This window comes from Vicia villosa, linkage group LG1 (genome assembly GCF_029867415.1).
Source record: "Vicia villosa cultivar HV-30 ecotype Madison, WI linkage group LG1, Vvil1.0, whole genome shotgun sequence".
Classification (NCBI taxonomy): domain Eukaryota; kingdom Viridiplantae; phylum Streptophyta; class Magnoliopsida; order Fabales; family Fabaceae; genus Vicia; species Vicia villosa.
Genome location: NC_081180.1, coordinates 92,351,039 through 92,495,217, shown reverse-complemented (window position 1 = coordinate 92,495,217; position 144,179 = coordinate 92,351,039). Strand labels below are relative to the sequence as shown.

Genomic DNA, 144,179 nt, shown 5'->3' with positions numbered 1-144,179 from the left:
CATCTTTTTGAACTCAATGAACAAATAAAAAACGATTAGCATGATTAGTTTTGTCTTTGGTGAGTTTGCTATGGAGTTAGGGTTTTAGAGTTGTGTTCTGATAGCATGATAGAGATAGAATTAGTGAGAACTAAGGCCGAATTCGGGATCTACACGAAAAACCGAGTCAAGCGGTGGTGGTTGGATGAATTTATGGGCGTGTTAGTTCGTGGTCGCGGTGGTGAGCCGCCAGAGAAGACGACCGGAGTGGAATCTCCGGCGTCTGTCATCCCCCTTCCCTCTAACGGTCATGCTGACCTGTCACGCATTCATTAGCCATCTCTCCATTCTTTTTGTTAGTTTTATCCTGAAGCAATGATTAGGTGATGTGTTGGAGATTCCCTATTGGCTCAATTTGGTTTTGTTTTGTTGTGACTTAAGCTTAAGTGCACCAATTGATACTGAGTGCTCTATTTTGATGTCACGTTTTGTTTTCATAATAACATAGCCAAATAAATACATGCTGATTAATAAATGGAATGAAATTTGAATCAATGCTTTGGGCCTGCAGCGAAATTGCCATTACTTACACCCCCAATCCATGTTCTACTTAGTTTTTTGACATAAAGAAAATTGTAACAAAAATAAATCTCTGTTTGGGCCATGCCTGGGCCCTACGCCCTATTGCTAACTGCACCATTATTTTCAGATTCTCACCCCTGTTCACATTTTCATTTTTAAAATTCTATTAGTTTTTTTTTATATTTCTTTTGGATAATAAAAATAACTTTCTTTCCTATCTCTTAGACCTTGATCTAATTTTGACACATAAAAATAAACTCACAAAAAATAGTAATTATAGGCTATTTCTTTTAGTCTTTTTAACTGTTGCAATTCAAGCCTTTCCATAAAAAAATCATAAAATAATAGTACTTTTAATTCACTTTTGTGCTATGTTTTGACTTGTTTTTTTATGCCTTTACGCTATTTTCAATATCCTAGTTAGTGCTTTACTTTTCATGTTTCTTTTAAATCCTAACCTTAGGTAGAAACCATGATAATATTAGGTAGAAATTCCCTTCATATTAGGCTAGTTTGCTTAGGCTAGTTTCTTTTTCTTTTACAACATAAAACATCTAATAAATACTTGAATAAAAATCCCATAAAAAATACAAAGAAAATACACAAAACATTAATAATCAAAGTGAAAATCTTAAAAAGGGAATGGAAGCTTGAACATCCCTTGCTTTAGGGAATTGTTCGAGTGCTTGGATCTCCCTTGCTTTAGGGAACCATTCGAGCGTAAGTTCCCACTTCTAAAAAACACAAACCTAAGAGTAACTCGAGTTTCCCTTGCCTTAGGGATTTTCTCGAAACACTCAAACTCTCTCTTCTATCCTTTCTTAAGGGTATTGTTATCTCCGCTCCATTGCATCCTAGGCTGTCCCCTTATGCAAGAGCGCGAGCGTTAACGCCGCCCAACTAAAAAACACAAAAACAAACAGAAAATATTGAGCCGAGCTACGGTAACTCTGATTCCTGAAAAGGATACGTAGGCAGCGGGGTAGGGCCCGTGCGAGTACAATTCTTTATTTTTCCCTACATTTTGCATTCATTTCGCATTTAGACATAAACATAGTTAGACACCCTTTAGATAGAAACAAACATAGGTGGATACCATCGAGTACGATGGGCGTGAGGGGTGCTAATACCTTCCCCTCGCGTAACCGACTCCCGTACCTTGATTCTCTGGTCGCAAGACCCTATTCCTTCATTTGTAGGTTTTCTGATATTCCTTTCCCTTATGGGATAAATATATTGGTGGCGACTCTGTTCATTTTTTTCGCGAGCGTGCGACAGCTGGCGACTCTGCTGGGAATGTTGATAGACCTGTGCTGGTCCATTCTTAGCGAGTCGATCCTAGCCTTTGTTTGTTTTATTTTATTGGGTGTTTATTTGTTTTTATGTCTATATTTTGTATATATGTTTACATGTTTATTTTCTGCTTGCATATCATGTTTATTTTCCGCATGCATCTGGACTGGATTGGGATCCCCTTCGGGACCATATATTCTTCTGCTTTGTTTTGCAGGTGGGGGGTTTTGTGAGGTAAAAGGCCCACTACCCAGGCCAGTGACACATAGGATTAGCGTGGATGCTCATGTTGACTCCCGTGGCTCTTGCTACGATCGAGTTAACGTGGGGTACCACAACTGGGCGAGGTTCTTTCATGGAACACTGTGTCTGGCACGCTTGTTGCCTCAAACACTTTGTACCCCATGGGAACTATAGAACCTAGTGACCATTAGGGACCACCTGTCCGTGTCTAGAATTCATACCTGTGAGTTTGGGGTGGGACAGGATACTAGCCTTCATCATACCCTGATTTCCATTTTGCAATCTGAAGCCGGAATTTTGAACCTGTTACAATCAGTATTACCCAGATATCCGGAACTGCGACGGACATTCAGTCTCTCACCACATCACGCACATAACACATCATGCTATTGCATCCACCTCACTTCATTTGTGGAGAATCCTAAAATCTATTTCCAAAAAAAAAGAGAAAAAAAAGAGGAATATGCACATACCTTTTTGCAAAAGAAAAAAAGAAAAAGAAAAGAAAAGAAATAATGAAAAGACTTTAGGATTCTCCCAATGAAATGCATTCCACCATATCATTTAACATGCATGTTCATTTATTTTCAAGAACTTTTGGCTTTGTCTCCGACTAACACATGGCTCCACCAATGAAGACTGGTAGACGCAACCTCTCCTACACCTTCCTGGAACCGAATCTGGATTCCCTTGGGTGTTTAGCAAAGAAGATTACGCCAGATGAGTCAACTGAGTTCCGAAAGAGATATGGGTACATTCTGAGCCTTCTCAAGATGCCGTTCACCAAGTATGAGCAAGAGGGAGTTCACACTTTGCTTCAGTTCTATAATCCTTCCCTTCGATGCTTCACATTCACCGACTACCTTTTGGTTCCAACACTGGAAGAGTACTCCCTATTTCTTGGCGTCCCTATAAAGAATGAAGTACCATACTATAACACCATGAAAGCTCCTGATTCCATTGAAATTGCTAAGGCTCTTTATTTGAGCAAGTCGGTCGTGGAAGCAAATCTCACCAAGAAGGGAGGAGGTCTTGGTTTCCGCATGGAGTTCCTGGTTAAGAGGGGGTGTGATGCTGCTGAAGCGAAAGAGTGGGACACATTTAGAGCTATACTGGCTCTAAGTATCTATGGTATCATGATGTTCTCGGACGTGCCTGATTTTGTTGATATGAATGCCATTCACCTGTTCATTCTGCAGAATCCTGTTCCTACACTTCTGGGGGATGTTTATCATTCCATTCATCACAGGAATAGTCAAAAGGGAGGTTTAGTTAGATGCTGTGCTCCGCTGCTATACCGTTGGTTCAGATCACATTTGCCTGAACGTGGAGCCTTCGTTGATAATAGGCACACATCTAAATGGGCTGAGAGGATTATGGGGCTTAGAGCCAAAGACATTGTCTGCTACAATAGATCTTTGGAGGATATGGAAGTTATTATGAGTTGCGGAAAGTTCAAAAATGTACCTCTCATAGGTCTTAGAGGTGGGATCAACTATAATCCTGTCCTGGCTAGGAGAACATACGAATATGCTTTTATTAGTCCTCCAGAGCAAACAGAGATTGCTGAGAATATTTTCTATCATTCAGCCACCAACATTGGACAAATGGCAGAAGCTGTGCAAGCCTGGAAGAGCATTTGTTGGAGAGATAAGAAGCATTTTGGTCAGAGAGACTGTGCAACTTATGAAGACTATACTGAGTGGGTCAAAACTGTGGCTAATACCCAAGGGATGCCTTTCCCTCCTAAGGATCCATTGTATCTTCCTGCTGGTGTACAACCCGACATTGGTTGACTTGTTGCTGGTCCAGCCCCAATGAGGAATTAGGGATGCCAAATTCCCCCTCAAAAAAGAGAGGTTCTGCCTAACCTCTGTGTCATTTCATGTGTTTGTTGCATATTATACTTGTTTATTTTGTTTATTCTGTATCGGGAAAGGGCTTGATTCCCCCTTGTGGTGAGAAATCCTATACCCGGATTTGAGTGCAACATAAGATAGGATGGAGGATGTCTTCCCGGTGAAGACCCTCTAATCTTGGTTCACAATTCTACTCTTGGGATTTGCCTGGCTGGTTGTGATTAACTGCGCCAATGCATTCCGAGACTGATTTATACCAGGAGGACCTAGAAACACATTAACCCCACTTAAAGCCTTTTGTTAGGACGTAGAGCGGTGATTACGGAAGTAATAGTCATGCAGATACTACACTCAGAGAAAACTCTTTTATAGATACCAGTCAACGTATCTTTAAGGTTGAGCAAAAGCTCTGAGACCCCTAGAACCCGTTCTACAGGTACAAAAATCCTTATCCATAGTTTACCATTGGGGCGAGGTTTGCGTTGTGACTTCATGACCACTATACCCTTCTACGCCATGTTTGTTTAAAAACTCGTGTGTGCATTCATGCATCATTCATTAATAACAACTAAAACCAAAGAGTCTTTATCGAGTCGTTTTTAAGGAAACTAAATAACGAACGTTTTGAACTTCAAAGAAAGAGAGAAACGGAGAAAGGACTTAAGGATCTATACCATGGATTACGGAAGAAAGAGAGCTAGGAAATACACCTTCAAGATTCCCCAGGTCGAGGAACTGGGAAAGCTCGGAAAACTGGTGGTCAACCCCCAGGCTTTCAAGGAGAAGTATGGAAAACTTCTGCCTTTTCTCAATACCAACATTGTGGATGGGATCCTTCCCACATTGGTACAGTTTTACGATCCAACGTATCACTGCTTTACCTTTCCAGATTATCAACTCATGCCTACGTTGGAGGAGTACTCTCGTCTGATTGGAATACCCGTGTACGTGCAAGATCCGTACTCCAGTTTGGAAAAGAATCCTGACGACATTATCATTGCTGCAACTACTCCTTTGAACGTAGTCGACATCAGAACTCATATGGTGAGTAGAGGAGGAATTCAAGGATTGCCCTCCAAATTCCTGTTTGATCAAGCTCGGTACTTCGTCAGCATCCAAGATATGAGTGCTTTTGAGGAAATCTTGGCTTTGCTTATCTACGGATTGTTTTTGTTCCCTAACATTAACGATTTCGTCGACATCAACGCAATTAAGATCTTCTTAATTGGGAATCCAGTTCCAACCTTGCTTGCGGATGCTTATCACTCTGTGCATTCAAGAAACCTGCAGCGAGGAGGATTAATCACCTGCTGCGTCCCGTTGTTATACGAATGGTTCGTCTCGCACCTGCCAAAGTCTAGCACCTTCTGGAACATAAGGGATGTCCTTTACTGGTCACAGAAAATCATGTCCCTCACTCATACGGACATTGAGTGGTGTAGTCCTGACAATGACGAAACCAAGATCATCTTCAGTTGCGGAAATTTTCCCAACGTACCCCTTATTGGAACTAAGGGAGGAATCAGTTACAATCCAGCTTTAGCCCGTCGTTAATACGGTTATCCCATGAAAAATATACCAAGTAGTATTCAATTGGAGGGTCTGTTCTTCAAGAACATCGACGATCATGGTAACCTGCTGAAGAAGGAAATTATCCAAGCCTGGCGTCTCATTCACAGCAAAGGGAGAAGATTGTTAGGAAAACATCTTTGCATCTCCCTGGATCCTTACCTTCAATGGGTACGCGTCAGAGCATTCAAGCTCAGGATGCCATATCAGCATCAGGAACCTATTCCCCTAAGGGAACCGGTATACCTTTTCTCCACTGATGTTGAAAAGCTACAAGAGGCATTAAACAAGGTATGCCAAGAAAGGAATGCTTGGAGGAACAAGTATCGGATTGTCAACACGGAAAATGTTGAGATTCATAACATCCTAAGAAGAAAGTATGAGTTACTTGAAATACTCGATCGACAAGTGACACAATCGTCGCTTTCTCATCATATCCCTCCTGCTTCCTGGATCATTGATCAGCTCACGTCAGAGAACGCTCAGCTCAAGAAACAGAAAAAGATGTTAGAACGTGAAGTCGACTCTTCGTCAAAGTTTTAGAGTCCTTTCTCTCAGTTTCTCTGTATTTCCATTTTCAAAATGTGTAAAAAACGGCGTTTTCGCTTAATTAATAAAAAGTTTGATGTTTCATAACGTAATTATGGTGTTTCCTTGAAAAATATTAACTTAATTGCATATCATGCATCGCTTTAGTCGTACGCACTGACACGAGAATTGTCGCGGATCTGATATTCACTTTCCTTTCTCCAGAAAGAGAGGAGGAGAAGGAGGTGAACCAAGACTTTCAAGCTGTCTCATCCATACAACACTCGTTCAAGTCGCAAGAAAAGAATGGATGACTTTGAGCAAGAGAATGGAGAACTCAGAGAAGAGGTTACTACTCTCAAAGATGCTGTTGAAAAGCTCAATAGTATGGTAGAAGCCCTGGTAGTTGCGCAGAATCGACCAACACCAGAAGAACCACAAAGGATTGTGGTTTCCGAGATTGTTTCTACTCCTATTCCTCAGTATACCATGCCACCCAACCGACCTTGGGGCATGCCGTATAACTTTATTCCAGAAGGGTACATACCACAAAGTTCTGAAGTTCCAAGAGCTACAACGGAGATGCAACCACCGGAGGGTTACAAACCTCTGGAAATTGAAGTTCCAAGAGCAACGGCAATGGGTTTCGCACAACAGAATGCTGAGATTCCAAGATCTGCTGTCATGACTTCTCCACAGCCCATTATGCATACTTTTCCTCCACAGGGCGGACAAGTATATCATCACGCTCCCAGTGAGGACGCTGGCGTGTATGAAAGATTGGACGAGTTCCAGGAACAGTTTCTGCAAATGCAGAAGGAACTCAAGACTCTCCGAGGACAAGATCTATTTGGAAAGAATGCTGCAGACCTCTGTCTGGTTCCAAATGTTAAGATTCCTCACAAATTCAAAGTGCCAGATTTCGAGAAGTACAAAGGGAATTCATGCCCTCAAAGTCACCTCGTGATGTATGCTCGAAGAATGTCAACTCAGACTGATAATCAACAATTACTCATTCATTATTTTCAAGACAGCCTAACTGGTGCTGCGCTCAAATGGTACATGAACTTGGACAGTTCAGAGATTCGTACTTTTCGGGACCTCGGAGAGGCCTTCGTCAAACAGTATAAGTACAATCTGGATATGGCTCCCGACAGAGATCAACTCCGGGCCATGACTCAAAAGGATAGAGAAAGCTTCAAGGAATACGCTCAGAGATGGCGTGAAGTAGCTGCTCAAATCTGTCCACCACTTGAAGAGAAAGAAATGACAAAAATCTATCTCAAGACTTTAAGTCCATTTTACTACGGACGAATGGTTGCAAGTGCACCAAGTGACTTTACCGAGATGGTAAACATGGGTGTACGTTTAGAAGAAGCAGTTCGAGAAGGTCGTTTGAACAAAGAACTAGAATCTTCTATTGGTCCAAGGAAGTATGGAAGTTCTTTCCAGAAGAAAAAGGATCAAGATGTCAGCAATGTCTTGCACAAGATCAAGAAGAAGTTTCAACCTCAAGTTGCATCAATAACTCCGGTTGTTAACTCAGCGCCAGCTTATCAACCTCAGGTTTCGCAACAACAAATTCAACAAAGGTCGCAGCAACCTCAGCAGCAAGTTCGACCTCCAAATTACAACAATCGGGCTCTAAGGTATCCTGCCTTCGACCCAGTACCAATGCCGTATGCGGAATTGTTTCCAACATTACTGGCAAAAGGACTCATTCAGACAAGGAGTCCTCCAAATCCTACAAACAGTTCCTCACCATGGTATAAGGCTGACCAATCTTGTTCCTATCATCAGGGGGCACCAGGTCACAACATTGAGAATTGTTTCCCTTTCAAGATTGACGTCCAACGATTAGTGAAGAGCGGAATGCTATCCTTCAAAGATACTAATCCAAACGTCCAAGCAAATCCTTTGCCGCAACATAAAGAAGCTTCAGTGAATTGGATAGATCAACACCCCAACGTCATTCAAATCTACGACATTCGTCAGATAGGGGAAAATCTTGTCAAGATACACGCTAAACAAGCTGGGTACGGCCACGTACCACCCCACAACTACTTCGCATGTGATATTTGTCCAAAGAATAATCAAGGATGTGCCGTAGTTCAAGCTGCATTGCAAGAACAAATGGACTTAGGATGGATTCAACACATCCGAGCCAAAACTGAACATGACGTCAACATGGTTCAAGGATGTCCAGGAGAATACAAAATCTACAAAGTTGAAGATCTCGAAGGATCGGTAGTCAGGTTCCATAAAACTTTAAATGGACTTGCCTATTTTGGAACAGATTTCCACGCTTACAGTAGATGCAGAATTTGTCGAAGAAATTCACGAGGATGTTTGCGCGTTCGCAACGACATTCAGAAACTGATGGATGACAATACCATTACAGTTCTTGCCAACAGAGAAGATGACGAAGTTTTTACCATATCTCCTCAAATTAATCAAGTCGAACCAATGCAAGTTAAGTATGACAGCAGGAAGACAGCAATTGCTCCACTAGTCATCTACTTACCAGGTCCTGTACCGTATGAGTCCAGCAAAGCTATACCATACAAGTACAATCCTACATTCATTGAAAATGGTAAGGAAATACCATTACTGTCTGTTGTCAACATTGCTGATGTTAGTCGAGTCACCAGAAGTGGACGAGTCTTCAACAGAACAACAGAAAATGTGGAGAAACCTTCGGAAGAAGCACCACATAGGCAAGACAATCATCCGACCAATGCTGTTCAAGCGAAAGAAAATGATGAGATCTTGAAGTTAATCCAGAGGAGTGAATACAACATTGTAGATCAATTGCTACATACTCCGTCTAGGATTTCTGTTCTTTCCCTGCTATTGAGTTCTGAAGCTCATAGGGAAGCTCTACAGAAAATTTTGGAACAAGCTTTCGTAGAACCTGGTGTTACAGTAAGCCAATTCGACAATATCGTTTCCAAAATCTCCGCCGGAACTAACCTAAGTTTCTGTGACGAAGATCTTCCTGAAGAAGGAGTGGACCATAATCTTCCGCTTCACATCTCAGTTGGCTGCATGGGTAATACACTCACAGGAGTCCTAATAGACAATGGATCCTCTCTCAATGTCATGCCGAAGTCAACATTATCAAGATTACCTTTCAAAGATTACCCGCTAAGGGAAAGCCATGTCATCGTCAAAGCATTTGATGGGTCAAGGAAGGTAGTTTTTGGAGAAGTGGATCTTCCCATAACTATTGGACCTCAGACGTTCAAAATCACTTTCCAAGTTATGGATATTCCAGCACAATATAGTTGTTTGCTAGGTCGCCCATGGATTCATGAGGCTGGGGCAATTACTTCAACACTTCATCAGAAACTGAAGTTCATAAGAAATGACAAATTGGTAACCATATGTGGAGAACGAGCTCTGATTGTCAGCAACCTGTCATCATTCTCCGACATAGAACCAAAAGAAGTCGTTGGAACTAAATTCCAAGCACTTTCCTTGGATAAGGAAAAAGGAAAGGAGAAAGCAGCGTCTATTTCTTCTTACAAAGATGCAATCCAAGTTGTCAAGGATGGCACTACCAGTGGTTGGGGGCACATTAATATTCCTACCAACAACAAGAACAGAACAGGAGTTGGATTCTTTCCAACATCATCAAAGACTATTCCAGGAATTGAGGTAGTTCTTCCAATTCAAGAAACTTTCCATAGCGGAGGTTTTCTTCAACCTGTTCAACAAGCAGTCAATACCATCGGTACAGAAAACACCGATGAAGAGGAATGGCTATCCTATCTTAACAAATCAGGATACGTCTCCCTATCAGAATCTGAACCACTTTGCTGTTATCCAACTAAGGGATCTGAAAGTAAGACTCAACCAAGCGGTGACGAAGTTACAAACAGCTTCACCACCAGAAGTCATGGTTCATCAGAAGAAGTTCCTCCTATCCCCAAAGAAACTTGGGATACATTAGGAGAACCAAACGGAAAATTCGACTACATGGTGAAATACTCCGCTCCTGAAAGTTCAAAAACCTCTTTTGAAGATATTGTTCCAACGGGATGGGACGTTGATTACGAGTACCTTACTCAGCCAAAAGAGATATATAACCCTTGCTATTCGTCATCATCAACTGGCGAAGTCATCATTGAGGATTATATCCCCAAGTCACCTTCCGAGGCTACGGATCTAGAGTTCACATACCTAGTTAATGCCATCTTGGGAGAAGAGCAAGACCAAAATACAGAAGAGGATGATCTCGAAAGTGTCTCCGACAACGAGTCTCTCCATTCAGAAGATTGTAAGTTTCCTCAAAAGAAAGTTCAACATACTCCACTTGGAAATGGGTATGCTCACACCGCTCAGTCTGCTGAAGTAGAAGAAGATCGTCTAAGTGTTACAATGACAGTGGTTGGTAAATCAAGACCTACCACAGGCCAACTTAAGCCTAAGGTTCCAGATTACCTAGTGCACAATGGGGTTCGCCACTATTGGACAGCTGTTGAAGTTACAACTATTGTTCGCACTCCTAAATAGGAACTTTCACCGTTATTTTGTCCTCTCACCATAGCCCAGGGTGAAGAGATGTTTCATAGGGCTTTGCATTTTACTATTTCTTAGGAAAATGTCCCTCTTTGCTTCGCCCAAAGCAATAGAGTTTTGTTTTATAGGGTCTTTGTTTCAAGAAATGACTGTCAATAAATAAAAATGTCATTTTGTTCCTTCGTTAGTTTTTTCTTTTTCTTTTTTTTCGGAAATTGGTAATCCTAAAAAACACCCTAAAAAACATCAAAAAATATTCCATTAACTGCATACACCGAGTCTTCCCTCGTTGTCTAAATAAAATTATCACACATATGCAGATTAATCGTAAAACACCCCGTTGAAACGTGTGACCGTATGACTTCTCCAAGCTTTGGGTTTCCTGTAATCGAGGCAGAGGAAGAAGAAGACGAAGAAATATCAAAGGAAATTTCACGGTTACTTCAACAAAAGGAAGAGGCCATTCAGCCATACAATGAGCCTCTAGAGATCATTAACCTTGGTTCCAATGGAAACAGAAGAGAGGTTAAGATTGGAGCTTCGCTCAGTTCAGAGATCAGAGAGAGTTTGATACAGCTACTCAGAGAATTCTCAGATGTCTTCGCTTGGTCTTATCAAGATATGCCAGGGTTGGATACCAGTATAGTGGAGCATCACTTACCGTTAAAAGCAGAATGCACGCCGGTCAAGCAAAAATTGAGAAGAACTCATCCGGAGATGGAAATGAAAATCAAAGAGGAAGTTCAAAAGCAAATCAACGCAGGTTTCCTCGTTACTTCAGAATACCCTCAGTGGTTAGCTAACATTGTTCCCGTTCCTAAGAAAGACGGAAAAGTCCGCATGTGCGTCGACTAAAGAGATTTGAACAAAGCTAGCCCTAAGGATGATTTTCCTTTACCACATATTGATATGTTGGTGGACAGTACAGCAAAATCCAAAGTTTTCTCATTCATGGACGGATTTTCGGGATATAACCAAATCAAGATGGCACCTGAAGACATGGAGAAAACAGCTTTCATCACCCCCTGGGGCACGTTCTGCTATCGCGTTATGCCTTTTGGACTGAAGAACGCAGGGGCAACTTATCAAAGAGCCATGACTACACTTTTCCATGATATGATGCATAAGGAAGTGGAAGTCTATGTGGACGACATGATTGCTAGATCAGAAAATGAGGAAGATCACATACAGAATCTGACAAAGTTATTTCAACGCGTACGGAAGTTTCAGCTTCGCCTGAATCCCAACAAGTGTACCTTTGGTGTCTACTCGGGAAAAATCCTTGGTTTCATCGTCAGCAAACGAGGAATTGAAGTAGATCCAGACAAAGTCAAGGCAATTCAAGAAATGCCTTCGCCCAGAACCGAGAAACAAGTTAGAGGATTTCTTGGACGTCTGAATTACATCTCGAGATTCATATATCTCATGATTGCAACTTGTAATCCAATTTTCAAACTTCTACGGAAAAATCAAAGTTGCGTCTGGACAGATGATTGTCAGAAAGCGTTCGACAGCATTAAGGAGTATCTGCTCGAACCACCCATTTTGTCTCCTCCAGTAGAAGGAAGACCTTTGATAATGTACTTAACCGTCTTAGAAGATTCCATGGGATGTGTCCTTGGACAGCAAGACGAGACGAGAAGAAAAGAGCATGCCATTTACTACCTGAGCAAGAAATTCACTGACTGTGAATCCCGCTACTCCATGCTCGAGAAGACGTGTTGTGCTTTGGCCTGGGCTGCCAAACGTCTCCGCCAGTACATGATTCGACATACTACTTGTTTGATCTCTCATATGGATCCAATCAAGTACATCTTTGAGAAGCCTGCTTTAACTGGGAGAATTGCCCGTTGGCAGATGTTGTTATCAGAATATGACATTGAGTATCACGCACAGAAAGCCGTGAAAGGAAGCATTCTAGCTGAGCACCTGGCTCACCATCCACTCAATGGTCATGAATCAACCAGTTTTGACTTTCCGGACGAGGACGTCATGTACCTCAAGGTGAAAGATTACGACGAGCCACTACCAGACGAAGGACCTGAGATAGGATCCCAGTGGGGCTTAATCTTTGACGGAGCTGTCAATGCTTATGGACGAGGAATTGGGGCAATCATTGTTACTCCTCGAGGTACCCATATTCCATTTACCGCCAGATTAACTTTCAAGTGTACAAACAACGAGGCTGAATATGAAGCTTGCATCATGGGTCTCGAAGAAGCCATGGATCTAAGGATCAAACACTTGGATGTATACGGAGATTCTGCTTTGGTCATCAATCAAATCAAAGGATAATGGGAAACACGCCAACCAGGGTTAATTCCTTACAAAGACTACGCGAGAAGATTGTTACTATTCTTCGACAGGGTAGATTTTCATCACATTCCTCGTGAAGAAAATAACTTGGCTGATGCATTAGCCACACTCTCTTCCATGATTAAGGTAAATCATTGGAATGACATTCCTCAGATCGATGTTATGCGCCTGGATAGGCCCGCTCATGTTTTCACAGTAGAAGCAATCATCGACGACAAACCGTGGTATCACGACATCAAGAACTTTCTTCAAAAGCAAGAGTACCCTCTTGGGACGTCAAGGAAAGATAGAAAAACTTTGAGAAAGTTAGCTGGAAGATTCTTTCTGAATGAAGATATTCTGTACAAGAGAAATTTCGACATGGTTTTGCTCAGATGCGTTGACAGGAAAGAAGCAGAAATACTCATGAGAGAAATACATGAAGGTTCCTTTGGTACTCACACCAATGGACATACCATGACAAGGAAAATACTGAGAGCAGGATATTATTGGCTGACGATGGAGTCAGATTGCTACCAGTATGCAAAGAGGTGTCACAAATGTCAGATCTACGCCGATAGAATTCATGTGCCACCATCTCTTCTCAACATACTCTCTTCCCCTTGGCCTTTCTCCATGTGGGGAATCGACATGATTGGAATGATCGAGCCAAAAGCGTCCAACGGACATCGCTTCATCTTGGTAGCCATAGACTATTTCACCAAATGGGTTGAAGCAGCTTCATATACAAATGTTACAAGACAAGTTTTCGTCAGGTTTATCAAGAATCACATCATCTGTCGCTACGGCATTCCTAGCAAGATAATCACTAACAATGGGTCAAATTTGAATAACAAAATGATGAAGGAGCTTTGTGAAGAATTCAAGATTGAACATCACAACTCGTCTCCTTACAGACCAAAGATGAATGGAGCTGTAGAAGCAGCTAACAAAAACATCAAGAAAATCATTCAGAAGATGGTCATCACTTACAAAGATTGGCATGAAATGCTCCCGTATGCTCTTCATGGTTACCGTACATCTGTACGTACTTCGACTGGAGCAACTCCTTTCTCCCTTGTATATGGTATGGAAGCAGTCCTACCCATAGAGGTTGAGATCCCATCAATGAGAGTCTTGATGGAGACAAAATTAACAGAAGTCAAGTGGTGTCAAAGCAGATTCGATGAATTGAACTTAATCGAAGAAAAGCGCATGACAGCTTTATGCCACGGTCAGCTATATCAACAAAGAATGAAGAAAGATTTCGACAAAAAGGTTCGACCTCGCACAATCAAAGAAGGCGACCTCGTACTCAAAAAGATTCAATCTTTTCTCACAGATTCGAGAGGGAAATGGACTCCCAATTATGATGGCCCATACGTGGTCAAGAGAGTTTTCTCAGGAGGAGCCTTAATACTCACGACTATGGATGGAGAAGAATTCACCCGTCCTGTGAACGTCGATGCAGTCAAGAAATACTTTGCCTAAATAATTAAAAAGAACATCTCGCTAAGTTGAAAACTCGCAAGGAGCGGCTTAGGCAAAAAAGAGCGTCTCGGTGAATCGAAAACCCGAAAGGGTGATTCAGGCAAAAGTTAGAGACATAAAAAATAAATAATCAATCCCGGTAGACTTAAAACCCGAAAGGGGTAGTTTACGCAAAAGTTAGGGATAAATGGCAAGTAACTGTGTTCAGGACAACTTGATCATCCAAAAATCCATAGCGGAGTATTCATCAGCAGTAGGTCATCTTCTACGAAGCACGAATACAGCGCGACTCGGAGTGGAAGGGAAAGATAACGGTCGTCACGTTTCGTCGTAGCCCTTTTCCCAAAAAATTACCAATTTCCAACTTTGTAAATACTCCATGGAATCAAGCATTTGGCTGATTACCATTTCATAAATAATAACTTGAGCCTTGTGCCTTTCTTTGCAAATCGAGTCTTTTTCAGTTTCTTAAAATGCGTTTTAATTTAAACAGTCATTTTCTTGAAACGAAATGTTTTCATAAAATAAAAAATGAATTTACTTACAAAAATAAAGGTGAAATTTTCTTCCTGAGGTTTACAAACAATAGGAAGAATGCAAACAGTTGCTCCGAGAACGGTTGAGACTCCGGGAACCTAGATTTCCCCATGAGGTCGCTTTGTGAACGTCTCTCGATGACAGATCTTCACTTTAATTCATATCACTCACTTCGAACAGCGGACAACTGATGAACCAGTCATCCCCAACAGAGTTCGAACTACAAGAAGAAGACATCTTCTAATCAACAAGATTCAAGTCGTATCATAGGATTTTACATCCGCGACAATTCTATTCACATTCACTTTGCATTTCATAATCATCGTAATATTCATGCATTTTGTCCTACACCGTGTTTGCATAATTAGCATAGTCTAGCGAGATTTTGATCGTGTTAATACCCAAATTACTTGGGCATATACCCGAGATTCCCCTGCAAAAAACATGAAAGGGTTTTCTTCTTCATAAAGAAGGTTCATACACCCAAATTCCCCAAGCAGGTCAACAAATGGTAGTCTCCCTCAAAGAGATAGTTTGTTCACTTTTGGAATTTCCCAACTGAGATTCTCCTGCAGAGCAACGCTCAACAATCTTCTTCAAATAAGATAGTTTGTTTCGCATTTTGGATTCCTCAGAAGTCTGGTATTTCCCCAGCGGATCGACAAATGATCCCCAACGGAGTCAATGAATGGTAGTCTTCGTCCAGAAGATAGTTCATATTCCTCAGCATAAGTCGATGAATGGTAGTTTTCGTCCCGAAGACAGTTCGTCCACTTTCAAGCAAAGTCATTAGCCCCTCAAAAGAGCGCAGAACCATATGACAATCCTTCAAAAAACGTCAAGTTAAAAGGAGGGATGGTAAAGTTTCTTTATTTACCATCAAATGGTATCTTACCTCCAAGTGCTGGTAAGAAGTTTGATGAGGAAACAAACCTTTGAAGTTTCTTTATTTACCATTAAATGGTATCTTACCTCCAAGTGCTGGTAAGAAGTTTGATGAGGAAACAAACTTTTGAAGTTTCTTTATTTACCGTCAAATGGTATCCTACCTCCAAGTGCTGGTAAGAAGTTTGATGAGGAAACATACCTTTGGAAATTTTCTCTTTATCTGAGATATTGTCCAAAGTCACAACTTAGACTAGTTTCGAGGTACAGACATCCGAAACGAGGGGAAGTTGTTCACCTTTCTCTAAGTATTAACACTTAGTTAAAGAAGAGGGATTGCGCATTTTACATTGCCATCCATTCACCAGAATCCACATAATGTATTTCTACAAGAGTTTGTCTTCTCACCCCCGCCAAGCACGACAACGGGATCAATCCATGCAAAGTTTTATCACTATAACATCTCAGGAGCGCCCAAAATTCGGGCATTCTTTGATATTTAAGTCTCTTTCACGCAGGAGAGATCGAGATATCAATCTCTCTCCCTCCGATTGAAAGAAACTTAAATAGGGGCATCTGTCATACCCTAATTTTGACCCCCCCTGAGATGTCATATCCTCAGGCTTTTCACCAGATCAAAGCAAATGCCCAAAGCAGTCGCTTCTTCATCTGGCATTTAATCGAGGATGTTCAAAGACAAGAAAGACTCAGGCAAAGGATCAATCAATGAAATAATTGATCAACAACATAATCATAGGACTCAAAAGCTTCATTTTTATATTCCCCTATGATTGATTAGACACCCAGTCATCTGAGTACAGGTTTATTCAGGTCACCAGACTAGGGTTTTGAGCCTATCAAGGACTGAAATCATGGATCACCTTTGGGAAACCCTAAAAAGCTCCAGGACATCTATTAAAGACTTCAATCATCTTCAAATGATCCATATAACAATATTCACTGGACATTTCCCCTCAATTCAAGATCCACAGTCATCAGTTCATCTGGTCGACAATTAGGGTTTTTGACCTAATTCATCGGGATGACTGACTTTTAATCAGGACATGGATCGACAAATCAAAACATGGATCAATATCTTCCAGTGACTCAACAATATCCATTCATACCAATCATTTGGTGAGGATATCTTGGTTCATTTGAAATCTCCAGAAACGCGATTCGTTTGAAAAAGTCAACTGTACAAGATCACCATTGACTTTTTGATTTTTTTTGGTCAACCATGACTTTTGAAGTTTTAGATCATCAATATATGATATATGAAGTCATTTGATCAAAGAAAATCAAGAAAATTAATCAAGAATCAAAAAGTCAAAAGTTTGACTTTCCATACTTAAAAAAATTTCTAAGTGTTTTCAATGGTTTTTTCCAAACTTTGGAAGGGAATATCTCAAAATTTCACCTACAAACTGAAAAAAACTCCCAACATGAAAGTTGTAGATTTTGATCCAATAAACAACTTTGACACATATGATGTTTTGGCTAAAAACCAACAATTGAAGAGTTATGGAGCTCCAAAGTGACTGCCTTCACTAAAAATGCAAGAAAACCCTAGTTTTCTTCAAACTTTAGGGGACTTTTTCACTAATTTCCCTAAAGATTTTGGGCAAACACCAAACTAATGAATCAAAGTACATGTTAAGGGCTTTCCAAATTGTGCTCAACCTCCTCCAAATTCATTTTGAGCTAAGAGATATGATTGATCAAAGTTGGGCACTTAAAGTAAAAATTATAGGTCATGTGCAATTTGAAACTTTGCAATTTTGTGCAAATGCCTTCTCCAATTGATGCTACCCGACCTCTAATACATCTTCAAGCACACCATACATCCAATTTCATCATTGCATAAGGATTAGAGAAGATTCCCAAAAACAAAGGCATGTGATTATGTAATGATTACATGTAGGAATTTATGGCAAATTGATGAATCACCAAAGGAATCTCTTCCCAACCAATTGGAGCTCATTTCTGTCTCAGATTTGTCCCCTAAGATTAAGCAAAATCGAGGTCTAGGGGATTGATCAAATGGAATCAAAATTCTCATCATTGCATAAGAGATATTTGCAAACTTCCTTCATGGTCAAGTAAACCAAATCAACCTCACTAAGCAAGCTCACTCCTCTGCAACTATACTGAGCCATTTTCCTATAAATAGGAGAGCATACCTCAGTAGAAAACACACCAAAGCAACCATATTCCTTGCTTTCTCTTTCTCTTCTCATGCTTATGGTTTTTCAAAGTTCTTTGGCAAGAAGAATCGTTTTCTTCAAACCAGAGCTTCTCTTTGGAAAGTAAGCAGTCTAACATCTCAAGGGGGTTCATTTGAGGTGATCCAAACACCTGGATCACTTCTGTAAGTGGAGGAACACCATTGTTGCTTTCACTTTGGAGCTGTTGCAGTTGGAGGTCCACAGAGCAATTCAGGAGGTTCCAAGCAAAGCCAATCATCCAGACACGTTCCATAGGAGGTAGTGGAGCTATCCAGATGGTCGCAGCTCATCTGTGACTGCAGATTCATCATCCTCCATGTTCACTTGAAGCTCAAATCGAAGGAGTTGAGTAGAGCAATTCAGAAGGATTCAGGCCACAATAAACATCCAGTTAGCATCACTGAGTCCCAGGGAAGCTTTTAGGATCATTCACACAAGCCCAGAAGTCCTCCATCACACACACGACCTTCAGTTTCAGAGGTAAGTTTTTGAACTCCACCTCTTTAATTTAAGAACTATTTGTGTTAAAACTCGATTCTATTTTGTTCAGCATCATCAGAGGATTGAAAACCCTCTATCATCATTCATTTATTCATCTTGTGCATCATTTAATTTTAAAATTAGGGTTTATGTGTTCTTCGTGTTCATGATGAAATTCGTTAGTTACACTTAGAATAAATGAATTTTGAGCCCATGATCATGTTCCTTGTCCAAAAACGAGTGAGATTGATGTTTACATCATGCCATTTAGTTGAGAAACCAGAGAGTTAGGAATTTGAAAATCTGAAGCTCGAGGAAGAAGATGAACATGGCGCGCGTAAAATTTGAATTTCCTGGCTTATTTTAAAATATAATATATTGAATGTATATAGTTAACAAGCTGCGCGCGCAGCTCATTTGGTTAAGTTTTGGAGTGTGATCATGAAGGGCGTGGGTTCGAACCTCTCTAGGGCCAAACCAATTTTTTAGCACCCATTTTCATTCCTTTTTTATACAAACTTCACACAATTAATAAACCTATCAAATTAATTCATTTTAATTTCATTTTTTACACACTTGTCATTTAATATACCTATTTTATAAATAATCAAAAAAATCATAAAAATATTATTTATTTCATGTATTTTTATTAGGTTTAAAATAATATGTTTTAAGTGTTTTTTTTATACTTTAAGTATACATTTTTCATTTTTGTTTTGACCTAATTATTTTGTGAATAATTTTATGATAAAACCCTAATCATTTAGGTCTTAATTAGGTATAGATTTTATCTTTACCTTAATTAAGTTGACTTTTGTCAATTTGCGAAACTGTTTTTATCTCCGATTAAATAGATGATTAAGGTTTTCAAACAACAAAACCTTATATCATTTCAATCTTTTTCCAACTGTTTTTATAAACAGTAAATCATTTTCAAGTGGGCCTCTAATAGAGTATAAGTCCCAACACCTTCTTCTCTTCTTAGCTTGTTTTCAAAACTGTATTTTCAAAATCTTCCTGCTGTTTTCAAAACATTCTTCTGGTATTTGAAGGGCATTATTCCCGGTGAAACTCTTCAGATACCTATGTGACCTATGTCCATCTTCACTTCTTCTGTTTTCAAAAACCATTAACTGTTTATCATATATATATATTCAACTGTTATCCACCAATTACTGTTGAGGCTCTGTACATACTTCTTCAATGGCCTCCACTCCATCCAGGTTAGGCTTTACAAGCTTTCAATTTACAGTCTTTGTTTAAATTACTGTCAAATATAAACTGTGCATATATTAGTTTAGAACTACGTTGAGTGTAAACCCTAGCAGTTAAACTATATATATATTATAGGAATATGGCCTAGGATTGAGAATGTCTTCCCGGTGAAGGCTCTTTCCTAATTAGAGATCTGTAGTTCAAACCCCCAAGATGAATTATTCCCGGTGAAACATCTTGGCAAAAACCTTAGAATTCAAAGGATAGGACACATCCACCCAAGAGGAATTATTCCCGGTGAAACCTCTTACCCATTTGCTTAGAGCCAAATAAGTTCAAAATCACATAGCTTTCTCTTGTGCTATAACAAGGACCCTCGATGACCCTCGATTAGCCTCCTCTCGGGCTTTGTACAAGGACCCACAGGCTTCTTAAAAGCATTTCCAGCTTCCTCTTGAGCTTGTATACAAGGATCCATCAGGTTTCTTATAAACATAGGAATAGGTCTTTAGTCACCTTTTAACATACCCTGGTGAGTTTCTTCCAATTTAAACCAGACTTTAAACAAGCTAAGATTGTCTCAATCTCATATTGAGTACACCTTTTGGAATGAGAGACATGGACAGTCTCTGTCACCCTTATCTTCATTAATCTTCCTTAGCAGAGTCTAGGATCCATACTTGTTTATCCTCAGTAAGTGTCAGCCTTCATCTTGGGCTTTAAACAAGAAGTCTCAATTAGATAATCTTTCTGCCATTATTTAAAATCCCTGGAAAGGGTTAGCCTCCAAAGTCAGTTAATAAACTTCTGTCTAAAATTTCAAAATCCCTGGAAAGGGTTAGCCTCCAAAGTCAGTTAATAAACTTCTGTCTAAAATGTCAAAAATCCCTGGAAAGGGCCAGCCTCCATTAAATCCTTCATTTTAACCAAAATCCCCTGGAAAGGGTTAGCCTCCAACACCTGTCTAAAAATGTCAAATTCCCTGGAAAGGGTTAGCTTCCAAAAAATCATTCTTTTCAAAAGACAAATTCTCCAGTTGAGTCAAAATCCCTGGAAAGGGTTAGCTTCCAAAAATCAGTCTTTTAATACATAAACTCTCCAGTAGAGTCAAAACCAACAAAAAAACAGTTAGCCTCAACCTTGGGCTTCTTACAAGGCACCCAAACAATAAAATTCCCCTGTCAATAGTCAGCCTCAACCTTGGGCATTGTACAAGGCAGATAATAGAGTCTCCCAGTAGCCACAACCTTGGGCTTTGTACAAGGTAGATAAACCATTTTTCATGTGTCAAAGATTCCTAACCTCTAGGATCTTTTCCCCATAGAGTCATCCGTACTCAGTTTATTTAAGAGTCCGCCACAACCTTGGGCTTTGTACAAGGCAGAAAATAATGTTTTCCCTAGCTAGAGTCAGCCTCAATTCTGGGCTTTGTACAGAACACCAAATAAAATCCATCAAATAAATATTCTCCAAGTAGAGTCAGCCTCAATTCTGGGCTTTGTACAGAACAAAAATTCCCGGTAATTAATCCCCAGTGGAGTCATCTCCCAGAGTCAATAAATAACAACTAATCAATCAAAAAGCCTCAAGCTTGGGCCTCATACAAGCCAGTTAAAATTCAAATCTTTTATACAGTAGATAGACATAGATTATCTCTATAGAGAGATCTTTCTTCTATCTCACCACATTCAAATAAACAAACATTACATTTTAATCAAGTCTCCCACTTAGGATTTTGAAAGGCATGAGCTGGCAGTAAAACCCAGACATGTGGTAACTTTCCCTAATTTGGATGAGCACCTTTCTTTCATTTAAGAGGCATTTGACTGGTATACTTGCACATACACAAGTAAGGTCCCCCTCTTGAATGAAATGAATTCAGTTATTCTGTCACTCTTTTAAAATGTTTGTGGTGGAATAGTAGAAATACCTCTCTGTAAAGATGATTTCATGCCTCTTTACCGTAAACAGAGATTTAATTCAAGCTTCAACCTTGAGCTTCAAGCAAGGCACCAAAAATAATTAATAATTAATTAGTTCCCCGAACTACATTAAGCTCTGACTTCCATTAGGGATATGTAGGCATGAGGTTCACAAGGAATCTCAGCGAGCTAATAAAATACCAAAAATAGTCAGTCTGTCTGTCTGTCTTTCTTTTATTCAATTCAATTCATTCTCCTAATACAAAGGAGAAACTTTCCCCAATAATAAGCAACAAACACAAACACAAATGACACAGAGAAGGTTCCTGTAGAGTACTACAAATATGTAGGGTGCTTAAACACTTCCCTATGTATAACCGACCTCCCGGACTCCCGAATTTCTAGGCTAGGTGAATCCCCACACTTAGCAAACTCCTAGGGTTTAGTTGAGATCTTTTTTCCCCTTTCCTACTCGTAGGACAAATAAGAAAGTTCGTGTGATATCGTAGGAAGAACTGAAATAAAATTCATCCCACCACGGGCGCATTCTCCTTCCAAATTTCGCGTGAAGGGTCTAGCGTGCCGTCCTCCCAAGTGAAACGGGGAGGTAAAAAAAACGACACCTCAGTCCAATCTCCACTTGTTCTATTATACCCCATCCAAGTGAGGATCTTTTGCCAAATCGCAGCTGTGTATCTACAAGCAAGATACAAATGTCTTATACTTTCTTGTTGCCCATAAAAAACACACACACACACACACACCATAAGTTACAATATGGATTTTTGCCAATCTATCCTTGGTAGGGAGACGCCCCTAAACTTCCAGACATATAACAAAACAGGCTCTAGGCCTAGCATAGTTATGGAAGAAGAGTTTTCTTAAGTTTTTTATAGTGTCACTGCCCTTGATTTCCTTGTACATCTCATTTGTTTTAAAACGCTGCAAAGTTACACTTTTCTCCCAGTATTCACTATTTACAGTTAACTCCCTCATCTTGATGATGCTCTTGATCATCCAAGAGTGAGTGTCTTTCACTTTCCACTGCATTTAATATCTAGTTTTGATTATGCATTTAATATCTAGTTTTGATGACAATAATACATATATTTTATATGTAACAATTTTGTACTGTAATTATTTCTTATGGGTGCAGATATAATATTCTGATTGATTCTGGATATTTATTTGGAATGATCATCAAAATTAGCGTTGACACGCCTCATAAGAACTATTTATCTGGTAGTTCGAGTTTGTTTACAATGGACCATGTGAAGAAACATATCTTCAACCCAATTTGTTAGAAAAGAGTCAGAACATAAAGGGACTACATCTTCCTTAATGACTAAACCAAAGTTGTATTGCCTTAGGAGGAGTATCCTTGTAGTCAGGTAGTTCACAACATGAATCCTTGCCTTGAGATAGCTCACTGAAGTTTCCTATCCTCCATGGGATTCATAAAATATGAGATGATGACAATAGAGTATTTGAACTTATTAAACTTTATTGGTCCCTCATAGTTATAGATACCCCACAGAAGGGAATCTCAAACATTCTTAAAGATCAAGCCCCATTGGTAAACAAGGGCCAAAAGAGCTTGAATAACCATCATAACCATTCCTTTCGATACCAAGTTCCAGACCTGAATTTGAGATTGATAGAGATATGTGATTGTTTAATGATGATATCGGTTTTCCAAGGAACTTGTTTGTTAAGGCAGATATATGATTCAATTCATCCTTTGAGCGTTTTTAATTCTAAACTGATGCTCTGTTAGGGGGAATAAGGTTGTTAATTTTTTGTTTGTTTGTTTGTTTGTTTGTTTGTTCGTTCTTTCTGTTACACATTTTATTTTATTATGATAAATTTAATAGTTGTTTTTAGATTATGATAATTGTTATAGTTGTAGTTATGTAAATTTTTTTATTTGTTTATGTAATTAATAAATCTCTTAAGTATCCAGAAACTAGTTCAACATAAAAAGGAATGAGGAAAAAAGACAAAGATGTAGTGGACACTCAAACTTCAACAAAAAAAATCTTAGTTATTATCTTTATTTTTAGACTTTTTTATTATTAATTTTGCCGATAAGGCATATATATATGTTAAATTGCTATTATCTTAACATTAGACTTTTTATTGTTGTTTTGGCCAAACAGTATGCTATTTTAATTAACTAATTATTTTATTTTTGTGTTTTGTCCTAACATTTCAATTCAAGTCCATAAAATTTTTAATTAAATATTATAAAAATCATGATTAGTTTATTTTAATTTTTTTAAGTAATCAAATATTACAAAAACATTGCCTTTTGCATTGGCAATTTTTTTGCCACATCAGTCGTTTTTTTTGTCACCTGTTTACATAAAATCAAAGTTTAGTCTACATATCAACGAGAGACTATCAAATATAAAAAAGGGTAAACTTGAGGGGTTAAAATCAAACAATTGAAAAAATTGAGAGGCCAAAACTATTTTTGATACTTTTCAAATTAAAATAACAATAATAATATAATATAATAATAATTTTTTAAAATAAGAAAATCTTACATAAGTCATTGGTGTCTTTTTAACTTTAAAATGACAATAGTGTTATTTATAAGAAAAAACATAGGACAAATATTATTATTATTTTTTTCAAATAGCCTTGTGTAAGTAACTTATCCTTTAAAGGTGAATAAGAGAGTTTGAACTTCTTAAATTTTATTGGTCCCTCGTAGGTATAAAATATTCCGCATAAAGGCATCTCAAACATTTTCAGAGATCAAGCCTCATTAGTAAAGAAGTGCCAAAAGAGCTTGAACCACCACCATAACCATTCTTTCCGATACCAAGTCACATACCAGAATTTGAGGCTGATAGAGCCATGTGATTAGCTAAAGATGATATCGGTTTTCCAAAAAACTTGTTTGTTAAGGAACATATATGATTCAATTCATCCTTTAGACGAGCATTTTCAATTCTAGTCTGGTGCTCTCCGAACAAAATTTGGCCAGAAATTGCTGGTCCATAACAGTTGTTACATGTTAGATTTACCATTGCGTCTTTCAACATATTATTCTCCCTTCTTAACTTATCATTTTCCATCCTAAGCATAATGTTCTCATGTCTTTCAAGTTGAGTCTGATTCAAGAAAGAAAAAAAATGTTAATCGTGACAATATCTTTATATATAATGAAAAATGTGAAACAACTAAGGTGTTCAATAAAACTTTAAATCATAGTTAAGATATAAGAAAACTTTAAAGCCACAATTTAGATCGCATTTAAAGATTTTCAATGATAAACAAAAATGACAACAGTGTTTGAAAGAGATCGGATTTAAAGATTTTCAATGAAAAAAAAACAATGGTGTTTGAAAATCACCTTCATTTGAGTTCGACGATTTTGAAACCAAAACTTAACTTGTTTATTTTCCAAGCCAAGCCTCTTGCTAAGATCCAACCTTTGTTTTTCCTCAGGATGAGGACATTCTTTGAAGAAACTAAAAAAAAACCAACAAAAAGAACAACATTAGTTCAAAGTTCAAACACAAAAAGGAATATACATGTTTTTTTGGATTAAAGCAAGCCATACCTTTCAAGCTCTTGAATTTGATTAGGAGTGTGTTTGTGATATGTCTTTTTCTTCTTCTTGCAGTGATCATCGTCACCATCTTGTTCATCACCCGATATTTCTTCAAGTTCAAAGTTATGACATCCGAACCGGCTTTCAAGCTCATTGTCCCTCATTATCTTAATCATACTTGTATCTAAACCATCGCCTATAAAACCGATCTCACCCCGAACCTCCATGTTTCTTTGCAGCAGAAAACAGTCTCGTCAGCAACATTAAAAAACAATAAGGAAACAACCAAAGATGCACAAATCAAATCCAATGTCATCACTATCAATTTTCCAATAAAGAACTTTTCAACGTTAATTTTCTTCAAAATTAATGGGCCTAAAGGTCTTACAGTGACTATACCAAAAGGTCTTTTCCACTTTGAATTTTCTGGATGCAGAACAAGTTCTTCTTCAATAGTACTTATTTTTTCACACAGGTTTTTATCCTTTTATGTACTCCCTTAATGATATACGAACAAAAATAGATAAAATGAAATTAAATGTATTTGATCAACAGTTTAATTCAATGGACCAATTTTCTGACTATTAATTGTTTTAACAAAATTAAATCTTGTCTAAATTTGAATTTGAATGTTATGAATTGATCATCGCAAAATCAGTATTTCAAAATTTTCCCTTAAATTGCTAAGTGATAATAGAATTAAAAAATATATGATTTGATTGATCGACTCCAAATCTTTGTTATAATATTTTTACCAAAAAGAAAAAATATTTTTTATAGTAATAACGTTGGTATTATCTCCCATAAAAAAACGTTGGTATTGTCTAGAGATTGGTTTTAGACAAAATAGATACTGTCAATTATAACAAATTCAACGAATGAACAAAAATACGAAGTTAATTAATTATTTGTAATTATAGAAATTAGTTTAAAATATATTCTCCAAATCTTTAATCTATTTTAAATATATAAAAAATAAAATATTTAATAATTATATGGTAAATTCTCTAATTAAAAGTCATAATTAATCTAATTACAAGGGGTATTATTGAGTTTTTAAAATTTACTTGATTTATTATACGTTTCGCCAACTGATGTGGCACAACTCTAATTTTTGTTGATTTTTAAATTATTTTAATTATATAAAATATCTCAATAAACTCTGATTAATGTTAACAGGCTAATTTGTTCACTTCTTCAATTATTTTGTTCCAAAATTCTTTTCTAAATATACATAAAAAAATTTAATCGAAAGTCTTGAGTCAGGTGTTATAATACATTAAAAACTAAAATCAAAAAGCGAACACATTTTCCAAGTTGTCCGAAATAAAATAAAAAAACACACAGATAACTTATTACAAGTTATTCGGTATACAAAAGTTACACACCAGAATTCATTTTGGATGTTATCTTGTACACATATGTATGGGTACAATTTTTTCGAAAATCTTAAATGAATAAATGTAAAAAAAAAAAAACAAGGGTAAAGTTGGCATTTAATCATTTATATGTTATCAAATAACAACAAAATTCATCATATTTGGACTACAACTTTCCATTTAATATACCAAACTAAGATTAGAGAAAAATGGAATAAAAAAATAAAAGAGTAGCATAAAACAATATAAAAAACATTATAATAAAATAGAAAAAAAATAGAGGACATGAAAGATTGGAGAAGATGAAAAAGAAATAACAGAATATAGGAGATATTAGAGAAGAAGAGGTACATTAAAAACGTAATCGGAAGAGGTAACCATAGAATAAAAATAAGAAGATGAAAAATAATAAACATAAGATATGAGAGACTAGAGAAGAAGAGGCGAGATATACATGGAAAAGAAGATGAGAAAAACGTGTGATATCTCTAGGAGAGATTTGAGAAGACTTAAACTGAAACCTTAAGTGTGAGGAAGAGAAAATCACTCGTAATCATAAGGCTAGGATGCATATGTTTGAGTTTGGGTTGGATGTGGGTTAAATAAAGTTTGGGTTGTAACTTAACGCGGTTTGGTTCAGTTTGTAAAATACAAATAGTATAACCTAGCTCACCTGAATGGTTTTGTTAAAAAAATGACCCAAACACATAATAACCAAATGTTTTTTTTTTGCGGTTTTGATATGGTTTGATTTAGTTAGTGAGTTTTTATTGGTCCGATTTTGTTTTGAACACCCCTACTTATATTGTCTCTTTATAAATTTATCCAAACACTAAATATATATAAAGTACACGTTTCTATGATGTTGCCCCTTTCATTCATTTCTATATGTTTTGTAGGTTCTCTGAGGTTGACATGCATTTCGGTAAAACATATTTAGCAAGAACAGGTTGAAAAAAATGCAAGATTTCGAGCGTTCAGACTTCAACATGACAAACAAGATGTCACAACATCTCTGGTATAACATCTTGACTGCAGAAGCTTATCTGTCAAGTGAATCAGGCATTTTTATTGCTATAGGAATCTTGTGTTTCATCTACAGAATATTCGGGAATAATCAATTAGCTGATGTGTTATCCAAAATTTGTTCAATCAAGAGATTTCCACACTTTCTATAATTGGAGACAATATAGGAAAGTTTGGATTGAAGACCTATTTTCTTGGAGAATAAGTAGCAGATTTTTGACAGTCTCTTTGTTGCATTTTGAAGCCTAGTCCAATCGATATTAATCTTATAAATAGAAGGGTTGTAACCTAGTTTTAAGTGGAACTCATATTTGTGTTTTTAGAGTTATAGGAATCCTTATTCTAAGATGTGTTATAAGTTCCATATGTGTGCATTCACAAACATGTAGGTGTTGAATGCTAGTTTAATCTCTGAAGCTATTAAGCAAGGAGAGTAGTTTTGTTCTCATAAGCTTTTAAGCATTGTGGATTGTGTGTCTTGAAAGAGTGTCTTCTGTTTTTGTTGTTTGTGTTATTTGTCACGGGGTTGTGACAGAGGGGATTTAATGAGGGTCTCATACCTAGGTGAGTCTAGGTAGAAGTCATAGGAAGGGTAGTGATTAAGTGAGAAGTTATAAACGGGGAAGTTTAGTTTCGAATTGATACTATCGTATATTGGGTTCATCCATGGCTCGGTAGCCCCCAGAGTAGGAAGGTTGTTTCGAAATGGGTAAACAATTCTATGTGTTCTTTACTTTGCTGCACTGTTATTGTTTTCGTTACTGTTTGTTCTATTAGTTTCATCAACAAATATTTGTATCGTGACATCTCATTCGACATCACATATCTAATACCAGAATTTCAATTGGTATTAGAGCAGGCATCCTGCTCTGCATCTGGGTGAGATCTAGGGAGGTTACTTTCTGGTACGATGGATAAGGAAGAAGGATTTTTTAATAGACCACCGGCTCTAGATGAAACCAGTTATGACTACTGAAAACCTTGTATGGTGACCTTCTTAAAATCCATAGACAGTAGGGCCTGGAAGGCAGTTTTGAAAGGATGGAAGCATCCCATTATGATCGGAGCAGACAAACAATCCACTACTGTGCTAAAGCTGGAAGAAGACTGGGACAAAGAAGAGGATGAAATAGCTCTTGGAAACTCTAAAACCCTAAATGCCATCTTCAATGGAATCGACAAGAACATCTTTAGGTTGGTGAACACATGTGAAGTAGCCAAGGATGCATGGGAAATTATCAGAACTGCCCATGAAGACACATCCAAAGTAAAGATGTCAAGACTTCAGCTGCTAACCGCTCAATTTGAGAATCTAAGGATGAAAGATGATGGAAGTATTCATGACTTTTATATGAATGTTCTTGAGATAGCTAATGCCTCCAGTGCATTAGGAGAAAAGATACTAGAAGAAAAACTATTATTTAATATGTCAAATTATTACTCTCATATTATTTTTTAAAAATAAGTTATTGAAGAGTTTCATTGAAATATATAATATATTTACAAATGGATATGCCACAATTATTTGTTATTAATCAACTAATTAAATTAAACTATTTTTTAAATAAAAATATAATAGTTATAATATATTAATTATAAAAAACTATTTAAACTTTATTTTTTATATAGATAATATAAAAAGAATATCATTTAAGAATTTATTTACACTGTAATTTATAAATGAGACAAATGCAAATGCAGTGCTCAGGAAAATTATTATGATATACAATAGCTTTTTATTAAAAAAAAAATTACACGGGTAAATGTTTATATATCACAAAACAATTAAATTCTTAAAAATAGTTTAATGTAAAAATAAAAATAATTTTAATTTACTGATTTGTGTTTATTATAAAATCCTACTTGTTAAGTAAGAAATATTTATCATTATTTTTTAATTAATATGTTGGAAAAAATGAGAATAATTATATTATGAATACTTGTTAAATAATATTATTAATACTTGTTAAATATTGGTAAGTAAGAAATATTTAGAAATTTAAATAATTATGAACTTTTTAATTATTTATAAATTTAACATTTTAATTAATTGATTTTAAATGATTTATTATATTTATATCGTTATAAATATTAAAATTAATATTTGAAATAATATAAATATATATTTTTAATTATAGTAATTTCATTTTGCGTGGTTAAATTCATTTGACAAATTCAAAAATTTTACGAGGTACTTTTCACTTCGCAACGTATAGTCTATTAAAATGTTTTCAACTTAATGTCTGCTCTGCTCTGACACACGCTGATGTGACACACACTGATGTTTGCTCTAATTTCTGGTAAAAGGAGTTGCAAAGTGAAATTCACTGGGTTGCAAAGTGAATTTCACCGGGCAACATTGCAATGTGCTTTTCTCCTTGCAACATAGTGACTAACATTTTTGCGGGGTGTTTGGTCTACCTTGCAATAATTTAGCTGCAGGATAATATTTATATTTGCGAATTGCTTTCACCCGACAATTTGATGTGTTTTTTGCGGTGTATAATGATAGTTTACACATGCAAACATGACTACTTTATCCAAATTACCAACTAATTAACTTAATTGTTTTAACAATAGTTTACACACAAACATCACCCTGTTGCATTTGGTCCATCAAAATAAAATATATTTTTTAACCTATATTTTTTAATCAAATATTATAAAAAGCATTACTAGTTTACTTTAATTTTTTTTAAGTCATCAAATATTATAAAAACCCTGCGTTTTGCATTGTCAATATTTTTTGCCACATCAACCATTTTTTATGCCACCACCATAACCATTCTTTCTGATACCAAGTTACATACCAACATTTGAGGCTGATAGAGCCATGGGATTAGCTAATGATGATGTCGATTTTCCAAAAAAATTGTTTGTTAAGGAACATATATGATTCAACTCATCCTTTAGACGAGCGTTCTCAATTCTAGCCTGGTGCTCTCCGAACAAAATTTGGCCGGGAATTGCTTGTCCACAACAGCTGTTACATGTCAGATTTACCATTGCATCTTTCAACATATTATTCTCCCCTCTTAACTTGTCATTTTCCATCCTAAGCTTAATGTTCTCGTGTCTTTCAAGTTGAGTCTGATTCAAGAAAGAAAAAAAATGTTAAGCGTGACAACGTCTTTATATATAATGAAAAATGTGAAACAACTAAGATGCTCAACAAAACTTTAAATCATAGTTATGATATAAGAAAACTTTAACGCCACAATTTAGATCACATTTAAAGATTTTCAATGATAAACAAAAAAGACAACAGTGTTTGAAAGAGATCGCTTTTAAAGATTTTCAATGATAAACACAAAAAAATAACGATGTTTGAAATCACCTTCATTTGAGTTCGACGATTCTGAAACCAAAACTTAACTTGTTTATTTTCTAAGCCAAGCCTCTTGCTAAGATCCAACCTTTGCTTTTCATCAGGATGAGGACACTCTTTGAAGAAACTAAAAAAACCAATAATAAGAACAACAAGATAGATCAATCACATAGAACCACATTAGTTCAAAGTTCAAACACAAAAAGGATATATATATATATATATATATATATATATATATATATATATATATATATATATATATATATATATATATATATATATATATATATATATATATATATATATATATATATATATATATGTTTTTGGATTAAAGCAAGTCATACCTTTCAAGCTCTTGAATTTGATTAGGATTGTGTTTGTGATATTTCTTCTTCCTCTTGCGCCGATCAACGCCAGCATCTTGTTTATCACCAAATATTCCTTCAAGTTCAAAATTATGACTTCCGAAACGGCTTTCATACTCATTGCCTGTAAGACCGATCTCACCCTGACCCTCCATGTTTCTTTGCTGCAATTAAAAAACAATAAGGAAACAATCATAGATGCACAAATCAAATCCAATGTCACTATCAATTTTTCAATAATGAACTTTTCAACGTTATTTTTCATCCGATTCTTGTTAAGATTCACAGTATCGTGGATCTATCGATGAGAAAAAGACGATAAAATATTATTCTAGTGACTATACCAAAAGGTCTTTTCCACTTTGAATTTTCTGGATGCAGAACAAGTTCTTCTTCAAGTACACATTTTTTTCACATTGGTTTTCATCCTTTTATATACTCCCCTAATCATACGATACACGAACAAAAATAGATAAAATGAAATTAAATGTATTTGATCAACATTTTAATTCAATGGACCAATTTTCTCACTATTAATTGTTTTAACAAAATTAAATCTTGTCTAAATTTGAATTTGAATGTTATGAATCGCAAAATCAGTATTTCAAAATTTTCCCTTAAATTGCTAAGTGATAATAGAATGAAAATATTTATGATTTGATTGATCGACTCCAAATCTTTGTTATAATATTTTTACCAAAAAGAAAAAATAATTGTTATAGTAATAACGTTGGTATTATCTAGAGATTGATTTTAGACAAAATAGATACTGTCAATTATAACAAATTCAATGAATGAATAAAAAGACCAAGTTAATCAATTACTTGTAATTATAGAAATTAGTTTAAAATAAATTTCTACAACTGGAATAGATAATTTATCAAAAATTGGATGCATGCAAACCATTGAACTAAAAAAGAATGCGCACAATGAGTATACTACAAAATCTGGATAACATCAAAAGATTTGTTGTTCTTCAAGAATAACAGCGACGCTGATGAATCGAATTTGTCAAAATCTAGATTTGTTGTAAATATGTATTTTAATATTATGTATAAACATGTGATTTATTTATATAAAAACTTATTTCTCTCGGTTTTTAATAGAATTTGAGAGGAATGTGGCACTTGGGATGGAACATATTTCATTGTATTTTTTATTTAAAATAAAACACATATTAGCTCGATATTTACTCATAACATATGGGATATATAAGTATACTTATTGAGTTTCTTCACTGTCCTTAAACACGTCTTTGTTGTCCATTCAATGAGTATAAATGCTCAAGACATTGTCATTAGTGATCTGTGTGAAACCTAAAAGACAATCATTATAAAAGCATTCCGAATATCAAAAATTGATAATAAAACGTTTGACATAAAAAATTTGAAACGTAAAGTAGTTTGGTAAAATTCTCTATGATGGATTATAAGAGTAGAAAGTTATTTGGATTCAAGGTTTATGTTGTTAAATAATCATATAACTAAATATTTATTTTATTTATCTAACCATTTTTGGTTTTATATCATAAACAAATGAAAGCAAAATCCATCTATATTGCATCCAACATTTGATCTTCCCCAAAGTTTCAATGAAATAAGGACCCATCATTTGTTTTTCACTGACAGTGATGATGATGAGTCAGATTCAAAATTTGTTATATATTTCTTACTTTATTATTCAATGTAACCAATGTAGTGAGTATTTTTAAAATAATTATTTTCCCCTCGATTTTGGTCTTAAGCCAAGCAACACGTGACACTAATTTTGAAAATATAAAAAACCGTGGTTGGTGACACAAGTTATCATGATGCCCTTTGTTATCTCGCCTATGTAACCGATGTTAAATCAACTTTTGATCCGAGGTTAAATGTACGTTGTTTGTAGTAGTGAGGATTTAATGGACTTGACTATCCAATAATGGGAATCACATGAAATACAACTCAAGCCCCATCTCAAGTGAACTCTAGCAAGTATCTACAAAAAAATAAATTATCCTATAGAGTCTTGAAGTGCAAGAAAGCCCTACCTTGATTATTATGGGTGAATACTTTGTAAAGTATAAGGGTGTTCTCGTAAAAGTGCATGGCTAAATCACACACACACACAAACACCTTCTAAACTAATTTTTCTGAAGACAAAGAGAAAGAATAACGATGAACCAACAAATTAAAAAAGAATAAAAACATTCATGGATATTGTCAAATGTAAGAGATGTACTTATTTAGGACATATTCAAAAAACATGTGTAAGAACGACAACATTTGACAAGATCATACTAAAGGATGGAAACAAGGTAATGCAGTAACTTAATGCAAATTTGTGATAATACACATAAATTTGATACTACAATATTCGTGATATTTTTATTTGTGTAGTCACACATTCAAATTTTCCAACCAAGAAACAACAAGCAAAAATTGCAACTTCTACACAAAGTGGTGCAAAAAAATGTTTTTGAACATGAAATTATTTGATGTTAGTTCTTAGTATATTTTGACAATATTTTGATGTTAGTTTATAGTTTTTTTTTTGTTGTTGTGTATTTTACTATTGGTCTCACATTTTTTTTTATAAGCAAGATTAAATTTTATATATAGAGAGTACAAGGGGTACTCTAACCCATTTAGCATCTAGCAATTACATATTAATAAAATCCAGAGGTGCGTGCACCCAATTATAAAAGGAAGAACATCTTCTAACTCTCGAACCGACCGCTTGCCAAATCCACGACACCACTTTTATATTCGCAACTAAGTCCTCTAGTACACAAGGCTCATTCTCAAAGCAAAGCTTGTTTCTTGCATTCCAAATTATCCATATAGTTGCCAGCCAAATTAAACATATTTTCTTCTTCTTTACTTTCCCCTTGAGAGCTACAATACACTGTTCTAGGTGATGAATGCCAGCCCCCCCCATCCAACAGCTGAATTTGTAACCACCTTCCTATGTTACTCTATACATTTTTGGAAAACAAACAAGAAAACAACACATGATCTAAGTCTTCCAACTCAGTCCCGCAGAAAACGCACATTTTATCTTGTTCGTTTAGAATTATACCTCTCCTCCAATTGAATTGTCGACGGCAATCTATTAAGGAGCACTCTCCACCCAAACACCTTGAGTTTTGATGGAATTTGAGATTTCCAAATCAGATTCAGTGTCGTTGTTTTGTTCGCGTCTACAACGTCTTCCTCAAGCCTATCCCACAATGATAGGTAGCAGCTTTTCGCAGTAAATGCACCTTCCGCTACCGGCCACCATTTAAATCCATCACTCTCCCTTTCCATAGGTTTTACATAAGCTATGATTTCCACCAGTTCCATGGCTTCCATCATAGCTATTGGATCTTCCAACAACAATTCTCCTGAAATGTCAAGCTCCCAGCGCCAAGAACCCTCCTGCAAGCCTCCCATTTCACAGACCGTGGCATTCGGCCGACGCGACAGATTGAAAACAGAAGGAACGTGGCCTTTAAAGGTGATCCCCCGATCCACTTTCCATACCAAAATGGGATGGTATTGCCTTTTCCTAGAACAAAGGTAATGTTACCTGCAAAACAATCTAAAGCGTTAGTTTTATGCGTACTCGCCGCACATAAATCCTTCCACCACACTGAGTCTTTCACATTGGTTTTATGATCTGAACCCCTAAACACAGCTTGATTTAAATCACCATATCTAGCTTCCAAAATATTTCTCCACACTGAATCTCTTTCTGTTAGTATCCTCCACTTCCATTTGCATAGGAGCGCTTTGTTGAAGATGCCCATATGTTTCACTCCCAATCCGCCTTCCGCCTTTGGTTTACAAATATTTACCCAGCTAACCCAACTAATGCATCTCTTTTCTTCATTACCGCACCAAAGGAACCGACTTTGAATTGAAATTATTTCTTTGATTATCTTGATTGGAGCTCTGTAAAACGACATCGTGAACACCGGGATGCTGGACAGGACCGAATTTAGAAGAGTTACCCTGCCCCCTATGGAAATCATACGCGCCTTCCACGTCGATAATCTTTTCTTTAGATTGTTCACAACCGGAGTCCAAGAGTTACATCTTCTAGGATTAAGCCCAACTAGGATTCCTAAGAATTTGAAAGGTAAACAGTCCCTGCTACAACATAGAAATTGAGAGGCTCTATCCAAAAAGTCTTCCCGTACATTAATAACGAATACTTTACTTTTGCAAAAATTCACCTTCAGCCCGAAGATTAATTCAAAACCACTGAATATCGCTTTAATACACCATAAGTTTGCCCAGTTTCCGCTACCCACCAACACCGTATCGTCTGCAAACTGCAAGATTCTTACTTCCAAATTTTCCTTCAGTTTGTAACCTTCAAACCTCCCCATTTCAACAGCTTTTTGCACCAGAATTACCAAACCTTCAGCTACAAGCGTGAATAAGAACGGAGACAGTAGGTCTCCTTGACGAAGTCCCCTCTCCACCCAGAAGTCTTTAGTTGGGCTGTCGTTAACAAGGATCGACATGGAACTATTGAAAACGCAAGCTTCCATCCATCTGCACCAGTTAGCGCCAAAACCAAAATTATGAAACAAGCTTCTTAAGAATCCCCAATTTACACAATCGTACGCTTGTTGAAAATCTACTTTGAATATGAAACATTCCTTTTTTTCCTTCCTCGCGTGATCAATAATTTCGTTCAAAGCCAACACTCCGTCGAGCATTTGCCTACCCGGCACAAAGGCTGACTAAGAGCAAGAGATGGTGATTTTCAATTATTTCTTGATGCGATTAGCCAGAATTTTAGCAACAATTTTGTAAAGGCATCCCACTAGACATATGGGGCGGTATTCGTTCAGCCCCTGCGGGTTTGGATTTTTGGGGATCAAAGCAAGAAAAGAGGCAGTGATTGCCTTAGGAAGAGAAGCTGACTTATGAAACTCCAGCACAAAATTGATAATGTCCTCCTCTAAGAAATTCCAGCACTGTTGGATGAATTTGAAATTGAAACCGTCGGGTCCAAGGCTTTTATCTCCATCTGAGTCCCAGACAGCGATTTTGATTTCCTCCCTCGAAAATACAGAATCCAGAAAGTTTTTATCCTCCACAGACAATTTGTGAAAACCTACAGGGTTCAAAGAGGGTCTAGAAGGCAAGGTTTCTTTAAATCTGTCTTCAAACACCTTTAACACTTCGCTACGAATGCCGCTAACATCCTCCACCAATACTCTTTCCCGTGAATAAACAGCCAAAATATTATTTCTCCTTCTCCTATTCTTAACAACATGGTGAAAGAATCTCGTATTTTGATCTTGTTAGACGCTAGGCTTAAGGATCTAGAGGGGGGGTGAATAGATCTCTCAGATTTTTACGTAGTGATTTGAACTTTAAGCGAAAGCGGTTCTAAATCGACTCGCGTCTATTCCGGACCACTATTGAAACGATTATATATGTGTTACACACCACCAAAATAGTTTGAGATTAGCGATGAAAAGATACCCTATAGAATCAATACGTCGCTCTTATGAGAATCGATTAACTTCTTAGTTTGATATACGTTGTTTGCAATGCTTTGATAACGGTTGAAGCAAAACGACAAACACTTGGTGATAATCTCAATTGATGGTGATTCAATGTGTGATGAATTGTGATGTTTAAACAAACTCTTAATGCACAATTTTAACACCTGAATCGTTTATCAAATTGCAATTATAATCAAGTATGAACAAAACATAAACAGAAATATAAAGGCGATAAGAACACGATATTTGATGAGGCAGTTCGTCGATCGTCCTCGCTACGACTACATCTGCCCCCAATTCCAAACGGGAGGGAAGTTTTCCATTACTATGAAAACAGTTTATACAAAGAAGATTAACAGAGCGATAAATGATAAACCAATTATGTCGATCCTTTGAATCTTCTTTCCCCTTAATCTTGAGCCAGATCAAGGTGTTCCAAGAGCTTCACTTTGATCCTTTCTGCAGTGTCTTGAATTGCTTGAACCCTAGTTCCTCAATCTTCACACTCAGCTTGATCCTCGATGAAACCTCTTGATAAAAACCCCCAAGAAATACCTATCTTGGAGGACAAAACCCGCAGATTTTATTCACCAAAAACCCCACAAATCTTCACCCACTAGGAATCTTCAATTCCGTTCCATGGACGTTATCAAACTTGATCACGAACCCTCAATGCAAGAATGATTATGTGTAATTGTGTTGGAGATGATGAAGAACGAAGATGAGAAGCCTTTGTGTATCTTTCAGTTATTGGTGTGGATGAATAATTAACATGGAATGATATATATAGTTTCTGGTATGTTGGAGCAGAGTAAACACATAATTTGGGAAGTTTTCAGCAAATAGGTTGACCTACTTTAGTGCTTAGGTCGACCTAACAGAAGCAGAGTTGAAATTGTCCCAGTTAGGTTGACCTGTTAGGTTGGCCTAAAATCTGTTAGGTTGACCTGCTGAAGGTTTAGGTCGACCTAAAGTCAGTTAGGTTGACCTGTTGAAGGTTTAGGTCGTCCAAAAGTCAGTTGTTTCCAGTTAGGTCGACCTGTTGAAGGTTTAGGTCGACCTAAAGTCAGTTGAAATGCATTTTTGTGACTTTTCTTCAGTTTAGGTCGACCTAGGAGTGTGGGTAGGTCGACCTAACCGTGACATGTGTAAATCCCTTCATTTTAGGTCGACCTAGGAAGGTGAGTGGGTCGACCTAACAGTGGCATGTTTGTATCTTCTTTGTTTTCCTTATTTTGAGTCGACCAAATGATGCACTGGGTCGGCCTAGTTGATGCAAAACCATATGTTGAGTAATTTGAGCTTTATAGGATAGCCAATGCTTACTTTTCCTTGAGTCATTCACTTGTGCTTTTGTTGTTCTTTATAGGATAGCCAATGCTTGCTTTTCCTTGAGTCATTCACTTGTGCTTTAGGATAGCCAATGCTTACTTTTCCTTGAGTCATTCACTTGTGCTTTTGTTGTTCTTTATAGGATAGCCAATGCTTGCTTTTCCTTGAGTCATTCACTTGTGATTTTGTCGTTTGTTCACTTATGATGTTTGCCATGAATCGAAAACTCCTTGGTGAGTATAGGCTTGTACTTACATACTCCACCTTTTTGATGATGACAAACATTTGATTTAATGGCGAGAGCTCCCCTGTACTAAGCTCCCCCGTACTCAGCTCCCCCGTACTGTCACCACATCTCCCCCTTTGACAACATCAAAAGATAGACAACAAGAGAATAGTAGAAGAGAGTAACATAATAATTTTAACAGAAAGATATCTTGCATAGCATAATAGTAAGACAGTAGAGCATAATATCCAAACATATTCAAAATACAACCAAGCGAACAAAATATCCAAACAAAACAAAAAAATATCCAAAAATGCTTCAAATGCTTGAAATGCAATGGAGATACTTATGGATGTTGCATACATGCTGATTCTACTTATTAGAATGCCCAAACATGGTATGTTATGAGTAATGATGATCAACATATACATGTAAATGAGATATATGGAGAAGCATATATGAAGTCACTATAAACATGTTAATTGATAGCATATTATAGTATCAATAATATTTTTGGAAGTGAACAACAAACATGTTACCACTTTAAGTATCTCGTCATCATTGCGTAGAGTGGAGTATAATCCTCTTGTCAAAGTGGCACGATCCTTGATTTGATGATGAACTACCTTCATACTTTTTCATCTTTGTCTAGGTTGCTATTTGTTGCCATAGGTGTGTCAATTTCCTTTGACTCACTCATTCCAAATCTCTTAAGCAATTCTGTGCAATACTTTGTTTGGCTTACGAAAGTTCCATGACTAAGTTGCTTGATTTGTAGACCAAGAAAGAAGTTTGACTCTCCCATGAGACTCATCTCAAATTCACTCTTCCTCTTGATTATAACCTTGAGAGACTAATCTAGCTTTGTTTCTAGTGATAACTCCGTTTTCATCAAGTTTGTTACGAAAAACCCATCTAGTGCCGATTACTTGATGTTCTCCCGGATGAGGGACAAGGTCCCAAACATCATTCCGTTTAAATTGGTTTAATTCGTCTTGCATGGCCATTAGCCAATGCTCATCAAGTAATGCGTCTTTTGTGTTTTTCGGTTCAACTTGTGAAACAAAAGCGAAGTGGTGACAAAAGTTACTTATCTTGGAGCGTGTTGTAACGCCCTTTGAGATGTCACCTATTATGTTGTCGATTGGATGATCTTTTACGTTTTTCCAGGTCGTAGGAAGATCTTCGTTGTTTGAGATGCTTTCTTTTTCAACGTTATCATGAGATTCATCTTTCTCTTCCTTAGCATCTTCCTTTGCAACAAGTTTACTTTCGTTTTCCCTTTCTTTGACAATGTCTTCAGTAGATGGGCCTGCACTATCAAAAGATATACCTTTCTCGACATATTTTGAGTAAGATTCATCAAAGGACACATGAACTGATTTTTCAACAATAAGTAGTAAATAAATTGAGAGAAACTATATGTCTAAATGCCTTACTAGATTGAGAGTAAAAAATATGCCTTTGTCCAAGTTTTAGCATATAAATGTAGTTTACTCATGTGCCATTAAACATGATGCCTCTTTTCTTAATATGTTCTATTGTGCAGCCATAATTTGTAAAAGTTACTTTGAAGTTTTTGTCGCACAATTGACTAATACTTAGGAGATTATGTTTAAGACCTTCTACTAGTAACACATCAGTTATAGTTGTGGTAGACGGGTTACCTACACTTCCTTTACCAAGTATAGCTCCCCGATTGTTGTCTCCATAGGTGACATACCCCTTTTTCTTTGCGTGGAACTCAACAAAGAGTGATATGTCTCCCGTCATGTGTCTTGAACATCCGCTATCAAGGAACCACAACCTTTCGGCAATGTCAAGACACTTTCCTGCAAAATTAATTTAGAGTGGAAGGTCCCCAATCTTCATTGGGTCCTAGGTGGTGAGTACATAAATTGTTGCACTTAGGCAACCATTGAAATACTCCTTTAGGAACTAAAATCCTCCTAAATTTGCATTTTTCAATGGTATGTCCCTTTTTGCAACAATAGTGACAAGTGATATGATGAGAGTATGCTGTTTTGCTAGTTGATACTTTTGGTACAAAAGTGTATTTACTATATAAAGGAGTATACGATCTTTTGAACTTATTTGGATCAACCGCAAAAGTCACTTTTGGTTGTAGAGCCTTATCTAATTTGGCCTTTAGATCTCTTACTTCTTTTTGCCAAATATGACATGTCTCACAACCAAACCATGATGTAGGATCTATCTTAACTTTATCCTTTTGAATATCTAGCATAGATTGTTTTAAAGCTTCCATGTCCTTTTCGGTCTTCTCAACTTTTGATTCAAGATATGAAAAAAATTTCTTATTTGAGGTCAAAAGTTTGAAAGCTTCAATTGCATCTCTATGTAGTTCTTCAAAAGCTAATTTTAATTGAGCATGAGATACCTTATCTACAAGTTCAGGTTTAAGATGACTTACATGTTTCTTTTTCTTGTGTTGATGAGCCGTAAGACATAAGTTTGCCGATTCTTCTTCATCGCTTGATGAGTCTTCACTTGAGGAATCACTTTCCCATGCTATATAAGATTTTCTAGACTTGATGTGACTTTTTCTTTGATTCTTGTCTTTCTCCTTCTTGAGATATGGACAATCCGGTTTGTAATGACCATCTTTGCCGCAATTGAGACAAGTACCTTTGGTTTTTCTTTTATTGTTATCATCTTGTTTGGACTTGTCGAATTGCTTCCTATGATTGATCAAGCTTTTGCCGGAGTGTTTTGCTCTATTTTTCTTTATGTACTTGTTGTATATTCGCACGAACAGTCTCATTTCCTCATCATCCGATTCTTCATCATCACTTGTATCACTATCCTATAGCTCTTGCTTTGAGGTCTTGGAGCATGAAGCTTTTAGAGCTATTGACTTCTTCTCTACCTCTTTCTCCATGTTCTTATCTTTATTTGCCCTTTTCTCATGCATGTCAAGGCATTTAAGATGTTGTTCATGTTCTTCTAGTTTACCAAAGAGAGTAGTGATGTCTAAGGTATTTAGATCATTTGCTTCCTTTATTGCCGTAACCTTGGGCTGCCATTCCCTGTTTAAGCATCTCAATATTTTGTTAGTAGCAACATCATTGGAAACAGGTCTATCAAGAGAATTTAAACGATTTTTCAAATGTACGAATCTCTTTTGCATGTTTTCGATGGATTCACCATCTTCCATGTGAAAGAGTTCGAACTCTTGAGTTAGCGTATTGATTCTAGCTAGTTTGACTTCATCCGTTCCCTCATGGGCAACTTGCAATGTGTCCCACATAGCTTTAGCGGATCTACAATGAGAAACACGATAGTATTCATCAACTCCTAGAGCTGAGATTAGAATATTTCTCGCTTTCCAATCGTATCCGTATCTCTTTTCATCTTCAGCATCCCAAGTATTTTCTGGTTTTGGAACAACGGCACCAGCTGCATTTGTCATGGTGATCTGAAAAGGACCATTGACAATTGCTGTCCAGATGTTCCTATCAATGGCGTTGATATGAATGCACATACAATCCTTCCAATAGCCATAGTTTTCACCGTTGAAAACTGGAGCTCTATTGTGAGCCCCTTTAGGTCCGGAAGCCATCTTTCCAATAAGTGTTTCACGTAGCACGGAGTAAACCAGAGCTCTTGATGCCACTTGTTAGACGCTAGGCTTAAGGATCTAGAGGGGGTGAATAGATCTCTCAGATTTTTACGTAGTGATTTGAACTTTAAGCGAAAGCGGTTCTAAATCGACTCGCGTCTATTCCGGACCACTATTGAAACGATTATATATGTGTTACACACCACCAAAACAGTTTGAGATTAGCGATAAAAAGATACCCTATAGAATCAATACGTCGCTCTTATGAGAATCGATTAACTTCTTAGTTTGATATACGTTGTTTGCAATGCTTTGATAACGGTTGAAGCAAAACGACAAACACTTGGTGATAATCTCAATTGATGGTGATTCAATGTGTGGTGAATTGTGATGTTTAAACAAACTCTTAATGCACAATTTTAACACCTGAATCGTTTATCAAATTGCAATTATAATCAAGTATGAACAAAACATAAACAGAAATATAAAGGCGATAAGAACACGATATTTGATGAGACAGTTCGTCGATCGTCCTCGCTACGACTACATCTGCCCCCAATTCCAAACGCGAATTGGGAAGTTTTCCATTACTATGAAAACAGATTATACAAAGAAGATTAACAAAGCGATAAATGATAAACCAATTATGTCGATCCTTTGAATCTTCTTTCCCCTTAATCTTGAGCCAGATCAAGGTGTTCCAAGAGCTTCACTTTGATCCTTTCTGCAGTGTCTTGAATTGCTTGAACCCTAGTTCCTCAATCTTCACACTCAGCTTGATCCTCGATGAAACCTCTTGATAAAAACCCCCAAGAAATACCTATCTTGGAGGACAAAACCCGCAGATTTTATTCACCAAAAACCCCACAAATCTTCACCCACTAGGAATCTTCAATTCCGTTCCATGGACGTTATCAAACTCGATCACGAACCCTCAACGCAAGAATGATTATGTGTAATTGTGTTGGAGATGATGAAGAACGAAGATGAGAAGCCTTTGTGTATCTTTCAGTTATTGGTGTGGATGAATAATTAACATGGAATGATATATATAGTTTCTGGTATGTTGGAGCAGAGTAAACACATAATTTGGGAAGTTTTCAGCAAATAGGTTGACCTACTTTAGTGCTTAGGTCGACCTAACAGAAGCAGAGTTGAAATTGTCCCAGTTAGGTTGACCTGTTAGGTTGGCCTAAAATCTGTTAGTTTGACCTGCTGAAGGTTTAGGTCGACCTAAAGTCAGTTAGGTTGACCTGTTGAAGGTTTAGGTCGTCCAAAAGTCAGTTGTTTCCAGTTAGGTCGACCTGTTGAAGGTTTAGGTCGACCTAAAGTCAGTTGAAATGCATTTTTGTGACTTTTCTTCAGTTTAGGTCGACCTAGGAGTGTGGGTAGGTCGACCTAACCGTGACATGTGTAAATCCCTTCATTTTAGGTCGACCTAGGAAGGTGAGTGGGTCGACCTAACAGTGGCATGTTTGTATCTTCTTTGTTTGCCTTATTTTGAGTCGACCAAATGATGCACTGGGTCGGCCTAGTTGATGCAAAACCATATGTTGAGTAATTTGAGCTTTATAGGATAGCCAATGCTTACTTTTCCTTGAGTCATTCACTTGTGCTTTTGTTGTTCTTTATAGGATAGCCAATGCTTGCTTTTCCTTGAGTCATTCACTTGTGCTTTAGGATAGCCAATGCTTACTTTTCCTTGAGTCATTCACTTGTGCTTTTGTTGTTCTTTATAGGATAGCCAATGCTTGCTTTTCCTTGAGTCATTCACTTGTGATTTTGTCGTTTGTTCACTTATGATGTTTGCCATGAATCGAAAACTCCTTGGTGAGTATAGGCTTGTACTTACAGATCTCCCCCCTTGAGCCATTTGATTCTCGACTTTTGTCTCAAAAGGCTTTCTTGAAGACGTAAATGCTTCCACAGATCGTCCACAACTGCCTTTCTATCCAAATCCCTTTCCTGTCTAACTGATGCGTCATCAGTTGAGCCTGTAGGAGGTCTTACACCTAAATTCAGCTTCTTCGTTGCTTCTTCAATTTTGAGATCGATCCACCCGAACTTCTCTTTATTCCATATTCTCAATTTGGTCCTTAGAATTTTGAGATTCTCTTTTATGATGAACGTCTTGTTTCCAGCTACATTTATGTCTTTCCACGAATCCTCCACGAACCTCATAAACTCTGCATCTTCAAACCGGCAGTTATTGAATCTAAAGGGTTTGGGACCCCAGCCCTTGTTGTTTGCTTTCAGCCAAATAGGAGCGTGATCAGATATGTCCATATCCCCAACTTTTTGCCCTATAATGCTCCAGCTATCGATTAAACCTTCAGACAACAGAAACCTATCCAGTCTGCTTTTACATCTACCCTCCTTGTTTGACCATGTGAACCTGCTACCGATCGAAGGGACATCCACCAAGTCCATCATTTCTATGAATTCATTAAACTCGTTCGATTCTGCACCTCTGCTAACAACAGAGCTGCCCATTATTTCGCTTCCTTCTCGTGTTGAGTTGAAGTCGCCTCCCACGCACCACCAACCACCACCAAATTTATTCTTCAAATCAACCAATTCTGCCCATAACCTATGCTTCCCAGCCAACAGACAAGATGAGTAAATGTTCACAAAGTAAACCACCTGACCTTTAAATTCTGCGCATAACCCCATTGAACCCTCTATTCTAAAACTCCAAAGAGGCATAACCACCAATATATATGGTAAAAAACTAGTATTACATCATATAACATTAACGATCTGACCTCAGTCCAACCTCGATCATATCTTTAAACCCTAAATCACATTGATATCGGTTTAATGTCTGGTTGAGTTTTGATTATCTTACTTAAATTCATTTGAAGTGGGATTGAACTCAATTACTTATCTCCGTTTGAGTTTGGAGCGAAGAACGATAAAACTCATCTCCACCTTGCCCCGTCCCATTGTCACGCCTATATAAAACCAACTTGTAAAGTAAATAGGGTCTATTTATATAATTATTTTTCAACCTCTATCTCTAATCAATGTGAAAGTTGAAATCTATCCAATAAAATCTAAAAAAGTATACTAGATATTGAATTTGAGATATTTCAAAATTAATATTAAAATTTCCTATTTTATTTCCCATGAGATAACTTACTCATATGAGTTATTAGAAGATTCTTTAGAAACACTAACAATTCATGCAAGGCCAGTAGAATCCAAAACATACATGTGCAATAAAACCTATGAAACAAGCATAATAGTAATGAAACATTATTTTGTTAATTTATATGTGAAAAAGGTGATAACCTATACCGTCACATGTTGATATTAAAATGATTTTAGTATACACTCTCAAAAAAAAAATGAACCAAAATAAAACTTAGAAAGAAAATTTAACACCAAAATATGAAAAATGCATTAATAGTCATAATAGATGTCCAGATTACCAATTTGCAAGTTTGAACTCTGTAGGGCAACATTAATAAGAGACACATGTTTGGATATGTATTTAAGACTATCAAAATGGTTTTTTTGTTATGCAACTCTTAGTGCAACTTTGATCTTCTGAATAGTGCATGAGATAAGATTATTCACGGTGTCCACAGATTCCATTATGATCTTGGGAGTTTGAAGACTATTGACCAGAACTTGGAATCCAACGGTTAGCAAACTTCCACCTCCTTCGCCTTCTTGTGAAGTCTCATATGATCCACCATAGCTAGAGGATTTATTTCCATCAGGAAGAATGGCAAAGCCTGAAGGCAAGAATGCAACATATGTAGAATCTCCACCGCTCATTACTGCGTTCAATGATTGTGAGTCAACCGGTGCATATACCACTACGCAACAGGACGCATCCACCCACGTCTCTTGAAGAATCAACATGCTGCTATCATTCGCATTAACGGCCTATAAATTACACAACAAATATTTTTAGTTTTGATGCTAACTCAATGTTATAAAACCTATTTACGAATTCTTTCTAGCCAATGTGAATAACTTACATTAGCGTGAAGGAGAGAAACATAATTTCCTTGACCTTTAGAAATGTGAATCATTTCTTGGATTGTTCTGCCATTTGACAAAATGTCCCACTTGCTTCTAAGGCGTTCATCACGCAGAAAATCAAACAGTATTTGTCGAGAAACTGGCACCCAAATAGATGTTGCAACACTGAGCACAATACCCGGAGGCTCGCAAGGGTCATCAATATTGTTCCTAATCATAACTCTCACGTCATCACTCAAGGTCCCCATTTGAAGGTTGTCCCACTTCCTTGAAGATGAAGCACAAACCCCAGAACAAAAATTATTCGTCATGCGTTGTGCCAGCTTCCACATACTTCTTTTACCAGCTTGACTTAATGCTGTAAAACAAAAATGTCAAAATTATACCATTTGTGTTGTTAATAAAGGATTTGAAGGGGTAACAATTTAAATACATGCACATCACATGGATTGGCTTACGTGCATGATCGTCACTTGAGATGGATGACGAGAGGAGGATAGCCAAACCTTCACACCGCCTTTGGAGAGTGGCGATCCATCTAGTAGCACCAAATCCAATACCGGAAATAAGCAACGGACGATAGAGTTGATGAACAACACTCTCATCATACTCCCAATGTTCAATCCAAGTTACCTGCACACCAATGCAGCTTACCTTGTATCACACTAGCCAAAATACACTCATACAATAGTACAGAACTTTAAATATTTCAAATAAACCAAGTTTTTGTGTAATGTTCTAACTTTGATTAGACAAATGCCGAAACCAAAAAGCATGATTAGTTAAAGAGTGCTGAACAAAAAGGAAAATATTAGGGGCATGTGTCATACAATATATTCAGACACTAGCGCACACCTAATTCTAGTGAGGCGCATATTTCAAAAGTCAAACTAGGTTGAGTATTCGATCATCTTACCGCGTCCATCAAAACTTCCATAAGGGACGAACTGTTGATTAATATGATGTCGGTTTCTCTCGTAGCTTCAGCAGCAAAACCAGGAGGTTTCGGACTAATGCAAGAAGAAAACCTTGCATACTCTTCTTGATTCAAAATGTCCCTCTCTCCATTCAAACCTTTAATCCAAATAGGACTATCTGGCTGAGCCATCTTTAATAGTTCATCCATAGCAGCTAATGCAAGATCTATAAGCATATCGATCTCTCAAACTGAATGTCATTACTATCTCCAATCCTTTCCATTGGTAAAGAAGAGCCAAGAGAGCTTAGACCACCACCATATGCATTCCTTCCAATACCAAGTTCCAGACCAAGGAAGTTGTTTATTAAGGCACTTATACGATATAACTCATCCTTTAAACGGGCGTTTTAAACGGGCGTTTTCGATTCTAATATGATGCTCCTCAAACAAAATGTGGCCGGGAATAACGGGTCCATCGCAATTGCTACATATCGGATTTACCATTGTATCTTTTCAGTTGAGTCTGATTCAAGAAATACAAAAAAAAATTAATTAATCAAAGTCGAGATCTTTAGTAATATGTAGAATTTAGAACAAATGCAGCCGAAAAAACTTTTGTTCATTTTAGTGAGAAAAAACTTTTTGACATAGACCAAAAAAAGTAGAAAATTCAGAAAAAGATCTCAAAATAAATCATGATTCTAGTGAGAAAACTTTAATGATCTATGGAAGAGAAAAAGATAAATAAAAATTCTGAGTGGGAATAATAAAAAATGAACATAATTAGGATCTTGATTGAATAATATTAACGATAACAAAAATGATGGTGGAGCTGACTTACATTGACTGTGTAAGATGATCGGTAATCAGAACAAGTTCTTCTTCAAGTACATTTGTTCACTTATGTGGTCTATCCTTTTATATAGTCCTTTAAACACATGAACAAAAAGAGACAAAATGAAATTAAATGTATTTGATTTTATCAGAATTTGAATGTTATGATTTGATCAACACAATTCAAAGAATGATTGTTTTGTTAATAGAAAAAAATAAAAAAAAACTTTTAAAAAACCATATTCCAAAAAATGCATAGTTTTAATTAAATACTTTTTTCATATTCTTTCTATAAATTATAACAAATTAAAGAAAATAGTACTATTTAGTATTTAGATAAATTGAATAAGTCTAGATACACAGTTTACAGTTATCAATATTTATTATTTAACATATTTAAAAAGTAACAAAAAAATTATCTCCTTGAGAAACTACTATACCACCAAAATTCCATAAAAATCCTTTTACACTTAGTATCACATTATCATAGGGTTGTTCAAAAAATTCATCGAACTGTACTGAACCACAGATCTGAACAAATTATTGTTAAATAATTGAACCATTCTCTTTGATTTATGAATCAAACTATAATTTATCAAACACTTTCAATAACCGAACTAAACCGTTGATTGAACCAAAACTAACCAAACTGAACGATTATTAATTAACCATGTTTAAGTTCAATAACCGAACTAAACCAAACTGAACGATTATTAATTAACCATGTTTATAGTATGGTATTACTTCATTAAGTTAGAACTTTGATTTTTTTCAAATTAACTTTTTAATATTAAAATTTATTTTAATTATGAAAATGCTGAGGTGTACTTTATTTTATAGGTGGCATTCTTTTATTAATCTTTTATTATCCACATCATTTTTTTATTATCCATATGATTTCATTAATAAATTATTTACATTTCATTTTCATATGAAATGTTAAAAACATTGGGCGGTTGGCCAGCCCATTTCTCCATGCCAAAAGAGTTTTTAAGTGTCTGTTAGTGTATGATATATATACATTTAAATTAATCATAACTCACACAATGTGGGACTTTTTCAATAGACAATTTTCTTCTATCAACTAAAAAACAGTTGCAGGAAGTTTCATACGTAATATCCATGCATTAGCAATTCCAAGAGTTAATTAACCTTCTCACTCATAAGCTAAAAAATAGATGTAAGAAGTTCCATGGGTAACATCCATGCACTAGCGGTTCCAAGAGTTAATTAAACTTCTCACTCATAGGCTAAAAAATAGTTGCAGGATCCATTAATTTGTGATTTAATCTCCTTACCCATATATGCACCAACCAATGCAAAGTACATACCTATTTTCAAGTCTACACTCAATTTCACGGTTCCATGAACTCATAGTTAGTGAGGACAACCAAATGGGTAAAGAGTAGCACAAAGCTTAAAACAACAAAAGATGGAAACCAGACGCAAACACACAAAAGCTGAAAGAGGAATTTCTCCCCGGTGATCTAGAACTCCTTTTACGGATGTTGTACAGGGAATTGCTGAAGGTTCCATCCAAGCCAGAAGGACTTGCGAAGTCACTAAAGGCTTCCTTCAAGCAGACGAGATAACCAAGGCTACCGAAGGCCTGATGGCGAATATGAATGATCTTCGCATTACTAAAGATACCAAGGTTGAAATCAACATGGTCGAGATCTCACAAATAGATGAGATGGAGATAGATGAAAAGGCTAAGAAGCAAAAGCAATACAATCAAGTTACTTTTCCTAAGGAGTCCGAGGGCTTTCTTGACTTCCTTGTTAGATGCCAGAAAAAGAAGTCTGAAGTCATGTTGTGCCCAAAGTACAACGGCGTCTTTGACAAAAAAACGGCTGAGAATATTGAAAATTACAAGTCAAAGAAAGGAGGAACCAAAGGGATTCAAATAACAGGTATGTCTTCGAAAAAAGGGGGATACCCAGAAAACAGAACCAAGGGGGACAAGCCAACTACAAAGACTCTGAATGGGAAATGGGTTAAACCTGCACATAGGTGGGACCAAGACTAGGCGAAATGGAAAAACTCCGAGGTTGGAAGAGGTTCTTCTATGGAGTACATGAGGGAATTTCAAGTCAAAAAGCAACAAACATATTGTCCCAGCAAATATAAAGGGAAAAATCCAATGTTCAGATCCCAATGGCGAAAGGAGCAAAGGAGGCGAAAGGCAGAGAGGGAAGCTAAGGAAAAAATGGTTGCATAGTCAAACAGCAACATGCCATTGGGAAATGGGAATAATGTGAGACATGAAAATGAAAGGAGACAAAAGTAATTCGAGGAGGAGAATTTTGAAGATAAGGTCGAGGACCTGGGAAATGAAGACGATTTTTTGAAAGACAACTTCGACACAAGGTCAGAGCCATCCTTGAATATCATATGAAACGCGGTATTAGTTTTACCCAGAGAATACGACCAGATCACAGAGGTCGGAAGAACCTGAGGGAAACATGGATGCTGAAATGGCCAAGCATAGACCAATTTGCTATTATGTCATGAAAAATGGTTGCGTCAAAGAGAAAAATGCCTTCTTTGAAAGACCTGATGCAGCCATGATGGGTCATTTGAAGCCTCTTTTCATAAGAGGGAAAGTGGAAAATATGCCAATTAACAAGATATTCGTTTATGTGGGAGAGACTGTGAACTTAATGTCACATACTATATTGAAACATTGGAAAAGTCAAACATGGATATGAAGCCTCACAACATGGTTCTGTCGAACTATGAAGGTAAAGTGGGAATAACTATGGGAGTTATTTAAGTGAACTTGACAATTGGTACTATCACCAGGCCAACCATGTTCATGGTGGTCGAATCGAAAGCAAATTATAATACACTATTGGTCCGTGAATGGATACATGGCATAGGGGCAGTACCATCCTCAATGCATCAGAGGATCATTATTTGGTGCGAAGACGACATCGTGGAGAACATCGAAGCTGACCAGAGCTACTTCATGGCCGAAGTAAATCATGTCGAAAGGTGCCATTTTGATAGAAACTTGGCAAACATCGTGCCTTGCGAGCCTGCCAGCTTTGCATTCTCCCTGGAGGACAGTGCATATTGTTTCCTCTATCTACACCCACCCAAGGTTTTCAATGGGATAAACAAGTGGTGGGAAACAAAGACCTGGGATTTGGGAGAACTGAAGATATCTAACCAACTGGTTGGGTAAGTGAATTCGATAATGATGTCTGAGTGCCAGACATGGAAGAAGATTTTGGCCATCTCGAATGACCTTGAAGTAGTCCATGGCCTCCGCACTCAGACCAGGCTGGAGCACCAGATCTTAAGCCTAGGCCCTCTCAAAGGCGTCGTCACCCACGGAGATAATATCGAGTTGGGCTTCTTTCAAAGAGGCCTCAAGCTATTCATTCTTCTTTCTGAGTTCCTTGATCTCCTCTGTAGCCCCTTTTAGCCTCTTGATTTCTGTGGTAAGGTTGTTCAGAAGGGTCTCTGAGCTCTTCCTCTCCTCCGAAAGTCGGGCCAACTGATTATTGACCTCATCAAACCTCTCAATTTGTGTCTTGAGATCATCTTTTAGCGTCTTTACCTCATCGGACAGGCGATGCTCGACATCACTTCCCATCTCAAACAGCAACCTGGCTAGCACGACACACCTTATTAAATATGTGCCGAGGTGAGCAATCAGATGCTGGGAATTGAGATTCCTGGCCTTAGCAACCCATCAGTCCAAACTTAAATGGTCGTAAAGAAACTTGAGGCCATCGAAATCTTCGCCCCAGAAGTTGAAGGGAGGAGAGGGTTGGCTCCACTGACTCCCTTACCCAGGATCCCGCATCAAGGCCGCGAGGATGTGATCGATGCTTTTTGCAGGATCCACCGTCGTCATTTTTTGCTTCTTAGGATGAGGTGAGGAGGAATCCGAGACAACATCCCCGTCCTACTATATAGGTTGAACCTCTGCAACGTTGTCCTACTTCTTCTTTCGAGCTATCCGGATAAGGAGACCGGAGGAGTCATATGTCAATGTTGCCTGTCTTGTAGCGCACCTAGCTCTATCCTCCGCCATCAAATTCTTCTGCTCTTTCAAACTTGTCCTCTTTATGATTTTTGCAAAAAGGTATGATAGAGTTAAATAAAATGAAAATATCGCATATATGGTGAAAGAGCGCTATTACACATTACCAAGATAAATCAAAAGTTTATTCGGATCGTCGGACACCTCCATGATATCCTTAGTTTTCATCCTAGAAAAGGAATCCATGAAGGTAAGTGCTAGCAATTCCTCAGCATACAGTTTATCATAGTCGGATATGGATATAAGGACCAGATCAGCCGACCAATAGTGAGGGAAGCGCCGCCCCCCTCAGACGAATCGAGCACCTATTTCCACCCTTTACTCAGACGAAACGACCTTTGAAATGTTTGTAATTAGAAGTGTATACCTGGAGGAAACTCCTACCCGGAAGCCCACTCAGAGACACCCAGCTTCCCCTGCCGACTCCTTTCATCTCAAAGAAGGAAAATAAGATTCCCAAAGTGGGATCAATGTCTATGGCTTCTGTTAAGTGCCAAAATGTACTTATTTTGTATATATGTTTTGTGGCACTTATCAAGACTTTTGTTAATATTCGTTGAATAATTCTCTGTTTTATGTATAAATACATATACTTTGTGAATAGTTGTATTTTCATATACTTTTATACCTTTTGATAGTTTTTGTGTCTTTTTGTAGGTATTCTTGTGTATTTGGAGCATGATTAATAAAGTGTCGAAGACACGGCTTCAAATGCACGATTTTGAGCAACGGAACCAACTCGTCAACGAATAAAGCTTAAATTCAAAGCATAATAAATCATCAATTTGGTTGATATTTTGTCATTTTTAGATAGGAAATTGAATAAGTTTTCAAACGCTTTGAACCGGGCGCAAATCAGAGTTACGGTTCTCAAGTTATGGCCAAAACACTAAAGCTGATTTTTTTCAAGACAGCAGTCAGCGCGCGTAGCGCCCTCCTGCGCGCGACGCGCGCTACACCAGATCCAAAATTGCATAAATAGGGGGAAAACACATTTTTTAGGTTATGTTTTGGGTATTTTTGAACCCCAACTCATCAACCTTCAATTTTTGGTAGATTGAGCTTAGAAAACAACATTTGTGGCTTGTAATAGGATGATTCTTGGTTGAGAGCTCGATTGATCGTGTTTGACACCGCGAGAAATTGAGTTTTCTTCTCCTCCTTTTCTCTTTGTAACCACTTTTGTTGGGTTTGTTTGTAAATTTACTCTAAACCTATGTATGTTTGTTACTCTTTCTACTAGTTGTATAAAGTTTACTTTATAAATCTTAATCGGTGTTTCCTTGATCTTTTTGCTTAAATGCTTTGGATTTGTGTTGTTGTAGAAATAGACATCATAAATCATGATTAGGGGATATCTGTTAGCTTTAGATTCTAGAGATAGGATTGGGGTTAACATCCACATAATATCTAGATTTAATGTCTCGGTGTTGTTCGATCGGTTGAGACATTGTCGAAAGAGCAATATAGTTGAACTCTCGTCGGTGTTGTAGAAATGGACATTGATGTGAGAGATATGTGGTGATTCGGATGAGTATTGTAGATTGAGTGCGGCGGAGTGATAAATCTAAGTTTGTGAGGAGTAGTTTAGATTCGAACCTGATAAGTTATTCTATATCAAAAATGAATTTATTTTATGTTGATATGTTTACTTTTATGTTTTTACTTAAAACCCATTTAACTTAAACTCAAGAACTAAGAATCCTTCGAACGGTAGTTCAGTAGCACTAATCTCTGTGGACACGATAATTTCCCGGATAAATACTTCCAAATATTTTGTTGCTTGCCGCTTTACCGCTTCAACAAAATGGCGCAATTGCCGGGGATTGGTGTTTCTATAGAATTCGCATTGCGATAGTTTCTTTGTTTTTGAGTTTTGTGAATATCGTATATTTGTGAATTTCCTTATACTTGTATACATTTGTATAGTTGATTGTATAGATACATGTTTTAATTTTGTTTGGTGGACTTATAAACAAGTTGAACTCGGATAGCCCTTTAATTTTCAATCTTCACTTTTCAACTTGTTTAGTTAATTTCACCAAACTTTTGTAAAAATTGTGGTTTTACTTATCGTTATGTGTTAGTTAATAGATGTTTTTTTACGTATTGTTGTAGATTCTCTTGTTTCGTAATGTTTGTTCGTCTGTGGTTAGGACATTTTCTTTAGGTTGCGTTGAGGCGAAAGCATTGACGTGTCGTGGAGGAGGTTACTACCCGAGCACAATAAAGGCGTCGAGCTTACGACGTAAAACAAGCGCTTGTTGGGAGGCACCCCAACAGTTTTATTTTTCTTTTTGGTAAATGAGTAGTGTAGGTTGCTCTGAGTTTCTGTTTTGCTGCATTGGTTTTTGTTTATCTGGTGTAGCGCGTGTCGTGCAGCCTGGGAGCTGAAGAGCTTAGTTTGGTAGAACAGAGGGCGCGTCGCGCGGTCTTGAGGGCGCATCGCGCGCCCTGTTGCTTTTGGCCAATGAACTCTTTTTAATGGTTCACTCGGTTCGCATTTTTCCCACTTACACCAAGGCTTTATAGTATAGTATTTTATAGTTTTATTTTTTAATTATTTTGTTGTTGTTTAGACTCAAATTTTGGCCCGATTACTTGAAGTAGCATTTGTTAATTCTTCGATTGTAATAGATTCAACATGCAGGTTGTGCGGTAATGATTGTTCAAATTTGTACGTAGTAAGGTACTCGTTTATCGCTTTCTATAGCAACACATGTTTATGAGACTTTTCATTTGTACAAATTTCATATTACTCATTCTTTTTGCATAACTTGCCCATGACTTGAATCACAATTAGTTTCCCCTTTTACCATAAATGTGAGGCGGCTTTCCATTGTGTATATATGATAGAGACCGACATTTCTTGTTTTAACTGGATATTATTATGTTTAATATTTCGTTTGTATTGATTTTTTGAATGCACGAAAGTGATCAAGGCACTTGTTTAATTTTGAGCACAACTACCATAGCCAAATATCAATTCATCCTGTGAGTGTGTGAGCATTAGTAACCTCCTTTGAGCCTTTTTGTCAACATCCATATGGTTTTTGTTTAATTGTAATACGGTGAACTGACTTTATCAAAATGTCGCGGTTAAGCAAGAGTCGCCACCGACTTTTACTTTATCCAAATAAGAAAGGCTAAAAGAACAGAAAAAAAACCTTTTTGAAAGAGATTGAGTTCGGGGGGTAATTTATGCAAAGGGAAGGTGTAAGGCACCCTTTGCATCCATGGTTATCCATGGGCTCTTAATTGCTTTGCTCTTTGATTTTAGAAATGTAGAAGAAGTGAATATGGACTTTAGCTCGTAAATGAGCTTAGCCATTTTGAAGGTTTATGAGAAAGAATATGAAAATGTTTTTAGCCAGAGCAAGGCAATTAGGGGCAATTACCTTAATAATGTAGAGAATAGTTCTTTTAGCCTTTCAGGGTGAAAGGGTCTATCCATGCCATAAGAGGGGAGGAAGCCTTTCATTTGGAGGTTGAAGGGTCGTCGCATTATCATTCGCCATAAGAGTGTCCCATGCCATAGAGAGGCAGGTAGTCTAAGGGAAGGATCAGAATAGCCTTTCGTAGGCAACCAGAGGATACCTCAGCCTTTCGTAGGCAACTTCCGAGGGTCGAGGTCATATTGGTGTATCGAAGGCAGCATCATTAGGGTCTTATGACCTTTGCATAATCGAGGCAACATGGCTGAGGTATCCTCGTATTCGAGGGACATGGCTATTCTGCAAAAAAAAAAACACACGAGGCAACAGGCAACAGACAACAAGGCAACAAGAGGGGTTACCAGAAAGGTGCGTGGGTGCAACAATCACGTGATCAGATTCAGAATAAATTATCTTGTAAAATTAATGATTCTAATTCAGTTCAGGGTTATCACTCCCTAGGATTACTAACCACAACAATTAATATTAACAGTAATAATAGCAATATGGGGAAGGGCAAAAAGAAACCAGCGGAGGAAAGGGGGAATGGAGCCAGCGGGTTTGATATAAATAATAATTAAAAGCAGAAGAATAAAGGAGATTAAAGTTTAGGGTTACCGACTATTCGAGCTTTGACGGTTGGCAAACCCTCAAAAGGTGGGAAAAATAGCAAGCAAAAGTAGGGTGAGTGCATTATCAGTTCAGAGGCAGACATAGCTAACCCTAATCAAAAATAAAAAGATAAAAGAAATTAAAATAAATAGATAAACACTTAGCTTTGAATTTGATCTGGTATGGTTCGTAGTCGGGGGTTGACCCTGAAAATATTTGGCAACGGCAAAGGCAGAAAAAGAAGGAAGAAATTGAATATAGGCAATATTTTATTTAAAGGCAAACCCTAATTAAAAGGAAACAAAATAGATTTTAAAATAATAATTAAATTGAATACTTAGCTTCGGATCTTGATCAGGCGCGTAACCGGAAGGCATTTGAAAAGTCAACCCTGAAAAGGACACAGAAAAATAACATTTTTTAGTGTAGGGCAAATTCTCATAAACCCTGATTCGGGCGTAAATTAACTATGATTAATAGAATAAATGAAAGCCAAATTAATTAATTATTGGTTTTCAACCTAATTAATTAAATTGGCAAAAAGAAAAGTTTGATTAAGTAACCTAACCCTAATGTATATTTTAATCAATTAATAAAGGCGTTTATAATTAATTAAATAAATAAACAAACTAAATTAATTTAAAACATTTAAATAAAAATTTAAAGTAGATAACTATTTTTAGTTTTTGACATATAAAAAAAAAGAAATTTAGAACAATTTTTGTTAAAGAAATAAATTAAAAGAATTTTGGAAACAAATAAAATAAATAAGCAAAACAAAATAAAAAAAAAAGAAAACTATATTATATAATTAGAAACAAGAAAAATTAAAAAAAAAAACTTAGCTGGGATTCTGTGTGGCATGACTGAGGGTCCATGGTATGTTCCTCATCTCTTCATATGCATTGGATCAATTGATTGGAAATCAGATGACTGGAATGCGAGGCTGTATGGTATGCGCTTGCACGTGAGACGCGTGGGATCTGGTGGATAAACATAATAAACAAATCAACAAAATTTAGGAAAATAATACGTGAAAACCTGGGGATCGAACCCAGGTCTCTTTGGATACCAGTGACACGCTTCAACCATCTGTGCCAATATCCCACGTTGATTGAGATACGCGCGTCATGCAATATATTAAAAACAAAGTTTCAAATTTGACAACACACGCGCGCCCTGTATCCTCTTCCTCTTCGTTGAAATTTTATGAAACTCAGAACCTTTAGGCCATGCTTTTTTTGTGTTTCCATAGACCTGCTGATAAGTGTCAAAATGTCGATATTTTGAGTATATATTTGTGGCACTTATCGATTCTATTCTTATGATTTTTGAAATAAAATCCTAAATTTTGTGTAACTATGTGCATAGTTGTGTTTTTGATTCATTTTTATACAAATTAATAGTTTTCCATTCATTTTATAGGTATTCACGCATCTTTGGAGCATTGAGTAATAAAGACCAAAGGCTAAGCTTCAAGAATGCAAATTCTACCAATTCATCAAAGAATAAGGCTCAAAATAAGGATGATAAAAATTATCATTTTTATTTCCATTCATTCATTATTGGATAGAGCATTGAATAAGCTTTCCAACGCTTCGAACCGGGCGCAATTCGGAGTTACGGTTCTCAACTTATGGCGAAAACAAGATTTCACTTTTTCTGTCATCCGCTGAGCGGAGGGGGTTCGCTGAGCGGAGCTCCAGCGGAGCAAATCAGAGTCTGGATGCAATTTTGAGTCCGCTGAGCGGAGGGAGTCCGCTAAGCGGACCTGCTAAGACAGCAGCTCGTTAAAAGGGGCCAAAATCACATTTTTAGGTCATGGGTTGGGTATTTTTGAGTCCCAACTCCATCGTTTTCATTCTTATATCAAAATTAGCTTAGAAAATAACTTCGGAGGTTGCATACGGATGATCGGGGGTGGATTGAGCGTCGAACGGAGCTGACAAACCGGAAGATTTTCGGTTCATTTCTCTTTTTCTTTGTGTATTTCTCTTTGGTTGGGTTTGTTTGTATATTTACTTGAATCTTATGTATATTTACCGATTATAATGTTATATTTAACTTGCTTTACGAATCTGTGTTGATGTTATCCTGGATTTTTGCTCTATGCTGGGGATTTGGGGTGCTTTAGAGATAAACTTCTTGAATCCTTATCTAGGATGATTATTTGTTGGTTCTGAACTCTAGGGATAGATTTAGAGCTAGCATTCACTGTGGGTATCTGTACTTAATGCTTTCGTGTTTGAGCGGCGCGCGAGAGATCGCCGACGCGAGAATACGGATGTTCTTGCGACTTCGCGTTAGAGATAACCTTAGTTGTGAGATGATCTCGTTTGTGCTCCAGAGATGGACGCTTATGTGAGAGATATGTGATGACATAGAGGAGTATTGTAGGTTGAGTATAACGGGTTGGTAAGTGTATGTTTGTGAAGAGTGAATATATTTACATTCCTGATAAGTTATTTCTCTTCTAAGAATGTGTTTATTATTTTCATGTCTATATCTTTGTTTACTTTTTTCTCATTCAATCCAAAGTTCGAAACCGTAGAAACTGTTGAATGGCATCTCTCCATCTCTGAGGACGATAAATCCCGGATCAATATTTCCAAATCTTTTTTGTTGCTTGCCCTATACTGCATTCAACAAAATGGCGCCGTTGCCGGGGATGGTTTGATTGCATCGCATTAGTTTTCGTGGTTTTGAGCTTTGTATATAACGTATATATTGTATAGTTTCAAGTGTATATATTTACTTGTACATGTTTACTTGTTTATGTTCACCATATAGTTTCTTGTATATGTTACATATAAGTATACTTTTATTGGTGAATGTTGGTGAAACATGTTGATCTCGGATGAGCTCTTTAATAACAAATCTTCACTTTTCAATTTGTGAATCCAACATTCACTAACTTTTCTCTTTGTGTATGTTAATAGTTATATGTGTTTCATGTTTGTATATATTGTCATACCCCATAATTTACCCGGTTTAATTCTCATTTTTCAATTTATTAAGGGAGTTAAAAATTAGGAGCCATAGGGTTTGATATATCTATTATTAAACTCGCTCTCCTATAAAAAACTCCTGTATAAATTGGTTTAAGATAAAAGAGAGGGTGTAAATAACAAAACCCTTCTAAATCCAATTGATACTTGGCCCATTCCTAAATTGCTCCTTGAAAAAAAGAAAGATAAGGGGGGGTGTCCTTTGAGGAATAAGAAAATTGGGTTCAACATTAGGTCCATTCGGATTTTCTAAAATTTCCTATAAATATTAATTTTTCAACAAATGAGTATTTATTTAAAATCTTATGTAATCTAATTTGAAAAATAATCAAAACTAATCTTTCTATTTTTTTTATCTACCATGTAGACTGATATTAGCGTTAATAACTAATTATTATAAGATTAATGAGGGATTATTTGGTTAATGAAATTAATTGGGTTTTAATGGTTTTTGTTCATTTTTTTTGGACTCAAGTGTATATTGGGCCAAGGATGCAATGGACCGGTTCACGCGTGGGCCGGGTCAACACCAAGACGGGTCATGGACCGAACCGGTTTGAACCCGCTCCACTATTCACCATCCCCAACCTTGCAAACCCTAGCTCACCTCCAGCGGCGGCCGCCACCTTCAACCTCACTAAACCTAGTTCAATCTCCGCCCAGGCCCAAACGCAATCAAAACGCAAACAAGATTGAAACGCAAATCAAATCATAACATAATCAAATCAGAATCTCAATCAACAACGAAATCAAATCGGAAATAAAATCAATTTTTCCATTAATCAACGAATCAATTTACAACCAAATCATAATCTAATCAAATCTAAACATTCCTAAAAATAACCTAAACCTAAGTCTATAAATCAGAAAAGAAAAGAAGGAGAAAGGATCGGAAAATCTTGGCAGAGAGATCTTGTTGTGCGCCGTCGCGAGCTCAAACCCTAAGCCGTCGCTTGACCGTCGTCTTGGTACCTGCAATCACAGAGAAGAGAAGAGGAGATTAGAGGGAGGGAGGTAACACGTTCCAGAAATCAAGAACTTAAGGTAACCGCCGCAAACACGTAGCTTAGGGGTTTGATCTATTGCATGTTCATGTTTAATTTTGTATGAATCTGGAAATTTCTTTTGTTTATGTTACGGGATTCTGGGTTTTTGTATGAACAAAGGGGGCGGAGGGGATGAAGATCATCGAGATCTTCATCGATCTAGGGAATTTTGGGTTAAAAGTGTTTGAACGTTTGAGTTTACCGGTTGAACATTCAACCGGAAACTGGATTTTAGTGGCGGAGAGAGAGGTGGTTCACGGTGGGGGCAGTGGCCGGTGTTGGGGTTATGGTTGTTTTCTGGGTTTGGTGTTTTGGTTAGAATAGAGAAAAGAGAGAGAACAGAGCGAAAAGAGAGAGAAAGGAAACAAGGAATGAAGAAGGAAGAGATGAGAGGGAGTGGGTGATGGCTATCACCGCCGTCCGGTGACTGACACTTGGCCTCCTGATGGCCACTTGTCAACGTGAGCGAACTTGATTCGCTACGTGTGTCTTACCATACACCCCAACTAAAAACGCATGCAGACCCTTTGATCTGTTTAGGTCCAGATCCAACGCTCCGTACCTGCGTACACACCATAAACCATACACCTGTGCTACACACGGACCAGCGGATCTAAAATACTAATGGGCTTGGCCCTTACTATCCACACACCTCCTAAAATTACTAACCCATAATAAAATGCACCCCCCCCCTTTGTAAATAAAACAATAAAAAATATAAAAACTTAATTAACTAATTTTGATGTGTTTAATAATATTAGTTAATTGATTAATTAAGGTTTGTAAATTTCTTATTCTAATAATTCATTAATCTTTTATAAATTATGCTAATGTTAATTAATTTAAATAAACTTCTAAAAAATGTTCGATTATATACATTTTACAACTTAGCTTAATTTCTCCTCAAACCGACTAAATATATTGGTCGTATTAGACGAGAAATAAAACTGTTCTGATTAGTTTTGCAATTTACTTGACCTCAATAATTCTCTCCTCGACCCGATTGAAGCTATCAGTCGTTTTAGACGAGAGATAAAAGTACTTAAATAAAAATACAATTAATTTGCTGCCCGCGACGATCAATCCATCGATCTGAGTAACCAGCAATGCCCCTTAATCCGTTAGCTATACTGACCAAATATATTGGTCATCGCATCTAACGGTGCCATATCAAATCAGGGTTGTACGCCCAAAACATTAAAACACTAAACCACGACACTACGGATTTTCATCCCTGCAAATACTGCGATTTTTAAATCTATAACAAGGTAACTCAAAATACCTTCAAAACAACTTCAAATACATTCATATCAAATTCTAAGGCGTACAACCTTGTGCCCGAACTACGTTGACTCTGATTCTCCATAAGGAGATACGTAGGCACTTGGCAACAAGGCGGGTCCCCCTCCTTAAAATCTCAATTTTCCCCCTATTCACTTCCTTAGCTATAAAACCTAAATATTTTAGCCATAAACCTTTACTTTAGATTCAAAGCCAATAGGAAAGGGTTGAGGGTGCCTAACACCTTCCCTCAACCTGATTATAATAACTTACCCCGAATCTCGTATCTACGTAGGGTTTCTTATTCGCCCTTCAGAATAGGTGGCGACTCTAAATCTTAATTTTTAGGGCAGGTTGCTACAGCTGGCGACTCTGCTGGGGAAATACACATATGGTGAATTATTATGCTCCTAAGGCTTGAGAGGGTTTAGGTTTAGGTTTGTGGTTTAGGGTTTGTGGCGCATTTTAGGGTTTGGCAAACTTGCCACGTTTAGGGTTTGGGGGAAGGTTTATTTTTTAGTAATGATTTTTTAATTATTTATTTATTTATTGTTTTTTATTAAATATTTATTTGCCATATTTGCATTGAACGTTAATTGTTATATAATTTGCATTATTGGGTATATTTTACTGCTGTTAAGCCTAAGCGTGGGGATTATAATAATGACCAGAGGGGAATTACATCGCCTACGAGTCTTATTATAATTCCACTCAGAGTGGGTTAAATATTCGGAAAGTTCTGATACGAGGCTCGACCTTGTTGAGGGGTGGACTGGGTAGTTAGCTGATCTCTCTGGGAACCAACCCCTAAAATTCGAACCTCATGGACCAATGAGTTGTTCTAAAATCCAAAGAGACAAAAAGTCTCGGCGGCTACGAACGATCCCATGAGACCTTCTAGAACTTTCCCATGGGAAGGGTAGGCTCCCGAGCCGTTAGGTCGAACCTATGAACTTAGGGCCTATGTGATTATATGTTGAATATATGCTTATTATTATAATATTATGTTTTTATAATTATTTGCATGCATCATACATCATATGCATATTTTTATCATGTCTTATCCACAGGTGAAAAAAAAAAGAGGAAAAAAAGAAGAATAAAAAAATAATAATAATTCTTTTTGGTGAAAATTCAGGAAAAAATGAATGCTAAGAAGCCTATTGTCCACCTCACCGTCTCAGTGCCTGACATCAAGAAATTGAGAAATATAAGGGATAAGATGTCATCAACTGCTTTGAACAGGTTTGAAGGCCGTTATGGAGATATTTTGGACTTGCTCAAGGTTAAGGTTCAAGAAGAAGCAATCACCGCTTTGATCCAGTTTTATGATCCGCCGCTCAGATGTTTCACTTTTCAGGATTTTCAGTTGACTCCTACTTTGGAGGAGATGGATGCTATGCTTGGGTTTTCAAGAATTAAAAAAGTATTTTATACAGGTGCTGGAAAAAGGGCTGAAATGTCTGATTTAGCCAAAGCTTTGGAAGTGCCCGTTGCGGATTTAGAAGCTAATCACAAGACCGATGGAGGAATACAAGGAATTAAAAGAACTTATTTGGAAGCTCAAGCTATGTCTTATGCTCAAAAGAAACAATGGGACATTTGTGGACATTTTTTGGCTCTTTTAATTTTTTGTATTGTTCTACTGCCTAATAAGGCAGAATATGTTGATGATGCTGCTATTCATGTCTTCACCTCCTTCAGAAATTTAAATGAGGATCCAACTCCTACTATTCTTGCTAATATTTACTATACTATCCATGATCGGTATGAAAAGAAAAGGGGAGCGATATCCTGTTGTCTCCATCTACTGTACACTTGGTTGACTTCTCACCTTTACAAGGCTAGTTATTTAATCAAAGATTTGACTAGGCATGAATGGTCTCAAAAGCTAAGAGCTCTCAATGCGGATTCTATCTTCTGGTTTGCAAGGAAATTAAATTCTGAAAGAATTATTTATAAATGTGGAGAATTTAATAATGTGCCTTTAATGGGAACTTTGGGTTGTATTAATTATAATCCCGTGCTTGCATTGCGCCAATTGGGTCATTCTATGGATTGCGGGCCTTCCGATCAACAAGTGGAAGGACTAATTTTGCATGATAATGGGAAAGGAGAACCAAGGACATTAAAGAAAATAATTCAAGCTTGGAAGCATGTTCAAACAAAGAACTATGGACCGAAGAATATTGTTGCTAAGGAACCTTACACTAGATGGGTTCAAGAGAGAGTTGGAAAGATTTTACTACCTTTTGTTGTGGATCCCACGTACAAGCCCGATTCTCCTAATCCTATTTCTCTATCCATCGAAGAGATAGAAGGAATCAAGGCTGCCCTAGAGGCATCCCGTAAGGAAAAGGAAAAATTAGAGCTTGACTTACATCGACTTTCCAACGAAAAAATCCAACTACGCTTCGATCTTAAGGAAAAGAACCAAGAGCTTCAAGCTGCTAAGGAAGAGAATGATAGACAAAGGAATAAAAGAAAGCGAGCAACCGAAGGAGTTCTAAGTGCTAATTTTAATCTAGAAGCACATAATGAGAGGTTGGCACAAGCGGACATAGAAATTGCAAGGTGGAGAAGGAGCTATGAAAAGGTTTCCCATGACAAAGCGGAATCTGAGAAAAATCTAGAAGTTGTGGTCTTTGAATTAACTGATAGGACTAAAGATCAAGAGGAGGAAATAAGGAACCTCAAATATGATCTTCAAGAAGCTCGCAATTCTGGACAACAAGAGCGCGCAAGGAGATTAACCACGGAAGAAGCACTTTTACAGCGCACCGATGAGTACAATAGAGCATTCCAAGCCATGGTATCACTTAGGGAAATATTCATGAAACAAAGAGAGGTACACGAGGCAACCCTGAACGAAAGAGACCATTGGAAAAGACAGTACACAATTGTTTCTACGGCAAATGAGCATGTGAGCATGGTTCCCGAGATGCTTGAAGAATATGAGAAGTGTCGTGAGAATTATGACAAGCTAGTCTACTTGTGCAATGATTTAATTCTAGACATTCCGAAGGGTTTAGAAAAAGCGGAGTCTTCTCCCATCATCCTTCCCAAAGAAGTGAAGGAGTTCTTGGAGCTTTGTAGGAGCATGGTGGACAACTTCAAGGAGGACATTCATAGGCGTTCTTAGTCATTTATAGTTTTGTTTTTTTATTATTTAGAAGTTTTGTTTCTATGGGTGTTTATTTCCTTTCGCAATGTTGAACAATTTAAATTGTACTTTCTTTCAAGTTTTTTGAATTAATAAAGTGTGTTTATTTCCGCATTATTCAATTTCTTCGCAATTATTCACCAAAAAGAATTATTCAAAAAAAAAAGAGAAAGAAAGGGTTCCTACTACAAAAAAAAAACCAAGAAAAAAAAGAAATAATATATATATATACAGACATATATGTTAATATATAAATATATATAAATATATTATAATAACAATGTGGATAAGACATGAGTATGGCATTTGCATATCATTCATAGCACGCATGGCATGGCATTTCTTTTCAAAACATTAAAAGGAAAATTGTCTTCATCTCCAGTCACGCCATTGCAACCCGATCACTCATCCAAACAAGAGCTCAGAAGAAGAAAGCAATGGAACAACTAGAGCAGAACCAAGCCGCCCTTCGTGAAGAAATGACCCAGCTGAAAGGTACTGTTGAAGACCTCCAGGGAGGAATGGCCCAAGTGCTGAGCTTCATGAAAGACCTCAAAGATAAGCAAGACAAAGCTAAAGAAGTTCATGATCAGTATGAAGAGATACCTAAAGATGGCAACCCATTGTTAGGATATGTTCGAGGCTATGACCCTCACAAAACGAATGCTCACGCATCTAAAAGGGTCACCACGACCCATGAAGAGGGAGAGGCTTCTCAAGAAGGATTTATCCCTACTACTCAGAAAGAAGGGACGTCTCGCACAGTTCACATTCCAATCAACAATCCGCTTAGGGATGAGGACTACTTGGACCTACAGTATGGGGACACTAATGACACAGATCAAGTCCCTCAACCAAAGTTGACCTCTGCTGATTCTGGGGAGAATTCCAAGGAGAGTGGACAAATCAAGGCGCTGGAAGAAAGGATGAAAGCAATGGAAGGATATGATGCCTTCGATGTGGATACCTATGAAATGAGCTTGGTGCCGGATTTGACTATTCCTCATAAATTCAAGATACCCGACTTTGAAAAGTACAAGGGACTCTCTTGTCCGAGGAGTCACGTGCGCATGTATGTGCGAAAAATGGCTGCTTATGCTCATGATCAAAAGCTGATGATGCATTTTTTCCAAGATATCTTGAGTGGAGCATCGGTTGACTGGTACATGCAATTAGAGAAGTCTCACATCCGAAGCTGGACCGACCTTGCTAATACGTTCCTAAAACAATATAAATACAATTTGGACATGGCACCCGATCGGATGCAACTCCAAAATTTGTCACAAAAGAAAGAGGAATCGTTTAAGGAGTATGCACAGAGATGGAGGGAAATGGCTTCCCGATTCCAACCTCCCCTGTTGGAAAAGGAACTCGTAAAAATGTTTATGGCTACATTACAAGGGCCATACTACGATAAAATGGTAGGGAGTGTGTCCTCAGGGTTTTCAGATTTAGTGGTTATTGGTGAAAGGATAGAAGACGGAATTAAGAGCGGGAAAATACAAGGAGTATCATCTAACTCTTATCACTCAAAGAGGCCCACCTCAACCTTCGCTAAAAAGAAGGAAGGGGAGACCAACGCAGTAGTGCATCAAGAGTTTAGACCTCCTATGACATACTCACCTCAACCAAGATTCCAAGGCCCTCCGAGGAAGTTCGACCCTTTGCCCACTTCTAAAAGCGAGATACTGAAGCATCTATTAAACGAGCAGTTAGTGGAACTCAGGCCTATGCCACCTCCGATTCCCGGAAAGACTATGCCCAATTTCAAAGCTAATGAGAGGTGTGAATTTCACGCCAATTCTCCGGGGCATACATTGGAAAAATGTTGGGCCTTTAGGCACAAGGTTCAGGACCTGATAGAGTCAGGAGCAATTGCTTTTGACAAACCTAATGTGAAGACAAACCCTATGCCCCGTCATGATGGCACAGTCAATGCAATAGAGGTAGTCACCGAGCAAGAGTTTGTTCAACAACGGAGCTCCCCCATAGATGCCCTTAAGAGGTATCTACTTGCAAAGGGGTTCGTCCTCGAACATAACGAAGCCTTTAAGACAACCTTGCAAAGACTCGTGAATCAAGGGGTAGTTCAGTTTAAAGAATATCCTGAGGAAGAGTATGTGGCCATGCTGGACAAGAATGAACCGTTAATGATACCAAGACAAGGGGCAAGGAAGACGTTGATCATCCCTTGCGCCAAAGCCACACTGCTGATACCCGCACAAGTACACACTAGGATTATCCCAGTCAGGGATCCATATCCTGTGGACAAGATGAAAGCAGTTCCATGGGAATATGAGTCTAATGCTAGTACCGATGTGACAAACATCGTCGGGCCTGGGGGTATGACTCGTAGCGGTCGCATATTCAATACTGCTAAATCAAAAGAGAATTCAGTACAAGCAAATGATCAAGCTACTGTGGTCCCTACTGAAAGAAGCACACCCATAGACACGGAGATCACTAACAAAGATGCCGAAGAATTCTTGGCATTAATCAAGAAAAGTGATTATAAGGTAGTGGATCAGTTACACCAAACTCCATCCAGGATATCACTCCTCTCGCTGTTAATCCATTCAGAAAAACATCGAGACACCCTGATGAAGATCCTGAGTGCTGCCCATGTAACCAAAGACATCACTGTAAATCAATTTGATGGAATGGTGGCTAATATTACTGCTGGGGCATGCTTAAGCTTCAGTGAACACGAGTTGCCCTCACAAGGGAAAGAACATAACAAAGCCCTGCATATCTCCATACAATGTGGGAAAGTTCATCTGTCTAGAGTGCTGATCGACACGGGATCGTCATTAAATGTGATGCCAAAGGCCACCTTAGACAAGATAGATTTGGAAGGACTGGTAATAAGACCAAGCCGTCTGGTGGTCAAAGCCTTTGATGGGTCGCAAAGCCCGGTGTTTGGAGAGGTGGACCTCCCTGTGGTAATAGGCCCTCACACTTTCTGCATCAATTTCCAAGTGATGGAGATTGAGCCTGCCTACACATGTTTATTAGGACGCCCTTGGATCCATGCTGCTGGGGCAGTTACCTCTACTCTGCATCAAAAGGTGAAATTTGTGGATGGAAACTCTATAGTAACCGTCAGTGGGGAGGAGGACATATTTGTCAGCAATCTAGACTCATACCGATACATTGAGGCTGGGGAAATGGCATTAGAGACTTCATTCCAAGCACTAGAGATTGCCACCGCTGTCACACTACCAATTGAGAAAACACGAAGCGCGGTGACATCCTGGAGAGACCTGCAAGACACAAAGATGGAAGGCTGGGGAAAAATTCCAGAAGTACAAAAGAAGAAAGATCGTCTGGGGTTAGGATACCAACCAACGAAGAAGGCTGCAAAGGAAGAGCAACGATTCCCTCCGATCGCACAGACTTTCGTTACAGGTGGATATGAGCATGTATCCATGATATCTAGCATGGAGGGAACGTCCAATTTTATCCGGATGATTAGGCCAGGAGAACACCTTCAGAATTGGACAAGCCTGGAGATACCGGAGATAGTTTTCATTTCAAAGTAATTTCCTATTGTGTGTTTTATTTCCCTTTTTAATAAAGAAAGACAATAACACTCATGCCTCGCCCGAAGCATAGAGTTAGTTTGTAAGGGCCCCATTTACTTTCAAGTTCGAAGTTTATTAATAAAATTGTCTTTGCATTTTGGTATTGAAAACATCGCCTTTTTCTTTTTCGCATTTATTCCTTTTCCATTTCTGAAAATGACAAATAAATTTCTTGCACAAACAAAGCACTTTCACATCTGCATACTAAAAGAAAACAAAACATAAAACATGTGCAGATCACCTTCTGACACCACCGATAATAATACTGCTGAGACTCTATACAAACTCGAGGCTCTCACTAATCAGGCTGAAGAAGGGAATGAGGAAGACGATGAACTTCCGGAAGAGTTGTCAAGGCTAGTGGATAAGGAATCCAAGAGCATGCTCCCTCCACAAGAGGCCATTGAAATCATAAACTTGGGAACGGATGAAGAACCTAGGAACATTAAGATTGGGGCAACGCTAGGTAAGGACGTAAAAGCAACGCTAATCAAGCTCCTCCATGAGTATGCAAAGATTTTTGCTTGGTCATACCGTGACATGCCGGGGTTGGATACAGACATCGTGGTACACAGGTTACCTCTCAAAGAAGGATGTGCGCCGGTCAGGCAAAAGCGCAGAAGGGTTCGACCAGATATGGATAGTAAGATTAGGGAAGAGGTGCTCAAACAATTTGACGCCGGATTTCTTGCTGTAGTTGACTATCCACCCTGGATTGCCAACATAGTGCCAGTTCCTAAGAAGGACGAGAAGGTACGCATGTGCGTAGATTACAGAGACCTGAACAAAGCAAGTCCAAAAGACGATTTTCCACTACCGCATATAGATATCTTGGTGGATAATACAGCACAAGCTTCGTGGTTTTCCTTCATGGATGGGTTCTCTGGGTATAATCAGATCAAAATGGCTCCCGAAGATATGGAAAAGACGACCTTCATGACATCCTGGGGCACTTTCTGCTACAAAGTAATGCCTTTTGGGTTACGAAACGCAGGGGCAACATATCAAAGAGCCATGGTCACACTTTTCCATGATATGATTCATAAGGAGATCGAAGTATATGTAGATGATATGATTGCTAAGTCTCGCACAGAAGAAGAGCATATTACAAATCTACATAAGCTGTTTGAACTTCTAAAGAAGTACAAGCTAAGGTTAAACCCGAACAAGTGTACGTTTGGTGCAAGATCGGGAAAGCTGTTAGGATTCATTGTAAGCCAGCGAGGCATAGAGGTTGATCCTGACAAAGTAAAAGCCATACAAGTGATGCCCGTTCCAAAAACAGAAAAAGAGGTACGAGGTTTCCTGGGTCGATTGAATTACATCTCAAGGTTCATTTCGCATCTAACAGCTACATGCGAGCCTATATTCAAACTACTCAGGAAGGATCAACCCATCAAGTGGAATGATGATTGTCAAGTAGCCTTCGAAACCATAAAGAACTACTTGCAAGAACCACCTATACTCTTACCTCCTGTACCCGGAAGGCCACTAATCATGTACCTCACAGTACTCGAAAGGTCTATGGGGTGTGTACTGGGACAGCAAGATGAAACAGGCAGGAAAGAACATGCTATCTACTATCTTAGCAAGAAATTCACCGATTGCGAATCCCGATATTCACCGTTGGAAAAGACATGTTGCGCCCTAGCATGGGCCTCCAAACGTCTAAGGCAATATATGCTGAACCATTCCACATGGTTAATATCGAGGATGGATCCTCTCAAATATGTGTTCGAAAAACAGGCTCTTACAGGAAGAATCGCTAGATGGCAAATGCTGCTGTCAGAATACGACATTCAATACGTCACCCAAAAAGCAATAAAAGGGAGTGTACTGGCAGAACATCTAGCTCATCAGCCCATTGAAGAGTATCAGTCTATGAAATTCGACTTCCCTGATGAGGACATTATGTTGGTAAGAGACTATGAAATACCTGGGCCCGATGAAGGACCCGAACCAGGATTGGTGTGGACCCTTACGTTCGATGGGGCCTCAAATGCATATGGACATGGTATAGGGGCAGTCCTGACGTCTCCTGACAATCGACACTTACCCTTCACTGCAAGATTATGCTTTGACTGCACCAACAATATTGCAGAATATGAAGCATGCATACTGGGGTTAGAAGCGGCAATCGATTTAAGGATTAAACTGCTTGAGGTGTACGGGGATTCAGCACTGGTAATCCACCAAGTCAACAAAGAATGGGATACTCGAGATTCAAAGCTAATCCCATATCGTGACCTTATACTGGAGTTAATGGCTGAGTTTGAGACAATCACTTTTACTCATATCCCAAGGGAAGAAAATCAAATGGCTGACGCATTAGCAACACTTTCCTCTATGTTCAAAGTGACCTGGCCAAACCACGAGCCACGAATAACGGTTAGACACTTTGATGAGCCTGCTTATTGTCTCACAATCGAGAAACAAGCTGATGACAAACCCTGGTACCATGATATTAAGGAATACCTGGAAAAACAAGAGTATCCAGAAAATGCCTCCACAATTGACAAAAAGACACTAAGAAGGTTGGCATCTAAGTTCTTCCTAAACGGTAACATCCTATACAAGCGAAACTACGATTCGGTGTTACTAAGGTGTGTGGATAAGAATGAGGCTAAAGAAATCATCAAGGAGGTCCATGAAGGAACCTTTGGGACTCATGCGAATGGACATTCAATGGCAAGAAAGATACTAAGAGCCGGTTACTACTGGTTAACAATGGAAGCTGATTGTTTCCAACACACAAGAACATGTCATAAATGCCAAATATACGCTGACAAGGTACACGTACCGCCAAATCCACTGAATGTACTAAGCTCACCATGGCCATTTGCGATGTGGGGAATTGATATGATAGGGATGATCGAACCCAAAGCCTCTAATGGACACCGATTCATATTGGTGGCCATCGACTATTTCACTAAGTGGGTTGAAGCTGCCTCCTACACCAATGTAACAAGACAAGTGGTTACCCGGTTCATCAAGCATAACCTCATCTGTCGATATGGGATTCCAAGCCGGATCATTACTGACAATGGGTCGAACCTGAACAATAACATGATGAAGGAACTGTGCGAAGAATTCAAAATTGAACACCATAATTCTTCACCATACAGGCCTAAGATGAATGGCGCTGTTGAGGCCGCAAACAAAAATATCAAAAAGATAATACGGAAAATGGTGAAGACGTACAAGGACTGGCATGAAATGCTTCCCTTCGCCCTGCACGGCTACAGAACTTCAGTGCGCACATCCACAGGGGCAACCCCTTTCTCCCTGGTCTATGGTATGGAAGCAGTCCTCCCTATTGAAGTGGAGATCCCATCCTTAAGAGTCCTAGCCGACACAAAGTTAGAAGAATCGGAATGGGTAAAAACCCGTTTTGATCAGCTTAATCTCATTGAAGAAAAGCGGCTGACGGCTTTGTGTCATGGACAGCTCTATCAGAAGAGAATGAAAAGGGCATTCGACAAAAAGGTCCGCCCTCGAACTTACAAAGAAGGTGATATTGTTCTCAAGAAAATACTATTACCTCGACTTGACGCCCGTGGAAAGTGGACACCTAACTACGAAGGTCCATATATTGTAAAAACAGTGTTCTCAGGAGGAGCGTTAGTTCTCACTACAATGGATGGAGACGAGCTACCGCACCCAATCAACTCCGATGCGGTCAAGAAATATTACGCCTAACAAAGGCAGAATTATTGGTCATAAGCTGAATACAAACTACGAAGGATAGGGATTCGTGCAATCATCTGCTTCTAAGGTCGAAGGATTACTGGGACCCTTGATAAAAAAAAGAGAGCGATAGCAGTATTAATGTCATTTCTATTTGTCATTTTTCTTTCTCTCATACCTTTTGTACATTCGCCAATTTAAGGCAGTAATCAATAAAAGCTTTTTCCTTTCACACTGCATATCTCGTCATATCAATACCAAATGCAAAGAATAATTTATTTCTCATAAATTTAAAACTTTGAACTTAAAACAAGAAACTTGCAAACTACCAGACTAAAATAAAGGGGGCGAAAACCACGACATCTCCGGTAGTCGATATACACCTGGCCCCGAAAGCATTATCCCAGTAGACTAACTTCAGACGATCTGAGTTGAGACCTGCAAAGCCGCTCGGAAAGCTAAACAAATCCAATGGGTGACAAGAGATGATACATCAAAATCATCATACATACCCATATTCATATACACTCACATATGTGCCATCTGCATAAGCACGCATGCATCTGCAATAAGTCATAAGCATATACATTCGCAGAGCATCATTTTACAGATAAAGCTGGGTTTCTCTTGAACCCTATTTCAAACTCTATGATCAATTTCAAACCAAATCGTAACCCTCGCGTTACGTCTTATCACGGCAGTGATAACGGCAATTTCAAACCAAATCGTAACCCTCGCGTTACGTCTTATCACGGCAGTGATAACGGCAATTTCAAACCAAATCGTAACCCTCGCATTACGTCTTATCACGGCAGTGATAACGGCAATTTCAAACCAAATCGTAACCCTCGCGTTACGTCTTATCACGGCAGTGATAACGGCAATTTCAAACCAAATCGTAACCCTCGCGTTACGTCTTATCACGGCAGTGATAACGGCAATTTCAAACCAAATCGTAACCCTCGCGTTACGTCTTATCACGGCAGTGATAACGGCAATTTCAAACCAAATCGTAACCCTCGCGTTACGTCTTATCACGGCAGTGATAACGGCAATTCAAACCAAATCGTAACCCTCGCGTTACGTCTTATCACGGCAGTGATAACGGCAATTTCGAACCAAATCGTAACCCTCGCGTTACGTCTTATCACGGCAGTGATAACGGCAATTTCAAACCAAATCGTAACCCTCGCGTTGCGTCTTATCACGGCAGTGATAACGGCAATTTCAAACCAAATCGTAACCCTCGCGTTACGTCTTATCATGTTAGTCCCTTGGCAGTGATAATGGCACCTTCAACTTCAATCCAAATCATCACCCTCGCAAATAATCCTATTGGTGCAGGTGAACTTGTTAGAGCTATAACAAGCAATCCTATTGGGGTCCACACAACCAACAGAAAGTCCTTGCTATGTAAGACTCAGGCTTTAGCAGGACGATCATCTCGCTCACACTCAAACACAAAGTAAATTCAGGGGTCTTCCATTATTTAATAACTCTTCGATTCGAAAAGCGTGAGACCTGCGTATTCTCACGCTGTTCAATCTAAGATAATTAAATAGGGGCAGCTGTCATACCCCATAATTTACCCGGTTTAATTCTCATTTTTCAATTTATTAAGGGAGTTAAAAATTAGGAGCCATAGGGTTTGATATATCTATTATTAAACTCGCTCTCCTATAAAAAACTCCTGTATAAATTGGTTTAAGATAAAAGAGAGGGTGTAAATAACAAAACCCTTCTAAATCCAATTGATACTTGGCCCATTCCTAAATTGCTCCTTGAAAAAAAGAAAGATAAGGGGGGTGTCCTTTGAGGAATAAGAAAATTGGGTTCAACATTAGGTCCATTCGGATTTTCTAAAATTTCCTATAAATATTAATTTTTCAACAAATGAGTATTTATTTAAAATCTTATGTAATCTAATTTGAAAAATAATCAAAACTAATCTTTCTATTTTTTTTATCTACCATGTAGACTGATATTAGCGTTAATAACTAATTATTATAAGATTAATGAGGGATTATTTGGTTAATGAAATTAATTGGGTTTTAATGGTTTTTGTTCATTTTTTTTGGACTCAAGTGTATATTGGGCCAAGGATGCAATGGACCGGTTCACGCGTGGGCCGGGTCAACACCAAGACGGGTCATGGACCGAACCGGTTTGAACCCGCTCCACTATTCACCATCCCCAACCTTGCAAACCCTAGCTCACCTCCAGCGGCGGCCGCCACCTTCAACCTCACTAAACCTAGTTCAATCTCCGCCCAGGCCCAAACGCAATCAAAACGCAAACAAGATTGAAACGCAAATCAAATCATAACATAATCAAATCAGAATCTCAATCAACAACGAAATCAAATCGGAAATAAAATCAATTTTTCCATTAATCAACGAATCAATTTACAACCAAATCATAATCTAATCAAATCTAAACATTCCTAAAAATAACCTAAACCTAAGTCTATAAATCAGAAAAGAAAAGAAGGAGAAAGGATCGGAAAATCTTGGCAGAGAGATCTTGTTGTGCGCCGTCGCGAGCTCAAACCCTAAGCCGTCGCTTGACCGTCGTCTTGGTACCTGCAATCACAGAGAAGAGAAGAGGAGATTAGAGGGAGGGAGGTAACACGTTCCAGAAATCAAGAACTTAAGGTAACCGCCGCAAACACGTAGCTTAGGGGTTTGATCTATTGCATGTTCATGTTTAATTTTGTATGAATCTGGAAATTTCTTTTGTTTATGTTACGGGATTCTGGGTTTTTGTATGAACAAAGGGGGCGGAGGGGATGAAGATCATCGAGATCTTCATCGATCTAGGGAATTTTGGGTTAAAAGTGTTTGAACGTTTGAGTTTACCGGTTGAACATTCAACCGGAAACTGGATTTTAGTGGCGGAGAGAGAGGTGGTTCACGGTGGGGGCAGTGGCCGGTGTTGGGGTTATGGTTGTTTTCTGGGTTTGGTGTTTTGGTTAGAATAGAGAAAAGAGAGAGAACAGAGCGAAAAGAGAGAGAAAGGAAACAAGGAATGAAGAAGGAAGAGATGAGAGGGAGTGGGTGATGGCTATCACCGCCGTCCGGTGACTGACACTTGGCCTCCTGATGGCCACTTGTCAACGTGAGCGAACTTGATTCGCTACGTGTGTCTTACCATACACCCCAACTAAAAACGCATGCAGACCCTTTGATCTGTTTAGGTCCAGATCCAACGCTCCGTACCTGCGTACACACCATAAACCATACACCTGTGCTACACACGGACCAGCGGATCTAAAATACTAATGGGCTTGGCCCTTACTATCCACACACCTCCTAAAATTACTAACCCATAATAAAATGCACCCCCCCCCCCTTTGTAAATAAAACAATAAAAAATATAAAAACTTAATTAACTAATTTTGATGTGTTTAATAATATTAGTTAATTGATTAATTAAGGTTTGTAAATTTCTTATTCTAATAATTCATTAATCTTTTATAAATTATGCTAATGTTAATTAATTTAAATAAACTTCTAAAAAATGTTCGATTATATACATTTTACAACTTAGCTTAATTTCTCCTCAAACCGACTAAATATATTGGTCGTATTAGACGAGAAATAAAACTGTTCTGATTAGTTTTGCAATTTACTTGACCTCAATAATTCTCTCCTCGACCCGATTGAAGCTATCAGTCGTTTTAGACGAGAGATAAAAGTACTTAAATAAAAATACAATTAATTTGCTGCCCGCGACGATCAATCCATCGATCTGAGTAACCAGCAATGCCCCTTAATCCGTTAGCTATACTGACCAAATATATTGGTCATCGCATCTAACGGTGCCATATCAAATCAGGGTTGTACGCCCAAAACATTAAAACACTAAACCACGACACTACGGATTTTCATCCCTGCAAATACTGCGATTTTTAAATCTATAACAAGGTAACTCAAAATACCTTCAAAACAACTTCAAATACATTCATATCAAATTCTAAGGCGTACAACCTTGTGCCCGAACTACGTTGACTCTGATTCTCCATAAGGAGATACGTAGGCACTTGGCAACAAGGCGGGTCCCCCTCCTTAAAATCTCAATTTTCCCCCTATTCACTTCCTTAGCTATAAAACCTAAATATTTTAGCCATAAACCTTTACTTTAGATTCAAAGCCAATAGGAAAGGGTTGAGGGTGCCTAACACCTTCCCTCAACCTGATTATAATAACTTACCCCGAATCTCGTATCTACGTAGGGTTTCTTATTCGCCCTTCAGAATAGGTGGCGACTCTAAATCTTAATTTTTAGGGCAGGTTGCTACATATATGTGTTTGTTCATGTACATATTTGTATACTTGTGTTTTCCTTTATGTTCGTTTAATCATTGTATATATTTGTACCCGTAACATTTGTTGAGTACTTTGGTTAGGACACTTTCTTTAGGCTTGTGCGGTGAGACGTCACCATGGCATAACGAGATGAGGCTACTTTCCAAAAACCGAAATAATAAAGGCGTCGAGCTAACGACGTAAAACAAGCGCTTGTTGGGAGGCACCCCAACGGTTGTAAAGTTTTGTTTATTTTTATGTTTAAGAGGAATTTAGGTGAAGTGGTGTGTGATTGGAACAACTGGTGCAATTCTGATTTTTTTGAGTTCTGATGTGCCCGCTAAGCGAGCATAGCAGAATTTTGTTTTTCTGCTCTGTACCAGTGGGGTTCCTATTCCACTTGTTTCACTCCTTTTTCCCACTTTCACCAAGGCTAATTAGTAGTATATAATAGTTTTGTTTTTCTAATTCTTTTATTGGTTGTTTGTACTCAAATTTTGTTCGATAATTCGAAGATTTTTGAGGTGATTTTCCAAAGCTTGAGTGTTTCAACTTGCGGATGTATGGTAGGATATTATTTTTTAAGTTGTATCATTCAAGGTACTCATTTATCGCTTTCTATAGCATAACATGTTTAGGAAACTTTTCATTTGTACAATTACCATACGATTCATTCTTTTGCATTACTTGCTTATTGATTGAATCACTTTAGTTCCCAAACCATAAATGTGAGGAAGCTTTCCATTGTTTACATATGCTGGAGGCCAAAATCTTTGTTTTAAATAGATTTTATTATGCTTAATCTTTTGTTTATGTTGATTTTATGAAAGCATGAAAAGGATCAAGGCATTTTGTTTCATTTTGAGCACAACTACCAAAACCAAATAGTCAATTCACCTTGTGAGTGTGTGATCATTTGTTAACCCTTTTGAGCCTTTTTGTCAATGTCCATGTTGTTTTTACTAAATGCTTATCTTTGAGTGTTTAGTTCTCATTTTTGCATGGATGATTGATTCTTTGTTTTCTTGAACCCTCAACCATGATTTTTGGTATGAATTTTTACCTTGCCTTAGAAGTAGGGAGTATTCACATGATGATGTGGTTGAATTTAAGTTGGGGAGAGAAATGGTTGCTACTTATGTGGTTGTTGCTATGAGGTTGAAAAGAAAGAAAAAAGAAAAGAAAAAAAAGTGAAAAGAAAAGAAAAGAAAAAAGAGAAAAAGTTTTGAAAAATAAAAAGAAAAGAGAAGTGAATAATTATGCTAATAAGTATTGTAATTTGTTTGAGAAACTTGTGGTTAAGAAAGAAGTTTAATCGAGATTTTGTTGCTTAGGACTTTGGTGGATTGATCACTCCCTTAGGTTTAGGCAAGTTTTTGTTTCGATTAGCCTTAGGATATATCCCTTGTTTGTCAACCAAGCCACATTACAACCTTGAAAAGTCCTTGTGATTCTTGCTTTTGTATCTTCAATGTGATTTTTGGATGGATGCATAATTTAATCTTTTGTTTGCAAGATTGTTGGATGAGTGTTAAAAGTCCTTCACCTCTGTGTGTTCTTCATCCATTGATGAAATTTTGCTAGGTGTGATTCATGAGATAGCATGTATTGGTTTAGAATGTTTTGCATGATTTTTGTACTTAGGATTAGTTTCATTTATATGTTTTCGTTGTAGGATAGTGGTAAGTATTTACTTTGTTTATATGTTTTTGTATTGAACCATACAATTGTTTTTGGTTTTCAAAACTTGTTGATTCACAATTCTTTGGTTTATTACTTTTGATTCTTTGATTTATTTGACATTGTTTGAGGATAAACAAAGTTTCAAGTTGGGGAGAGTTTGATAAGTGTCAAAATGTCGATATTTTGAGTATATATTTGTGGCACTTATCGATTCTATTCTTATGATTTTTGTAATAAAATCCTAACTTTTGTGTAAATATGTGCATAGTTGTGTTTTTTATTCAATTTTATACCAATTAATAGTTTTCCATTCATTTTATAGGTATTCACGCATCTTTGGAGCATTGAGTAATAAAGACCAAAGGCTAAGCTTCAAGAATGCAAATTCTATAATTCATCAAAGAATAAGGCTCAAAATAAGGATGATAAAAATTATCATTTTGATTTCCATTCATTCATTATTGGATAGATCATTGAACAAGCTTTCCAACGCTTCGAACCGGGCGCAATTCGGAGTTACGGTTCTCAACTTATGGCGAAAACAAGATTTCACTTTTTCTGTCATCCGCTGAGCGGAGCTCCAGCGGAGCAAATCAGAGTCTGGATGCAATTTTGAGTCTGCTGAGCGGTGGGGGGTCCGCTAAGCGGACTTGCTAAGACAGCAGCTCGTTAAAAGGGGCCAAAATCACATTTTTAGGTCATGGGTTGGGTATTTTTGAGTCCCAACTCCATCATTTTCATTCTTAGATCAAAATTAGCTTAGAAAACAACTTCGGAGGTTGCATACGGATGATCGGGGGTGGATTGAGCGTCGAACGGAGCTGACAAACCGGGAGATTTTCGGTTCATTTCTCTTCTTCTTTGTGTATTTCTCTTTGGTTGGGTTTGTTTGTATATTTACTTGAATCTTATGTATATTTACCGATTATAATGTTATATTTAACTTGCTTTACGAATCTGTGTTGATGTTATCCTGGATTTTTGCTCTATGCTGGGGATTTGGGGTGCTTTAGAGATAAACTTCTTGAATCCTTATCTAGGATGATTATCTGTTGGTTCTGAACTCTAGGGATAGATTTAGAGCTAGCATTCACTGTGGGTATCTGTACTTAATGCTTTCGTGTTTGAGCGGCGCGCGAGAGATCGCCGACGTGAGAATACGGATGTTCTTGCGACTTCGCGTTAGAGATAACCTTAGTTGTGAGATGATCTCGTTTGTGCTCCAGAGATGGACGCTTATGTGAGAGATATGTGATGACATAGATGAGTATTGTAGGTTGAGTATAACGGGTTGGTAAGTGTATGTTTGTGAAGAGTGAATATATTTACATTCCTGATAAGTTATTTCTCTTCTAAGAATGTGTTTATTATTTTCATGTCTATATCTTTGTTTACTTTTTTCTCATTCAATCCAAAGTTCGAAACTGTAGAAACTGTTGAATGGCATCTCTCCATCTCTGAGGACGATAAATCCCGGATCAATATTTCCAAATCTTTTTTGTTGCTTGCCCTATACTGCATTCAACACCTGCAATCTGCGAAAATCCACCATACATAATATAAATTCAAGATAAAGCCATAGAATGGATCGAATTAGCCTCCTGAGCATGGCTGTAGCTTTAGTTTCGTCTAATTTTGCCCGGTTTGCAAAGCCCTAATTTGAGAGCCACAAACCCTAGCCATGGTGAAACCGTATTTTCACATTGAAACTTCAATCAAACTGTTCAGATACCTTCGAAACATCATTACAAGCAAGATTATATAATCAAACTCAATTAAAAATGCATGAATGTATGAAATTGAAATCGAAACCGAAGTGTCCAAGTTGTGGTTGTGTTCCACGATTTCGTACGTATGACGGACTCGCGAGGATCTGGAATCAATCACCGAAGGTCACTGAGTTTATTGGAAAGCTTTATTTGGCCTGAATCGCTTCAGAATTTGAAACCCGAGTTTGATTTTTTCTTGAATCTTTGAGCTTGGTACGAATACTACTGGGCTGCAATCCTCTTTTTTTCTGGCATTTGATGGAATTGTATACTTATAGGGGATGGTCTAGGTCAACAAAATTGGAAGGAGATCAAATAAAATAATTGATTGGAATTTTGATTAAAATTTGTTATAAAACCTTTCCAATTTGATTCAATCTCAATCTTGTATCTATTCCCCACGTTTTGGCCTTTTGTTAATGACTTGGTCTGATCAAATATTTGGTGAATGAGTACTAAAATCTTATTTCATTTAATTATGATTTAATTTGATTTATTTTGGAATTTACATGATTAAAACCAAATATAAATCAAATAAAATTATGAAATAGATAATATATGACCAATGGGCCTCTTATGGGTTTGAAATTTCGTGGATGGCTTAAATATTAAGGCCCATTTGAAAAGAAGTCCAAAATTGCTCCATGTTGGCTTCATGCATTTTCTAAAAATTGCTCAACTTCAACGATGCGTATCTCTCCCAATTTTAACCCTATGAAGGTGTTCTTGACCTTTTTAGAAAGCTTAGAGTGTTCTCTAAAGGATCCTTTTGGTTTCATCTCAATTGAATTTATCATGTTCAAGTTATGAGCTTTGAGTAAAAAGAACTTTTTTGTTGACTTTTTGGAGGACCTATAATCTCTTTGACCATACCTCTCAAATGAAGCATTTATGGACTTGGTTTGTGAGAGACAAATTTGTAGAGAATTCAATTTCCTTCAAAATGAGCTTTGAATGGAAAATTTCTGATGTTCCGTGTAGGAGTTATGGCTGGTCAAAGTTCAGTTGACTTTTCCTATGAAAACCCTAATTTAGAAACTTTTGGATTTGTTGATTTCTGATCTTTTCTTGATGAACCATGATCAATTATTGATCAAATGGTGAATGATACTTCAATATGAGGATGTTGACAAAAAATCAGGAGTTTTGACTGTACTTTGACCACAGTTGACTTTTAGTCGACTATTGACTTTCTGAGCAATTGAGTGATCAATCTTTTGAATTGAGACCTGAATTTTGTCATGGAGGTAGTTTGGAATATCATAGACCATATGAAATGTATTGGAGCTCTTGATCCATTGATTTTCCTTCAAAACAACAAAAACCCTAAATCTTTGAGCCTTGTTTAGGAGAGAGACTGCATGCTTCCTTCCTGTGTATCTTTGAGCATTTGAAAGTCATATGGACTGAAATATGAATAAATATGATGGATAAATTTTGGGGTATGAAATTAATGCTTGTCTATGAGTATTTGATTCTCTATTGTGTATGGATGTTTGATTCTTTGTTTTCTTGAACCCTCAACTATGTTTTATAGTTTGAATTTTTGCCTTTCCTTAGAAAGTATGGAGTATTCGTATTATGATGATGGTTGCATTCAAGTTGGGGAGAGGATGTTTAACTACTTATATTTTGATTGGTATGAGGTTGTGGAAAGAAAGGAAAAAGAAAGAAAAAAATGTGAAAAATAAAGAAAAGAAAAAAAAAGAAAGAAAAAAGAGAAAAAGTTTTGAAAAAAAACAAAAAAAAGAGTATGTAATAATTGTGCTAATAAGTAGTATGTATTGGTTTGGCAATTTGTGATAAAGAAGAAGTTTGATCGAGATTTTGGTGCGTGAAACTTTGTGGATTGATCACTCCCTTAGGTTTAGAAAATTTTTTGTTTCGATTAGCATTAGGACTTATCCCTTGTTTGTTAACCAAGCCATATTACAAACTTGAAATCCCTTGTGATTCGTATCGTTGCATTTTCAATTCTATTTTTGGATGAACGCATAATTTTGTCTATTGTTTGCAAGATTGTTGGGTGTGTGTCAAAGTCCTCACCTTTTGGTGTTTTTCATCTACCGATGATTTTTTGCTAGGCGTGATTCGTGATTGAGCATGTTTTATTTAGAATGTTTTGTATGATTTTTGTACTTAGGATCCGTTTCATTTTCATGTGTCGTTGTAGGATTGTGGTAAGTATTTACTTTGTTCGTACTTTTTTGTTTGAACCATACAATTGCTTCGTTTTCCAAACTTTGTTGATTCTTAATTCTTTGGAGTTTCTACTTTTGATTCTTTGGGTGTTTGGCCTTATTTGAGGAAAAAAAATTTAAGTTGGGGAGATTTTGTTAAGTGCCAAAATGTACTTATTTTGTATATATGTTTTGTAGCACTTATCAAGACTTTTGTTGATATTCGTTGAATAATTCCCCGTTTTGTGTATAAATACGTATACTTTGTAAATAGTTGTATTTTCATATACTTTTATACCTTTTAATAGTTTTTGTATCTTTTTGTAGGTATTCTTGTGTATTTGGAGCATGAGCAATAAAGTATCAAAGACACGGCTTCAAACGTGCGATTTTGAGCAACGGAACCAACTCGTCAACGAATAAAGCTTAAAATCAAAGCATAATAAATCATCAATTTGGTTGATATTTTGTCATTGTTAAATAGGAAATTGAATAAGCTTTCCAACGCTTCGAACTGGTCGCAAATCGGAGTTACGGTTCTCAAGTTATGGCCAAAACACTAAAGCTGATTTTTTTCAAGACAGCAGTCAGCGCGAGTAGAGCCTTCTGCGCGCGACGCGCGCTACACCATATCCAAAATTGCATAAATAGGGTAAAACACATTTTTAGGTTATGTTTTTGGCATGCTTGAACCCCAACTCATCAACCTTCAATTTTTGGTAGATTGAGCTTAGAAAACAACATTTGTGGCTCGTAATAGGATGATTCTTGGTCGAGACCTCGATTGACCGTGTTTGACACCGCGAGAAATTGAGTTTTCTTCTCCTCTTCTCTTTGTAACCAGTTTTGTTGGGTTCGTTTGTAAATTTACTCTAAACCTATGTATGTTTGTTAATCTTTCTACTAGTTGTATAAAGTTTGCTTTACAAATCTTAATCGGTGTTTCCTTGATCTTTTTGCTTAAATGCTTTGAATTTGTGTTGTTGTAGAAATAGACATCATAAATCTTGATTAGGGGGATATTTTTTAGCTTTAGATTCTAGAGATAGGTTTGGGGTTAACATCCTCATAATATCTAAGTTTAATGTCTCTGTGTTGTTCGATCGGTTGAGACATCGTCGAAAGAGCAATATAGTTGAACTCTCATCGGTGTTGCAGAAATGGACATTGATGTGAGAGATATGTGGATATTCTGATGAGTATTATAGATTGAGTGCGGAGGAGTGATAAATCTAAGTTTGTGAGGAGTAGTTTAGATTCGAACCTGATAAGCTATTCTCTATCAAAAATGAATTTATTTTATGTTGATATGTTTAATTTTATGTTTTTACTTAAAACCCATTTAATCCAAACTCAAGAACTAAGAATCCTTCGAATGGCAGTTCAGTAGCACTAATCTCTGTGGACACGATAATTTCCCGGATAAATACCTCCAAATCTTTTGTTGCTTTCCGCTTTAGCGCTTCAACAGCTTCGCAGACAAATTCGAAAGCACAAATGATCTCCCACCCATTAGGGTGAAGTTGAGTTGGGGCTACGTTCATGGTGGTCAGAAGGTTAGACACAAATTTAGAAAAAGGAAAATGGACTTTGATGTCTTCCAACGGTACAAAGTAGAAATAGAAAAGTTATCCTCTGCATCTTGAGAGGGAAACGAGCCCACCGTTTCTCCTTCCTCGCAAGCTTCCACAATAACATCATCTTCATTGTCAGTGGATGAGATGCGGCACTTCTCCCTTAGTCTTTCTATTTCTCTAAGGTTCACCGAACTTCTCTTGTAATGCAAGACCTTAGTGTTTACCGGCGATCCCCTCATGTTCATTACACGCTGTAACTCGGTGAACTGACTTTTATTTTTTATAAGCAACAATGTTGCGGTGAGCATGAGTCGCCACCGACTTTTATTTTGTCCAATTTTAGGAAAGGTAAAAAGTACAGAAAAAGACCTTTTTAAAGAAAACGGGCTCGGGGGGTAAGTTATGAAAAGGGAAGGTGCAAGCACCCTTTTCATCCGTAGTTATCTACGGGCTCTTAATTTGCTTAGCTCATGTTTGTTTGTTTTGAGTGGAAAAGGGGCATAAGGACTTTAGCGTAAATGCGTAGCCTTAGTTTTTTGAAAGAGTAGTGAAAAGAGTTTTTGTATTTGAGCAAGCAATCTAAGAGCACTACCCTAATAGTTGGTCTTTTTCTATGCTTTTTAAAGTTCCTAGGATTATCCATACTATATAGAAGTAGGAAATCCTTTTTTATATTGGACGTACGGGTCATCGAAGGGTCATCGAGGTCGTTGAAGGCAACATGATAGAGGTACCCTTAGCAATTTCGAAGGGACGATCGTCACTTTTTCGTAGGCAACAATCGAGGGTCATCGAGGGACTTAGTGACGATTTTATATCGAGGGACCTTTGCTAATGGGTACCTCTACATTTCGAGGGACACGACCTTATAATCGAAGGCAACCAAAGAGGGGCGTACCCTAAGGGTGAGTGAGTGCATCAATCACGTGAGTTGAATTCAGTTATGTTATATTGAATTAGGTGAGCTAACGTTCAATTATTTAGTCTTTTCATACAATCCTAATTACTAGCAGTTAAATATATACAAAAAATAAAAGCGAGAAAATAAAACCTACGCTATTACATGGCTTCGGGGTGGGGATTACAATTTTCCGAGTGGGGATGAAAAATAATATTACAAACTTAAATGAAAATTAAAATGGAAATAACACGATTAAATGTACAAAATTATGTAGTTTGCAAGTGTCCACGAAATTGTTCAAGGGCTCGATGATGGTACCTCACATCAAAATGAAATGTTAATACAGATATAAATAAAATAATAAAGAAATCTCATATTAATTAATTAAGTTCTTAAAAGAGGGTTAGCTATTAACTAAAATATTCACTAAATTTTTTAAAAAAAAAAGGAAAATTAAAATCAACAAATATTGTTTTAGCATTTTTAATATATAAACGAAAAAAAAAAATAATTAAGCAAATATTTTTTTTTTTATTTTTAAGTTTTATTGTTTTTTTTTTGTTTTATCTTTATAATAGTATTACTCATGCATAAAATAAGTTGGAGTAGAAAACTTATAAATGCAGCCACGTGAGAATGTTAGTTGTTTTTTTAAAACACTAATTTCTCTTATTTTTATATATACAAAAAAAAAAGAATTGAAAGAGGACTAATGAGATCCACACAAATATTAACAACATAAGATACTTTATCTCTCAAAAGCTTCTCACTCACATATTATCAACAACACACACTCTTAAAGATTAAATTATCCAAATACGTCGTCCTTTCCCTCATAGATGACGGTGAACAGTAACAAAGTTTCTTGTACCATCTTTTTTGAAATCAACAAAATCTCTCCATCACCAAACAAAAACTTTTCATCCATTAAACCAAACTGATAATTAATAGAACAAGCATGACAACTAAGGATCTACAACCTTCGTTTGGAAGAGAAAGCTTACCGGCGGAAAACGATCACGCGTAGAGGGAGACGATGATGATGCACGCGGCAGAGAGCAATGGCCGTGCGGATTCTGTGTGGTGCTGCGGCGGCCAGAAGAGGGTGCGTGATGCGATTTGGATTTTGTCGAAGCGGTATGCGATCCTGTCACGGTGGCTGAACGGATCCGTGTGCATGGGAGATTGTTTCGTCGAGAATGGAGATTCACTGAAAAAAAAAACAACACTGTTACACCAACGTTAGTTTTTTATATTATGTCATAATTTATGATTTGTAATGGAACTTGTTAGAATGAGAGGCTGAGGTTTAATGGAGATTTGTGAAATGTGGTTTAAGGTTTTATTCTGCTGTAAGTTTGTGTTGTGAAAGGTTTATGTGATATTGATTCTGGGAAGTGCATAACCGTGACAAAGAGCCTTTTTTTTACAGTGTCGATGGTCTTTTTCTTTCTCCCCTGTCTGTCCCTCTTGTTAGCAATATGTACGCCAATATGGATTCATTTTGAAACATAGATTTAATGACATTAAATTGGTAATCAAGTCAATAATTAAGGTTTCTATTTTAATGAATTATTGTTTTGGAAAGAAAATGATCTTGTCAAGGTGTTGTTTTGGAAAGAAAAGAAATTTTGTCGTGCAGGTGTTTTTTTTGATATTTTTGTGATAAAAAATGCATAAAATAAAAATTTATAATTTCTAAAAATGCTTAAAGTTAAAAAACGAAAATTAATAAATAAAAAAAAATTTTATTTTTGTGATTTTTTTTAATAAGAAGTAAATGAAAGTAAAAAAAAAAAAAATGGGGTTCGAACCCGAGATTATGTACTCGCAAGCCTTACTCTCAAATTCTTACCAACTGGGCTATGTTAACTGTTCGACATAAAACACTAATTGAAAGTGTATGAAGCATCGGCCATCGTTTTGCTATTTATTAAAATATAAATAATTTAATAATAAACTATTATATTTTAAAATAGACTTTAAATCGAATATTTATAAAATTCAGGATGTCAATGTAAATGAACCCAAGAATTTTATAAAACTCAATTTTTTGAAATAGTTTCGAATTTTTGAAAAGTGTGGGCAAATTTTGGGGTATGACAGCTGCCCCTGTTCAATCTTCTTAAACCTGAGGATGTAGATTGGCTTGTTTGCCTATCGTAATCTGAAGGTGGAAGAGGATTGAACACTAAAATACCCAAAAATTTGCACTTGCTGGTGCAGGGAGTAGTACTATTGATGGTTTGAATGGGCTTAAAGATGCCATTAGTTGGATTGACAGAAAATTGTCTGAGATGGGCTTAAAGATGCCATCCAGGTGTGTCGAGAAGATGTATGATGGAGATGGGCTTGAAGATGCCATCTGACTTGATGTACTTAAGAGTCAGAACGTGTCGTACGTTAGACTGTTTCTGAGGAAAAGACCTAGGTTGAGTCGTACGTTAGACTGGGTCTAGCTTGCATCAGCAAATGTCTGGAAAACCGTGCGTTAGGTTGAAGAAATGAGTCGTGCGTTAGGTTGAAGGAATGAGTTGTGCGTTAGGTTGGAGGATAAGTCGTGCGTTAGACTGATCCCCTGTGTTGAGGAGTATTTGAATGTTGATCGTGTCATTACCGTTCGTAGTAGATGAATTAGATCTTTGAGAGTTGGTCGTGTCAGCACCGTTCGTAGTAACTGAATTAGACTTAGGAAATAGTTGATCGTATCCACATTGTTCGTCATGATGGAATTAGATCTCTTTAAAGGTCGATCGTGTCAGCACCGTTTGTAGTAACCGAATTAGATCTTAGAGAGATAATCGTGCCTACATCGTTCGTGATGATAGAATTAGATTCTCTTGTCGTGTCAGTACCGTTCGTAGTAACTGAATTAGACTGGGAAGGTCAATGATCGTGTCTACACCGTTCGTGATGATAGAATTAGATCTCTGGGAGTTGACCGTGTCAGTACCGTTTGTAGTAACTGAATTAGATCTTTGAAAATGATCGTGTCATTACCGTTCGTGGTAAATGAATTAGATCTTTGAGCGTTGACCGTGTCAGTACCGTTCGTAGTAACTGAATTAGATCTTTGAAAGTGATCGTGTCATTACCGTTCGTGGTAAATGAATTAGATCTTCGAGCGTTGACCGTGTCAGTACTATTCGTAGTAGCTGAATTAGATCTTGGAAAGTTGGAGATTTCGTTCATTTGTCTGTGCCTGTATCCTGCAATAGGTATAGTTATGCAATGTCATGATGCATGTATTATGTAATGAGTCCCTCAGAATAAAAGAGAAACTTTGTATGTTATGGATGAATTCATTATGAGGTAATGTATGCAATGTATGAATATGTTTATGCCATATGATATGTGAATATGATTTATGTTGTCTTTATTGAGAAAATAAATCTCTATGCCTTTGTGGTTTTGATGTCTGATCTTGTTTTGAAGATGCTCAGCTGGGAATTTATGATTCTTGCTTGGGGATAACCAGTAACTTGATGTACCCTGACTGGAGATAAAGATATTAGTAAGCCATGTTGGAGAAGAGCAACGTGTCGGAGAACCGGTGGTGTTGAAGATGTAAACTCTAGTGGGGAGCCATGTCTTTGTCGGGACGAGTATGTTCAAAGATATCTTCTTTGAGGATTACTCCGTGGGGATATGATCTTGTGAACCCGGCTCTGTGGGGAGACATGGGTGTCTTGAAAATTGCCCCCAGTATTGTAGTAACTACCATTCGATTTAGGACACCCTACTGAGTATTGATCAAGCTGTCAAACTGGACTTGCATAGATTTGCCCCAGTTAGTAGGGACTTCGGAAAGATTCGCCTCGCGAGGACTTTATGAGATGTGCACTATGGGCGTCATGCCCCTCGTAATCATTGGCCCAGGACAATGCCCCATGTTGATTGGAAATAGACTAAGATTTACTTGGATACATGCCCCTGATTGTTTTTTGCATCTTTGAGAGATTCTCGGAATCTTGACTTGATTGCCCCTGATGAATGAGATATGTCATGCCCCTTGTATATACAAGCTTTTGACTGACTGAGTCGGGCGTACGAGACGTCTCTGCAGCTTTATCTGTCGGGGGACTTTCTGATATTCGTGCTATCATAAGCAACATGCCCCTGTATCATGAACTTAGGAATCATGCCTCTGGTTGATCAGGGTTGGAGGTAATTCTAGTTGTGCTTGGGTGAAGGCTCCTGGTAATTTCAGCAGTTTTGAGAGATCCTTTGAATCTTGGCTTGATTGCCCCGAATATCTGAACGCTTAGTCCATGGGGTATTTCAACCGTTTTTGTGACCCTGAGGGTGATTATAATTTGAGATGTTCATGCTCGAACTCAACGGAGTTCCGAAGACAACTTGTCCTTTGAAAGGATTAAAATTTTCATTTACAGTTCGTGATGGAAGTTTTCCTGGTGTCAAGTACTTGTTCATATGCAAAGAATGTTTAGTATGAGAAATATAAATCTAATGCAAAGTTCATGTTTGTCTTGAAATATTTTTTTTTGAAAGGATGTCAAAACATCGATTTTTGTGAAAAGTGGCGTGATACCAACTCAAATGTTTTAGCAAAACTCCTAGGAGTCGGTTTACCGTTTTCTCGTTATAGTATGCTTTCGAATTAACCCTGCTTCAATCAGGACTTTTGAGGGTTGTAACGTGGCCAGGTTACGGTTTTAGAAGAAAGGATTTTTAGGCTCAAAAATTTATTGGTGCCCACCCCCTTCGTAATGTTCTCCAACCTAAGTTCAGTTAATTCGATGCGAGCATTCATCCTTCAAGAGGAGTTTGAGATGATTGAGGACTCAATGAGGTCTTTGGACATGGCAGTCATTTTACCTTTCGTATTTTATGTTTGATCACACGACTTGTTCTTTGAATTTATAGTCACACGACTTTGCCCATTTTGTTGAGGATTTTTCTTTTCTTTTTTTTTTAACATTTCCCTAACTTTTGCCTGGACAAATTCTTTTGAATTTTGGGTTTGAAGTCCAGCGGGATGCCCTAACTTTTGCCTAAGTCATATGTTTTCAATTTATTGACTTAGCGGGCTTTCTTTTCTCTTTTTTTTTTTTTTTTTATTCGTTCTTTTTTGAACAAGTCGTATGATCCTGACACGTCTTCAATTTGTTGGAAAGATTGTAACTGCCTCATTTCTTGGTCGACGAGGGATAGTCGTTGTTGCATTGTCATATTTTGACCTCCTGTTGCGAGAGATGACCATTGCGGTCTCGACTTTTCCTCAACCTTTTTGAAAGATAGCCATTATTGTATCCTTAGATTCGTGTTCCTGATGAATTTTGAATGCTCAATCAAATTAACTGAATACTACCCTGCCCCTGGGTTAAATGTGAGGTTTTTTCGTATAGAAAAGAAACTCCTACTTCAAGGCTCAAATGGGTTGACAAGGGATTAACTTCCTTATATCTCCAGTGTTTGGGAATTTGAAACAATGCCTGTACATCATCAACAGGGTTTTACTCGAAAGCACACCATTTGAGATTATTTGTATTATGTGTTCGTCATTCTCCCTTCGGAGTCATCATGCTTTATCACTGAGAGTTTGGTATCACAAGCAAATAAAAACATATTAGAGCGAGAGCGAATGAATTTTTTCAAGACAAACATATCCAATGCATTGTTATTATAGTTCAAAAACAAACAAGTATTGCATATAGACAGTATTGAACAAGAACAAGAAAGATTACGCATGAAAATGCATGAGAAATTACGAATTGCCAACATTGAGGAGATTTTCTCCGTATGGACTTATTGCTTCAGAAGGTCCATTGAGTCGAAGGAGAACTTCAAATCTGGCCTGCAGGTGTGAATATGATAGCCTTTGCATCAATCAGGTGTTATACCTTATCTCGGACTGGTTGGCAATTATCGATCGACTGACCAAGTTCCCCAGAGAGGAAACCAAACCAAGCGTTCGTATCTGAACTACAGATTACTTCTAAGAAGAAGATTCTGACGATGCCACAAAGGAGTTGTAAGTATCAAGCTTTAGGGATTTGAGGCAGAAAATGAGAAGCCCGTTGTCTGGAAACCTGTTATGCAATGATATGTATGCAAATGCATATGCAATGTCTGCAACATTAAGAATGAATTTGGTTGCAGCTTTTTCTGAAGAACTTTGACTTTTCATCTTTGAATGTCCTTCTATAAGAATCAAGCTCACCATATCCAGTGGGTCATAGCCTCTGATTCGGGATACCTGTACTTCTGAATTTGAAGGTATATGGCTAAAGGGAAGTGAATCCTCTTGCCCCTTGATAGGAACTGTACCTTTGAGTTTGAGGATGCATGGCCAGAGGAAAATAAATCCTCTTGCCCCTTGATAGGAATTTGGCTCTCGAGGATGGCACCTGGAATTGCGCGCCCTAAATACTTGAGATCCTTGAAAAAGGTTAGTTAGGTAAAGAGTTCAAGTTGTTAGCGTACACAAAAATCCTGCAAGGAAACCAAACGGTTAGGGTATAAACAAATCCAAACGGTTAGTGTATAAACAAATCCTGCAAGGAAACCAAACAGTTAGATGATGAATACAAACAAGTCACACAAGTAGCCTTAGGTTTAAAGGCTTGCATGAAGTTCAAAGGTAAGTACCCTCCCCACTGAAGTTTAGTTGGTTCAACCTGTCCTAGATAAAGATCGGGTTCTAGGGTGCTCATATCCTTGATCTTTCTCGTGGGCATTGTCTCAACATAGCACTCAATCGGCCAGCCAAAAGCATCCCTTGAGTCCAATCTCAATGAGTGTAGCATCGAGTATCAACCGGCTTCAGTCAGGAATCCAAAGCCAGCTATCTCGCTACTTCCTATAGGCCAAAGTCAAGTTCAACTAAGGTTCTAAGGGCGAATTAGTGCTTGTGACACCACGCGGTAGCCAAATGTCTCCTCGATCATATTCAAGGGCCATCAGGACAAACCAAAGCGTCGCACTAACGGTGGCCACCAGTTCAACCATAACGATACATGTCGTACAGTTTCCCTGGTCTCATGCCACATACTTAAGGTACACTAGATCCGGGTGTAGGACCTTTCACACAATAACAAACCCAAGCAATTCCCTTAAAAATAAAGCATACAAACAAACAATTAAAAACATTTATAATGAACTAAGCCCTAAGGTAAACCCCTCTTAAAGAGTCCCCAGCAGAGTCGCCAGTTCTGTAACTCGGTGAACTGACTTTTATTTTTTATAAGCAACAATGTTGCGGTGAGCATGAGTCGCCACCGACTTTTATTTTGTCCAATTTTAGGAAAGGTAAAAAGTACAGAAAAAGACCTTTTTAAAGAAAACGGGCTCGGGGGGTAAGTTATGAAAAGGGAAGGTGCAAGCACCCTTTTCATCCGTAGTTATCTACGGGCTCTTAATTTGCTTAGCTCATGTTTGTTTGTTTTGAGTGGAAAAGGGGCATAAGGACTTTAGCGTAAATGCGTAGCCTTAGTTTTTTGAAAGAGTAGTGAAAAGAGTTTTTGTATTTGAGCAAGCAATCTAAGAGCACTACCCTAATAGTTGGTCTTTTTCTATGCTTTTTAAAGTTCCTAGGATTATCCATACTATATAGAAGTAGGAAATCCTTTTTTATATTGGACGTACGGGTCATCGAAGGGTCATCGAGGTCGTTGAAGGCAACATGATAGAGGTACCCTTAGCAATTTCGAAGGGACGATCGTCACTTTTTCGTAGGCAACAATCGAGGGTCATCGAGGGACTTAGTGACGATTTTATATCGAGGGACCTTTGCTAATGGGTACCTCTACATTTCGAGGGACACGACCTTATAATCGAAGGCAACCAAAGAGGGGCGTACCCTAAGGGTGAGTGAGTGCATCAATCACGTGAGTTGAATTCAGTTATGTTATATTGAATTAGGTGAGCTAACGTTCAATTATTTAGTCTTTTCATACAATCCTAATTACTAGCAGTTAAATATATACAAAAAATAAAAGCGAGAAAATAAAACCTACGCTATTACATGGCTTCGGGGTGGGGATTACAATTTTCCGAGTGGGGATGAAAAATAATATTACAAACTTAAATGAAAATTAAAATGGAAATAACACGATTAAATGTACAAAATTATGTAGTTTGCAAGTGTCCACGAAATTGTTCAAGGGCTCGATGATGGTACCTCACATCAAAATGAAATGTTAATACAGATATAAATAAAATAATAAAGAAATCTCATATTAATTAATTAAGTTCTTAAAAGAGGGTTAGCTATTAACTAAAATATTCACTAAATTTTTTAAAAAAAAAAGGAAAATTAAAATCAACAAATATTGTTTTAGCATTTTTAATATATAAACGAAAAAAAAAATAATTAAGCAAATATTTTTTTTTTTATTTTTAAGTTTTATTGTTTTTTTTTTGTTTTATCTTTATAATAGTATTACTCATGCATAAAATAAGTTGGAGTAGAAAACTTATAAATGCAGCCACGTGAGAATGTTAGTTGTTTTTTTAAAACACTAATTTCTCTTATTTTTATATATACAAAAAAAAAAGAATTGAAAGAGGACTAATGAGATCCACACAAATATTAACAACATAAGATACTTTATCTCTCAAAAGCTTCTCACTCACATATTATCAACAACACACACTCTTAAAGATTAAATTATCCAAATACGTCGTCCTTTCCCTCATAGATGACGGTGAACAGTAACAAAGTTTCTTGTACCATCTTTTTTGAAATCAACAAAATCTCTCCATCACCAAACAAAAACTTTTCATCCATTAAACCAAACTGATAATTAATAGAACAAGCATGACAACTAAGGATCTACAACCTTCGTTTGGAAGAGAAAGCTTACCGGCGGAAAACGATCACGCGTAGAGGGAGACGATGATGATGCACGCGGCAGAGAGCAATGGCCGTGCGGATTCTGTGTGGTGCTGCGGCGGCCAGAAGAGGGTGCGTGATGCGATTTGGATTTTGTCGAAGCGGTATGCGATCCTGTCACGGTGGCTGAACGGATCCGTGTGCATGGGAGATTGTTTCGTCGAGAATGGAGATTCACTGAAAAAAAAAACAACACTGTTACACCAACGTTAGTTTTTTATATTATGTCATAATTTATGATTTGTAATGGAACTTGTTAGAATGAGAGGCTGAGGTTTAATGGAGATTTGTGAAATGTGGTTTAAGGTTTTATTCTGCTGTAAGTTTGTGTTGTGAAAGGTTTATGTGATATTGATTCTGGGAAGTGCATAACCGTGACAAAGAGCCTTTTTTTTACAGTGTCGATGGTCTTTTTCTTTCTCCCCTGTCTGTCCCTCTTGTTAGCAATATGTACGCCAATATGGATTCATTTTGAAACATAGATTTAATGACATTAAATTGGTAATCAAGTCAATAATTAAGGTTTCTATTTTAATGAATTATTGTTTTGGAAAGAAAATGATCTTGTCAAGGTGTTGTTTTGGAAAGAAAAGAAATTTTGTCGTGCAGGTGTTTTTTTTGATATTTTTGTGATAAAAAATGCATAAAATAAAAATTTATAATTTCTAAAAATGCTTAAAGTTAAAAAACGAAAATTAATAAATAAAAAAAAATTTTATTTTTGTGATTTTTTTTAATAAGAAGTAAATGAAAGTAAAAAAAAAAAAAATGGGGTTCGAACCCGAGATTATGTACTCGCAAGCCTTACTCTCAAATTCTTACCAACTGGGCTATGTTAACTGTTCGACATAAAACACTAATTGAAAGTGTATGAAGCATCGGCCATCGTTTTGCTATTTATTAAAATATAAATAATTTAATAATAAACTATTATATTTTAAAATAGACTTTAAATCGAATATTTATAAAATTCAGGATGTCAATGTAAATGAACCCAAGAATTTTATAAAACTCAATTTTTTGAAATAGTTTCGAATTTTTGAAAAGTGTGGGCAAATTTTGGGGTATGACACACGCCTCTTTAAACCTGATGATTAAGATCATAGGTCTGAATCGCTGAAAAACCTACGAGAGATTCCTACATGCAACTACAAGAGATCTAAAAGGAAAAATTTATTCGCCCGCTCCCTACACAAAGTCCACGCATGATCTTCAGGAAAAGATCCATCTCTCACAAAGACAGGTTAAGGGTACGGAAACATTCCCCCCCACCACCACCAAAGTACGTTCTTCTAGAGAAGGGATATTTCATGACAAATAAGAAAAACAAGTAAAAAGGTGATAAGAATTTACCTGGAGAATGAACGATGAAGGAGGAAAAAGGTTCGTTTCTCAGAAAGACTTCGCCTGAGGACCAACTATGATGGTTGGTGAGGAAGAGGGAAGAGTCTAAAACATTTGGAATCCCTAAACCAAGGTTTAAAGAAGTTAATAAAGGTATGAAGCTGAAGCACATTTCCTAATAAAAAACCATCATTACTAAACACATGTCAAAAAGACAAACCCTTCACTAGTCTTGAAAACCCACAAACGCACACCAGCTCAATTTCGACTCTTGAGTAAGGAGGATTCTCTGATTTTCCAGAGCGGCCCAAGACCAGCCTTTGGGGAACCAAACTATTCGTCCCTATGGAACTCTATATTGGGAGCTTGTACATATTTGAGGAGTTTGGGCCGGCCTAGCAAGTCGGCACCTAATGAATAAAAACAGAGCTGTCCCAAGGGGACTATTGGCCCAACTCGGCAAAAACACATGGCCGAAATGAACACTCAACTCGGATGCGGACTTCCCGTCCAACTGTAGACGGAACCTGCAAGTCGGCACATAAGGTGTTACGAATGGACCTTATGTATCCCATCCAAGCAAGTCATAACCGTCGAGCGCAAACCAGAAGGCCCCGCCGTTATGGGGGTTATGACTCTTTAAAACAAAACGGCGGGAGTAACGACAGTTTGCTCATTATGGAGGGAATCCAAGGTTCCTCCATCAATAAGAGCAATTATGGCTCCAACATCTATAAATAGGGCTCCCAATCGAGGGATAAGCAAGACACATATTTTCTTGAGCTCGCATCAACGGTGCTGCTCAAATCCCTAAAGCAATTCACTACAAACTCCTGTGTGACCTCACCGAAATCTTCTTCCGGGAGGTAATCAAAAGTGTTCTACCGGAATAGTTTCTAATGAACTTAATGAACATGCTTAAAAACAAGTTATATATATATATATATATATATATATATATATATATATATAGAGTCATGGAAGGAATTAAGTGAAAAGTTTTAGACTAGTTGAAAACGATTATTGTAAGTGTATGACTTGTGTTTGAGAAGAAACATTTCTAATTAAATGTAAGTTTAACAAAATAAGAAACATTTCTAAATTAGAGATAAAAGTTGAAGATTAAATTATATTGCAAGTTACACGATTTAAATATTTTTAGGTCTATAGTACAAAATTATGGAGAATTAGAAGAAGTCGTAAACAAGTTTGTTAGGAAAAGAATCATAGAGGGAGAAACTCCAACCTCCCTCTAACCTTTAAACATAAAACTCTTCCCAGGTATGCATACTTCAAAAGTCTATCTATAGTTTAAAGCAGATAAGTAGGCAATGGTACTCCAAACTTTCCTCTTTTTTAATTTCTTTGGGATACTATAAGATGATAATTCCCTATATACCAAGACAAATAAGGATAGTTTTGCTTCAATGCTTGTCTATGTAGATGACATAGTTTTAGATGGGAATTCCATTAAAAAAATAAGTTTGTTAAAGGTGTTCTTGACCAGAAATTCAAAATTAAGGACCTTGGTCAATTGAGGTTAATCTTAGGCTTTGAAATCACCAGGTCTAGCAAAGGCATTTTTTTGAATCAAAGGAAATACAATCTTGAGTTGTTGGAATAAATAGGTTTCCTTGCTAGCAAACCTTCTTATATTCCTTTTGATCCCACATTGAAATTGTCCACTACAGATGGATAGGAATTGCAGGATCCTTCTTCCTATAGAAAGCTAATTGGAAAGTTGTTCTACTTAACCAACATTAGACCTAACATTTCATATGTTGTGCAACAGTTGAGCCAATATGTCTCTCATCCCTTACTTCCACATTACCAAGCAGCCACCAAGGTTCTAAGGTATCTCAAGCTTTTCTCAACTAAAGGTATATGGTTTTCCTTTTTCAGTGCTTTAAAGCTCTATGGATTTGCAGATTTTGACTGGGTACGATACCCTAATACTAGGACATCCATCAATGGCATTTGTGTTATCCTTGGTTACTCTCTTCTTTGTTGGAAATCAAAGAAACAAAACACAATCTCTAGATCCTCTACTAAAATGAATACATGGCTTTGGCATCTTTGACCTGTGAATTTCAATGGCTGGAATACTTGTTCAACGATTTCACAATATCTTTCTCTCATCCTGATTCTATATACTGTGATAGCAACTCAACTATTTATTTGGCTTACAACCCAGCTTATTATGAGCGGGGCAAGCACATAGAGTTAGACTGTCATGTGATTCGCAAAAAGATTCAATCTAAGCTCATTCATCTGCTTCATATGTGCACCCCTGCCCAACTTGCAGACTTGTTTACCAAACCCTTGCACTCTCCGGCTCTAAACTCAATTCTAGTCAAGTTAGGACTTTGTAGTATCCATAGTCCAACTTAAGGAGGGATATTAGCTTAATACATTAGTTCAGTTAGCTTATTTAATCATTTCTCATTAAGCTTAAGCTAATACGGTTGGTTAGATGTATTAGAGTAATCCATCCAATCACCTTTCGTCGGTTGCCAATAAACTCCTCGTCGTAGTTCCGGGAAACTATATTCTTATTCAATTCTAAGCTCTTGAAGTAGATCTACATCTTGGATTCAATATTTTTATTATGTTTTGTTAATTTTTTCTGAAACAAGCAAAACAATGAATTTCATTAATCATTTGTAATTGTAGAAATTAATTTAGAATAAAATAATCGTTTGTAATGATAGCTATTTATGTCAAAAAGGTTTTTTACTTTATTTTTAATCTTATGGTAGTTTGTTCAGAGAAAATAATGGAGATTTCGTGTATACCTTTGTTGGGCGGGTGGATTGTAATTTTTCTTTCTAGGTTGAGCTTTTGGAGTGAATAAGGCTTAGGCCACTAACATTGCTTGTCAATTTGGTTGGTTAAAGATATGGTTGAAAATCGATTCCTCTATTGTTCTGCTAGCTATGCAAAACTATCTCATTGTGCCTTAGAACCTCTGCATTAATTGATTGAATTGTAAAGCCAAGATTAAAAATATGCAATTCTAAATCTCTCATATTTATTGTGAATGCAACCATTACGCTGGCAAGCTGACATCTGTTGCATTGTCCTCCTCTCAGCCTTTACTTTGAGACTCGATTCCGACATTCCTCGTTTCTCCTCCCATACTGTATGCCTATCAATAGATTTTGTAACTCTTAAAAAGAGGGTTTAGGTTTAGCTTCCTGTTCTTGCCTGTACTTTTTCTTTTTTGGAATGCAAGGTTCTTGTTATTTAAAAAAAATATAACTATTTTAAAGATATTTTAAAAAGAATTGTATTCGAATCTAAAATATTTAATTAAAATTTAATTGTCTTAAGTTTTTTTATAATGAGAATATATTTGTTTATTTTATATGTTAAAAAAAATATTTAAATCTAAAGAATTCGTCTTATATACTTATATACATATAAATATTTTGTATCTAAATTGTAATATTTTGATATGCTTATAACAATTTTTTTTTAATTGTTTGAAGAAAAGTAAATCTTATTTAAAGAAATATTTAAGTAAAAAGATTTAATATATTTGCGTATTTAGAATTGTATTCGAATCTAAAATATTTAGTTAAAATTAAGTTTTTTTATAATGAGAATATATTTGTTTATTTTATATGTTAAAAAAATATTTAAATCTGAAGAATTCGTCTTATATACATATAAATATTTTTGCATCTAAATTGTAATATTTTGATATGCTTATAACAACTTTTTTTAATCATTTGAAACATAAAGATGCTTGTTTAGAAATGGTCGTTTTGCGGGAATATTACTCATCCCAATTACTCTTTTTACGAGTTTTGTAAAGATGCTATATTTTTTCTCTCGTAATTGTAATTTGGTCGGTAATCTTTCTGATAGGAAGCTATCCTACCAAAACTATCAATTTAGGGTTCAACAATAAAAAGAGAAAGACATTAAAATAAACTAAGGAAATAGAGATAAAAATAACTTTGATTTCTTTGATTATTCCTTCCATCTCTCAATGAGAGTACATATATAATAGTACTAGTGGGTAGTAACATAAAGACCTAATGGCTAAAAAGCCCATCTAATTAATAATTGAAATAAAGGCCCAACTATGATAAATTTCCCTTTTAACTTAATAGTCTAAAAATAACTTCATATTCTATCATTACTCACACCTTCAAAAACAACCTTGTCCTCAAGGTTGTACAAAATAACTGTAGAACCAAAAAGTCCCCTAAAGTAACCTCAAGGGATTCAAGAATCCTACAAGTGCTCCATTTCACCCAGAGAAACTTCTCAATTTGAAGGATAAGGAGCATTTGGCATTGAAAAATGCAGCAAGCACATTTGTTAAAATCAAACACAATGGTGCTAGCTTTATTAGAAAGATGCAGACTGTTTGATCCCTTTTCATCCATTAATTTGAAAACTTCTTCAAAAAGTAGTAAATCACTTGAAAGAGTGGAAGCAAAAGACCATCCATGAAATTTGTTGAAGAGGCACTCAATCCAAGCAAAATAAGTTCTTATGTCCATCTTTAACCAATAATCAATCTTAAAGGACAAGAAAGTTTCCACAAGTCCAAGTCTCTGAGGTTGAATGAAACCAATAATTGCTTTCTGTCTTGTATCAGTAAAATGCTTTTCTAACATAGCATAATCTCTAAGGTAGATATGCCAAAGAAACTCACACCTAGAATTCCAGTATTGTCCATTTGTTTTTCTCACATGACAAATTAACACATATAACTTATATTCACGTTGAAACAATTCAACATTAATATCCTCACCAATAGAATTTATATTATTATGAAAGACTAACAACTTTAACTCTTCAAAAGATAACTCTAATGCATTTTTTTTCACGTAGACATAATTAAGATCAACAGCAGAAATTCCAGTCACAGTATCAAAGCTCTTAACATCAATTGTTTCACTATTCTGTTTGGAAAGCTCACTAGCCTCAGACAAACTTTTGAAGAAACGCAGCCCACACCGTTTGTGGTTAATAATGTATGGTGAAGGTGAGAACGAAGAAGGCGAATCTGCAACAGGAACTAATTCTACTTCAGGTGTGATATAACTTGTTGGTTTCACCGGAGGACGTGGAACTTTCTTTTTCATAGCTAACTCACTAGCAGACCTCACAAGTTTTTGAGATATATGTACAGGCATTTTAGCAAATAGGTGGTGGGAAGCATAAGAGAATACAATGTTTTTTGATTCACTTGTTCCACAACACAAAAGCCCAACAACAACACTATGTATTAATGTTTTAATAAGACAAGCAATCAGCACAGGAAAAATTACATGAGCAACAATGAATTTATCTCTAGTTGATTCTTTCCATAATTTTGTCAACATTTCAGGATCAAATGAGATTTCATAATTAAGGATGGTAAGCAATTGATATATAACTGAGATGCTAAGTGAAGGTTGTTGAGAATTGCCAAAATTGTTTACCTTGAAAAGAGGTTGTGGAGAAGCAACAGAATTGTTGATGTCGAAGTTAAGATCTGGTGGCTTTGGAGGAATCATGAAATCCTCACTACTGTAAAAATATTTATCCTTGAAATGAGGCTTGATTGGAGGAATCATTTCAATGATTTTAGCCGTGGTCAGAGGTGCTAATGGAGAAGGCAACTGAATATGTGACTGCTTCATAGTGGGTGTCGGGTAATTGCAGTTTTGAGTCAAATTGGCGATTCGACCTAACTTGTCGGAACGAGAGATTTTCTTTCTTGAACTGGGATCTGGGGGTTTTGGTAGAATCTCCATAAAACCCAAATATGGTGGTTTTGGATACAGAGGACTCGGAGCATGATTGTTGACCTTGTTGTCTTTCCTCGCAACAATGACGCCTCTACGTTGTTCATGAATGGAGCCCGCAATTTCAAGTGGTACAACCTCCACTTCTACCATTGATGGTAAAGGGTGCTCCAAAAGTGTCTCAAGAACGGAAGTTTGGTATACTGGAATTGTTGAAATGGAATCTTCCGAATGCAAGAGCTGAAGTTCCTGGCGTGTTGCTTCAAAGGAAATGGGTTGTTTATGCGGTAGCTCTGTTTCGCCATCATTTAGATTGGGTTGCTGCATTTGTTTTCTGAACAGATCTGGTGATTCACAACTTTTCCCTTTCAAGAATGACGATTCTTGAACCATTTCTTCTTCATTCTGCTCGACAGAATCATTGGTTGAATAAAAGGAATTCGTTGATTCATATGGTGGTTCCTCTTCTTCATCATCCAACGGTAAAATGGGCCTCCATTCGGGCTTGAAACGCCATAATAGTGCTGTTGTAAATATATCCCAATTATATCTACGATGAACACGACACCACCATATCCACCATGTGAAAGCAGAACCTCTTAATGCTCCAATAACTTTCAAAACCTTCAATGACTCCGGTGTTTCATGCTCCTTGAAAAATTTCTCAACACAAAGAATCCACCAATAGACATCTTCTTCTCCATTAAACAATAATATTGTCATGAATTTAAGCGGAAATGAGATCGAAAATGAAAGCACCAATTGATAGGAAGAAATTCCTACCAAGACAATAAGATTAGGGTTTCAACAATAAAAAGAGAAAGACATTAAAATAAACTAAGGAAATAGAGATAAAAATAACTTTGATTTCTTTGATTATTCCTTCCATCTCTCAATGAGAGTACATATATAATAGTACTAGTGGGTAGTAACATAAAGACCTAATGGCTAAAAAGCCCATCTAATTAATAATTGAAATAAAGGCCCAACTATGATAAATTTCCCTTTTAACTTAATAGTCTAAAAATAACTTCATATTCTATCACTTTCCTTCTTCCATTAATGATATCTTGCTTAAAAAAAATTGTTTGAAGAAAAGTAAATCTTATTTAAACTTAAAATTAGTAACAACTTTTTTTAATTGTTTGAAGAAAAGTAAATCTTATTTAAATTTAAAATTGGTATGATTTATTTTTTTTGCTTTTGCACCAGTTCTGACCTATATAACAACTTAAAATTAGTAACAACTTTTTTTAATTGTTTGAAGAAAAGTAAATCTTATTTAAATTTAAAATTGGTATGATTTATTTTTTTTGCTTTTGCACCAGTTCCGACCTATATAACAGATTGCCTAATTCAGCCCGTGATAGGGAGACACGTGCACTGGCCAAGCGTTGTTTCTGCCAGGAATCTAACTCGGTATTCCTCGAATGTCATCCTTTGCAGAGACTCGTTTGTCACTCAAGTCCAAACACTTGGTATGATTTGATCAACGCAAAGTTAATATTTTAAAATATTCTCTAAAATTGCAAAGTGCTAATAGATGAATGAAAATATTTAGATTTAAATAGTTTTTTATTTCTATAGTTGACGTGTTTTTTTAATTTTTTTATTCCTATAAATTGACGCGTTTTTTAATTTTTGTTTTGTATTTTATTTTGAAACAAGTCCTTAGATGTAATATTTTCAAACCTGGATTGGTCAACGACCCAATCATGCTCTTGAGTTACTAGATTACAATCGGACCAATGAGTCAACAGGGACTCTTCTCAAATATATATATCAAAGTAGTTTTTTTATAATCTTTTGGACACATTAAAAAAATCTCTATAGGAAAGAAAACAATTGACAAGATGATAGCTAGGAGAGAGGGAGGGGAAGGGGAACACAAAGGAAAATGAGGAAGAAAGACAAAGATCATGTGGACGCTCAAACTTTAACAAATAAATCTTAGTCAATATTTTATTTTTAGACTTTTTTATTATTAAGTCTAATATATACTTTTCAAGTCTAATATTTCCATTCAAGTCCACAATTTTTTTTATCAATTATTATAAAAACCATTACTAATTTATTTTAATTTTTTTAAGTAATCAATTATTACCAAAAACATAACATTTTGCATTGGCAATTTTTTTTCCACATTAGTGTTCACTTATTTTTTAGATGGCACTTAAGAAAAGTTTAGTCAAGATGTCATCAGAGACTATCAAATGTAAAATGTGATAAATGCAAGGGGTTAAAATCAATCAATTAAAATATGGAAGCCATAATCAAATAATTAAAAAATTTGAGAGGTCAGAACTGCATTTAAGTCAAATATTTGTATACTTTTCAATTAAAAATAACTGTAATAATATAATATTTATAATTATTTCTTAAATAAGAAAATTTTACATAAGTCATTGGTGTGTCCTTTTAACTTTAAAATGACAACGGTATTTTTTTAGAAGAAGAAAAATTGGACAAAATTAGTCTTCTTTTTATTAAGTAGTATAGTGGCTAGAATTCAGACTTTGAACTTTTTAAATTTTATTTTTATTCTTGTTAGTATAGAATGCGCTGCAGAATGGCTTCTCTAACATTCTCCGTGATCAAGTCTTATTGTTATATGTCAGATTTACCATTGCGCCTTTCAACCTATTATTCTCTGCTCTTAACTTGTCATTTTCCAACCTAAGCATCATGTTCGCATGTCTTTCTAATTGAATCTGTTTCAAGAAAGAAATAAAAAAAAGTTAATTGTAACAATATCTTTATATCAAATTATAAATATAAAAAAATTAGAAAATTTCTTTGGCCACCTCCCTATGGGGGTCACCCCCAGCGAAAATACCAAAATACCCCTGCTTCGGAAGTTCATTTCCGAAAGCGTTTCTTTTTTGAAAAAATTGACTTATTTCGGAAGTTCATTTCCGAAAACATTATTTCGGAAGTGAACTTCCGAAATACTGCGATTTCTGCATATTTATCAAAACACTCCCCCTCCCCCAATCATTTACCCTAAATCAAAACAAAAAGTGGCAAAGGCGAAAATTTGTGCAAACAGAATTCCAAAGCTGCATCAAGGCTCCAATCACACTGCTAAACAACATTCAAAAGCCCTCAATCCTAACACTTTGTAAGTTTTGAAATTTTTAGATATATTATTGAAATGCATGTTATTTAGGGTTTTAATTGCATAAATGATATATGGTTAGGTTGTTAGTAGTATTTAGGTTGTTTAGAAGCATTTTGATTTGGTTTGAAGTTTGGTTTAGGGGTCTGCCATGGAAGTTGCAGAAAAGTGCATCGCAGGGGTGTTTCGGAAGTTCATTTCCGAAAACACCTCTCTCCCAGTTTTCGGAAATGAACTTCCGAATTGTATCAGAAGTTCAAATTTTTTTGTTTTTTATTTTGTCTCGCATATTAATCGATTTCAACTATTTACAGGAACATGTCAGACAACCAACAAGCACGCAGGACTGCGTCTTCTAAAGAGGGCGCTAAGGGAAGAAAGGGTTCTTCAAAGAAGGAGGTGAAAGAGGTGAAGGAGGTGAAGGAGGTGAAGGAGAAGAAGAAGCTTTTGACTGGTTCTGCTTCTCGTCCCCTGGGAGTCCATGGCTCGGACGCGCAGGCTCAGCCTTCAGGCGTGATCAACGCTGATGGTTCTGATACTGAGTGGGATGAAGATTGGTATAATTATCTTCATTCGGAGGAGTTCGCTCGTCGAGAAGAATAACATGTTTTTATTTTGTTTGATGTGTATTTTGTAACGCTCGTCGGGCAGAATAACATGTTTTTGTTTTGTTTGACGTGTTTTGTTTTGTTTTGTTCGAATTTCGGATTGTATCGCACAATGTTTTTGTATTGGATTTATCATGTTAATAAAAATACGTACTACTGTAAGTAACAAATGACGGAGGAGGTGTAACCGGGGTCGGAACATATGACGGAGAAGGTGGATGTTCGGAGGAAGAAGAACCGGAGGTACGTCCACCGCGAGACAAAGGAGCCAATCATTGTAAGCTATAGTTTATCATTATTATCTGGGGACGTCATTTCTAAAAAATCAAGATTAAAAATAATAAGATTTTTTTCCCAATTTTTTGTAATGACGTCCCCTGATGATAATGATAAATTATAGCTTACATTGATTGGCTCATTTGTCTCGCGGTGGACGTACCTCCGGTTCTTCTTCCTCCGGACATTCACCTCCTCCGTCATATGTTCCGGCCCCGGTTACACCTCCTCCGTCATTTGTTACTTACAGTAGTACACCTTTTGAAATTTGGAAGCCTTTTTTTCTCCCCACCACTCTCTCATCCCCACCTACCCGTGTTCAACAATATGTAACTTTAATTTTATGTAATATTATCGTTGTAATATTCACCCGATTAAATAAAGCGAATTGTTGTTGTTTTTCATTTTATTCTGTCCAGACATATTTTCGGAGGTTCATTTCCGAATTCTCCAAGGGGGGTGCGTTCGGAAATGAACTTCCGAAACACCACATTTTCTGAAAATGTAACTTTATTTCGGAGATGCATCTCCGAAATCAATATTTTATATTAAAAAACACACATTTTCGGAGATACATTTCCGAAAACACCTTTTTTAAGAAAATAAGTACAGTTTCGGAAATGAACTTCCGAAACAAAGGGTATTGTGGTAAATTCACCAGGGGTTGGCAAGAAGGTTAGGAGGTGGGTGAAGAAAATCAAAAATTAAAGTGTTCAACAAAACTTTAATGTCACAATTTGGATCGCATTTTAAGATTTTCGGTAATAAACTAAAAAAACAGCGGTGTTTGAAAGTCACCTTCATTTGAGTTCGACGATTTTGAAACCAAAATTTAACTTGTTTATTTTTCAAATCAAACCTCCTACTAAAATCTAACATTTGGTTTTCATTGGGATGAGGACACTCTCTGAAGAAACTAAAAACCCAATAAAAAGAACAACAAAATAGATCAATCACATAGAACCACATTAGTTTAAAGTTCAAACATAAAAAGGAATTGTATTTTTTATTAAAGCAAACCATACCTTTCAAACTCTCGAATTTGATTAGGAGTGGGTTTGTGATATCTCTTCTTCCTCTCTCCTTCATATTCAATCATACTAGTATCTAAACCATCACCCATAAGATCGTTCTCTCCCTGACCCTCCATGTTTCTTTGCTGTAGAAAACTGTCTCATTAGCAACATTAAAGAACAATTAAAAAAACAACCGAAGATGCACAAATCAAATCCAGTGTCAAATAAACTATAGAATAATATAAAAGCCTACCATTGAGAATAAGGTAGAAGAATTTTGCATTGAACTTAAGAAACATAATATATATGAGGAGGGATATATTTACTCCAAGAGTAATTGTTTAACACTTACTCCAAATCTTAACCATTGATTTTTATTAATCTAACGGTTTTAATTGATCATTTAATCTAATTATTTTTAGAAATATTTTTCTATATAAAACTTTAATTAAAGCCGTTGGATTAATGATAATCAATGGTTATGATTTGGAGTAAGTGTTGAACACTTACTCTTGGAGTAAATATAACCCTCCTCAATATTATATAATACTAAGTAGGGTTAATACCTATTTTCACCCCTGCCATATGGGGTGTATTTGAAAAACCCCCCTGCGAAAAAAAAAGTTGCAATTATTACCTTAACAAATTTTAAAAGTTTCAACTTGGACCTTTAGCCAGCCACATCATCAAAAAAATCTGACGTGGCAACTTTTTTTTAATTTATTATTATTATTTTAATTGCGTGGCTGGCTTATGTGGCATTATTATTATTTTTTTTATTTAATTTAATTTCATGTGGCATTTTTATTAATATTATATTATTTATTTCTTAAAATGTTAAATCTCAAAGTTTAAAAAAGTGGTCCCATGGGGTGTTAAACCCATGTACCTTAAGATCCAACTAAATCACCTTACCACTGCGCCATGGTTGGTTTTATGACTTTTGGTCCCCTTAACAAGTATATAATAGCTACTGTTTACGTTTCATTATTACTCTTTGTTAAATTACTACTTTCATTATTATATAATATTAATATTATTAGTTAATAATTATTAGTTATTAGTTAATATTTATTAGTTAATGTTAACGTTATTAAATAATTGATTTTAACTAATATTAGTTTATATTAATTTAATTTAATTTAATTTATATTTTATAATTAATACTATTTTAATTTATATTATACTGTTAACATTATTAATTAATATTTGTTTATACTAATTTAATTTAGTTTATATTTTCTAATTAATTTAGCTAATAATTATTAGTTATTAGTTAATATTTATTAGTTAATGTTAACGTTATTAAATAATTAATTTTAACTAATATTAGTTTATAAAATATAAACTAAATTAATTAATTTTAACTAATATTAGTTTATATTAATTTAATTTAATTTAATTTATATTTTATAATTAACACTATTTTAGTTTATATTATACTGTTAACATTATTAATTAATATTTGTTTATACTAATTTAATTTAGTTTATATTTTCTAATTAATATTAGTTTAATTAAATTTAATTTTTATACTAATATTTATATTTAATTTAATTTACAATTTCTAATTAATTTAATTTAAACAATTTATGTTAATATTTATATTTAATTTAATTTACAATTAACGTTATTAATTAATATTACAAAAATAGTAACAGTAAAATATAAACTAAAATAGTAATAATTATAAAAAAAATATAACGTTATTGTTTAAATTAATATAAATTGTTTAAATTAAATTAATTGAATTAAATATAACTTTAATAGTAAAATAATATTAAATAAAATAAAATAAATTAAATTAAATTAAACATAAACGTTAAATTAAATTAAACTAATATTAATTAGAAAATATAAACTAAATTAAATTAATATAATTAGTATATAATTAGTTGTATATAATTATCAATTAAATGCAAATAATTCGTAGGATACTATAAGAATAATTAAATGCAAAGACATAATAACTTGTATCTTTCAGCCTAGTGGTCAGGCGCTGCACATTGATGTGGAAGGGAGTGGGTTCAACTCCCCACCTCCAACATATTTTAATGAGAGAATTTTGAAATGTTAGGGAAATTCTTGCAACTTTTTTTTTGCAGGGGGGTTTTTCAAATGACCCCTATATACCAGGGGGAAAAATAGGTATTAACCCTACTAAGTATCATAATTTTGCATTGAACTTAAGAAGCATAATATAAAATAGTATCATAATTGAATAATATTAACGATAAGAAAACAATGGTGGAGCTGACTTACAGTGTCTATGAGAGGTTCTTCAAGTACATATTTTTTTTCCACTGTGGTTTTTATCCTCTTATATACTCCCTTAAACACACGATATATGAACCAAAATAGAACAAATTAAATTAAAAGTATTTGATCAAATTTAAATTCAATGGACCAATTTTCCCTCTCTTAATTGTTTGAACAAAATTAAATCTTATTTAAATTTAAATATGAATTTGTTAAGATTTGATCAACAGAATCAATATTTCAAAATATTTCCTAAAATTGCTAAGTGATAAAAGGAATGAAAACATTTATGATTCCCTAACATATGTCAAAGAAAGGCACCTCTTTTGAGTCAAATAAAAAGATTAAAGTTAATTCTTACCAAAATAAAAAAGAATAAGTTAATTAATTCTTTTGTAGTTATAGAAATAAATTTAAAATATTTTCAATATTTAATATAAGAAAAATGGTTATTTAGATACATTAAATAATTAATTAATTAATTAATTAATTAAATATTTGTTGCTATAGAAATTAGTTTTAAACACTTTCAATCGTTTAACATAAGAAAAGTAATTATTTAGATACGTTGAATAATTAATAAATTTATCACTTGTAGTTTTAGAAATTAATTTAAAATATTTTCAACCCTTAGTGTAAGAAAATATAATTATTTAAATACATTAAATAATCAATCATTTGTAGTAATAGAAATTAATTTTAAATATTTTCAATCCCTAAAATAAGAAAAAAAAATTATGGAGATACATTGATTAATTAATTAATAAATCATTTGTAGACATATAAATTAATTTGAAATATTTTCAATCCTTTAATAAAAGTCATTATTTAGATATATTGAATAGTTAATTAGTTAATCATTTGTAGTTATAGAAATTAATTTAAAATATTTTCAGTCCTTAAAATAAGACAAATTCATTATTTAGATACTTTGAAAAATTAATTAATTATTTAATCATTTGAAATTATACAGATTAATTTAAAATATTTTCATTCCTTAAAATAATAAAACATATCGTTATATAATATATTCAATAATTAATCATTTGTAGTTATAAAAATTAATTTAATATATTTTCATTCCTTAAAATAAGAAAAATCATTTTTTAATTCATTCACTATTCAATATATATTTAATTCATATATAGTATAAATATATTTATTGTTTACTAGTATTTGTTATTTCAATATATTTAAAAAGTTTTAAAAAATTATAATATAAGAGACTAGATTTAGAGTACTACAACTATAAGAATAATATATGAGATTTGAATATTCCCATGTCTTTTGTCTTAAGTTTCTATCATGTTTTAATCCCAATCTTCAGCGGCGGTTTTAAGGCCCTGCGAACTTGGGCACGCGCCCGGACTCAACCCTTATTTTCTTTATACTTCTCTCTATTTAATAGTTTATTTTTAGACAAAATCAGATATAAAATTAGGGACAAAATTAATAAAAATAGTATGTAAAAATTAAAACAGATGAATGATTAATGATATAAAACTTTTGCCTAGGTTGACTAAAATTTCTACTCTGTCACTGCCAATCATATCATTGATCCATCCTTTTCTCTTTTATTTGTACTATTTCTTTTTACATGACAATCAACTAGGGGGTGGCGAATCCATTAAGAAAAAATCCATTCAATTCATCCAATATATCCATCAACCAAATAATTACTTAACGGATTGGATTCAATCCATCCATTTAACTATATGGATGGATCGAATCCATCCATTTCATTTAATAAATCCAATAGATTTTTTAGTTTCATATAAAATTGTTGACTTTATTTTAAAATTTCACAATTTTTTTTTCTTTTTCTTGAAAAATTTATTTTAAAAATTACAATATATATATATATATATATATATATATATATATATATATATATATATATATATATTTTGTAATAACAACCATTGAGAATTTGAGAATGTAATAACAACCCTTTGATTTATATTTAATGGTTGAGAGTGATAGTAAAAGAACGTCACATTGAAAATCGAGAAAGTCACTTTGAAAATCGAGGAAGTGGAGGAGTTTCAGTTTGAAAAGCACTGTGCAGTTGTTTAATTCATTTGAATTGGAAATCATATTTCAAAATAGGATTGAAAAAATCTACAATTCAATACAGTAGTTAAGTATTGAAGGAGAAATAAGAATGCAATGGTGTAATAATTTAACAACGAAGAAATATATCATTACGAAACTGTAACTAGATGATGGTGATAGTCATTTCACAATTCGAGGGACCAAAGTACTAAAAATTAGAAATAACATTTAAAGAAAGAGAGAAATGAAATAGAATAACAATACCAAATAATTATCAAAAACTTATCTATCAAATATTATAAACTATGAATAAATATAATACATGAATCTATTATATCTATATATTGTAAAAATATTATTCTAGAGAAATTAAAAAAAAAAGTTTTTGTAAAGTTTTAAAATCTAAATTATTAAAAAAATTAATTAAAATATTTAAATAAATATTTTGGATGGATGGATATTCATCCACTAAAAAGATGTTAATGGATGAATTGGATTGGATTTTAACTTAATGGATGGATTGAATTGAATTTTTTAAATGAAGATTTAGTGAATTGTTAATGAATTAATTGATTGATTAGATCTATCCATTACTAATTCAATTCATATCCATCCGATCCATTTATTTTACCACCTTTACGATCAACCATGAGATTAGAAAGAAAAAAAAACTTAGAAAAAAATCACGAGGCTCAAATATGTCAACTTGAGTAGTCTCCATCTCATGTCATAAGTCATTTTAACACATATAAATTAGATTAATATCGAATTCGCCTATGTTGATATAAACCAAAGAGAAAAACTCTATAAATTAAAATTTGCTCTCTAAAAAACATGGTTCTTATTAAATATAGGCAATACTACTTCATTGTATTATTAATATTCATTCAGTATTTTTAGCCTAGCACTAAATTTGGATAGAAGGTTATTATTCCTGTATAATACATCAGGATAATGAATCAGTATTATTGTTTCTATCTCACTAATCCTTTTTGGTTCAGTATGGTGAGTGTTTCACCTACCTTGTGATGGTATGTATTAAACTTGTGATGGTATCAAGAGCAATTTTCTTTTTTTTTTTTTAAACAGCAAAAATTATGCATTAATATTTAGGCATAAGAGATGCTATTCAATAGAAGTACAACAAGGGTTATCAATCATATATCTTGCATTTACTGATATAACTAACTAGCATACACTAATATAAAGGTTGCCTTAATCCACACACCAAACTTTATTCCACACCCTTGAAATTAACAAAAACATTAACTACAATTACTACACTAGCCAAACTTTAAATTCCAAAAGGCTTGCAGCCGGACCCAAACCATAAACAGAATCCGATCGAAATTGCTGCAAAAACGAAAATCCTGCGACCGACTCGAAGCTATTGACCCTACTGAATGCAGCACAAGCCGACAAAACCCAAGACAATAAGAGCACCACAGTTGGAAATGATACATACAGAAGATTGCTGCAAACGCACTGAATCGACTTTGCACGAAACTTCTCAAAACCACTAAATCATTCAATACGAACCTTCAAACAAAAAAGAGCCAAAGTGACCTCCAGCGACATCCGCTTCGCTCCAACGACGGAAGACAAGCAGTCGGAAGAATGATACGAATCCACGCTTGAGAATAGAAAATGCTGATATTCCAGACAACGCGCCAGACCAAAAAATATAAGAACGAAACCATGATCCTAACGTCAAGATTTATTTGATCGCATAAGGACATAGGATCTGCGAATGCCAGACAGCCAACCCGAACCAAAGGATATAGGATCAACTTCCCAAACTTGATTGAAACACAATCCAATGAACTCACTTAATTTGCAAGGCTATTAAATCCCCCTTAAAAACAGAATTTCCGCCCAAAGACTTACGCACCAAAAACACTAACAATTCCACCAAAAGAGCTAATTAAATCTCCAACTTCTACAGCTTTTCTTTCAAGAGGAAGCAACATTGCTCAAATGCCGACGTGCATCCACACGTAATAATCCCAAAACCAACAGAAGCAACTCGACCAACAACAACATATACCAAAACACCGAAACCTACTGAGCTATATTGTCTAGCCCAACCTGATGCAAAAAAACTACTCCGAGAGCCCCAAGCAGGCTTTTGGATTCACTCTCCATTGGGCATAATTATATCATGTTGTTACAGTTTGAGGTCAGCCACCTCCAAGAATAATTTTGGCTTCTTCAACCATTTTTTCTAAGTCTATATCCTTGTTGCGAAACAATTTGTTGTTCCTAGCTTTCTGTATGCTCCAAACACATGCAAACCAAACCACACAAACTTTTGTTGACACTGTCTTTCCTCCTCCACATAGCCCTTCAAATTGCAAGTAGTGGGCCAAACCATCTTTGTGAAGCGTCGTATTTACTCAAAGCCACTTACACACCGATTCTTCGCACCTGCAAAAAAAAGCACTCAAAAACAGATGTGAAACCGATTCTTCGCACCCACATTTCCCGACGCAATCAATTGAATTTCGACTAATTACCGACCTCCTAAAGAGATTATATTTTGTAGCTAGTCTATTCTGGAACAGTCTCCACACATGACAGGAAACTTTCAGTGGAATCGATTTATGCCAAGCCTTATACCATAAGGGATTAGCATGATTAAGGACACTAAAAATAAAATCCTTATATGCCTCTTTACAAAGAAGAATCCATAATTTTCCCAATCACCTAGGTCTAATTCCCACACATCCTTCCACCATTTTGATCCATTACTGATAGCTGGTTCACTAAGGACCTCTATACTCCCATACCTATTCAGCAGAGTCTTAAACCATAATCTCGTCCTTCCTGTTTTAATTTTCCACTTCCATTTTCCTAATAGTGTCAAGTTGAAAATTTCCAGGTTATTAATTCCCAGACCCCCTTCATTTAAAGGCATACATACCTTCTCCCATTTGACCCAATTAATTTTCCTCTCATTGTCACTCCAACACCATAAGAATTGTTTGAAAATAGATTCGAGTTAAGAGATAATACTTTTCGGAGCCTTGAAGAATGAGAGAAAGTATACTAGAAGCGCTTATAGGACTGATTTTAAAATCACCACTCGACCTCCAATCGATAGATATTGATTCTTCCATCTAGACAGTTTTGACTTTACATTTTCAATCACCGGCTTCCAAGTTTCTAACCTATTCGGATTAGCTCCGATTCGGATACCAAGGTATTTGAATGGAATTGAGCCTGCTTGACAATCCATGATGTTTACAGCTTCCTCAAGCCACCTTTGTTGGATGTTAATCCCTACTAATCGACTCTTGTTAAAGTTCACCTTAAGGCCTGACATCACTTCAAAAAGTAGTAAGTTTGCCTTTATTACCCGGATGTTTGCCCAACTTTTTCCCCAATGATCAAAGTATCGTCGGCATATTGTAGATGCATGAATCGATCTTCTCTGTTCCCGAATTTGTACCCACTGAATTTACCGCCATCCATCGCTTTTTTCATCAGTATGTTGAAACCTTCAGCCACAGTGAGAAATAAAAATGGTGATATAGGATCTCCTTGTCTTAATCCCCGTTCCATCCTAAATTCCTTCGTGGGGCTATCGTTAATCAACACTGACACGGTCGAATGTTTTTAAGCATTATGCTATCCATTTCCCCCACTTCTCATGAAATCCCATATTTGTCATCACACTATCAAGGAAGTTCCAGTCCACCAAGTCGTATGCCTTCTCAAAGTCGACTTTAAACAATAAAACTTCTTTTTTCTTTCTCCTAGCCCCGTCTACTATTTTGTTTGCGATTAATATCCCATCAAGGATCTGTCTACCTGATTGAATGTTGACTGGGATTCAGAAATGACTGAACCTATCACTTTTTAAATCTATTAGCAAGAACTTTTGAAATCACCTTGTAGATGCATCCGATCAACGAAATTGGCATGTAATATGATACTTTCATCGGATTTATCTTCTTTGGAATCAACACCATAAAGGAACAATTAGCACCCTTTACTATCCTTCAATTTTCGTGGAATTCAACCACTACCCTCAAGAAGTCCTGTTTGATTTCCTCCTAAAATTCTTTCAAGAACCCGAGTTTACTCCGTCTGGACCTGGGCTTTTGCCACTATCGCACTCCTATACTACTCTTCGCACTTCCTCTTTTGAAAAGTCTCTCACCAATTCTTCATTATGTTCTTCTTTAATTATTTTGAAGTTTAAGTTCTCCTGTATCGCTCATACACCATTGGCAGTAAAATGGTGTTTAAAGTGTTCAAAAATCTCATTTTTTATTTCCTGCACCTCTGTTACTCTCCTTCCATTTACTTTAAGACTTAGGATTTCATTTTCCCTCCTTCTCTTGTTTATGCACCAATGAAAATACTTAGTATTTGCATCTTCGTCCATTAACCACCTCGATCGAGCCTTTTGCCATTGTATGTTACCATTTAGTCTCGACAAATCATGTAAATTTGTTGAAGTCTCTTTCTTAAATTCCAATTGCCCCTCGGATAAGACTGAATTTTCACCTTGGATCTCTAAGTTATTTAACTTTTCCTTTGCCTCAAAAAATCATCCTTCCAATTTTTAAGTATGTTTCTTGTGCCATTCTTTGAGTCTAACTTTGATCTTTTTGAGTTTTTCTTTCAACACAAACATTCCCCACACCCCCATCTTTATATCATGCCAACTCTCAGTGAGGAACTTGTGAAGGCAAGCCTCTACAACATTATGTTTTGATGAAGACAACTATCATAAGTATGCATCAATAAAGGATGAGCAAAAAGATCAAATAAGCTATGGATAAATATTGCAACCTTCATGAAGTTTTAGCTTTGGTTGATTGATCTTCAAGTCATAATGGTATAAGTTAAATACTTTTACATTGGTATTCCTTAGTGCTCAAAAATCATATAAATTTCATACATATGCATGCCCAAACTTATATATGCATGGCATAAGTTTCCAACCTTGAAAAACATGCTTTTTCACCTTTTATGCTGAGGTAACCGGTTACCCTGGTTTCAGTAACCGGTTACTGAAACTTTTCCCACTGTTTTTTGTATGGGTAACCGATTACCCTTGTTTCAGTAATCGGTTACTGTGTTGAAAATTTCAAAAAATATGAACGTTGGAGTGGGTAACCGATTACCCTGCTTTTGGTAACCGATTACCTGCTGAAACATTGCCTTGTTTCACTTTGCTTTATGTTCAAACGTGAATATCTTTTCAAACCTTAAACATTGCATTGTTTGATCATTTTATACTCTTTCTAAAGGGTGTAAATACCTATATAAATACCATAAACTTCAGATTTAAATCTCACCTCTTTCATTACAATTTACCATCTTTTGATCATATATTTTCATCATATATTTTCATACAAGTGTTTCATACTTGAACTTTCATTGAAACTTTTTCTACACATTGTTAGAAAAGTTTCTCATTCATACATAAACACTTGAGCACTATTATATCATTGTAAATTGTCTTGCTTGAAAGAGAAGATCAATCTTATAGATTGATATATGTTCATTAACATTTCTACTCAAATATATTCATTATTATTGACTTGCTATCCAGGATTGTTGGAAGCAAGGGTTATTGATTAGTGAGAGGATTGTTCTCATAATCAAGATAGTAAATCCAAGAGGATTGTTCTTGGTGGTTGAAATCTTGTTGTCCACGATTGTTGGAAACAAGTTAGTGAAAATTCCAAGAGGATTGTTCTTGGTGGTTTTGTTAGAAGATTGTAGGAGGAGTCTTGGTATAGGCTTGTACAAAGATCTAACAATAGTAAAATCTCTTTCGTGTTTGAAAGGGGACTGGAGTACTCTCGGATTGTGAGGGGAACCAGTATATATCGTTGTGTTCTTTACTTTTCCGCAATTTACCGCTTTCATCACTATTAGCAAGAAAAGAAAAGAACCATTCAAAAACCTTCAAACACTTAACCAAAAATAAGTACAAGTATTCTAAAAACCGGATAAATCTTTGAAAACCTAATTCACCCCCCTCTTAGGCGCACTTTTAAACTTACAGAACTTATGGTACCCTTGCACATTCTTCCAATAATTTAACATATGATATGGTTTTGGCCCCCAGTCTTGAGTTGTTTCTCATAGCATGATGGGGAAGTGGTCAGATAATTCTTTATCTAAACATCACTGAGTACTTTTTGGCCATTGTCATACCCCAAAATTTGCCCACCATGATTCCATACAAAACTCATCCAAGTATCAAAAGCTCAAGATTTAATTGGATGCACAGTCTCCTAAACAAACAACCCACAACTAGGGTTTTGCTTCTCTCCAAGTAAAATCAACTTCTGATGCCTCAAGTGGACTCCATGGCCTATCATATGCTTCAAATGATCCTCATGCCAAGTTTCAAGTTCTGATTCACAAGATGGCTCAGTCAACAGTTCAAATGGTCAACAGTCGACCAGTTTAACCTAAAGTCAACTGTGGTCAAATCACAGTCAAAAGTCCTGGTTTTTGGTCAAAATCAATATTTTGAAGCTACATTCATCATTTGATCAAAGGTTGATCATGATTAATCAAGGAAAGCTCAGAAATCACCAAATGTCCAAGTTACTAAATTAGGGTTTCTAGGAGAAAGTCAACCCAACTTTGACTGATCATATCTCTCTCATACTTTATCATAAATTCCCCAACCAAAGCTCATTCTCAAGTAAATTCAATTCTCTACAACTTTGATGTTGGATCCAAGGTCAAGAAATGCTTCCGCATAAGAGATATAAGTCAAAACATTACAGGTCCTTCTAGAAGCTCGCAAAAAGCTATTTTTTGTCAGGAGCAATATCATCAAGATAAAATACTCAAATGGAAAATATGTTCCAAAGTGGCTTTTAAAGGACATCTTGGGCTTTCCAAAAAGTCCTAGAACATCTCCATATGATAAAAATTGAATGAGTTATGGCTTGCACGACGATTTTGAGGAAATGCATAAAACTCAATATGAGCAAAATGGATTTGTTGAACTATTGGGCCTAAAATATGGATTCTAAACTTGTCCATGGGCCTTAAAATGATCTTTAAACTAATTATTTTATATTTATAATATTTATTTCATTTACTTGAATTTTAATTCATTTAAATATGGAATAAATCATTATAAAATATGAAAAATTAGTTTTATTCAAAGATTTGATTTCCAATCAATTTTAATCAATCAAGATGGTCCAAATAATCACATGGGAGAGTCCAAATTCGTGAAATACACCATGGAAAAGATATCATGCAAATTTAGAAAGATTTAGAATGATTTTCAAATCAAATATTTTCTTTTTCCAATAACTCAAGGACCAAGCCCATTCTTTGCCCTAGTTCAATCTCCTATAAGTATACAAGGAAACCCTAATGATCAGGAGGACATTCTGCAGCCCTAAGACCCTAACCAAAAACTTCAAATGTTGAAAGAAAAAAGGAGGAGTCGGTTTGGAGGTGGCAGCCATATTTAATCAAACCAAGTCATTGAATCTTACTCCTTGACGACTCGGGAAGCTATATCGATCAACGAACAAGTCCAGAGCACATGGAAAAGCAGCCTGCTATTCGTTTACGGTTTGCCTTTCTCTTAGATTAAAATTCTTAATTCACGCCCTTTAAAAGATTTTTATCCATATATTCACACTCATGATGATGTTTAAGTTTGTGTGGAGCTATTGTTTGCAACGTTTAACGTACGAATGAGGTTATGCCATTGTTAGGGCATAATGATGTTCATCATCGTTTTCATGGCTCCATGCGGTTCTGAGTCAAAACAACGACACCATTGAAGACGCAAAGCTTGTTTCAAGAGATCTGGGCACGCTTTGCTTTCGTTTAACGCGTATTTGTGAGCTTTGATTTCTTGCAGGGTTTGCTACGAGAAGTCGTAGCTATTCCATGGCTAATGCAAAGCAAATCCATGGCCATTACTTGGGGAAGATGATGAATAGTCTCCTTGGACTCAGCAGCCACACGCGGCGTCGTCCTATAGGCCGGTCAACCATGACAATTCTCTCTCCATTCTCATTGGGCAGTCAATGAGTCTGACCACTTCTCCCTCTTGTTGATTGGCGTAGACAGCATGCATGGGACCCAGGCAGAAGAGTCCTTTGACTTGTCCCAATTTTCCATATTTTTTTTATATTTGTTTAATTTCAATTGTTTCTTTAACAAATTAAACCTGCAGAGTAGTTGGCAAGATGAGAGATGGCAAGCACAAAGACCAAGGATCGATTCCTCCCACAGGCGATTATTTTTCTCAATTTGCTTATCATGGATCCGGTGTCCCCCACGCATGCAGGTGTAGCGTACGCCCTCCTATCATCACCAGTGGTTCGTGGCCAGATCAGATCCAATGCACCTGATGCAGCAGCGTACCATGTACCATCAAGAACTTTTTTTTGTGTAAGTAAGAATTTCATTAAAAGGAGAACTAAGGGTTCTCCAACCTTGATACACAAGCAACGGTCCAAGACCGACAACACGATATTACAATCCAAATATGTCTACGTCATAAAAGACAACAGGTCTTTTGAAAAAACATAAAAACTAACATTTGGAAGAGCAATATCGTCAAAAAAGCTCCATCTCCACACCAAAATCTTAATGTTCCAAACTATGTTATTTATGTTCCACACCTCATTTCTAAAACAAAAACCATTTCTAGTCAACCAAATAATCCAAGAGGTTGCCAACCATAACACCCCCAATTTGCCTTTTTTAATCCTTTTAGTAAGGCTCCAAGTGTACCATTCCCTAAAAGACGGAATACACCCATCCACGGTTCCTCCCGGACAAACCGGAAAATCCACCCACAAAGCAATTTCTTTCCAAACAATCTTAATCACATTACACCCAACAAACAAGTGATCTCTCTCCTCCTTATGCAAATCACAAAAAACACAATTAGAATTAGGAGAAGAAGTAGATAAAATAATACCTCTACATAATAATCGATCTTTTGTAGGCAACCTATTAACCAAAAGTCTCCACCCGAAGGCTTTGATCTTAAACGGAACTGACATTTTCCAAATCCACTCCAAGACATCGTCAAACTTATTCGGAGGACCATACGGTAAACGCAATAAGGTGTACGACCCATAGCACGAAGAAACCGAAAAACCTTTTTCCACATCAATAGCCCATTCCACGGTATCTTTTACAGTATTGAAGCCGTTAAAAGTCTCCAAAATGGACTTTAAAACCGTAAGTGAAGGTAACAAACCCTCCGACACTGAAACCACCTCCGGAATGCCTAAATCTCCCCACCGCCAAACCCCGTCATTAACACCTCCCATGGCCGCTACGGATACTTTTTTCAACAAAGAAATGACATAAAGATCCGGAAAATAATCCTTCAAAATATAATTATCTAACCATCTACAATCCCAAAAAGGAGTATTATAACCGTTTCCTACCTCAAATTTACAATTGGAAACCAACGGGTCTTTAAAAGAAAAGGTAGAAGAACTAACCTTTACAATATCGCTCCACCAAAAAGAAAAAGAATTCTTTTTAGATGTATCACCTCCACATGTAACCAACAAACAAAGGTCGCCGTAACGGGCTTTTAGAACTTCCAACCATAAAGCGGCATCCCCTTGAAGAATTCTCCATCTCCATTTGTTTAAAAGAGCAAAATTGAAATCGGCAATGTTTTTGATCGCTAACCCCCCTTTCAAGTACGGTAAAGTCACAACTTTCCAACCAACCCAATGAATGCATCGCTTATCCTCCGTACCTCCCCATAAGAAATTACTTTGAATCTTGTTAATTTCTTTCACAACTTTCGACGGCATCTTGTAAAAAGACATAGTAAAAATTGTAAGAGAACTCAAAATAGATTTCAAGAGAGTAATTCTACCTCCTAGATTGAGATACCGATTCTTCCACCCCGCCAACCGCTTTCTCATTTTATCCAAGAGAGGAGACCAAGTGGATATCTTCCTTGGATTACAATCGATAGGAATGCCCAAAAAAGAGAAACAACTATTGCCACACTTAATCCAGCGCTCAGGTTTCTAGTTTTTTTTTTATATTTATTTATATAACTAATTTTTATTCTTTTTCCTTTAGAAAATTACAAAATCTATTTTTTTAATTAAAACCAAACCTTTTTTTTCTCTTTTAAAAAAACTAATTTAATTTTTTTTAGGTTTATACTAGTTAAACTAATTTAATTTTAATTTAGGGTTTTAATCAATAATAATTAATTTTTAGGTTTAGGTTAATTTAATCAATTTAAGGTATTTAGGCTAATTAGTTTAATTTTTTAGGTTTATAATTAAAATTTGATTAGTGATTAAAATTCAATCTAGTCTGTTATTGGTAGGGTTTGTCCATTAACTTTGTTAGGCTTCTTAAACTATCGATAATGTAAGGGTTGTCTATTAAACTGTAGGCTTAGGTTTTTACCCTTAAAGTCTGTCATCAGGTTTTTTTGTCACAAGACTTTTTACCCTTAGGTTTGTATTGTAGGGCTTTTTAACCCTGTTTTTTGTTTATTCGTGAATTCTCTTCTCACCTCATATTCTATGATTGTCGTATGCTTGTTCCCAGCCTTGGGGTAAAACTTGTTTATTTATTTAAATTTTTGTCTTTAATTTTTCGCCTCTATATTTAGTTATTTATTTTTAAATTTCGCTTTTATTATTTATTTCAAATTCTAGAAAATGTGTATAGGTTTGCAAAAGATTTTTTTTAATAGCTTAGGTTTGCTCTCCTGCCTTTATTTTTCTGCATTCACAGGTGTTTATTGTAATAGCGTAGGATCTTTAATTTTTGCCTTATGGTTCTGCGTGGTTAGTAATCCTAGGGAGTGCAAGCTTTGTTAAAATGAATTAGACCACTTATATACAAGATAAATATATGAACTTAACCACATGATTGTGCCACACACACCTTTAGGATAATCCCTATTGTTGCCTGTTGCCTTTCGTTTTAAAAATAGTCAAGTCCCTCGAATTTGAGGATACCTAAAACAAATGTCACTCTCAGTTCATCATCATAAGATCATAGTCCCTTCGAAGTTGCTTACGATAAAAAATGATCTTGTCCCTCGATGTTGCCTCGGTAAATGATGATTGTCCCAATTGCTAAGGTAACCTCGCTGGTTGCTTAAAGAATAATGACTATTCTATCCTTCCCTATAGACTACCTACCTCTATATGGTAGGGACTGTTTTATGGTGAACGATATTTCCTCGATGACCCTTAACATCAAATGAAAGGACTTCCTACCTTCTTTATGGTATGGATAAGCCCTTTCAAACTGAAAAGCTGAAAGAAGAAAATCTTTAACTTAGGGTAGGTGCTTTTAATTGCTTGCTCTTTTCAAATTCAAATTCAAATCTTTTTTCACACTCTTTTACAAAATACTTTCAAAACAAGGCTACGCTTATTTACAAGCTAAAGTCCTTAACAAAGTTTTTTTTTTCTATTCACACACTACACTTCAAACATTTTGAAAACAAAAGTGAGCTAAGCAATTAAGAGCCCAAGGATAACCATGGATACAAAGGGTGCTTACACCTTCCTTTTGTATAACCTACCCCCCGAACTCAAAATCTTTCAAAGGTATTTCCTGTTCTTGTAGCCTTTCCAATTGGATAAAATAAAAGTTGGTGGCGACTCTTGCTATCCGCAACATTTTTTAAAAGTCAGTTCTCCCACCGAGTTACAGCCATGTTCTAATCCATTTATGTGAGATAAGGAATATGTCCATCTGACTCATCACTGAGCCCCCGGGTCTAGATCACATGAATCTCCTTCCGTGTAGTGGTAGATCAACCAACTCTGCCTATAATATGAAATTGTTAAATTTTTCTATCTCTTCCCTTCTAACAGCTTCACTCCCTCCTTTTCTTTCTGATACATCTCTAATTGCATTCAAGTCCCCCATTAAACACAATTGTTCTTCCTTCTTCACTTTAATATTTGTTGCTAGTTCTACCAAAGAGCTGCTTTTCTTCTTACGTCACACGGTGCATAGACAACAACAATATTAGCTTCTTCTATATCCTCCCCCCACACTCCTTCCAACTATAAGGCATATTCAAGAACCTGCTTTCTCTTAATTGAAAATATGTTTTTGTCCCAAATAACCAAAATCCCTCCAGATCTGCCTTCTGAAGGTTTGAATGAAAAATTAAAGTTATTTAATCCCCATAACATGTGACACAGAGAGAAATTTTCTTGATTCTTTTTTCATTCCTTATCAACATGTCTCTTGCCCACTTGCTTCCATGGGATTTCCATCAAGATACCAAAACAACAACCACATCTCATATCTGCTGCAAATTCAATCTCTCTCTTCCCCCTTTAACTCTCTCAAATTCTCTCCCTTGCAGAACCCTAGCGACATCTTCATCCTCCTATTTCAGCCGCCACAACCCCCACTCCAAAAATCACATCGATTAAAGAGTCCTTCATCATATTTTCTTCATCGATTCATCAATCGTTCAATTTCACTTCCCTCATAATCAAGAAATCTAGTTTTGTTCCATCAAGATTCATCCTTCATAAAATATTCGTTCATACAACCACATAAATCTGTTTCTTACCCTATAATCCTTAACAAAACCCTAACTTTTCCATTCCATATCCATGGCCGATTCAACTTTTTCTGATTTCTCCACAAATTCCTCTAACCCTTACTATATTCATCCTAATGAAAACCCCACCTTGATTCTTGTTACCCCTTCCTTTGGATAGTAAGAATTACATTTCCTGGGCTCGGTCCATGAAGGTAGCCCTAATTTTTAAATATAAATTACGGTTTATTGATGGTACCTTTATGAAATAGAACGCCAATAGTCCTCTTCATGAACCTTGTGTTCTTTTTAATAATGTTGTTATCTCATGGCTTCAAGGTTCAATCTTAGAATCTGTCGCTCAATCCATTTTATGGCTCGACAAGCCACACATAGTTTGGGAAACTCTACGCACACGTTTTTCTAAGGAGATATTTTCATAATCTTCGACCTATAGGATGAATTAGTTCTTCTTCAACACGGAACCTTTGATGTTTCCAATTATTTTACGCAACTTACTTCTTATTGGGAGCATATCGACGCTTATCGACCAACACTAGACTGCACGTGTGCCATTCCTTGCACTTGTGGTGCCGTCTCAGATCTTTGAAAATTTAAGGAATAAGACAAAGTGCCGAAGTTCTTAAAGGGATTAAATAAGCAATTTACGAATGTTTGATCTCAAATCATGTTGCTTGAATTATTACCTTCTTTGGAGAAATCCTTTTCTCTTGTTCTTGGACAAGAAAAGCAACTTACTCTTCATAATTCAAACACAGATAATCAATCCCTTGTATCTCAAATTCAATCTCATTATGGGGTGGTCGTGGTTCCCAACATTCTTCATTTAGAGGTAGAGTTCACCGCTCCAACGAATACGGTAGTGGCAATTCTCAAGGCTCTCAGTGTGTGTGCACTCAATATGGTCGACACAATCACACAGTTGATCATTGTTTTGCTAAACATGGCTAGCCTCCTGGTTTTCATCAAATATTGAAACAACCATATGCAAATATGACATCCTTTTAAGTCACCTCCATAGACAACTCATCTCAAGCCAATCTTCAAGACCAATATCAACAAATTCTCACTCTTCTCCAACAACACCTCACAATTAGTGCGCCTTAACAAGCCACACCCTTTGACTCTAGTGTCAACTCTGTAATCTCCTCTGCTGGAAAAATCAACGCCATCTCTTCTCCTTCAGGTAACAATATTTCCCCCTATATAATAGACACTGGTGCTACTTACATCATAACATGTTCCCTGTCCAATTTTTCACATTATCACACTATTCCCCCTTTTACCATGAACATGCCTAATAACATTCAAACTAATGCTACAATTTCTGGAACTTTTATAATTTCCACCTCCATAACTCTTCATAATGTTTATTACATACCCAACTTCCATGTGAACTTAATATATGTCACCCAACTAAATGCTAATTCTGCTTGTTTCTTAACTTTCACATTGATAAATCTCTAATATTGCATAATTCATCGCAATAGACGATTGGTTTAGTTAAACGATTAGGTGATCTTTATGTTTTACAGGCTTAACCACAATCATGTGTCCCTGCTTCTAGTTTTCACACTGCCTCTAGCTTAGACAATAATGCCAACATATGGCACCTTAGACTAGTACATGTTTCCGATTCTATACACAAATGTATGTTCAATTTCCTTTTATACCTTTTAATAAAACTCGTCCTTTGAAACTTGATATTTATCTAAACACAAGAATTTACCCTATCCTGTTAGTAGTACTACTTCCTCTACTATGTTTTAACTTGTGCATGCTGATATTTAGGGGCCCTATTCTACCCCTTCCATTGATGGACACAAATATTTCCTAACTCTTGTTGATGATTATAGTAGGTTTACCGGGATAATATTAATGAAATTGAAAAGTGAAACTAGAAAACCCCTTTCTACTTTTATTTCTTTCATTGAAAACCAATTTTCTATGTCTTTAAAATGTATTCGAGTGATAATGGCCCTGAAGTTTTAATGCATGATTTGTGTAATTCAAAAGGGATTTTACATCAACGATCGTGTGTTGAATTCCCTCAACAAAATGATTTGGTTGAAAGGAAACATCAACATATTTTAAATGTTGCTAGAGCTATTTCCTTTCAAGCTCACCTTCCTAAAAATTTCTGGTATTTATCTATTCAACATGATGTGCATTTTATTAACCGCATGCCATCGCCCTTATTGAAAAAAAATCTCCTTTCCAACTTTTATATAATAAATATCCTACATTATTTCATCTAAAATGGCTTTGTTTGTCTTGCTTTTACTTCCACAGTCCATGCTTATAGAATTAAATTTGATTCTCGTGCTAGAAAAATTGTTTTTTTAGGATATAGACATGGCACTAAAGGCTATTTGTCGTATGATTTACAAGCCCATGAATTTTTTATTTGTAATATTTTATGAGACTATTTTTCCCTTTCAAATTCACATGCATCATACTATTACTTCTTCCAACATCTCACATGTCATACTTGAACAAGATTTAGATCCTTGGGTTCTTTCTCAACCCATAGCACATCCTAACCATCTCAAACTGCAACCTTCTTTAACCACTCTGGAACCCATCTGTCATACCCCAAAATTTGCCCATCATATTTTAAAATATTTGGCTCAAGCATTTAGAGATAAGCCTGCCTACTCTATCTCCTAAAAAACAAGCTTCCAACTAGGGTTTTGCTTTTCTCCGGGTAAAATCAGTTTCTGATTCCTCAAGTGGACTTCATGGCCTCCCATATGCTTCAAAGTATCCTCATGCCAATTTTCAAGCCTTGATTCATAAGATTGCTCATTCAACTACTCAAATGGTCAACAGTCGACCAGTTTGACCTAAAAGTCAACTATGGTCAAAGTACAGTCAAAAGTCAGGATTTTTGGTCAACATCAAGAATATGAAGTCACATTCATCATTTGATCAAGGTTTGATCATGATTCATCAAGGAAAGCTCAGAAATCATCAAAACTCATAATTTCTAAATTAGGGTTTTGAACCAAAAGTCAACTGAACTTTGACCAATCATATCTCTCTCATACTTCATCATAAATTCCTCAACCAAAGCTCATTCTCAAGGAAATTCAATTCTCTACAACTTTTATTTCGGGCCCAAGTCCAAGAAATGCATCATTTGAGAGATAGGAGCTAATACATTACAGGTCCTTCAAGATAAAATCTCCAAATGGAAAAAAGGTTACAAAGTGGCTTGTAGAGGACATCTTGGGCTTTCCAAAAAGTCCTAGATCATCTCCATATGATAAATATTGAAAGAGTTAGGCCTTGTCAAAGTTAGTCAATTTTTGGTAGAGTACATGAAGCAAATAAAAGTCAAAATGGATTTTCTTCCAAATGGGCTTGACTTTTTATAACCTAAAGTTGTTCCAAAAGCCATCAAGGAGTTCTAAGTCCAGGTCCATGAATATTTGATTTTTATTTCATCTTTTATTGAATTTTATTCATTTAAAATGCAATTTAAATCAAGTAAGTGAAAGAAAATAAAAAGATTTGATTTGGTTCTATTATCCAATCAATTTTAATCATTCATTGGGCTAAAATATGAGTCAAATTCGTTGCAATAGAGATTGGAAAGAGAGGGATAAGATTTGAGCCAAATTTGGAAATGTTCATTCAAGGATTCAATCAAATATCAATCTTGCAAATTACCAAGATTTAATCCATATTTGTTAACCTAATATACTCCTTATAAGTACCTGAACATACTCAGAGGCAAAACAGGGATTGCTGCCAAAAAAATCGTGAAACTTCAACAAATTCAAAAGAAAAATCCAAAATCGGTTTCGGAATTGGATGGGAATTCAGAGACTTTTGGAGGTTTAAAAACGATCCTTGGAGGTCCAGGAAGCTGTTTCAATCGTTCTCAAGGCTTGTGGTATTTGGAGTTACGTCCATCACCTCACGGTTTGTTCATGTTCTTTCAAAATTCGAATTCGCGAATTCATTCACCATAAACGTAATTTGATTGCATATTTATGTTTATCATCATGTTTACAAATTGTTTGAAACGTTTAATTGGAGTTTTGATGCAGGAACCATAAGATGTCATGGTTAGGGTTCATATTCCTCAAATGAGGGATTCTAATTAGAGACAAAATTAGGCAAAGTTAAGGGTATCATTGGACTCGGGAGGGTGTTTACACTTGATCTGGGTTATTTGTTTGCATTATTTGATGATGATTTGCAGGTTGGAGGGTTGGAGACCTATGGCCACAACATGAAACCGTGGCTAAAAGTGTCTGCGTTTTTTTCAAAAATCCAACGAAGAAGAAGTGATGGCGCGCGTTTGGCTCATTTAAAAATTTGTTTTTTAATATATTGTTTTCATTTGGTTGCATTATCAATTGGTGTTAATGGTACAGATGGAAAGAAGCGTGTGTCTATGACCAAGAGTGGGCAGGCTCGATCCCTGGATGCTGCTATTCTTTTTTTCTCAAAAATTATTTGTTACCTTGGTCTCACAGATTCTATGCAGCTTCCTTACGCATACGCATGATGCGCCCTCAACCGGCAGCCATCAGATCTCAGCCAAAGCTAATCCAACGCTCCTAGGAGTGCATGTGCACCATGGACCTCACAAGCCAACCACACCAGATCCCAGCGTTTGTCTATTTAATTTTTCTTTATTGTTTTCTTTTCTAACTTGTTTTTTTACTAACCATTTTATTTTTCAATTAACTTTTTGATTAATTTAACCTATTAACCTAGATAATTTAGGATTAGGTTTAACAAAGCCATTTTTTATTTTCTTCTTAAATTTTAATTTCCCTTACTTAATTAGTTAATTTTAATTAATTTAGGATCTAGTGAATTAATTAGGTTAATTAGTTTATAATTTAAATTTAATTTTAGGTTTAATTTTAATTATAATTAGGTTTTTATACTTAGCTTTGACTTCAAAAAACCCATAGAAGCCATCAAGAGGTAGGTATTGTCCATTAACTGTAGGCTAGGGTTTTTACCCTTAGGTTTTTAGCCACTAAATTAACCTTTAAGATTTAGGGTTTATCACCATGAACGCCTCATTTGCCTTCAAACCTTGAATTTCTAAAATGCGCGATTTCTCTTCTCATCTCTTATTCTGTGATTGTCGAATGCCTTCTATTTAATATTTTTTGCCTTTTATTTAAATTTTTTCCTTTATTTCAATTATTTAATTCTCTGTCATTTAAAATTCTAGAATATGTATAGGTCGCAAAAAGTTTTCTTGTAATAGTAACTAGGGTTTATATTTCTGTCTTTACTTTCCGCATTCCCCGGGTTTTTTGGCTATGTATCCCTAACCCCGAAGCCTTGTAATAGCGTAGAAACTTTTTATTTCTGCCTTTATTTTATATTAACTGAGTGGTTAGTAAAGTAGGGAGTGGTAACCTCTAAATGGAATTTAGCTCACTTAAATACAAGAACAAATATCCAAATCTAATTCACGTGATTGTTGCTCCCACACACCTTTAAGGTAATCTCTCTTATGCTGCCTTTCAATCAAAAATAGTCAAGTTCCTCGGATGTATGGATACCTTAGCTTGTTGCCTACGTTTCAAATCATCATAGTCCCTCCAATAAAAGATCATAGTCCCTTCGAGTTGCCTACAATAAAATGATCTCGTCCCTCGATGTTGCCTCAATAAATGATGATCGTCCCTTCGAATGCTAAGGTATCCTTACTGGTAGATTACAAATGACTATTCACATCCTTTCCTAAGACTTCCTGCCCTTCTTATGGTATGGATAGACTTATGGAAAACGATGACCCTCGATGACCCGACCACATCCAATGAAAAGACTACCTACCCTCCTTATGGTATGGATAGTCCTTTCAAACGAAAGACTTAAAAAACAAGAAAGACGAATTTAGGATAGGTGCTCTTAAATGCTTACTCAACATTCAATCCAAACTCAAAATTCTTTTTACACCTCTTTTCAAATTACTTTCAAAAAGGTTACACTCATTTACGAGTTAAAGTCCTTATTCAAATATTTTCTAAACACACACGAAACTTTTCAAACAAATCAAAGTGAGCTAAGCAATTAAGATCCCATGGATAACCATGGATACAAAGGGTGCTTACACCTTCCCTTTGTATAACCTACCCCCCGAACTCAAAATCTTTCAAAGGTCTTTCCTGTTCTTTTTGCCTTTCCAATTGGATAAAATAAAAGTCAGTGGCGACTCTTGTTATCCGCAACATTTAAAAAAGTCAGTTCTCCCACCGTATTACACCACCGAATCCCCATCCCCCTTCCTGCCTCTAATGATTTCATTCCTTCTAACACTCCCCCTCCCACACCTCCATCTGCACCCTTACGATACTCAACAAGGGTAAGCAACCCTCCAAGTTATCTCAATGACTATCATAGTGATTTGCTTCATCAACAACCTTCTACGCATGCTACTACTTATGATAATCTCTTTCCTTTATCCTCTATTTTACAATATCATAATTGTTCGGATAACTATACAGATTTCTGTTTTTCCATTTATTATATAATTGAGCCTAGGACTTATAGTCAAGCTAGTAAGATAGTATGTTGGAAAGCTGTTATGGAAACTAAACTAGATGCTTTGATTTCCACTAACAATTGGTCTATAGTTGATTTACCTCCAAATAAGAAGCCCATAGGATGTAAGTGGGTGTACAAAGTTAAGTACAATGCTGACGGTTCCAATGAGCGTTACAAAGCTCGCTTAGTTGCCAGAAGATACACTTAAATTTAGGGTATCAATTATTTTGACACATTCACTCCTGTTGACAAACTACCCACTGTAAGATCTCTCCTTGCCTTAGCTTCAATAAAAGGTTGGTTTTTAGAACAATTAGATGTTAATAATGCGTTCTTACATGGAGATTTAATTGTAGAGGTCTATATGACTTTGTCCAAAGGTTTGCTTATTGATTTTGCCCCCTCTAATACTAAGGTTTGCAAGCTTCAAATGTCCATTAATGAACTTAAACAAGGTGTAGCAACCTGCCTAAAAAAATTATAACTTAGAGAGTCGCCACCTATTCTGAAGGGCGAATAGGAAACCCTACGCAGTATAGAGATCAGGGTAAGATACTATATTCAGGTCGAGGGAAGGTGTTAGGCACCCTCAACCCTTTCCTATTGGCTTTGAATCTAAGGGTCAAGTTTTATGGCTAAAAGTTAAGGTTTTATAACCGAAGAATTGAATAAGGGGAAAATTGAGATTTTAGGGAAGGGGACTCGCCTTGTTGCCAAGTGCCTACGTATCTCCTTATGGAGAATCAGAGTCAACGTAGTTCGGGCACAGGATTGTACGCCTTAGAATTTGATTATGAAGTGTATTTGAAATTGTTTTTGAAATGCGAATGTTCGAAGGTATTTTGAATTACCTTATCGCAGTTTGAACATCGCAGAATTGAAGAGATGAAAATCCATGGTTGAATGTGTCTTAAGTGTGTTTTAAATGTTTTGGGCGTACAACCCTGATTTGGCACTATTAACCGCAATGATCAGTAGGTTTGATCACCATAGTTAAAAGCTTGGGGTTTTGCACCATTACCAATTCAAATCGATTGATTCGATTATCACTAATAATGAATTAATATGTTTTATTATTGATTTGTTAATTTATCGTTACCCCTCATAACCGATAGTTTCGATTACAAATAATAACGAATTGATAAGGGGAAATATGCTAATCATCATAACCAATAAGATGGTTAAAACCATTTAGCAAAATAAATTCATTTGAATTTTAATTTATAGGATTTGATTAATTAAATTAATCGATTATTAACCATCGCGACCAATAGATTTAGTCGGAACGAATAATAAATTAAATCCTAATATCTTTGATACTTTGGGCAAATGGGATGGAGCAAACCCTAATATCTTAATGTATTTATAAGGTTTTTGTGATTTATAATTAATTAAAAACTAATTGAAATTAACTAAATCAAATTAATCGAGGAAATAATCGGGATAATCCTAAATAATAATCTAATCCTAATTTATTCTACTCCTAATCCTAATTAATTAATTAAACTAAACATAATTGATTTAATTCAAATAATTAGATAAAACAAATAAATAAATAAACAATAACAATAAAAGAAATTGTGTAAAAACCTGGCAGAGTTCCTGTGTGTGGCGTATTAAATGGTCCATGGTGCACCTCCAGTTCATGGTGCGTTGGATCACACTATGTGAAAATCAGATGGTGGAGACATGAGGGATCATGGAGCGTGCGCGCGCCTTAGACCCACTGGATCAGTTAGTAGAAACAGACAAAGGAAATTATCAATAAAAACTGTACGCAGCGAGAATCGAACCCAGGAGACATGGCTTGATATCACGTTCACACTGCCATTTGCGCTGCTAGCCTTTGTTGATAATAAGTCCCGCGCTATGTGTACAAGTTCTTTGATTTTACACTGGGGACGCGCGCGAAACGGCTGCACAGCTTCTTCTTCCTCGCGTGATTTTTCTTTTTCTGCAGATATGTGAAAAGCTTCAGCCACGGTTTCTTGGTGTGGCCATAACCTTGCCAACATCAAATTAATCATACAATGCCAATACATCCCAATTAAATACCCAGATTAACTAAAAGACACCCTCTGAATGCAATGGAACTATTGATTTTGACCAATTTTGCTTCTATCCATGATTCCCAAATTAAATCTTCACAACCCAAAAAATGGTGAAACCTCATACATGGGTTAAAAATCAAATTAAAGATACCAGAAAAGTTCCCTGCCTTATTACGATTCAGAATATGCAATTGAAACTGATTAACCATGCGAGAATAACCGTAAACGAATCTGAAAAATTTAAGAGAAAACCATGGCCATGGGGTAGTGATTTACGGCGCTGCACCACCTGGGAATGATTGGGGACGGTCCAAGAACGACTCCAGAACGTGTTTGGATCAATAGAAGTTCTTTAATCGGCCTAAATCCTTGAATCGAAAAAACTGTTTTTCCACTTCTTGAAGCTTTTTTACTGCGTTCTTTTGGAGGCCGAATCCTCCTGCCGCGGCCCCAAAAAAAACCCCCTTGGTTTGTTAAGAAGCATCCTATTTATGTTGGTCAATTTAGGTTATTTCCATACCTAATGGGCTTATTACCCCACTATAAAAAAACTAAAAAATAACTCTAATAATAATAATCCTTAGACTAATTCTAATAATAATAGTTGGTAATAATAATTTTAATTAAAATAACACTAACACTAATAATCCTAATAATGCATAAAAATACTAAAAAATGATTAGATTAATAAAGTTAATAATAATAATATCATCTAATATTAATATTAATATCAATAATAGAATTACTAATATTAAATACTAATAGTTAGAAATAAAAAATTACTAATAAAAAATGTAAATGTTAGTAAAAGAAAAATAATATTAACAAATGATGAAACCTTGTAATAATTTGGGCCCCAGGTTTGGATCCCAAAACACCTGTTAATCGCACCCCATTATGTTCTCAGGATATTTTATAAGAGGGCGGGTTTGACAATAGGAATGTCAAACCCCATGGCTCTTAATTCTAATCCTTGAGGCGTAGATTTGATCGGGCAAATTTCGGGGTATGACAGCTGCCCCTGTTCAATCTTCTTAAACCTGAGAGTCGGATAGGCACGTCTGCCTATCGTAATCTAAAGGTAGAAGATGATTGGACACTGAAATGCCCTGAAATTTGCCTTTGTTGGGACAGAATTCCGCGGGAGATGGGCTTACAGATGCCACCCAAGGTGAATGCCATTCTTTGGCATATGAAGCAAATACCCTTCTAGAAGGAACCATATGCTTTTATTGTAGCATAGCCTAAAAAGGCAACCTGAATTTATGCAATGTGTATGATGCATGCGATGCATGATGCAGTGAGCTTCTCAAAATAAATGAGAGCGATGTATGTATATGTACCATGTATGAATGAAGTGTGTTAGTTGAATGATGCATGACTATTAGTTATATTAGTTGAAGTATGTTAGTAGCTCTGAGAAGAAAAATAACACCTTTGATTGTTGTTGATGATGTTTTGGAAGATATCACTGCCGAGGGACTAACGTGATAAACCCAATTGAAGAACGGTTTAAAAATCTTGTGTGCCTGAAAAAGCTCCTAGAAAGGATGGAATACGCTTTAAAGAAGACTGCCTGAAAAGGCTCCTGAAAAGGAATAGCGAGGACCTTCTGTTGGTTGTGTAATTGGCTTGCTATGGTCAGCAAGCCTCCGCAGTTTGTGAACCCCTACTTACTATAGTTCTAGTAAGTCTTCGTAGTTTGTGAACCCCCCACTTACCATAGTGCTGGTAAGCTACTCGCATTTTGTGAATCTCTCACTTACCATAGTTCTGGCAAGCTACTCGCATTTTGTGAATCTCTCACTTACCATAGTTCTGGCAAGCTACTCGCAGTTTGTATCTCTCACTTACCATAGTTCTGGCAAGCTACGTCGCAGTTTGTATCTCTCACTTACCATAGTTCTGGCAAGCTACTCGCAGTTTGTATCTCTCACTTACCATAGTTCTGGCAAGCTACGTCGCAGTTTGTATCTCTCACTTACCATAGTTCTGGCAAGCTACTCGCAGTTTGTATCTCTCACTTACCATAGTTCTGGCAAGCTACTCGCAGTTTATATATCTCACTTACCATAGTTCTGGTAAGCTACGTCGCAGTTTGTATCTCTCACTTACCATAGTGCTGGTAAGCTACTCGCAGTTTGGACCCCAATAGGATTGCTTGCTATAGTTCTAGCAAGTTCACCTGCACCAACAGGGTTATCTGCAAGTGTTGTTGCAGAATTTACCTGTGTAGAATTTTTGTTCCTGTAAATGCGTATGCATTATGTTTATATGTTGTGCATATGCCCCTGTTGTTTGTATAATGCGTATGTGTGAATGCTTACACATGTATATGTTGTATGTATGTATGCTAATGCCGATGCAACCCCGAGATTTTGTCTCCTTAAACCCATTGAACTTGTTTACTCCATGCATGCACCTATCCCATGATTATGCTTATGCACGCTTTGCAATGTTTATGTATGCTTATGCTTATGCGTATGTTTGGTTGACGTAATGAGTGGAACGAAATAATGTCTTCTGTAAGATTACCTGAAAAGGTCTTTTTTTTTTTTTTGGAATGGATGTGAACATTTGTCTTAGAGAAGACTACCTGAAAAGGTTCTTAGAGTAGATAGAAATTTGTCTTAAAAAAAGACCACCTGAAAAAGTTCTTAGCAAGGAATGAAGAATGTCTTTAAAGATGACTACCTGAAAAGGTTGAAAGATGTCTTAAAGAAGACTACCTGAAGAGGTTCTTGAGAGGGATGACAAATTGTTTTTTTTTTTGAATGGGACTACCTGAAAAGGTGCTTAGGACAAGAATGTCTCGAAGAAGGCTACCTGAAAAGGTGCTTAGAAAAGTAATGTCTTAAAGAAGACTATCTAAAGAGGTTCTTGGAAATGGTGATAATTTGTCTTGCATAAGACAGCTTGAAGAAACTCCTAGAAAGGGTCGTGAGATTCGTCTTAAAGAAGACCACATAAAGAGTTACGGTGTAATGTATCAGCCAATATATGCAATGCATGATTTGTATGTATTTGTATGATGCTCCAATGGTAGGTGGTTGATAACCAAAGCGTATATAGCTTGCTGGAGTTGCAGGTTTGTTTGATAAGGTGGGGTGTGATGCTAGCGCGATTTCCCAATACCTGTTTTGTTTGAACTTTGAAGATCGTAGTTAGGAGAAAGATTTGTTCGATGTTGTAAGGTGCGAGAACGCCTTTTTCCTTTTGTTGTGCGCCTTGCCCCAGTTTGATGATTTTTTTTTAGAAGTACCCCACGCCTTTAAACTTTGGAGGTTCTCCACACTTTTAACCTTTGAATTGTTTGCCTTATGGATTTGATATCCAATGCCCCAGTGTTCAGTGGAGAAGGTGCCTATGATCTCCAAGTTATGAGGGAAGTGCCCCGAGGAATAACCTCGTCGGATGCTTTGCCGTTTAGATTAAAGGGTGTGCCCTTGGTTTCCATGATATGGAGGACTATCCATAGTGTGTTATCCTTCTGAATTTGAATTCTTCCCATGTTTGACATGCCCCTATTTGAGATTGCTTTGAGATGTGCCCCAAGTCGATTGAACCTTAGGAAGACTGCCCCTAGTTAATAGGATGTTCGATTGTATGCCCCTGTGCTCCTTGAAATTTTTGCCCCTGTTTAGGAGAACCCCCTAGATGTGGTTCCCCCGACTCCAGGGTCTTTATTAGAAATGATCACCTTTGATTAACCCATTTCGAGATTTCCTCGATGCTAAGTGTATACTCGTAGATGGTGTTGTACCTTTCGAGAAGTAACTCCAATGCGATATATATGCAAGTTTCGAAATCAAAGTCCGTTATGAATTAGGACTGGATGGTTTTGGAAAGAATGCTTGAAGAAGCATAGTGATTAGAAGTAGTTTTAACAAACATAGGAGTCAGTATAACGAATTCCTGCTTAATATGCTTTCGTAGTTAACCTTGCCTCAATTAGGACTTTTAAATGTTGTAACTTGGCCTGGTTCATGTTTTAAGAAACAATGGATATAAGGCTCAAAATTTTATTTATCCCACCCTTTTCTCCTTGATGTTCTCCAGATCCTAAAAATTCGCCTAATCCAATGGATGTGCTTTGTTTGCAAGAGAATCGTTTCAGTTTCGATGTTGAGCAGAAGCCTTAGTAGAGATCCAAACTTTGATGACATATGTTGTAAAGATCCAAGCATTGATGTGAAGCTTTGATGGTTTAGCAGTCACAAGATTATCCTTTGTATTTCGCCTTTGTTTTTATCCCTTATTTTTGCATGAGCTAATTCTTTTGAATTTGACCCATCGGGATGCCCTGAATTTTGCCTAAGTCATTTGGTTTGTTTTCAAAAATTCCATTTTGACTTAGCGGGCGTTTTTCTTTTGACTGCTCCTTTTGAGATTTGATCCTTGGATATTGAATATTGTGACTGCCATGTCGACTTTGATTTGCAAGCTTCGACTTTGATACTTCCTCGATCCTGAATGATGTATTGAGGAAGAAAATTGTTGTGAATGTTATCTCCATTGCATCCTCAATCTTGGACGAATGCGAGGAAGAAGGCATGCTTGAACCTTTGCTTTGTTTGATCCTTATGCTTGAACCGTTGCTTGGATTGACTGATTCTCTTGACAACCAAAATACACCATTGAATTAATTGAAGTCTACCCTGCCCCTGGTTAAAATCAAGGTTTATTTGAAAAGTAGAAACAAACTCCAACTCCTGGCTCGAGGGGGGTAACGAGGGATTAACATCCTTATATCTCCACTGTTTAGGAATTGAAGCAATGCCTGTACATCCTCGGCTCGGTCTTACCTTGAAAGCATATGTTTTAGCTGGACTTAGTTATTTCTATTCGTCATTCTCCCTCACGTTTGTTAATACTTCTAAATTTGAAATTGAAATTCGTAGTAGTGAGCGAATGAATTGACTCCAAAACCTGCATGGTCATCCCATTAGAATTGCTAAATCCGAAGGTACAACTTCTGTCCTGAGTAGCACTTAGCGATCGTTAGGGTTGAAGTTCTGACATGATAAACACCTATTGATCCTAGGGACAACCTCCTTTGTAGTTCCGTCGACCTTGTTTTACTTCTTAGTTAATGAACTTGTAGAAGTGAGGGTAATCTCGAATTCTCCATGGACATGTCAAACCTGTAGGGAATAAATTGTTAGCGGTGGGTTTTCGTCGTATCGGAACTTCATGAGTTTCCTTTGACTGAACCTCTTTTGCTTTTCTTAAGGATAGTGTCACACCGTTTGTAACCTCCAGAGTTTGTAGATGGATAGAGAGAACCTATGACCCTTTTGCCCCTTGGTGTGGAGTTAACACACGTCGTCTTCTCTCCATCGTATTTATGCATCTCTGTTTAGGATTTTGCCCCAGTTGGACTAATCCCTGCACCCAGGTCATCGTAGAGCGTCCTTGAAAGTTTGATATGTTCTAAGATGAACCCCTTTATGACTAGATACATCTTGAGTGTATCTATGAGGGAACTTCTTTGTTGAACTAATCCTTGCTCGATGACAACCTTTATTGTATTTATGATCCTGTTATGACAAGGCATGGACATGCGGAAGGCGTGGTGAAAGACATCCTCTCTTTCCTTTGTAGGACCAAGATCATTCTCAATTCTTTCCTTTCTCCATAGTCTATGATCCTTTTGATTTTTTTTGGCGAGTTTCGGGAAACCGGCTAGCATGGTAAGCTTGGGTGCGGGCGAGGATGCGAATTGCAAATGTGAATGTAGATGCAAATGTATGTCAATGCAAATGCATGCGTAAGCGAGAGACTCCTTGTATTGTAACCCCGTGTATGCAATGCAGACGTGTAACATATGATCCTAGGGATAGCCTTAAAGGCGACACTTAGACCCTCCTAGAATCTTCGCAGGATAAATGTTATGACACGCTAAGGGAAATCCCTTGGATTCGAGAGTATGCAGAAGATAGCGGCTAGTGACCGTTCAAGACAGTCACTAAATCTCATGGCCATCGAGAGGCCAATCAACGTGTACCAATGAACTTGTCCCTCGTGGGAAGGTTCTCTATGCGGAACACAACCTATCTAAGGACGATATGGACGAAGAGAAATCCCTACAGGCTAGGGATGTGATGTGTAAATGGAGATCCAAACCCTACAAGTTAGAGGGTGCGCGGGAATAAGCATGGAGTGACCGTTCAGGACAGTCACTAGATTTCATAGCCATCGAGAGGCCAATCAAACGCATGCTAATAAAGTTGTCCTTCGGGGAAGGACGCGTCGTTGTGAAAACGCACGAGTGTGAAAGAAAATCCCTATAGGCTAGGGAGTACGTAGGAGCAAGCACGGGGTGACCGTTCACGACAATCACCGAATCGCATGGCCATCGAGAGGCCAATTGACGTGCGTTAATGGAAATGTCCTTCGTGGGAAGGACGCGTAGTTGTAAGAATACAAGGATATAAAAATAAAATCCCCACAGGCTAGGGGATGCATAGATGGTGATGTCTTCCGTGGGAAAGACACGGTCTTTTAGAAATTAGAGTCCCTACAGGCTAGGGACCACGTAGGGATACCTGCAAAATCCAAACGCATAGATATCCAAAGCAAATAAGTTGCAAACATATAATAAGCACATGAGCACGAAAGTCCTAGGTTCATAGGTTCGACGTAGGGGGCTTTAGGGAGCCAACCTTTTTATGGGAGTGTTCTAGGAGGTCTCATGGGGTCGTTCGTAGCCTCCGAGACTTTTTGTCTCTTCGGATTTTAGAACAACTCATTTTATCCATGAGGTTCGAATTTTTGGGGTAGGTTCCCGGAGAGATCAGCTAAGTATCCAGTCCAGCCCTCCACAAAGTCAAGCTTCGTTTCGGACCTTTCCAAATACCTAACCCACTCCGAGTGGAGTTATCAGTGAGACTCGTAAGGCGATTCATGTCCCCTTTTGGTCTCAAAGTTAACTCCCACACTTAGGTTTTAACGACAATATAATATACCCAACAGATGCAATAGAAATAAAAGTATTCATTTAAATAAATATTTTAATTAAATTTCTATAAATAAATGAACCTTAGAATAAGTAAATAAATAAATAAATTTAAATTTAAATATTTAAAAACTAACCTCGAAATCCAGCCGCTTGTAATTTAGACAATGTATTAAAGCAGCAAATATTTAAAAATATATATTCACAAATAAATGAATAACAAAGAATAAAAAATAGATATTTACAAAAATAAATAAACCCTAATTTTTGGCGTATTTGCCAAACCCTAAAAATTTCGCCAAAAACCTAAACCGTTTGCCACAAACCTAAACCTAAACCCCCTCAAGCCTTAGGAGCATAGTAATTCACCATTAAGTGTGTCCCCAGCAGAGTCGCCAGCTGTAGCAACCTGCCTAAAAAAATTATAACTTAGAGAGTCGCCACCTATTCTGAAGGGCGAATAGGAAACCCTACGCAGTATAGAGATCAGGGTAAGATACTATATTCAGGTCGAGGGAAGGTGTTAGGCACCCTCAACCCTTTCCTATTGGCTTTGAATCTAAGGGTCAAGTTTTATGGCTAAAAGTTAAGGTTTTATAACCGAAGAATTGAATAAGGGGAAAATTGAGATTTTAGGGAAGGGGACTCGCCTTGTTGCCAAGTGCCTACGTATCTCCTTATGGAGAATCAGAGTCAACGTAGTTCGGGCACAGGATTGTACGCCTTAGAATTTGATTATGAAGTGTATTTGAAATTGTTTTTGAAATGCGAATGTTCGAAGGTATTTTGAATTACCTTATCGCAGTTTGAACATCGCAGAATTGAAGAGATGAAAATCCATGGTTGAATGTGTCTTAAGTGTGTTTTAAATGTTTTGGGCGTACAACCCTGATTTGGCACTATTAACCGCAATGATCAGTAGGTTTGATCACCATAGTTAAAAGCTTGGGGTTTTGCACCATTACCAATTCAAATCGATTGATTCGATTATCACTAATAATGAATTAATATGTTTTATTATTGATTTGTTAATTTATCGTTACCCCTCATAACCGATAGTTTCGATTACAAATAATAACGAATTGATAAGGGGAAATATGCTAATCATCATAACCAATAAGATGGTTAAAACCATTTAGCAAAATAAATTCATTTGAATTTTAATTTATAGGATTTGATTAATTAAATTAATCGATTATTAACCATCGCGACCAATAGATTTAGTCGGAACGAATAATAAATTAAATCCTAATATCTTTGATACTTTGGGCAAATGGGATGGAGCAAACCCTAATATCTTAATGTATTTATAAGGTTTTTGTGATTTATAATTAATTAAAAACTAATTGAAATTAACTAAATCAAATTAATCGAGGAAATAATCGGGATAATCCTAAATAATAATCTAATCCTAATTTATTCTACTCCTAATCCTAATTAATTAATTAAACTAAACATAATTGATTTAATTCAAATAATTAGATAAAACAAATAAATAAATAAACAATAACAATAAAAGAAATTGTGTAAAAACCTGGCAGAGTTCCTGTGTGTGGCGTATTAAATGGTCCATGGTGCACCTCCAGTTCATGGTGCGTTGGATCACACTATGTGAAAATCAGATGGTGGAGACATGAGGGATCATGGAGCGTGCGCGCGCCTTAGACCCACTGGATCAGTTAGTAGAAACAGACAAAGGAAATTATCAATAAAAACTGTACGCAGCGAGAATCGAACCCAGGAGACATGGCTTGATATCACGTTCACACTGCCATTCGCGCTGCTAGCCTTTGTTGATAATAAGTCCCGCGCTATGTGTACAAGTTCTTTGATTTTACACTGGGGACGCGCGCGAAACGGCTGCACAGCTTCTTCTTCCTCGCGTGATTTTTCTTTTTCTGCAGATATGTGAAAAGCTTCGCCCACGGTTTCTTGGTGTGGCCATAACCTTGCCAACATCAAATTAATCATACAATGCCAATACATCCCAATTAAATACCCAGATTAACTAAAAGACACCCTCTGAATGCAATGGAACTATTGATTTTGACCAATTTTGCTTCTATCCATGATTCCCAAATTAAATCTTCACAACCCAAAAAATGGTGAAACCTCATACATGGGTTAAAAATCAAATTAAAGATACCAGAAAAGTTCCCTGCCTTATTACGATTCAGAATATGCAATTGAAACTGATTAACCATGCGAGAATAACCGTAAACGAATCTGAAAAATTTAAGAGAAAACTATGGCCATGGGGTAGTGATTTACGGCGCTGCACCACCTGGGAATGATTGGGGACGGTCCAAGAACGACTCCAGAACGTGTTTGGATCAATAGAAGTTCTTTAATCGGCCTAAATCCTTGAATCGAAAAAACTGTTTTTCCACTTCTTGAAGCTTTTTTACTGCGTTCTTTTGGAGGCCGAATCCTCCTGCCGCGGCCCCAAAAAAAACCCCCTTGGTTTGTTAAGAAGCATCCTATTTATGTTGGTCAATTTAGGTTATTTCCATACCTAATGGGCTTATTACCCCACTATAAAAAAACTAAAAAATAACTCTAATAATAATAATCCTTAGACTAATTCTAATAATAATAGTTGGTAATAATAATTTTAATTAAAATAACACTAACACTAATAATCCTAATAATGCATAAAAATACTAAAAAATGATTAGATTAATAAAGTTAATAATAATAATATCATCTAATATTAATATTAATATCAATAATAGAATTACTAATATTAAATACTAATAGTTAGAAATAAAAAATTACTAATAAAAAATGTAAATGTTAGTAAAAGAAAAATAATATTAACAAATGATGAAACCTTGTAATAATTTGGGCCCCAGGTTTGGATCCCAAAACACCTGTTAATCGCACCCCATTATGTTCTCAGGATATTTTATAAGAGGGCGGGTTTGACAATAGGAATGTCAAACCCCATGGCTCTTAATTCTAATCCTTGAGGCGTAGATTTGATCGGGCAAATTTCGGGGTATGACACAAGGTAGTAGACAATCGTATTCCAAATTATATGCTTTATTAAATATTCCCTTGCCGATTACTCTTTTCTTACAAAACATAATGGTTCTTCTTTCACTGCTTTATTAATTTATGTTGATGATATCGTTCTCTCCGGTAATGATATTTCTGAAATAAATTTTGTCAAAATCTTTTTTCATGATTGCTTCAAAATAAAATATTTAGGTACTCTTAGATTCTTTCTAGGAATAGAAGTAGTTAGATCCTCCAAAGGAATAATAATTAATAAGAGAAATTATACTTTAGAGCTCTTGGAAGATTCTAGCCATCTTGCCACTAAACCTTCCAAAACCCCTTATGATCTCTCCCTTAAGCTCGATTGTACTGACTCTTCTCCTTTTGAGGATGAATCCCAATATCGTAGACTTATCGGTAGGTTGCTTTATTTAATTATAACTAGGCCCGACATTTCCTTTGTTGTTAAACAACTTAGTCAATATGTCTCTAATCCAAAAATAGTTCACTTTCACGCTGCCACTCGTGTGCTTCAGTATTTAAAATCTGCTCCTGGTACTGGTTTATTTTACCCTGCTTCTACTAACTTATCTTTATCTGGTTTTGCAGATTTGGATTGGGCCACTTGTTTAGTTTCCAGAAAATCCATAATCGGCTATGCTTTTTTTCTTGAAACATCGTTGATTTCATGGAAGTCAAAGAAACAAAATACGGTCTCAAGGAGCAGTTCTAAAGTAGAATATTGGGACCTCGCTAGCTTAGCCTGCGAAATCCAATGGTTGTACTACTTATTTAATGATCTCAACAATCTTTTTCTTCATCCCACTTATGTATATTGTGATAACAATTCAGCCATCTATCTAGCTCATAACCCGTCCTTCCATGAGAGATCAACACATATCAAAGTCAATTGTCATGTTATCCGCGAGAAGATTGAAGTTGGCCTTATCAAACTGTTCCCGATCAACACTCACACTCAAATTGAAGATTTCTTAACCAAATGGCTATACAAATATGAAGGATAGAAAAACACTTAGAAAGGGGGGGGGGGGGTTTGAATAAGTGTAGCTTTAAAACTTGTAAGATAAAAACTATTTGCACAATGATTTTTATCCTGGTTCGTTGTTAACTAAACTACTCCAGTCCACCCCCTTGGAGTGATTTACCTTACCTGAGGATTTAATCCACTAATCACACGAGATTACAATGGTTTTCCACTTAGCCAACTGCTAAGTCTTCTGGAGTATCCTGATCACAACTTGATCACTCTAGGAACAATCTGCTTAGATACCTTCTAAGACTTTCTAGAGTATACTGATCAACAACCTGATCACTCTAGTTCTTACAACTTAATGTAAACAAATTCTAAGAGTTACAATGCTTCATATAAAGCTATTATCACAACTGTGATTTTCTCTTAAGTTTAAGCTTAAATCTCACTAAGATATTACAACAGCAATGTAGTGAGTTTGATGATGAAGTTTGAGAGCTTTTGAATTTGACAGCGTTTCTGTATAATGCGCAAGTGTTGTGTGGAGCTTCTCATCAAAACTTCATATTTATAGGCGTTTGAGAAGATGACCATTGGGAGCATTTAATGCTTTGCGTATTCCGTACAGCATTGCATTTAATGTTTCACTCTTTTGTCAACTACCTCGAGCCTTGTTTTCGCTGTGTCTACTGACGTTGCCTTTAATAGCTTCCAACGTTCCTTTTGTCAGTCAGCGTAGCCTACCAGTCTAGTACTTGCTTCTAATCTGATGTTTGTGTAAACAACGTTTGAATATCATCAGAGTCAAACAGCTTGGTGCAGAGCATCTTCTTGTCTTCTGACCTTGAAGTGCTTCTGAGCGTGATACCATGAGAACTTCAGTGCTTCTGCTTCTGATCTCAAGTTCTTCTGATGCTTCAATAGACCCATGTTCTGATTCTGCTTGACCATCTTCTGATGTCTTGCCAGACCATGTTCTGATGTTGCATGCTGAACCTTCTGAGTCAGTGCTTCTTGCGCTGATTTTGTGCATACTCTTTATATAATTCCTGAAATGGAAATTGCATAGTATTAGAGTACCACATTATCTCATACAAAATTCATATGCTTGTTATCATCAAATCTAAGAATATTGATCAGAACAAATCTTGTTCTAACAAAATATGCCTTTGAGTTTCACATTTCCAAGCTTGGCCTTTTCAACCTTCATAGTCTAGCTTGTGGGGATGTAAATATGAGTTAGATTTATGAGAGATTTTATTTCAGGAAAAAGTGAAAATAAATGAAAATTACAAATCTTTCGAGATAGATCATATTAACTATAGGAAGGGAATCATTTTGACAAGTAAAGAAGAGATATCCAAACTACTACGTCTTACTAGGGGTGCTCATGGACGGATAATTAACCTAACCAATCCATATTCAATTAATAACCATTTACTATAACCACATATACAACCAATCCATATAAATGGTCATATTTTTATATAACCGGTTATAAAACTGGTTTATCCATAACCATATTTTATAACCGGTTCTAAAGTTATAATCAAATTTTAATTTAAAATCCCTTTCGAAAATTTGTATTTTTTCGAGAAAAAAACAAGATTTTTCATATATTGGAGAAAAGAAATTCGTACTTTCGAAAAAAAAATTGATTTTCCATTTTTTCAAAAACACTCAATTTTCGTAAAAATTTGTTTTTGTTTATTCCGATAAAATACAATTTTCGTATTTATTTGAAAAACTCAATTTTTTCATATTCTCTTTCGTATTTCGGAAAGAACTCGATTTTTTAGGAGTTTAGAAATAAAATTGATTTTAGTATCCATATCTATATCCAAATCTGATTATTAAAAACCGGTTAATTTTAGTATGGTTTTTAACCAAATCCACATTTTGGACATTTTATAAATACTAGTAACCAACCCGTGCATACGCACGGGTTCTATTCTGTTACTTGTATTTGGATACATCATTTATTTTAAACAAAATATTAAAAAAGAAAAAAAATATTTAGATAAATAATTGATTATTTTGTATATAAAAATATTTAGATCAATAATAGATTTTTTCCCGTATACCATTTTTGGATTAAAAACATTTGATCATAAATACCATTTCTCGTATATACAAATATTTAGATCAATAATAGATTTTTTTTTCCGTATACAAACTTCATTTTTGTTTAGGTATCATTTACAAAAATATTTGGATCAATAGTAAATTTCGTATATAAAAATATTTAGATTAATAGTAGATTTTTTCCCGTATACCATTTTTTAATAATAAATATTTGAATCATAAATATCATTTTTCGTAAATAATAGATTTTTCCATATACAAATATTATTTTTATTTAGGTATCATTTACAAAAATATTTGGATAAATATTAAATTTTCATACATAAAAATATTTAGATCAATAATAGATTTTTTTTCCCGTATACCATTTTTGGATCAAAAATATTTGATCATACATACCATTTCTCGTATATAAAAATATTTAGATCAATAATAGACATTTTTCTCGTATACAGACTTCATTTTTGTTTAGGTATCATTTACAAAAAATATTTGGATCAATAGTAAATTTCGTATATAAAATTTTTTTAGATCAATAGTAGATTTCGTATATAAAATTTTTTGGATCAATAATACGAAAAAATCGAGTTTTTTTAAATACAAAAAAAAATCATATTTCATAAATACAAAAAGTTTTTTTTTTTAAAAGACGAAAAAAATTCAATTTTATTTCTAAACTCGTAAAAAAATCGAGTTCTTTCTGAAATACGAAAGAGAATACGAAAAATTGAGTTTTTCAAATAAATAAGAAAAATCGTATATTA

The 144,179-nt window shown here is 36.2% G+C and overlaps 2 protein-coding genes and 1 pseudogene across 2 annotated transcripts; 1 reads left to right on the top strand and 2 right to left on the bottom strand.

Moving 5' to 3' along the window:
• The first annotated feature begins 2,717 nt into the window (after nt 1-2,717).
• On the top strand, nt 2,718-3,893 carry LOC131649280 (uncharacterized). The gene has a single exon (XM_058919052.1). The coding sequence runs from the start codon at nt 2,718-2,720 to the stop codon at nt 3,891-3,893; it is 1,176 nt and encodes a 391-aa protein (XP_058775035.1).
• A 39,883-nt stretch (nt 3,894-43,776) lies between these two features.
• Nucleotides 43,777-44,601, bottom strand: LOC131649274 (uncharacterized). The gene has a single exon (XM_058919045.1). The coding sequence runs from the start codon at nt 44,599-44,601 to the stop codon at nt 43,777-43,779; it is 825 nt and encodes a 274-aa protein (XP_058775028.1).
• Nucleotides 44,602-45,264: 663 nt separating this feature from the next.
• Nucleotides 45,265-105,069, bottom strand: LOC131649268 (homeobox-leucine zipper protein ANTHOCYANINLESS 2-like; annotated as a pseudogene).
• Between the last annotated feature and the right edge of the window lie 39,110 nt (nt 105,070-144,179).

Excerpts from the sequence above, each read along its gene's own strand:
- LOC131649280 (XM_058919052.1), top strand. The coding sequence starts at position 2,718 with ATGGCTCCACCAATGAAGACTGGTAGACGCAACCTCTCCTACACCTTC.
- LOC131649274 (XM_058919045.1), bottom strand. The coding sequence starts at position 44,601 with ATGGGGTTATGCGCAGAATTTAAAGGTCAGGTGGTTTACTTTGTGAAC.